Below are 144,179 nucleotides of genomic sequence, written 5' to 3'. Positions count from 1 at the left end.
CCTTATTTAAAGAGTCCTGTGGGATCCATATGGGGTTGGACAGTCCCACCAAATGGGGAAAAAATATCGTTGTGAACACCTTTATCTTAAGAGAATGCCTTGAGACCTGACAGTGCCTTTAAACTCAGCATTTGGGAGGCAGAGACAGGTGAGTCTCTGAGTTTAAGATCACCCTGGTCTACAGAGTGAGCTCAGGACAGGCAGTCAGTCTAGTTGCAACTGTAGGCTCTATATTTGGTGAGAGACCTTGTCTCAAAAAATAAAATAAGTAAAGTAGGAAGGCTGGGGAGTGCTAGAAGACACTTGACATTAACCTCTGCCCTGTCCACATGACAACGATGGTGAGTGTACCCCTTACACACATACATCAAGGACACACAATTTCATAACTCTTTTAAAGATTTAAAAAAAAAAAGCAAACCACTATTTTCTGATGGGTCTAAGGGAGCCTAACATGGTTTGAGCTCAGGTACATACCATTGTTTCTTTTCCTAAAACTTTCTGTAAGCCGAGGTCAGACTATTACCAGGACCCTATCAACCGTTGATTAGTCTGCTGTTTGTTTCTTGGCAGAGATTTGAATCTGGTTTTTCTCAATTCTGAGTAAGTACTAATAATTCTACTTCTGAGAAACGCAGTTGTTCCCGCCAACTTCAGGCCTCAAGCTAACACGCCTGTCGTGTGCCCATTCTATGACCTGGTAAAGCCTCCAACTTAGGGCTACAAAACTGAAGAAAATGCTCTATTCTTTTCAAGAGTCATTTGGACCAAAGTTTCTCAAAACTAGCTGAAGGTCAACTTCAGGATGGTCTCCTCCTCCCTCCCCCCCCCTCCCTCCCCCCTTCCCTTCCCTTCCATTCTCTCCCTTTCCTTCCCTTTCCTCCCTCTCCTCCTCTAGCTCTCCAAGGTGTCTCTGTGTAGCCTTGGCCGTCCTGGAGCTTGCTCTGTAGACTAAGGCAGGCTGGCCTTGAACTCAGAGATTCACTTGCCTCTACCCCCTCCTGAGGGCTGGGATGAAAACCGCGTCTCCAACATGGCCAGGTCTCAAGAGTATCCTCTTAAGATAAAGCTCTCAGAGGTGGTGTTCTTCTCCCTTATAATTCACAATATTTAGTAAATTGGTGACAGTTGTCTTAAGATAACTGTTGCATTTTTAGATAGGATTTTGTGCAAGTGTAAGCACAAATGTATGTATTAGAATACAGGACTAGGGGTGAGCACTTTAGAGTTTACCACTCTGGGACCCGATTTGTACTGCTTACTAATATTCTCTAATAAATGTTTTAATCCTGAAAAAAAAAAAGATAAAAGCTGTATCTAGAATCCATTCCTTCTCCTCTGCCAGGTATGTCCAACCCCACAGCCCATAGGTCTCTCACGAGCATGAACAGTGAAGTGCACCTTTACAAATGATAAGCCTACTTAAAAAGTTGGAGATGTTAGTGTGATTTATTGATCTGTAACTCGATTGTGCAGTTCTTTTATGGCTGAGCTTTATAGAAGATGATGTCGGCTTGTAAAGTCATAGGCTGGTCGCCTGTTGAGCGGAAACTTCCTTTGGAGTGGCTCCACCTGAGGCCTCAGATCTGAATGAAAGCGGTTTTGTGGCTCAGGCTCTGGAACTGAGCGTGACCTGGATCCCTTGGCTCTGCCACACAGGAAGGACAGAACACACTAGAAATCTTTCTGTGTCCCCTTTAGGTCACAGTGGCTATCTGGTGGGGGAAGTCCAGTTGGCTAATGAGTGGGTGTTTCAGGCCCCTCTTTTGTCTCCGTTTTTGTTTGTTTGTTTTGTTTTTTTTTGATCTATGAGTCTAGTGGATGGAGCAGAGCTCTCACTGATAGGTGCAGTGTGGCTGGTCCCTGCGCCCACTCTTGTCCTCACTTTTATTCTTATCATTGCTATGTGATGAGGACCAGCAGTCACCAATGAGTCAGGGCACTCCCAGGCTGTCATACACCATGCTGGTGCCAACAGCACTGTGTGGATATATGAGCCTCTGACAGCTCACTGTTCAGGACAATCTAAGCTGGGTGTGGTAGCGTATACTTACAACCCACTTGGAAGGCTGAGCAGCTCTAACCACAGAGTTGGGGCCATCCTGACCTCACAGAGAGGCTCTGTCTCAAAGAAAGAAAGAAAAGACAGAAAGGAAGAAAGAAAAAGAAAAAAGAAAGAAAGAAAGAAAGAAAGAAAGAAAAGAAAGAAAAGAAAGACAGACAGACAGAAAGAAAAGACAGAAAGAAAGAAATACAGAAAGAAAAGAAAGAAAGGCAGAAAAGAAAGAAAGAAAGGCAGAAAAGGAAAAGACAGAAAGAAAGAAAGAAAGAAAAGAAAAGAAAAGAAAAGAAAGAAAAAGAAATACAGAAAAGGAAGAAAAAATACAGAAAGAAAAGAAAGAAATACAGAAAGAAAGAAGCAAAGCGAAAAGTAAACTTTCAAAACTTTCTTTAAAGATTTCAAAGGTTTTAAGTGGTCAACACTTTTAACTGTTGTGAAAGAGAACTCTAAAAAAAGTAGGCAATTTACAAAAGCCATTTCCTTTAGGAACTTTTAGGAAGGCAAGTTAAAACCTACAGACCTGCTGGGCGTAAAGCACCCTCACGCCTTTCGGCTCCCAGGACTGGGAACAGAGGCAGGATATCTGAGTTCAAGGCCAGCCAGGTTTTTCAGAGGAGACCCTGTCTGGAAAAAAAGTAGTATTTAGAGTGTACCCTATCAGCTGTATTCCTTACATTGTGTTATTTAGCAGTGTGTATAAAATGTCAGATGTGCAGGTAGCCTTCTGTTATGACTTCCATTTGATTCCACTGATTGATTGTATTTTGCATAATTTATTTGGGTGTGATGCTAAATTGAACCCAGGCTCTCCTACATGCTGAACAAGCAGTCTACCACGAGCTGTACCAAGAGCCATACATGTGCTTGACATGGGGTCTAAAAAGTAAGTTTCCCAGGCTGACCTTGAGACAGAGCCTCTTACCTCCGCCTCTGAACAGGCTACGTTATAGTCCTCCTCCCCCATGCCCAGAACGTTGTATAACTTGAGTTGAAATGATCTCGTGAACTTGTCCCAGAGAACGTTCATTAGTCTAGGAATGAATGCCTTTTGGGCTGGGGCAGTGTTTCCTCCATCTCTAAGCTCAACTCTGCCTCCTTGTTGATTCTGTCTAGCTGTTCTATTGAATACAGAGTCATTTTACAACTTCCTTCCATTCTGTCCATTTGAGACTCAATTGTGAAGTACAAGAATGTTTGATTGTTATGAATTACTGATTGAGCCCTCTCTACACACCCTCTATCCAGAGACAGAATCTCGCTACAGTTACCAGTGCCTTTAGACCCCTGGCCCTCCTGCTTTGCCCTCTGGTGTGCTGCCCCTCATGCCAGTGTCCTTCTCTCCTGTTTAGAATGCTTCCTTTTTGTGAGTAGCAGTTGTTCGTCTCCTCTCCAGTTCTCACATACTCCAGCTGTTCTCAGTTATTTGCGTGAGTTTATTTGTTTGTTTGTTTACTTCTTTTCACCCTTTCAGTTTCCACCTCCAGCGTCCTTCAATCTGAAACACGTCTCTTTTACGACATATATGGATTTGGAGTCGTGTTTTTGTATCTCTTCGTCAATGTTTGCAGTCTCTTTATCTTTTTTCGTGGTGCTGAGGCACATAGGAATATAACAACAACTTGGGACTCCAGTTAACTTGTCTCACATCCCTCTTCTAACAATATTTACCAACGCCCTAGCACCCCATCTGCACACTGTGGACACACCCCACCTCTCTGCTGTGCTCCTGCCATCCAAACCCAGACATAAACCCAGCTCTAGCACAATGAATAAGTTCTCTCACCCAACAACCATCAATAACTTCCCTTGGTTCAGCTTCTTTTAATGTGCAGAGGCAGATAAAAGTAGCGACATTTTTAAAAAAAAAAAAAAAAAAAGGCATGTATGTTAGTCAGTCAGTATAACATGTAAATGCCTGGTGCCTGCTGAAGACCAGAAGGAAGTCAATTTCCTGGAACTGGATTTACAGACTGTTTGTGAGCCAATACACAGGTGCAGGGAATCAGAACCATTCTATGGGAGAGCAGCCAGTGCTCTTAACTGTTGGAGGCCATCCTCCAGCTTTGTTAGGTTTTATTCAAATATATTCCTGAATATACTCAGGATCTGGAGATAGGAGATTGATCCAGCCTGAAATGATTGAACTTATGTTTGTCATTTTGAGGGAGGATTTTTGAGTTTCTTATAGGGTAGATCATCTGATAATTCTCTGTTTCTTTTCCCACATGAAAATCCATTACTGTATTTCCCCACCCTTCAGTGATGGGGAATATAATCAGGCCTTTAATGAGCGCATAAGTGCTAAATTACTCCACCATGAGATACATCCCAGACTTTGTTTCATTGCTGAATGACAAGTTGTGCTGGGTATATAGAATTTTTGTTGATTTTTTTTTCAAAAAGCTTTTCTTTTTAGAATTCATTGACATGCCACATTTTCTGATCTCAGAGCTTGATGACAAATCAGCTATTGATCTGACTGAAGATCATTTGTATGTGAAGAGCTAATTCTTACTTTCTTCAAGATCTTTAAAAAATGTATTCTGGGGTTGGGATTTAGCTCAGTGGTAGAGGCCGCCTATGGCACAAGGCCCTGGTTGGTCCCCAGCTCAAAAAAAAAAAAAAGAAAAAATAAAAAAAAAATGTATTCTATGGCAAATATACATCCTTTTAAATCCTGAGAAATTACTCAATTTTTTAGATATACAAACATATATGCTAGTCTTTAACACATTTTTTTTCCAAAAATTAAAAAAAGGGATTTATTTGTTTCTCATTTTATATGTCATGGTACTAATATCTGTGTACCACATGCACAGATGCAGTGCCAGAGGAGAGGCCTAAGAAGAGGGCATTGGATCCCATGCCATCCAAGTTACAGACAGCTATAAATGTCATATGGGTTCTGGGAACCAAATCTGTTCTCTAGAAGAGTAGCCAGTGTACTCCTAAACTGCTGAGCCACCTCTCCACCTCTCCAGCCACCTTTCCATGAACTCACTACCATTTATACTTATTTTTAAAAACTGTCTGCCCCTAGTTCATTTTGCCCATTTATCTACTTGATTGATTGTTCTTTTTGATATTTAAGTTTTGAGTTCTTGTTTTCTCTCCTGGGTACCATTCTCTGTCAGGCGAAAGAGCTGGCAAAGCCTTTCTCCCTCTACAGGTTGAAGACTTACTCTGGTAATTATTCTCTTGGCTGTACAGAAGCATTTAGATCCCTTTTATCAAGATTCGCTGTTTCCTGGAGTCCTAGTTGGAAAATCATTGCTATGCCTAGACATTGAAGTGTTTCTCTCTGGCAATTCTAGATATTTAGGTTTTTATTAGGGTCTTTGAACCGTTTTGACTTGCCTTTGCTAGTTCAAGAGATAGATTACCTAATTTCCATCTTCTTCATCGTGACGTCCAGTGCTCTCAGGACTGCTCATAAAAAGAAGCTGTTTTGGCACCTTTTTTATGAACTGGATGGCTGTAGCTTCATGGGTCTGTTCCCAGGTCCTTTACTCCCGTTCCATAGATCTATATGTCTACTTCTGTGTCTTTGAGACAGAAGAACAAACTCATCTGGAAGTGTTAATCCCACTGAAGAGAGTAAAGGCCAGTACTATAATTCTGTAGTCAAATTAATTCTGTCAGACAGGGTTAGCTCCTAAAGCAAGGTTTGAGAAATAGCATTGAACATCATGGGGGAAGTGGGACTATATACCTCAAACCCACAAGGTTAAGGGGTTTCCATGGTTTTTTGTGTCATAGAGCTTGGTAGAACATTTCAAAATTATTAGTCAGGACATTTTATTTTATGAAGATGGAATTAGGGTATGGGATGGGACATGTCAGATTAGAGAAAATGGGTCAAGACACGGTCAAATCCAAGTCTTATAGAAAACAGGAATGAATTTATTTTGATCTTTATGAGACGGTTTTTTACTTTTAAGATGGAGACAGGCCAGGCTGGTCTGTCAGAATTCTGATGTAGATTAGGCCATTCTTTTTTTTTTTTTTTTTTTTCGGAGCTGGGGACCAGACAGGGCCTTGTGCATGCCCCTAGGCAAGTGCTCTACAGCTGAGCTAAATCCCCAACCCCATGATTAGGCCATTCTTGAATTTACAACAATCCATTTGTCTCTGCCTCCCAAATACTAGATTTCAGCCATGAGACACCACTCCTCAACTTCTGTAATATAATTTGAAGTTAGATGTCGTTGAAATAAATAATTAAGTAAAATAAATCCCAGTGGAGGTTCACACACACACACACACACACACACACACACACACACACAGCCTTTATATTTTTTGATATGCCTTAAACAGCCCAATAGCTGGGTCACTTCCTAACCTCATCCAGTTAGTCCACCTTCTGATGACAATCCTGAGTTTACTTACTAATTTTTATGTTCTGCCATGGCTGTCTTGGACCCAGTTAGGCAGCCCACTGGGCCACAGTCTCTCAATTCTTCCCCATAGCAGCTATGCCTCCCCTGCCCTCCACTATTCTCAGGTGTGGCCAGGTGTGGCCACAGTCTCCCAGCAAGGTGGATATCCCTCTCCCCCTCCCCCTCCTGGTCTCAAGCCCAAGAATTCTCAAGTCCCACCTCAGTCTGCCCTGTCCAGCCATTGGCTGCCGGCATTTTGTTTATCAATCAGAACCAACTTAGGGCAGGTTCCCAGAAGCTACCTGCAGACAGTCAGACAGTTGTGTAAGCAGTTTGAGGACCCAAAGTAACATTAGAATACAAGCGCATTAAGCCCAAGCCCACCACAAAGATACTGTAATACCGAAGCTTTCAAGCATCCTCCAGTGACCTTAAGGCCACAAGCACAGAGATATTCACTGCTCAGTGTGTTTTCTAAAAGAAGGATCTCAGATTTTGGAAGCTTCACCCATGAAGTCTCACTAATATGACAGCCCAGATGTGAGCTGAACAGGATGACACCAGGAGACAGGACAAAGTGGAAGGAAACTCATGGGCCTCAACTCTGCACAAAGCGTTATAGGCAGCTGACGAAAGCTGACAGCAGGAGGTGGTCATCCTCGGGGAAGAGCACACCAGTCAGTTTTCAGGTGCAAATGTTCAGCCCTGAAAACATGCATACAAGGAACATTATAGGAGCTGAAAGAGGTTATGTTGTGAATATACATGTATACATATATGTGGGGGAGGGTTGAGTAAGACCCGGCCCCATAGGCTAATATATTTGAGTGTTTAGGGGTTTGGGAATGGCGGGGGGTTGTTGCAGTGGGGTGTGGTTGGAGGCCTTGTGGGAGAACTGTGCCATTGGGGGTGAGCTTTGGCCACCCAGTTCAAAAGGCAAGCCAGGCCCTGCCATTCTTTCTTCATGCTCCTTGTGGATTAGGATGTAGAACCCTCAGCTACTTCTCCAGCACCATATCTGCTTTATGCGTCTTCATACTTCCCACCATGAGGATAATGGACTAATCCTCTGAAACTGTAAGCCAGCCACAGTTAATGCTGCGCATGAGTTAATGCGTATTATCTGGGTATTACACAGTTTTATAAAATAAGAGTTGCCATGGTCATGATGCCTCTACTGACTAAGGTTAAATGTAAATATATACAAATATAAGTGAATGCAATAACAATTAGTGAGACTGAGTTTGCAGAAAGCCTTCCTCTGCCTCCGAGGACTAGGATTAAAGGGTGGGCACGCCACACCTGGCTCTATTTTGATAACTAGGACTGAAATCATTAATTTTGGAACCTGCAATCATTCTGACAGGTCCACAGATAAATTTAGGAGTAAATGCAATGAGCAGATTCTACCTCCCTCCCAAACTCCTATTTTTATTTTATTTTATTTTGTTTGTGATATGGAGGAGGATCAACCTGGGGCCTTAGACATAGACAAATGCTATACCACGAGAGCCTCTCCTAGCTCCAAACCATCATGGAAGAAGCTACAAGAGACACAGCTGTAGCAAGGCAGGTGACAAATAACGCTCACAGGAGATAAGGGTATAGAGGGGACAGTTCTTCATATGAGCTAATGTGGACAGAAGGGTGGTACTCACATGAGCTAAGGTTAATGGAAGGAGGGGGTGCTTATGTAAAAGCTAACTTGTAGAAAAGGGAGGCGTCTGTATCTTCCCAAACAATACAGTGACACAGATGATGCTAACCTCAGTAGGGAAACCTTGCCCCGAACACCATTTCCTATTGTTCATTTTTGCATGTAATGAATATATTCACTAACCGGAAATTAAGCACTCACAATTACTTGTAAAAGATTATTTAACAGTTCGTGAAACAAAGAAGGAAACACGATTGGGAGTTAAAAATATATTTAGAACTGATAATTAAAATTCTCACATTTCAAGAATATGAAAGGGACTAAAGCATCTTAAGAATGGTAATATTCTTAGATGCTCATAAAAACTAGAGGATAAACCGCATGGTGGTGGCACACACCTTTAATCCCAGCACTCGGGAGGTGGAGGTAGGTAGATCAAGGCCAACCTGGTCTGCAGAATGAGCTCCAGGACAGCCAGGGCTGATTCTTCAAAATGAGCAAACAACTCATAAACTGGAGGAGAGATTAAAGACAAAGTGGTACAGACTTCTTTCAAAGTTAGAGTCTAATAAGAGGGAAATCGGCTTTTGAGAGAGAGCTCAGCAGTTAAAGGCATATCCTCCTCTTGGAAAGGATCTTAGTTCAGTTCCTGGAACCACTTCTGGTGTTTGGATCAAATAAATGAGACGGATCCTAAGCACTGCCATTTTGTTTCCAGACTCCATTTTGATCATAAGGTGAAATTAAGTTCAAATTCCCAGACCGCTAAGCCAATTTCCTCCTTGAACAAATGACTCTGGTTAATGAAAAATTGTAATTGTAACTTGGTACAGATATTTGTGGTTTTCAAGCTTAAAAACTCTGTAACATTTGGCCTCTGTGTGTGTGTGTGTGTGTGTGGTGTACTTCAGGTCCCGAGTCTCTTCTGTGGCCCTGATCAATCAGTAGTAGCCTAAGCACAATAACATTTTGTCATCCCTTAAATATATAATAAGATAAATATGATAAATATTATACCCAAAGATGCAGTTCGCTCCAGAGTCTGTTGTCTTTGACTGGTCATCAGTTTTTACTGCCTAATTCAAATAAAGATCTTGATTTGTGAGGACTCTTGTGCCTGCTTGGGTTGCTTTGTATTTTTGAACCCTAACATTGGCATCTCACAAATGCCTATAACTCTAACTCCAGAGGTTTTGACAGGCACGCAACATGTATCCACACATATTCATTTGCATAATTGAACATAATACTAACAGGAAAATGATGGCTGTCAGGCTGAAACCTCCCTATGCCAACTTCAAATCGGAACTCTGCATGTTAACCACTCTGGTTTCCCTTCTGAGGGTGTCGGTCTAACCCTGAGGGCTCGGTTTGCACTTTGATAGATTACAGGGCTCAGGAGATAAGCCTAGGGTTTAACAGGAGATGATACTGGATGAGGAGAAAATATCCTTGAATAAATATTGTTCAACAACTCAGGAGGCAGAGGCAGGCAGATGTTTGTGAGTTCAAGATCAGTCTTGTCTATTTAGTGAGTTCCAGGCCAAGTAGGAACACACACACACACACACACACACACACACACACACACACACACCCTGACATTCACACTCTGACACAGCACCTTTCCTCAATGAATGAATGAGTCACAGAGGAAGCAGTGTGCCACAGCTCTGACTGTGTGACTCCAAGGTTGCCATTTAACACACTCTAACTTCTAGTTTTGCTCTAGAACAGGTGTTCTGAGGAAAAGGGCAGCTGCCATGCTGTGAGGACACCCAAGCCCTGCTGTGGAAAGGAAAGCTAGCAATTGATGCTTTAAAAAAAAAAAAAAAAAAAAAAAACCTCACTGACTAGTCAGGCCTGTGAATGAGCCACCTTAGAAGAACCAACTACATATCGAGTGTGAGTCCAGCATGGGAGACATGAGATCACATCTCAAAAACAAGAGGGCAGGCAGAGAGAGAGAGAGAGAGAAGCAAGAACAAGAAGCTGAGTAGGAAGTGTGAAACAACTGTGAATAACAAGGCAGATTTTAAAGAATGAAGTAGGGGCGGGAGAGAGAGAAGGCTCAGAGGGCTGGAGAGAGGCACACCGCTCTTCTAGAAGACCCACGCGTGATCCCCAGAACCCACGTCAGACAGCTCACAGCTGCTTGTACTGCAAACCCAAAGACTCCCACTCTCTGGCTCCTTTCATGAGTATATACTCACATACAAACACACACATCATTAAAAATAATTTAAAAAAACAAAGTAGGACTTTTATAAGTGAAAAATAAATGGCTTTAGTGGAGACTCAGTAGAAAATAATAGTTAGAATGGAAATGAAACAATATTTGAAGATAAAATGGACAAAAATGTTCCAGTGAGAACATTGGTGAGAAGGACCAATCCTTATGGAAGAAGAATCAGGGCTTAGCATGTATATTAGTCAAGGTTCTCTATGGGGACATAACTGATAGAATGAAAATTTTCATATATATATATATATATATATATATATATATATATATGGATTCATTAGAGTGGCTGATACAATGCAGTCTGTGTATTCTAGTAGTTGCTCTCTGATGGTAGAGAAGAATCCAACAGTTGCTCTGTCCACGAGGCTGGATGTCTCTGCAGTCCCAATCTGGCCCTTAAGTTCTGGAAAATTCCTAGGGAGCTGCTGATGTTGTCTACATGGAAAGCCCGATGAAGACGTAGTGCAGAAACGGGGCAGTAGAGGGAACAAGATAGATGACCTTGTCAGCAAGAGGGAAGGTGAGCAGGAAAAAAAGGAAGTATCCTTCTTGTGTCTTTTTCTTGGACTGCCACAACTAGGGTGACTTTGCCCTCTTCAAATAATCTGATCAAGAAAGCCCCTCACAGGAGGACCCTGTCACTGCCTTTTACTTATTCCAGATCCAGTCAAGTGGCTGTTGAGATCGACTGTCACAGCAGGTTAAAAGTACCAGCCATACTACCAGAACTTGATTTCTAGAACACATGGTGGAGGAGAGAACCGAGTCCTGAGGTTGCCCTCTGACCTCCACACGCATATGTGACCCATCATAGACATCCTACATATATATGGCTAATTAATAAAAAGAAAAGGAACCCAGCAATCTTAAAAATAGTGTAAATCCAAAGAAAATATAACACAAAATACGTAAAACATAAATTAGTGAGATAGGAATGAGGCTGTTGAGGGGCCAGTGAAAACAAAGTAGACATCAAAATCAGAGGGACATGAGGTCAGGTAAAGGCATGAGCTGCCGGGGCTGACGGCTGGACCCACATGATGGAAGGAGACAAACAACTCCTGCCAGTTGTCCTCTGACCACTATGAGTGTGCATGGATGTGTGCACACACTTGCATTTGTGCATGCGCACACATACATGTACATGCACGCATGCATGCACATGCATACACATACATGTGCATGCACATACGGACACACATATGCACACATGCACACACACACAATACATATACACACAATACATATACACAGAGAATACATGGGCAAATGTAAAATAGAGATTTTTATAGCAATATTGGTAAGTAAATAAATAGTTAATAAGCTGATATGTTAGTACTGTCAGGCATGAAAGTGGGATATGATTCCCTTTACACGACAGTTTTAGAATATTAACAGGATGGGCTGATGAGAGGGCTCATGGGTAAGAGCGCTTGCTGCCAAACCCAAAACCCTGGATTTGGTTGTGCTCCGGCCTTCATATTCATGCTGTGGCACACAAAAACCTCAGGCATACACATCCACACAAAGTAAATAATTAAAATAGGAAAAATGTTAATATAGGACTATTCTAAGGCACTTTATTCATGCTGGTAAGTCTGCTTGGTTTTTCGTTTAGTTTGGTTTGTGTTTTCAAGACAGGGTTTCTCTGTGTAGTCCTGGCTGTCCTGGAACTCACTCTGTAGACCAGGCTGGCCTCGAACTTATGTTGGTAAGTTTGTAACATGAACGAACTAGATGATGCATTAGATATACCCAGCTTCCCATGAAAGGATGTCTACTTAGACTTTCTGGGCGGTGCAACGGTTACTTTTCTTGGGACAAAAACTTCATAGAGGGCTCTAAGGGAGAAGAGGTTTATTTTGGTCCCCAGTTCCAGAGTGTACCGTGTGTCACAACATGGAAGGTGTGGGCACTGCAGCAGCTCATCCGTGGCTGCAGGAGCTAATGCTGGCTGGTTCATGTGTTTGTTTTTGAAGAGTTATTCATTTACATAATTTATTTATATGGTGCTTTGTCTAATGTATGTCTGCATACCGGGAGACAGCATCAGACACTTGCGAGCTGCCACGTGGGTGTTGGTAATTGAAACAGGACCTTCGGGACAGCAGTGGGTGCTCTTAAGCACTGAGCCATCTCTCCAGACCCCTTGACTTTTTATGTTTTGACAGACCAGGGAGAAAAGATTGTGGGCCAGCCCCAGATGCAAGGCTTGCTCCCAGTTCCATAACCCCTCCCCCCAAGATCACTGGGACCAAGCATGTAAACACAGGGGCCTGAGCAGGGGACAGTTCAGATTCAAACCATAACAAGCATTAAGATATTTGCCTAAAATACGAACGAGCTGGTGACTCGTGAGTGACTTTCTATTCAGGAGGTCAAAAGAGAAGCTTGCTTAAGCCTCGAGATCAAATCAGCTTCTGTGACATTGCAAGGCATTGTTTTGAAAGAAAGAAAAAAAAGGAAGGGATGGAGGGAGGGAGGGAGGGAGGGAGGGAAGAAAAATGGTAAAAGAAAAAGTGCATATGGAATAATTTGTGATCAGATAGTGCTGCCTACTAACCATTTTTCAAATAAACTTTCTTCTAAAGTAAACATTCATATACAAAGTGTGTAAACCAGACATTTCAATGCATTTTCACAAGCACACACAACCAAATGGACATCTCAATGCATTTTCACAAGCACACACAAAACCCACATTCAGTAACCAGCACCCAGATCAAGGCGATATTACCACGGAGACTGGATGTGTAACACGGGGACCAAGAGGTTTCCTCGTAGGCATAAGGCTACAAAAGTTAAATTTTGCATCAAAAAACTATTAGTAGGTAATTGTTTAAAAAGGTCATTGCCATGAAACGGAAACCTCCTAGTGGCAATAATACTTTAAAGCCGTTTTCCACATGGGCCCGATGTTCACATGGATTTGGCCAGTTTGTATTTTAAAAGCAGCCCCGCTTCTGCCGCAGGTTCCTAAAAGAAATACACATGAAATCATGGCTTTTCTCCTTGACTTCACATTCTTGCTTTGGCTGTGCCTGCTTTTGAGGTCCTCTGGATTCTCTAAATAACCTGTGACGTGTCCACACAGCCCACACAGGTGGCATAAGACGAGGGCCAGAGTTAAAAGTTTCGAATGGGGCAGAGCTCTGTGCTGAGGCCCGCCTGCCAGTTGCATTGTTCGGGTTTGTACCTTTGCTCGAGGGCCAGCACGTGTGGGTTTAGCCTTGGTGGCTACAGGAGCTGCAAGCTTCTGACTGACACAAGCTGTTGTAACCTGCCAAGATCAAAATAAGAGGCGGCTTCAGACTTAAAAGGCTCTCGCGAAAGTTCAAAGCCGCGGGTATAAAAACCCAGCTGGCTTAATAGGACTTCTTTAAAACATGACAGCACACTCTCAAGTCAGAAGCTTAAAGCCACATACTTTACCTCGCCAAAAGCATCTTAGTGCGTATATTTTGCCATCCAAAAACTTATCCTCTATTTATGAACCAATGTCCACACGTCCGCCATGTACGGTGGTTTGGAGGGTTATGTTCCCCAAATGCAGGGCTCCCGTGAACACTGAGCTTCCCCGTCCGTCTGTCCGTCCGTCCGTCGTCATTGAGATGTAGAACCTTTAGGGGGTGGGGTATGGCTCCGTGAGGGAGAGAATCCTAACCACTGGACCAGCAGGGAAGAAATCAGCGAATGGTTAAGAACGCTTTCTGCTCTTCCCGAGGATCCAAGTTTAGCTCCCAGCATCCATGTCACGTGGTTTACAACTACCTGCACCCTTTATCCTCAGAGGAGCCATCTCTGCAGACACCTACGTACACACACACACACACACACACACACACACACACACACACACACACAGTAATACAAATAAATCTGAAAAAAAGAGAGAGTCCTAGAGACACCCCTTTGAATATGTCTCTGAGGGTGTTTCCAGAAAGGTTCGATAGAGCAAGGAAGACTCGCCCTGAGTGTGGGCGGCGGCCCACGGGCTGGGGTTCCAGGGTGAGGAGGAGAAAGAGAGCTGAGTTCCACTTCCCGACTGCACATGCGACAGGACCAGCTGGCCTCACACTCCTGCTGCCCTGGCTTCCCGGCCAAGACCGACTGCGTCCTCAAACTGCAGCTAAAATCAATCCTCCCTTAAACTGCTTTCCTTCCAGCCATAAGAACAGTAACTAAATTCAGAAAATTAGTACCAAGATGTGAGGCCATTGCTGTGACCATGTGGTTCCCAAGCTTTGGGAACGGGTTTGCAGGAAGAATGTGGAATAGTTGAAGCTATGGGCTGCAGGAGCCCTGGAATGCTCTCAACAGAACTCAGTAATTCTGCAGGGAGTCTGGGCTACCAGGTTATGGAGAGAAATGCTAAGGGAGAGGCCTATCTCGTGACGTTCAGAAGGGAGCAGAGACTGTTCTGGGCTGGACCAGAGGCCATTGTGTCATATTCACAAAAAGAATCTAGCTGCATCCTGCCTGCGCCCTGACAAGCTGAATGAAGCTAAATTGAAGAGTAATAAACTGTGAGTCAACTCGGGGGGTGGCGCACGCCTTTAATCCCAGCACCAGGGAGGCAGATGCAAGTGAATCTCTGTGAGTTCAAATCCAGCCTGGTTTACAGAGAGAGATCCAGACAGTCAGGGCTTCTCTTAAAACAAACAACCAAACCACCAACAAAACCAAACAAGTAATTGACTAATTTCTGGGCTCTACTTTGTGAAGACACAAATGGATCTGAAAAGGGAGAACACAGACTAAGTCCGACACTATAAGGGTTCCCTGCTTGAAATAAAACCTCCTGAGAAAGGTTCCCACCATCTGCCTGGAAGGCTCTGAGGTGGGTGCCGCTGAGGCTCACAGGGCCTGGGCCAGCTTCAGATGGCAGCAGAACATGAGGGTTGTAAGTGGGGCAATGGAGGCTTCTGCTAAGGTTCCAGAAGTTTGTTGAGAACAAGCACTGTTGGTGGAGTTGGAGTTTGTTCAAGGAGGCTCTGAGAGACTGCTGAGTGTAGCTGTGAAGCCACAGAAGCTGTTGGAGATGCCAAGACCAGGGGACGGAGCTGGGGAAGTTGCACGAGTGGAGTGGAGCTGGTGATGTGCAGCAGAGCCGAGGGGGCGGGGCTGCCCAGACCCTCAGGACCCTGAACGATTCCCACACAAGTCTGGCCTGCCTGACGTGGAGCTGCAGGATTCGGTATTTCCCCTACCGCGTTATGGTCTTCCTCTAGACCAAACCTTCCTCACCGTGCCTGCATTCATCCCTTCTGGAGTGCGAATGTTTCTTTTGTGCCAGTTTCTTTTGCCACACAGTTAAGAGAGTGCCTTGGGTCTCAGAAGAGACTTTTGGACTTTTGAACAGTCTAAGGGTCTGCTAAGACGATGGGGGGGTTTTTAGAGTTGAACAAAATTATGAAACAAAAACGAGATATTTATGGGCCAGGGATGGAATGCTGATCTATATAGTGAGTTCCAGGCTAGCCTGGTCTACATAGTAAGTCTCGGTGGTGCTGATGATGACGACGACGACGACGACGACGACGATGGTGATGACTATTTCAGAAAGAATGATAATAGTAGTAGTTGTAGTAGTAATAATAATAATTAATAATAGTAATAAAAATAATAATGTCTTTCAGAAAGACTTAAGAGATCAAAGAAGCCACCGACTAAATGTAGGCAACACCATTACGAGGTCTGGACTGAATACAAAAAGAGCACCCAGTGCTGAGTGGTGGCCTCCGCCTCTGTTTCCTGATGAGGGATCCCTTGTGAGCAGCCGCCTCAGGCTCTGCCACCATGGCAGTCCATCCTCTCAAGCTATGAGCAACACAAACCCTCCTTTTTAAAGATGCTGTTCACCTTTAATCCCAGCACTCGGGAGGCAGAGTCAAGTGAATCTCTGTGAGTTCAAGGCCAGCCTGGTCTACAGAGTGAGTTTCAGGATAGCCAGGGCTACACAGAGAAACCCTGTCTCACACAATAAACAACCAAAGGATGCTGTTGGCCAATGAGTAACTAACTCGGTCCTTCCTGTCTAGGTGGTGCTTGTCCAGGGCATCTTACGGCAGAGGGTGAGAAGGTTCTGCGTTTGTCAGACAGACAGAAGGAAGAGCCTACCCAGTCTGTTTTCCTAATTCTCTTCTGTTCCCAGAAAAGCTTAGGAGGAGGCATAACAACAGAGAGGCCACAGGAGAATTTCTCCTCACGCTGAGGAAAATGCCAAGGGATTCAGGCTGCATTCTCCCACATCTCGGCAACAGAAATTAGATGTCATCTTGCTGTGTCAAAACTGCTCTGTGTGACAGATCGAGGGAAAGGATCAGTCGTGTGTACAGCAGCTGTTAAACTGTCAGAACTCTGACAGGGCGCCAAAGACTACTGACACTGGAGCCATAAAAACCCACAGTTTCTATTCTGCTTGGTAGTAACTAGGTCTTCTTCAGCATCTAAGGGGCCACAGCTTCAAAGGGGGAGCGAAAATCTCAAAGGAGGAAGTAGGGACCAGAAAAGAGAGAAGATAAAAGTCATTGAGCAGGAAGTGTGAGGATGCTGTCAGAACATTAAAGCAGCAATAAACAGGAAAAAGACGCAGAAGTAGTTAAGCATGAACTGACATAGACCATGCCACAGATGTTTCAGAGAGTTAATGGGAGAAACAACTAACACACTCAGAAAAATGGAAAATATCAAAAAGGGCTGGCGAGATGGCTCAGTGGATGAAGGAGCTTGCTGCCAAGCCTGACCACCTGAGTTCAATCCCAGGACCCACACCGTAGAAAGAGAGAACCGACTTCTGCAGGTTGTCCTTTGACCTCCACACATGGCCTTGGCATCCTATCTCACTAAAAAAGTGCAAGAAGAATTCCAATAAATGAAATAATGAGAAAACGATTATAGCAAGAGAGGGCAGAAAACATTAAATTCAAGAATTATTGGGGCTGGGGATTTAGCTCAGTGGTAGAGCGCTTACCTAGGAAGCGCAAGGCCCTGGGTTCGGTCCCCAGCTCCGAAAAAAAGAACCAAAAAAAAAAAAAAAAAGAATTATTATTGGGGCTGGAGAGATGGCTCAGTGGTTAAGAGCACAGACTGCTCTTCCAGAGGTCCTGAGTTCAAATCCCAGCAACCACATGGTGGCTCACAACCATCTGTAATGGGATCCGATGCCCTCTTCTGGGGTGTCTGAAGACAGCTACAGTGTACTTATATACAATAAATAAATCTTTTTTTAAAAAAGAATTATCACTGTTCCTGGGGTGTGGGAGAGACCACTCAGTAGCACTGGCTGCTCTTCCAGAGGATCAATATTTGATTCCATTACCCACATGGTGGTTCCCAACCATCCATAATTCCAGTCCTAGGGGATCTGATGTCCTCTTCTGGCTTCTGTGGACATGGAGCACACATATGGGGCCCAGACATACATGTAAGCAAAACATTCACACATAAAAGTTAAAAAAAAAAAACCCAACTAGTTAAAGGGTTAATTACTGCTGTTTTTAAGTAGAGGGGAAAATGGAAAGCTAGTCAAAGTAGAGAAGTTTTTACGATCAGTATACTGAAGAAAAGAGTTAACTAGACCCAGGTACGAAATAAGATAATAACGCTATCAGTTCCAAAAGCAGTTAGCTACAAAGAAAAAAAATTATCATTCTTGATTTCAGTTTTTCCTATAATACCACATATAAGATGCCCATGGAACAATAGAGTCAATTTAGAGAAGTAAAAGTACGATTTTCTTGGTCCTAAGTAAGCCAAGGGAATGTAGTAAAACAGGTATTTTCATTCATGGCCTCCTTGGGGTTTCTAAAATCTTCTCAGGGGTTCTGTGGAATCAAAACCATTTTCCCTGTAAAACTAGCTCATCACTGGCCCCATTCTTGGTGGTGTTATTTGTGCAAGGGGTCCATGCCACAGTACTAACTGTACAGGTTGTCACTCTATTCTTCATTTAGACAGACAGAGAGAGAGAGAGAGAGAGAGAGAGAGAGAGAGAGAGAGAGAGAGAGAGAGGGGAAGAGTGTCCTTGATGAAACAAGAACAATAGTTACTAAGTTTTGGACGTAAATATACATTTTTGTCATAGTCCATGGAACAGCTAGGGATTATCCACCAAACCCTGTTACCTCTTAGAGCACCAAGGGAACGCATGCGTGAGCTGCAAGCTTAACCTACCTGATCCTTTCAAGTGGCTCCACTGTCACCTGAAAATGAATAAAACAATTCTATTATTTCAAAGAGGACAATTGACAATATTTGCTGCCAGTGAGAAACTTTGAAATTTCCAGTCAGCTATGGAGCTCGGTGATATGTGTGTGATGCTTGCCTGGCGCACAAGGCATTGGGTTCACCCCTCAGTTCCAACGCTAAGATGAGATTTGTAGTGTTGGGAGAGCTGAGCCAGACTCTCTGGGCTCGGGTCCCTAGGACTCGGAAGTGTTCTCTGAGGAGCATTACGGTCCACATAAGTGATTCTGACTGCTTTGATACCATTTAATGAAATGTACAAGATACATAACCCAGTGAACTGATATTTTTCAGTTGGCCGAGGGCATGATAGCCACAACATTGTGCACAGGGAAAGATTCCTCTTCCGTCTTGTGAAAACACAGCCCAAAGGGTCCTTTATGTAGCAGGAAACTCGGTAATAGAGCTTTAGTGTCGAATGGCTACAGTGCTTTAAGGGACAAGTCCTTGTTCCGCTTTATACAGTGTGGAGAAAAACACCCAGGATTACCTGAAAAGACAAGGTAGTGTTTCCTTTGCCAATTCTCTAGCCTCAGGCAGCCAGCCTCTCCTCCTATTTTCTGAGACAATGTAACAAACTGAATATAATAATCAGAGAAGGTAACTGTCTTCTACTAAGCCAAGCATTGTTTTTATTTGCACAAAAACATGTTTTATAGCTAACCAAATGAGGTTTCCTGAAGTAGGACACCAGGAAAGTGTCCTCAGATACGCAAGGCCTTCTTAAGGCAACTTATCTGGGCTGGGGAGCTGGCTCAAATGTTCAAGTGGTTACCATGCCAGCAGGAGGGCCTGAGTGTGGTCGCCTTTCGCCCTGTGGGTCCCAAGAACCAAACTCAGAAAGTCAGACTTCTGAGGTAGGACTGAGCCATCCAGCCAGTCCAGAGCTATTTAATTTAAGACAAAGCCTGAAGTCCAGATAGAGTGGTAGACTCTCAGCACTGGAAAAAGGCAGAAGAAAGGGAAATTCATGATATATGGTGAGCCGAGTTATTAGCTGTGCTCTTTGTACTTTTATGGGTGTTTTAAATGATGTGCATTTCATTTTTAATTGAAAATACACAAATAAGGTTAAGGTTTAAACACTTGCTCACAATCATCCTCCTAGCAAGACTTAGACTGGGGGCTCAACTCAGGTGTTCTCACCTTTTCCATTTCACTGCACACCTTAGAGCAGTGCCTCTCAGCCTCCCTAACGCAGTTCCTCAGGTGGTGACTCTCAGCTGGACAATTACTCTGTTGCTACTTCATAACTGTAATTTTGCTACTGTTGTGAATCATAATGTAGCTATCCGATATGGGATCTTGAAGCCTCGAGACCCATAGGTTAAGAACTGTTGCCTAAATGTTTATCTAATCCAAAAGAGCTGTCCGATCTGTGGCTCGGCATTAAGATAGCACCCCTGTGGGGTGGGAGAGATGCTCAGTGGTTAAGAACACGTGCTGCGCTTACACAGGACCTGAGTTCGGATCCCAGCACCAATATCTGATGGCTCAAAACCACTTGTAACTCCAGACGCAGGTCATCTGATGCCTCTGATCTCCTTGGGCACCTGTACTCATGTGCACATACCCATACACAGGCATAAATGAATGAATTTTTTTTTCTTTTTTTCGGAGCTGGGGACCGAACCCAGGGCCTTGCGCTTGCTAGGCAAGCGCTCTACCACTGAGCTAAATTCCCAACCCCGAATATTTTTTAAAAAGTGAGCTTTATCAATAGTCATCAGCCCAGGGTCATCTCATTTAATACATCTAGATGCAGTCCCATTTGTCTGCTTTTAAAAGTTTGTATATTTTTTATGCGATGTGTCTGTATGAATATCAGACTGTACCTGTGTGTGGGTGGATGTGCCTATGTGCTGATGAGGCTACATGAGGTGTCATGTGTCTTTTATCACTGTCTGTCCTAGTTAGAGTTACTATTGTTGAAATAGAATGCCATGACCAAAAGCAAATTGGGGAGGAAAAGGTTTATTTTGGCTAATGCTTCCACACCATAGTCCATCTCTGAAGGAAGTCAGGACAGGGACTCAATGGCAGGAACCTGGAGGCAGGAGCTCATGCAGACGCATGGAGGGGTGCTGCTTACTGGCTTGCTCAGCCTGCTGTTGTACAGAACCCAGGACCACCAGCCCAGGAATGGCCCCACCCACACACAATATGCTGGGCTCTCCCCCTCAATCACTAATTAAGAAAATGCCCTACAGTACTGTCTACAGTCTAATATTATGGGAACTTTTTCTTAATTGAGGTTCTCTCCTCTCAGATGAGTTTAGCTTACATCAAGTTGATGAAAACATATCCGGCACACTGTTGGCTCATTCCTTCTGAGGCAGGATCTCTCCCTGAACCTCAGGTTCATGCTTTCTGGGCTACGCTGCAAACCAGCAAGCCAACAAGCACCAACAACCATCTAAGAGCTGGGGTAATAGGCATTTGTGGGGACAGCTGGCTTGTTGCAGGGGTGCTGGGATCCAAATTCTAGTCCTCACCATAACTGAACAAGTGCTCTTAACTGCTGAGCCATCTCAAGCCCCATTTTTAAAGCTTGGAGACAATGTCTCATGCAACTCAGAATGGCCTTGACTTCTCCAAGGGGCTAAGGATGACCTTGGGTTTCTTCCAGCTGGAATTACAGATGGGGGGAAGGCGGAGGAGGGCAGGTTGGACAATGCCTGATTTTATGAGATACTGGGGATTGGACCCAAGGATCCCTGTATGCTAGGCAAGCATTACAACTCCCATTTTTTTCTATCGACTGCCTTAAGTCTTCTGAACAGTAAGCTAACATGTTCTGAAAGCCTTCACTTACAAAGATAGTGATATCCTTTGAGGCTGTGCATAACGAGACAGTGAGAGACGATGAGCTGTACGTCCATTTTCCTCTACAGTAGGAGGATTTCCCTTTGGCACTAGGGCAGATCCACCATGGAGCTGATGGAGCAGGGGCCGCAGAGCGCCACACCTGCCTGGGTGCCTGGGAATGTTGCAATAGCTGCAGCTGTGGCGAGTTCTACCTGCAGGCAACAGACTGTCGGTCAGACACGAGTCTGGGGCTGGCAGATGGCTCAGCAGCAAAGGTGCTTGCCACTCAAGCCTGATTTCTACCCCTGGAACCTACATAACAAAGAGAGAACCAACATCACAAGAGCGCCATGGCAGAACCCCATCTCGAACGCAATACTAATAATTTTCAAAAATACAAATTCAAAAGGCCCATGTATGGTAAATTGACTGGAGAGGGATTGGAAACTCCACAGTTGTGCCTACAGCAGCTCCCCTAAAATGTATCCCGCCTCATCCCAGGAATTTGTTATTTATTTTCTCACATTTGGTGGAGAGTTACTTTTGTACCTAATTTTAAACTAGAAACATATTATTACTGCTAAAGAAGTTTCCAAAAATTGTTCTTAGCCTCCTAAAGCAGACCCGTGCTGGTTTTCTCCTACAACAGTCTGTGTTTTCTGTACAGGGTTTCTGTCTGGAAACTCACACAACAGGCCATTCTCCTGACTTGTTTTGCTCTCTGCTGTTTGGGATGGCGGCCATGGCAGCCAGATCAGGACAGTGACACAGAATAGTTCATTTTTCTTCTGCTGTGCGCATACATGACTAACACCTGAGTTGATTTGTTCAAGGAGATGCCTGGCCCAGGCATGGTCAATGATTCATTGTCTACCATTTTCAAACTGGGATTATAAAGAGAGGGGGGTCCCTTTCTGATTGCATGCACTTTAAACAGTGTAGCACAGGCTGGCAACAGCATTGCTCTGCCTTCCATCAGTAGAGTGAGATCCTGACTGCAGGTACTTAAGATTACTTTAACTGACGGTTCTGGAGATTTCAGTTCAAGACTGAACAGCTTCGTTGCTTTGGGCAAGGGATGGAAATCATGTATTTGGGACAAACTGCTTATGGAATGAACCAGGACACAGAGAGAAAGACAGTCCTGCTATCTCCTTCAAGAGCATACTCTCCATAACTGAAAGGTCTCCCGTAAGGCTCCACCTTCTAAAGGTCCACCGCACCTTCAAGTAGCATTGCACTGGGCAAACCTTTGCTACATGTGAGCATCTGGAAGATATTAGAAAAACTGTTACATGCCGACATTTAGATTGTCCCAGTAATCCTCTAATTGTTTCTTTTTACATCTACACAGAGGGAGCAAGCAAACATTAGTTGAACATGAGGAAAGGGGGAAAGAGCTCTACAAAGCCCTTCTTGTTGTTCTTTGAACCAAGGCACATTTCTATGCTTATATTTTGGCTTGTTAGTTCTTCTTTGATATATAGAGCTTCCCCAATATCCTTCAGTGATCTGGTTCTGCCCAAGCTTGCTAAACCTTCTGAATGAAGCAGACCGTTAGGAAGGCACGGCTGGGACTGGCCACCTTTTAATGTCTTCACCCAGCACAGCTGAGGCCATGCTTTTAGCTCTGGTGTGTCTTGTGGTTCAAGTAACTGGTATCAATCTTAGGCTCCCTGCTCTTCAGGAAAGAGATACAAAATCTGCTGCTGTAAAAGCAGAGCGGCCCCATCCTGCACCCCATCCTGCGCAGCTGGGCACCCTTCCTGTAGCTGCCTCCTGTGCTTGCTTCCTGCGGTCCTGACTGCTCACCTAAATGCTCGCCAGAAACCAACGGTGATGGTATCTGCTTTCCCAGATCGACAAGGGGCCCTCCCAGCTGCAGATGGGTCACAGTGACAATTAACCTTCAAGGCCTGAGCCCAGGTATGGAGCACACAGCAGCAGCCACCTCCGGTAGTCAACATACCTGCACCCCACAGATCTAAGATGCTAAGTTTGCCAGGGTAGAAGAACCACATTTAATTGTATTATTTCCCATCTCCAAAGCCCTATCAGTCTTTGACTTTTCCTCATCAAAGTTCTTTTCCAAAAGCTACAGATTGTATAAGGTGTAATGTATCAACATTACATAATGTATCAATAGGCTTTACAATCCTGTTTGGGAATCTCCTAGCTGAACACCTCCCCTCAACATTAAACTGTTTTTTTCTCCCATTATCAACTTTCAACTTTCTTTCTTCCTTTCTTTCTCCCTTTCTTTCTCCCTTTCTTTCTTCCTTCCTTCCTTTCTTTCTTTCTCTCTCTCTCTCTCTCTCTCTCTCTCTCTCTCTCTTTCTCTCTCTCTCTCTCTCTCTCTTTCTTTCTTTCTTTCTTTCTTTCTTTCTTTCTTTCTTTCTTTCTTTCTTTCTTTCTTTCTTTCTTTCTTTCTTTTGAGACAGAGTCTTAGGTAGTTCAGTCTGGCCTCCCACTGTATAGTTGGGCATGACCTTGAAGTCTTGATCCTCCTGCCTCCACGCCCTGGATTACAAGTGTGAACCACCAATACCTAGCTTATACAGTGCTGGGATTGAAGCAGGGCCCTGTGTATGTGAGACAAGCAGTCCACCCCTAAATTACATTTTAGCCCTAAAATTTATTTGCTTTCAACAAAACCATCTTAATCTTATTTTGCTACTGTTCCTATTGTTTGGGGCTGGCACGGGAACCCAGGGCCCGGCACATGCTAACACATGTTGTCATCAGCTATACCACTGGCCCACGGTCGTGGTTCTGGGTTTGACTTTCTGTTGTTAGCTGGATCTTCATACGTGTGCCTCCAAATCTTAAATTGTAATGCCAGCTATGATCTTGTATGGTGAGCCAAGTAACACATAATTTTCAAAATCATAAACAAATTACATAAATGAGAAAATAAAGGTATAGTCAAAAATGTTCACAGCTCACAGCCCCCTCCACAAGCCCTGCGTGTAAGGAAAGGAGGGAATTCTGTGAGTCACTAGTGAATGTTCCCTGTGCTCATCTTCACTGTCCAGAATACCACGGACTTGGAAAACTATTATTATTTTAAAGAGGTTTCTTTGGAACATGGCTCTGAAGAAGTCCAAAACTGTGGGGCCACATTAGCATCAGGGGGAGGAGGTAGGCATCCTTGTCAGGGCCTCTATTGTTATGATGAAACACCATGACCACAACAACCTGAGGAGGAAAGGGTTTATTACACTTTCTTACTGTAGTCGATAACTGAAGGATATCAGGACAGGAAATCAAGCAGGACAGGAACCTAGAAGCAGGAGCTGATGCAGAGGCCATGGAGGGGTGTTGCTTAGTGGCTTGCTCTCCAGGGTTTGCTCAGCCTGCCTTCTAATAGAACCCAGGAGCACCAGCCCAGAGATGGCCTCATGGGCTGTGCCCTCTGCCATTGATCTCTAATTAAGAAAATGCTCTACAGCTGAAGCTCATGGAAACATCCTCTCAGTTGAGTTTCCCTCCAGATGACATCAAGCGGCATAAAACTATAGTCTGGACAGTTGAGTCCTTGTCAACCTGACACACAAACATGCCACTGTTAAGCCACAACCTTTCCTTTCTTGTTCATCCCCAAGATCACACATCAACAACATCACAAGATAAAACATCTAATTTAAAAGTCACAAGGTCTTTAAAATTTTGAGCATTTTAAAAATTCAGTCTCTTAAAAAAAATCCAGGGTTGGGGATTTAGCTCAGTGGTAGAGCGCTTGCCTAGCTAGTGCAAGGCCCTGGGTTCGGTCCCCAGCTCCAAAAAAAAAGAAAAAAAAAATCCAAAGTCTCTTTTAAAACATGAAATCTCTTTTAAAAAAATTAGTCTCTAAACTATGGGCTCCTATAAAATCAAAAGTAAATTAAATAATTTCATACTTCCAGAGGGAAGAACCAGAATGCAGTCACAATCAGATCAAACCAATGTCCAATGTTTCATATACACTCACCGTCTTCTGGGCTCCTCCAAGGGCCTGGATCACTTCTCTGACAGCACCCTCTGCAGCACACTCAGCCTGACTTCCAAGCCCAGGCAGGGTCCACTCTACCACTGCTGCTGGTTTTGGTGGTCATCCCATGGTACTGGCATCTTCAAAATGCTGGGGTCTTCTGCTAAAAACTGGGCTGCACTTTCACCAATAGCCTCTCGTAGGTTCTCTTCATGTTGCTGAGTCTCAACTTCTCTGCATGACCCCTTCAACTGGACCTTCAACTTCCATGGATGCTACAATGGACTCTCTTACCCTCTCACAGTGCCAAGTCTCAATTGCTCTTCATGACCTCTTCATGCTTTCAAAAGTACCATCTGGGTGACTCCTACACTACCAAGTGCAGTTGCCATCATGAGGTACAATGTTGGCCACCTCTGGAACACTGACTCTCAGGAAACGCTACCGAGAAGATTTCCCTGCAATGACACTGCTTCTTCTTAATTAATCATCACAATATCTCAGCTTCAGCTGACCAACATCGGTTATCTCAGTAAGTAAAGTTTTACTTTAGTGTTTTTGGTCTCTTGTTAATCACAGCTGATTCTTCAGCTCTTGATAACCAGACACCATAGATTCTTCACACACATGGCCAGGTAGAATCTTCACTTCCCTCTGAAACATCACAAGCCAGGCCTTCATCTGCACTGCTCTCAGTACTCTTATATTCATAGTTCCAACAGAACAGCCCACAGAGCTCTCAACACTCAATGGCTTTCCCGGCCCAAAGTTCTAAAGTCCTTCCATGATCCTTCCCAAAATAACATGGTCAGATCTGTCACAGCATTACCCCACTCCTGGTACCAATTTCTGTCCTAATTAGGGTCACTATTGTTGTGATGAAGTGATGAAATACCATGATCAAAACAATTTGGGGATAAAGGAATTTATTTCGTTCATTTCATATAATAGTTTATCATCAAAAGCATGAGGGCAGGAAGTTGACCAAATAAGGCAAGAACCTAGAGGCAGAAGGTGATGCAGAGGCCATGGAGGGCTGTTGCCTACTGGCTTGTTCCCCATGGCTTGCTCAGACTTCTTTCTTACAAAACCCAGGACTACCAGTCCAGGGATGGCACCACCCACAATGTACTGAGCCCTCCCTCATCATTCTAATTAAGAAAATGTCTACAGCTGGCTCTCATGGAGGCATTTTCTCAGTTGAGGTTCACTCCTTTCAGATGACTCTATCTTGTGTTTAGTTGACACAAAGGAGTCACAGGGAGTGGGCACATCTGGTGAGGACCTTCTGCATCACTCCATCAGGGAAGGGCAAGTGAACGTGCTCAAAATGAGAAGGGTAAGACCCAACTTCCACTTTCATAACTAGCTTTTATTACTCTCACCTTAACTAGCCCGTTTCCTCTCAGAACTCTTACAATGACAACTAAACTTCAATTTTGGTGAGGACAAACTATAAACATGTAGAAAATACTATAAGGCAGAGCTGGAGAGCGAGGACCTGCGTTCATTCCCAGCATTCTCATGAGGGCTCACAACTACTTGTATTTCCAATTCCAGGAGGTCTGATACCATTTCTGATGACCTTCACAGTCACAGGGCATGCAGGTGGTACATAGACTTATACTCATAAAAATAAGTAGACAAATCTGAAAACAAACTATAATAAAGTTTTTTTTTAAAAAGACCCTTGCCTTTATCTTCCTTATTTTATATCCTCAGAACTACAGGGTCATTAAATATTTTAATTAGTATCTTTAATTATGTGTGTGCATGTGTGTATGTATATATCTGTGTTGGGGTTTGTGCATGTGAGCACAGAAGAGGGTACTGGATCCCCTGAATCCCCTAGAGCTGGAGTTGCAGGAAGTTTTGTGAGTTGCAGGAATTGCATGTTGGGAATCAAACTCAGGTCCTCTGGAAGAACAGGAAGTACTCTCAACTGTGAGCTATCTCCACAGCCCCACAACTACTGGCTTTGACAGAACAACTCAAAGGTAAAGAAATCATTTCCCAGGCCTGGTGGTACAGGTCTGTAATCCTAGCAGCTCAGGAGGCAGAAGCAGGAATTCATAATTCAAGGCCAAACTGGGCTATGCAGAGTTCCTATCTTGCCTGAGCATCTTAGTGTAATCATGTCTCAGAAAGAAGAGAAGGAGGAGGAGAAGAAGGAGGAGGAGGAGGAAAAGAAGGAGTAGGAAAAGGAGGAGGGGGAGGAGGGGGAGGAGAAGGAGGGGGGGGAGAGGAAGGAGTGGTGGAAGTGGCGGTTGGGTAAGGAACCACTTGGTGATAAAGTATTTACCTAGACAATTCCCTAGGTTTACTCCTCTATACCACAAAATGGGGGACAGTGATTTCATACATAATTATAATATGCTTTAAAACTCATATTTCTGGCCTATCCAGATGGCTCCATTCATAAAGGTGCTTGCTGCCAATCCAGATGGGCTAAGTTTGATCCCAGCAGCCACATGATAGACAGAGAAAAGGGACTCCTGCACGTTGTCCTATGACTGTCACATGCACACCATGATACACACACACACACACACATGTACACACAGGCACACACACACACACACACACACACACACACACACACACACACTAAAAAGGCTTTTTAAAGTATTTCTCACATTCAATAACACACAGACACTGCCCCCTGTAGCTCAATGTAATTCCCTTACACTCCAAACACAGCCTCCTCCTCTCCTAGTTCCTCCTGGTAAACAGGCAAAAGCCAGACTCTGCTTACCCATCACTCTCCTCCCCTAAGCACTACTGTGGGAGCTTGGGGCCATGTCACCACCCAACCCACCAGGAGGAAGTTAGGTAAAGCTCTCAAGCATTTCAGAGGCTTTATGTCCAAGTGTCTCAAGCACCTACAGACTGCCTCCCAGTAGAATCAGTCACCATCTCGGAAGCTCCCGAGAGAGCTAAGCTCATGAGGGGAAGAAGTTTCCAGTCAGTCTGCTTTCCTTGCAGATTGGAGAGCAGATCGTGGGGGAGAGGCTTTGGGACCATGAAGGGGAAATAGAAAGCAGGATGAAGTTTAGCCAGATGGGTTGAAAACAAATTTACACTCCTGCTTCAGTCTCCCCAAGGGTGGAATTACTTCTGTGAGCCACCACAGCCTGTGGTAAACTTTTTCCAAATTTTTAACAGTTTGTGTCTAGAGGCATTCATGGGGTGTTATGGGGTGTTCAAAACAAAACAAACAAACAAACACTCCCACAAACCAAACCAAGCCAACAACAACAATAAATGTTCAAAATGTAGCTTGCTAATGTCTGAGTGAGGTCAGCTCTTTAATTTCAAGTTCTCAGAGGACAGTAGTCCTTAGAGGTTTGGGGACCCACTTTCTCTTGAAGCTGCAATGATTAAGAAGGAGAAATAATGTGGAAAGATGGCTCTGGTGCCACAGAAGCCCCATTTTTGTAAGAATCCCAGCCTTGTAAGGCTATGTAAGGAAAGTGGGCAGAGCAGACGCTAGTCTGTTACTAATAATCCGGCTCCGAGTGAATGCGCAACAATGTATCTTCCTGTCAGAGTGGGCTTGGATGGCTAGGAATAAAATCTCTAGGACTGGTTCCTTACAATTATTTGAAAACTTGCAGCTATTAAGAGTTATAGTGTGGGATTAAAGAGATGTTTAGAGTACTGCCTGCTCTCAAAGGATTTGGGTTTGATTCCCAGTCACTTAGCAGCTTGCAATCATCTGTAACTCCAGTTCCAGGGGAGCTGACACCCTCTTCCGGTCTTTGCAGGCACCAGGCACCAAGAAGGTGTACAGACACATGCAGGGAAAACACCCCCACACGTGAAATAAAATAAAAATACGTTATATTTTTATTTGGTTTTGTTTGTTTGTTTGTGGTTTTGAGACAGGCTATTTCCATATAGTCCTGGATGTCCTGGAACTCACAATATAAACTAGAGTAACCTTTGAACTCACGGAGATCCTTCAGCCTCTGCCTCCTAAGTGCTGTTGTGCCTTTCTCAGACTGATCTTTAGGTTATGATGTCCTGCTTAGTCAGAGTTCTCTTGCTATGGTAAACACTGTGACCAAAAGCAACTATGGGCAGAATGGGTTTGTGTCACCATCCAGGGAAGTCATGGCAGGAACTCTGGGTAGGAACCTCGCAGCAGGAACTAAAGGGTCACTGTGGAGGGATGCTGCTTACTGGCTTTCTCCCTATGACATACTCAGCCTGTGCTCTTACAGCATCCAGGATCAACAGCCAAGCGGTAGCACCGCCCACAGTGCCTTCAGCCCTCCCACACCAATCATTAATCAAGAAAATGCCCTGTAGGCATGCACACCGGCCAATCTGGTGGCAGGACTGTCTCAGCCAAGGTTCCCTCTTCTCAAAATACTTTGTGTCAAGTTGGCAAAATAAACAACACACACACAAAACAAAAACAAAATAAAAGCAAAAACTAGCCAACACATGTTTGCTTTGACTATGCTTCGAGTCTCAAAATAGTCCGTAAATTAGTGTGTACTTATAACCAAGAAACATACAAAAAAGGAAATTACGTTTACATCGACATAATACAAAGAGACCATAAGAATCTATAAAACAGGCAGGCACCTGTAATTCCAGCCCTTGCAACCCTGAAAGGAGGGGTAAGTTTGAGGCTAACCTGGGCTACATAGTGAGTTTGTCTCAAAACCGAAACCAAATATCCAAACAACCAAACAACAAAAACAACAACAACAAAAACCAGGAAAATAACAAGAAGAAAAGATATAAATAAAAGAAGGAAACAGACACATATAGCATATCTGTGGATGGGAAAACCCAATATTAAAAATAAAACTTCAAACCATATCCCAGTGACTATCCTGGAGAGCCTTTAACGCTCCTGAAAGATTAAAGAGCCAAGAGACTTTAAAGAGTAAATCTCAATGCCTCTTACAAAGCCAAGCAAATTTAATATTACAGACCATGGCAGTGGCCTAGGAATAGCTGAGCCTACCGGGGGACCAGATGGGGGAGTGGGGTGTGTACGCATTTTAGGGAGCATGACAAACTTTCTATCAAAAGTTCTTCATACGACTGAAATCATACTACACTAGCCTACAATCCATAACTGAAAATAATTAGCATTGATCCCCTCAAGAGTACTTTCTGCTTTTGCAGAGGGCTTGAAAGTCAAGAATGGCCTTGAACTTCTGATCTTCCTGCCTCATTTCCCAAGTGTTGGCATTCCAGAAATGTGCCACCATCCTCAGTTTCTTCCTGGAGAATAGTTTTATGAGTTTTAGACATAAATATTAAGGGGAAAGAACAGTAAGTTTAACATTATTTCGACTTAACTTATGCAAAACAAGAATTCTGTAAGCGTAAAACGAGCACGGACTGAGAGACTGAATCAATACACACAGCTCCCAAGGACTCAGCACTTAGAATCCATGAAATATATCAATCTGTAAATTGGTAAGAAAGTGAAAAAAGACATCAACAGAAAAGAGGCAACGGACAAGAAGCTCACGAAAAAGAAAACAGAGAGGCCAATAACCACAAGGAAAGACGCCCACACTGCACTTGCAGAGAGAAGTCTAAGCAACGATTAAATTCCATTCATATTAACCTGACGGAGAGTCATTTTAAGATCTAGGAAACCAGAGGTTCGTGAGGCTGCGAGGAAGGAGGACCACTCTGGGGTGAGTTGGTGATGGCTGAAGGACAAGACGCGGACGACACAAACCCTCTGGAGAACACAGCTGCATGCACACGGGCAGCAAGTGTGAGGGCATTCGCTGCAGCACAACATAGCTGAGGACCCTGGAAACGGTTCTCCAGGTTCATCAGTGTGGGACTCCGAAGAACCCTGGAGGGAGTATGGATCGTTTGGTGTGAGCACGGGCACGACGAGGACACCAGTGCCTCCGATCTATGTGAATTGGCAAAGCCTTCCTTTTCCGAGGCTGAGGCTCAGAGGGTTAGAAAGACCCCCCTCTGTTCAGAGTGCCACTGGGGACGGTTCGTGCAGGTCTTAGTACGGCTAACTCGTGTGTGCACAAGCCAGCAACTGCAGCTTTCTCCTCCAGAATGACTGGAACAGACGGGTACCGTCGTCCCATGCTGTGGGTATGAAGTAGGGTCACGCCATCAGAGCCAGCACAGCCCAACCGGTCTCAGCTTTTCTGTCTGTGCGTCCGTCCTTTCTTTACCAGGACCAAAAACCAAACAGGACGCAACAGTCGGCAGTTAAATAGATACGTTCAAACTCAGGCATATTCACCCAGAATATTCAATAGCTAAGCAAGGACAAAATATATGAATAATATTGAATGGAAAAAACCAACTTTCAGAATACTATATACTGTCCAACCCCACTTAAAAAGGTTTTGAAATTGGCAGAAAATGAGCATTTACCAAATGCAAAAAAAAATTTATACAAGAAAAAGATAGATACCAAGCAGCAGCAGTGTTGGAGAGGGAAAAAAAAGGCCTTTATGAGGTTAATTCTATCACATGTGTACTGTTCAATTCCTTTCTAAAAATATGTTATTTTAATGTATTTATGTGTATGTCTGTGTCTATGCGTTTACACACATGCGCATGTAGGTGTGTCAGAGGCCAGAAGAGGGTGTCAGACCCTGCAGGAGTTGGTGTTACAGCTGGACATACATCTCCCTAAGTGGGTGCTGGGAATCCCACTTGGATCCTCTGGAAGAACAGCAAGTGCTCTTCAGCGCCGAGCCATCTCTCCAGTCCCCTTTTCAGTTTCACACCCAAAACGTCTGAAACCACAAGACCAGTGGCTAAGATCTGACAAGACGCTTGATGGACACTGTTTGGAAACTAACGACAATATTCCCGTTTGCCTGAAGCCGTTTGTAACCTAGGAGGAAGGAAGAGAGAGGAGAAGGAACCGGACCACAGTCCCGGTTCTCTGCAGCTCAGTCCCACCACTCGCTGCCCCCTCTCCACAGTTAGTCAGGAGAGTGGGGTGGGAAATGTCCTGTTTTAACATGAGCTCGGTGGTGCATTGGGAGACGGAGGCAGGAAGATCATTTAAACCCATGAGTTTGAGACCAATCTGAGTAGCACAGTGAGATCCCCTCTCAGAACAACCAGAGAGACAGCGAGGGTACTCAGGCCGCCGGGCTGTGGACCCTTCTACTCACAAGCCGTTTGGCATTGTTGTCAAACAGTTTTGTATGTGTGATTAAGGATCATCACTGATGGGCTTTAAGTAAAGGAGATTATTCTAGACAATCTCGAGGGGCCTGTTTCAGTCATGTTTCAAGGTCTCGTAAGAACAGAACCAAGAAGAAATTCTGCCTCTGGTCTGAAGCCTGAGCCTACCCAGGAATCCACCACTCCGTGGAGTTTAGAGAGCTCCAGTGTGCCTGAAGAGCCCACTACGCTGTGAGATTTGGGTGTTTTAGCCTGCTGTTTTTAGCACGTAAACTGTTTCCTTGAAGAAATAATTTTTAAAAGTTACTTATTAAAAATATACTTATAGGTAGACATGATGGTGCCCACCTTCAATCCCAGCGCTCAGGAGGCAGAGGCAGGTGAATCTCTGTGAGTACAATAACTGGTTTACAGAGCAGGTTCCAGGATAACCAGGGCGACATAGAGAAACCTTGCCTCAAAATACATACATAATTTATTTTTAAATTTTTTTTTTGTTTTGTTTTGTTTTTCCTGGAGCTGGGGACCGAACCCAGGGCCTTGCGCTCGCTAGGCAAGTGCTCTACCGCTGAGCTAAATCCCCAACCTATTTTTAAATTTTAATTTTATTATGTGTGTGTGTTCACATGACGGGTATATTTATGCCTGTGGGTGTGTAGCTGCCATAGTGCACGGAGGAGGTCAGAGGGCAAATTTCAAGACTGACCTCATTTCTTCTACCACAGGGTAAGTTATCTTTTTTTTTTTTTCTTTTTTTTTTTTTTTTATTAACTTGAATATTTCTTATATACATTTTGAGTGTTATTCCTTTCCGGGTTCGCAACATCCCCCTCCCCCTCCCTTCCTTATGGGTGTTCCCCTCCCCACCCTCCCCCATTGCCGCCCTCCCGCAACAGTCTAGTTCACTGGGGTTCAGTATTAGCAGGACCCAGGGCTTCCCTTCCACTGGTGCTCTTACTAGGATATTCATTGCTACCTATGAGGTCAGAGTCCAGGGTCAGTCCATGTATAGTCTTTAGGTAGTGGCTTAGTCCCTGGAAGCTCTGGTGGCTTGGCATTGTTGTACATATGGGGTCTCGAGCCCCTTCAAGCTCTTCCAGTTCTTTCTCTGATTCCTTCAACGGGCGTCCTATTCTCATTCAGAGGTTTGCTGCTGACATTCGCCTCTGTATTTGCTGTATTCTGGCTGTGTCTCTCAGGAGCGATCTACACTTCTGCACTTCTTTGCTTCATCCATCTCTCAGGAGCGATCTACACTTCTGCACTTCTTTGCTTCATCCATCTTGTCTAATTGGGTGGCTGTATATATATGGGCCACATGTGGGGCAGGCTCTGAATGGATGTTCCTTCAGTCTCTGTTTTAATCTTTGCCTCTCTCTTCCCTGCCAAGGGTATTCTTGTTCCCCTTTTAAAGAAGGAGTGAAGCATTCACATTTTGATCATCCGTCTTGAGTTTCATTTGTTCTAGGCATCTAGGGTAATTCAGGCATTTGGGCTAATAGCCACTTATCAATGAGTGCATACCATGTATGTCTTTCTGTGATTGGGTTAGCTCACTCAGGATGATATTTTCCAGTTCCAACCATTTGCCTACAAATTTCATAAACTCGTTGTTTTTGATAGCTGAGTAATATTCCATTGTGTAGATATACCACATTTTCTGTATCCATTCCTCTGTTGAAGGGCATCTGGGTTCTTTCCAGCTTCTGGCTATTATAAATAAGGCTACGATGAACATAGTGGAGCACGTGTCTTTTTTATATGTTGGGGCATCTTTTGGGTATATGCCCAAGAGAGGTATAGCTGGATCCTCAGGCAGTTTAATGTCCAATTTTCTGAGGAACCTCCAGACTGATTTCCAGAATGGTTGTACCAGTCTGCAATCCCACCAACAATGGAGGAGTGTTCCTCTTTCTCCGCATCCTCACCAGCATTTGCTGTCACCTGAGTTTTTGATCTTAGCCATTCTCACTGGTGTGAGGTGAAATCTCAGGGTTGTTTTGATTTGCATTTCCCTGATGACTAAAGATGTTGAACATTTCTTTAGGTGTTTCTCAGCCATTCGGCATTCCTCAGCTGTGAATTCTTTGTTTAGCTCTGAACCCCATTTTTTAATAGGGTTATTTGTCTCCCTTGGTCTAACTTTTTGAGTTCTTTGTATATTTTGGATATAAGGCCTCTATCTGTTGTAGGATTGGTAAAGGTCTTTTCCCAATCTGTTGGTTCTTTTGTCCTAACCACAGTGTCCTTTGCCTTACAGAAGCTTTGCAGTTTTTGAGATCCCATTTGTCGATTCTTGATCTTAGAGCATAAGCCATTGGTGTTTTGTTCAGGAAATTTTTTCCAGTGCCCATGTGTTCCAGATGCTTCCTAGTTTTTCTTCTATTAGTTTGAGTGTGTCTGGTTTGATGTGGAGGTCCTTGATCCACTTGGACTTAAGCTTTGTACAGGGTGATAAGCATGGATCGATCTGCATTCTTTACATGTTGACCTCCAGTTGAACCAGCACCATTTGCTGAAAATGCTATCTTTTTCCATTGGATGGATTTGGCTCCTTTGTCAAAAAATCAAGTGACCATAGGGTGTGGATTCATTTCTGGGTCTTCAATTCTGTTCCATTGGTCTATCTGTCTGTCTCTGTACCCGATACCATGCAGTTTTATCACTATTGCTCTGTAATACTGCTTGAGTTCAGGGATAGTGATTCCCCTGAAGTCCTTTTTTATTGTTGAGGATAGTTTTTAGCTATCCTGGGTTTTTTGTTATTCCAGATGAATTTGCAAATTGTTCTGTCTAACTCTTTGAAGAATTGGATTGGTATTTTGATGGGGATTGCATTGAATCTGTAGATCGCTTTTTGGTAAAATGGCCATTTTTACTATATTAATCCTGCCAATCCATGAGCATGGGAGATCTTTCCACCTTCTGAGGTCTTCTTCAATTTCTTTCTTCAGTGTCTTGAAGTTCTTATTGTACAGATCTTTTACTTGCTTGGTTAAAGTCACACCGAGGTATTTTATATTATTTGGGTCTATTATGAAGGGTGTCGTTTCCCTAATTTCTTTCTCGGCTTGTTTCTCTTCTGTGTAGAGGAAGGCTACTGATTTATTTGAGTTAATTTTATACCCAGCCACTTTGCTGAAGTTGTTTATCAGCTTTAGTAGTTCTCTGGTGGAACTTTTGGCATCACTTAAATATACTATCATATCATCTGCAAATAGTGATATTTTGACTTCTTCTTTTCCGATCTGTATCCCCTTGATCTCCTTTTGTTGTCTGATTGCTCTGGCTAGAACTTCAAGAACTATATTGAATAAGTAGGGAGAGAGTGGGCAGCCTTGTCTAGTCCCTGATTTTAGTGGGATTGCTTCAAGTTTCTCTCCATTTAGTTTAATGTTAGCAACTGGTTTGCTGTATATGGCTTTTACTATGTTTAGGTATGGGCCTTGTATTCCTATTCTTTCCAGGACTTTTATCATGAAGGGGTTTTGAATTTTGTCAAATGCTTTCTCAGCATCTAATGAAATGATCATGTGGTTTTGTTCTTTCAGTTTGTTTATATAATGGATCACGTTGATGGTTTTCCATATATTAAACCATCCCTGCATGCCTGGGATGAAGCCTACTTGATCATGGTGGATGATTGTTTTGATGTGCTCTTGGATTCGGTTTGCCAGAATTTTGTTGAGTATTTTTGCGTCAATGTTCATAAGGGAAATTGGTCTGAAGTTCTCTTTCTTTGTTCGGTCTTTGTGTGGTTTAGGTATAAGAGTAATTGTGGCTTCATAGAAGGAATTCGGTAGTGCTCCATCTGTTTCAATTTTGTGGAATAGTTTGGATAATATTGGTATGAGGTCTTCTATGAACATCTGATAGAATTCTGCACTAAACCCGCGTCTGGACCTGGGCTCTTTTTGGTTGGGAGACCTTTAATGACTGCTTCTATTTCCTTAGGAGTTATGGGGTTGTTTAACTGGTTTATCTGTTCCTGATTTAACTTCGGTACCTGGTATCTGTCTAGGAAATTGTCCATTTCCTGTAGATTTTCAAGTTTTGTTGAATATAGGCTTTTATAGTAAGATCTGATGATTTTTTGAATTTCCTCTGAATCTGTAGTTATGTCTCCCTTTTCATTTCTGATTTTGTTAATTTGGACACACTCTCTGTGTCCTCTCGTTAGTCTGGCTAGGGGTTTATCTATCTTGTTGATTTTCTCAAAGAACCAACTTTTGGTTCTGTTGATTCTTTCTATGGTCCTTTTTGTTTCTACTTGGTTGATTTCAGCTCTGAGTTTGATTATTTCCTGCCTTCTACTCCTCCTGGGTGTATTTGCTTCTTTTTGTTCTAGAGCTTTTTAGGTGTGCTGTCAAGCTGCTGACATATGCTCTTTCCTGTTTCTTTCTGCAGGCACTCAAGCGCTATGAGTTTTCCTCTTAGCACAGCTTTCATTGTGTCCCATAAGTTTGGGTATGTTGTAACTTCATTTTCATTAAATTCTAAAAAGTTTTTAATTTCTTTCTTTATTTCTTCCTTGACCAGGCTATCATTGAGTAGAGCATTGTTCAGTTTCCACGTATATGTGGGCATTCTTCCCTTATTGTTATTGAAGACCAGCTTTAGGCCGTGGTGGTCCGATAGCACGCATGGGATTATTTCTATCTTTCTGTATCTGTTGAGGCCTGTTTTTTGACCAATTATATGGTCAATTTTGGAGAAAGTACCATGAGGAGCTGAGAAGAAGGTATATCCTTTTGCTTTAGGGTAGAACGTTCTATAAATATCCGTTAAGTCCATTTGGCTCATGACTTCTCTTAGTCTGTCTACGTCTCTGTTTAATTTCTGTTTCCATGATCTGTCCATTGATGAGAGTGGGGTGTTGAAATCTCCTACTATTATTGTGTGAGGTGCAATGTGTGTTTTGAGCTTTAGTAAGATTTCTTTTACGTATGTAGGTGCCCTTGTATTTGGGGCATAGATATTTAGGATTGAGAGTTCATCTTGGTGGATTTTTCCTTTGATGAATATGAAGTGTCCTTCCTTATCTTTTTTGATGACTTTTAGTTGGAAATTGATTTTATTTGATATTAGAATGGCTACTCCAGCTTGCTTCTTCAGACCATTTGCTTGGAAAGTTGTTTCCCAGCCTTTCACTCTGAGGTAGTGTCTGTCTTTGTCTCTGAGGTGTGTTTCCTGTAGGCAGCAGAATGCAGGGTCCTCGTTGCGTATCAAGTTTGTTAATCTATGTCTTTTTATTGGGGAGTTGAGGCCATTGATGTTGAGAGATATTAAGGAATAGTGATTATTGCTTCCTGTTATATTCATATTTGGATGTGAGGTTGTGTTTGTGTGCTTTTCTTCTCTTTGTTTTGTTGCCAAGGCGATTAGTTTCTTGCCTCTTCTTGGGTATAGCTTGCCTCCTTATGTTGGGCTTTACCATTTATTATCCTTTGTAGTGCTGGATTTGTAGAAAGATATTGTGTAAATTTGGTTTTGTCATGGAATATCTTGGTTTCTCCATCTATGTTAATTGAGAGTTTTGCAGGATACAGTAGCCTGGGCTGGCATTTGTGTTCTCTTAGGGTCTGTATGACATCAGTCCAGGATCTTCTGGCCTTCATAGTTTCTGGCGAGAAGTCTGGTGTGATTCTGATAGGTCTGCCTCTATATGTTACTTGACCTTTTTCCCTTACTGCTTTTAATATTCTTTCTTTATTTTGTGCGTTTGGTGTTTTGACTATTATGTGACGGGAGGTGTTTCTTTTCTGGTCCAATCTATTTGGAGTTCTGTAGGCTTCTTGTATGCCTATGGGTATCTCTTTTTTTAGGTTAGGGAAGTTTTCTTCTATGATTTTGTTGAAGATATTTACTGGTCCTTTGAGCTGGGAGTCTTCACTCTCTTCTATACCTATTATCCTTAGGTTTGATCTTCTCATTGAGTCCTGGATTTCCTGTATGTTTTGGACCAGTAGCTTTTTTTTCCGCTTTTACATTATCTTTGACAGTTGAGTCAATGATTTCTATGGAATCTTCTGCTCCTGAGATTCTCTCTTCCATCTCTTGTATTCTGTTGGTGAAGCTTGTATCTACAGCTCCTTGTCTCTTCTTTTGGTTTTCTATATCCAGGGTTATTTCCATGTGTTCTTTCTTGATTGCTTCTATTTTCCATTTTTAATTCCTTCAACTGTTTGATTGTGTTTTCCTGGAATTCTTTCAGGGATTTTTGAGATTCCTCTCTGTAGGCTTCTACTTGTTTATTAATGTTTTCCTGTGTTTCTCTAAGGGAGTTCTTCACGTCTTTCTTGAAGTCCTCCAGCATCATGATCAAATATGATTTTGAAACTAGATCTTGCTTTTCTGGTGTGTTTGGATATTCCATGCTTGTTTTGGTGGGAGAATTGGGCTCCGATGATGCCATGTAGTCTTGGTTTCTGTTGCTTGTGTTCCTGCGCTTGCCTCTCGCCATCAGATTATCTCTAGTGTTACTTTGTTCTGCTAATTCTGACAGTGGCTAGACTGTCCTATAAGCCTGTGTGTCAGGAGTGCTGTAGACCTGTTTTACTGTTTTCTTTCAGCCAGTTATGGGGACAGAGTGTTCTGCTTTCGTGTGTGTAGTTTTGTCCCTCTACAGGTCTTCAGCTGTTCCTGTGGGCCTGTGTCTTGAGTTCACCAGGCAGGTCACTTGCAGCAGCAAAGTTGGTCTTACCTGTGGTCCCGAGGCTCAAGTTCGCTCGCGGGGTGCTGCGCACGGGCTCTCTGAGGTGGCAGCAGCCGGGTAGATCTGCGCTGCCTCTTCCGGGAGCTTCCGTGCACCAGGGTTCCAGATGGCCTCCGGTGTTTTCCTCTGGAATCAGCAATGTGTGTAGAGAGCAGTCTCTTCTGGTTTCGCAGGCGTGTCTGCCTCTCTGAAGGTTTAGCTCTCCCTCCCACGGGATTTGGGTGCAGAGAACTGTTTATCCGGTCTGTTTCCTTCAGGTTCCGGCAGTGTCTCAGGCAGGGCTCCTGCCTCACCTGGGCCCTCTCCCACGGGAGCCCAGAGGCCTTATACAGTTTCCTCTTGGGCCAGGGATGTGGGCAGGGGTGGGCAGTGTTGGTGGTCTCTTCTACTCTGCAGCCTCAGGAGTGCCCACCTGACCAGGCGGTAAGGTATCTCTCCCACGGGTTCTGGGAGCAGAGAGCTGCTGCGGGCCGGGATCCGCCAGGGTAAGTTATCTTGTACCGATCCTTTTATTCTGATCAACTGGATAATATTTAGCTACAGTCTCTGCTAAGTCTAAATTAAGATTATAAAAAAATATAGATCCTTTAATCCCAGGACTCAGAGGCAGAGGCAGCAGATATGTGAATTTGAGGCCAGCCTGTTTTATAGTGAGTTCCAGAACAGCCAGGGCTACACAGAGAAACTCTGTCTCAAAAGACAAGCAAGCAAACAAACAAGCAAAAACCAAAACCAAAACAAAACAAACTATTTATGTATGTATGTATGTATATATATATATATATACACACATATATATATTATAAATATGTTATAGGAAAGATTGATTTTAGAAATTATAAAAGTTCTAAATAAATGTTTAAAAAAAAATGAGAAGCACCTGTAGAATACGAAGCCAAAAGGAGCTGGCGTGACAGTGGGTGTCTACTATGTCAATCTCAGGAAGGCTGAGGCAAGACAGGAAGATCACTGTGTCTACAAGTTCAAGATTACCCTGGGCAGCACAGTGATTCCCCATCTCAGAATGGAAGGGAAAAATGAGAGCATACAAAACTACCTTAGAATGTAGAGACTAAATACTTTTTTAAATTTTATTTTTCTTGGATATTTTATGTATTTACACTTCAATAAACATTTTTATTAGCTGTATGTAAGTGTGTAAATACAGAGTTAGGAATATTGCTGGGCGTGGTGACATAACACGTTAGTCCAGCACTTGGGTGGCAGAAGGGCAGAGGGACACAGGAGCAGAGGGACTCTGTGAGTTCCAAGCTAGCCTGGATTACATGAGATTTTTGTCAAACCCAACAGAAGATATTTGAGACTCCCAATTTGTTTTCTCCTTCGCTCTCCTGGATCATTTACTCTGGGGTAAGTCAGCTGACTCAGGGGCTGTTAAGGAGAACTGGCCAAGCCATCAAAGAACAAGACCTTGAAACAACATCCCCATGAGTGAGGCAGGAACTCAACCATCTAGCCCTGGTGACATTTTCAGAAGACCAAAGCACCAGCCAGCATCCTGTGAAACCTCATGAAAGAATACTGAAACCATGCTGTCAAGTCTCTCAACTTGCAAAAACTGGATGAGATAATCGTTTCCTTTCCAGATTGACTCAGGAGATAACAGAAGCAAAGCAAAAGCTATGGAGTTAAAGGAAGAAAGATAAAAGGGAGGAAGCCTGAAGTGGAAACTAAGATTAAAGTCAACAATGGGACGATTGCTACTAAAAGGCCAAGGAACATAAATCACAGGAAAATGAGTCTATAATGTGTTACTAATGTAGACATTTAGACACCAAAGGTCAGGGGAGGCTAAACAGAAGGAGACTGGTGCACAACTTTACTTCCAGCACTTGGGAGGCAGAGGCGGGCAGGTCTCCGTGAGTTCGAGGCCAGCCTAGGCTATGCAGTTTTGAAAGAAAGAAAACTAAGCTTACAGGAAAAGCATGCAAGTGTAGCAAGCAAAACTAAGGTTAGACAGAGCAGCGCTTAAGAGGAAAAGATCCACGAAGGCCGGCAGAATGCTTACAGAAGAAAAGAAGACGGACAATGATAAAAAGGTGACAAACTACTACATACATAGTATCTAGTATCGTTGACTGGCCTCTGAAGAGAAAGTGGTCAAAGTACAATTAGAGAGAAAGATTTTAACCCTTTCATACCCTTGGCCATCAAGCAGACAGTGTATAATAATGCCGGGAGCACTGACCCAGTATAATTAGTAACATAGACCATTATCCCAGAGTTCAGATTATACAAATTGTAAAAACAAGCAAACAAAAACCAAAAACAGATTACAGAGGAAACAATCTCATTAAAGGCAATTTAAAAAATATCTTATGGCTCGTGTTCCAGTCCACAATTAAACACTGGTGGCATAAATAGACTCCTAAGAACGGTTGTCACAAACCTATACAGTGAATGAGTTCCCCACGAATAAGAGCTTGCACAGCAAAAAAAGGAGAAAATGTGTGTGTGGGGTGGGGGAGGGGTTAAGAGCAGGGGAGGGGTGTTCGCAGAAGAGGATGCTGGGGCTCCAAAGATAGTTTGGCATTCTGAGCCTCTGCTGCATTTGCAGAGGACGTGGGCTCCATCCCCAGAATGTAGGACTGTCTGCAACCCAGCCACCCAGGGCACCAGACACACAGATCGTGCCCAGACAAACACACTTGTAAAATAAAAAGAGAGCGCTCTGTAGGCTATGAGCCGGTCGGTGTTCCTGGTCACTATTAGTTGCCTATTTAGAGATGATACAAAAGGGCCAGCAAGATGGCTCAGTGGGACAAGGCACTCGTGCCCTATGGACACAAAGTAAATAATGTAAAATGCTTTCAAAGCATTTAAAATGTAATAGTGAAAACAGCAGCACTGGCTGGTTTTGTGTGTCAACTTGACACAAGCTGGGGTTATCACAGGGAAAGGAGATTCCCCTGAGGAAAGGCCTCCATGAGACCCAGCTGGAAGGCATTTTCTCAATTAGTGGTCAAGGTGGGAAGTCCCAGCCCATTGTGGGTGGTGTCATCCCTGGGCTGGTGGTCTAGGTTCTATAAGAGAGCAAGCTGAGCAAGCCAGGGGAAGCAAGTCAGTAAGCAGCACCCTCCATGGCCTCTGTGTCTGCTCCTGCCTCCTGCCCTGCTTGAGTTCCTCCTGACTTCCTTTGGTGATGAACAGCAGTGTGGCAGTGTAAGCTGAGTAAACCCTTTCCTCCCCAACTTGCTTCTTGGTCATGATGTTTGTGCAGAAGTAGGAACCCTGACTAAGACACTAAACCTTTGTGACAAGTCAAAGCACTCTTTGGAAGAAAAGGTACATTTTAAATTTTACTTAATATTCTAAAATCTTTACTTGTTTGTCTACATGGGCAAGCCTGAGCGTGCAAAGGCGTACGAGACAGGCCAGGAGAGAACTGGAAAGAGTCCACCTTTTCCTTCACTGTGTGGGTCTGGGGGTCAAACTCAGGCTGTCAGGCTTGGCCCACTGAGCCATCTTGCTGGCCTAGTATTACTTTTTAAGTTTTTTTTTTTTAAAGACATTATATTAAAAGCATCGATAGCCTCACATAGTAACACATGCCTGTAGTTCTGGTACTTGAGAGGAGGATCAAGAGTTCAAAGTCACCCTCAGCTATGTAGTGAATTCAAAGCCAGCCTAGACTACAAGAGTCTGCTTCAAGCTATCCCCTGAAAACAAAAATCCCTAAAAGAAATAGAAGAACAGGAATTCTTTAGACCAAATAAAACTAATTTGAAAGTAAAAAGGATCTGACTGTATAAACATTAGGAAGTAGACAAGCCTCCAGAACATCTAATTAAAAGGAGAGCATAGGCAAGGGGGTAAGTAATCTACAAACACAACGGACAAGTTTCCTCTCCAAGGGCTTTTTGTTCCCTTTCACTATCTTTCCTTTTGAAAGATTCCCTTCAAGAGCAACCAGCTTCTAGAAGTCAAATATATTTCCAGATCATAAATGTAATACAAGCCTACATTTTTTTTCTGAGTGTTGTGGACTGCATACTAGAGCCGTGTACCATAATCAGCTAAAAATGACTGGATTTTGAACACTCTTTGACGTGTTCAGAAGCCAACAAGAGAAGCAAGGGAAGTTGGCTATGTTATGCCTACTGCAAGGGGCTACTGGCTGAGTGATGTGTCTCATCTTGCTACTTTTAATTCCTTTGTTTAAGCATCTGAGGGAGGGTGTCACTGAGGTAGCCCAGGCTAGACCTCAGACTCTATTGCCTCCTGCCTCTGCCTCTCTCCAGGTGGAGACTCTCTGCAGGTGTGCATGACTGTGTGTGGTCTTACTTAGGAAGAAGAAAGAAAACACCGAAACCCTGATAATGCTTTCCGATAATGCTTTCCTGTGCCTGAGTCTGCTCCAACCCAGGGTCTGGAACAAACTAGGTGAACACTCTACAACCCACTGTACCGCTAGGCCATGACTTGTCTTTTATGATTACTGAAGACATTTTAGGCTGGGCATCTGTTTTACCATTTACAGTCGGGCACATACATACAAAGTAAAAATTAGTGGGGGTGGGGTTGGGGATTTAGCTCAGTGGTAGAGCGCTTGCCTAGCCAAGCGCAAGGCCCTGGGTTCAGTGTCCAGCTCCGAAAAAAAGAAAAAAGAAAAAAAAATTAGTGGGGGACAAGAGGAGTGCTAAAGGCATGCTGTGACCTCTGTTTTGTCTCTCTAACTCCTCTGCTCATGACTCTGTGCACTAAGGACATTAAAAATATATATATGGGCTGGTGAGATGGCTCAGTGGTTAAGAGCACTGACTGCTCTCCCAGAGGTACTGAGTTCAATTCCCAGCAACCACATGGTGGCTCACAACCATCTGTAATGGGATCTGATACCCTCTTAGGATGTGTCTGAAGACAGCTACAGTGTACTCGAAATAAATAAATAAATAAATAAATAAATAAATATCTTTAAAAAATATATTTTTTATTATAAAAAGTTTTCTTTTCAGCAAGGCATAATGGCACAGACTTTCAATCCCAGCACTCGGGATTTCGGGCCAGCTTGGTCTGTGTTATATGTGTGTGGTGTGCACGTATGTGTTCACAGATATAGAAACACAAGAATGTGCGTGTGCACAGGCATCCACATATATGGGGAGGCCCAAGGTTGAGGCTGGTGTCTTCCTCAACAGCTCTGCACATTATGGCCTCTTACTGCACTGGAGTTCACCGCTTCCAGGCAGTGTGACTGCTTAGCTTGCCCTGGGGATCCGTGGGCTCTGCTTCCTGAGAACTGGGATCACGGGGTGATTATTGTGCCTGTCCAGCTTTACAGGTGAGCTCTTGGCCTCGCTTTTGCACGACCAGCACTTTATCCTCTGAGCCTCTTCGGCCACAGCGATGCGTTATTAAAACAGCCCTGAAGGGGCCGTAACGGAGCAAGTGATGGAAGCAAGGTCTCAGAATCCAGAAAATTCCATCCCGCCGGCCTGGGCTGCACAGAGAACTCCAGCCAGCCAGGGGCGAACGATGAGACCCTGATCAAAGAGGAAAGAGAGAAAGAGAAAGAGGAAGAGGAAGAGAAGGAGGCAGAAAAGAATAGGGGAGGGAAAGAGAAATAAGAATTCAATTCATTGGTGTAAGAAATCCAATTTTGAGCATAATAAAGTAAAATCATACCAATTTTACTAGGCCTGCTATGGAAAAACTACAGAACGGAAGTGAAACTAAGCAAGACAAAACCAAATTAATAGATAATTGGGGCAACAATTTTGTAAAGACCTCAGAGCTGGGAGAGATGGATCAATGGCCGAGAGTACACACTGCTCTTTCAGAGAACTTGAATTTGGTTCCCAGTACCCAGGTAGGGCAACTCACAACCACATGTAACTCTAGCTCCAGGGAATCCAACACATTCCTCTCAGGGGTGCGCACACTCACACACACACACACTCATACACACACTCACACACACACATATGCACATACTCACACACACACACACACACACACACACTCACACACACACACACACACACACACACACACACTCACACACACTCACACACACACACACACACACACTCACACACATACACACACTCACACACACTCACACCCACACTCACACACACACTCACACACTCATACACAATTTAAAATACTATTACATAATTTTTCAAAGACCTCCTATGCATCACGATTAGAATGATCGATGACTGATCACTAACAGTAACAGAAGTCAGGAGGCATATATCTCTCTGTATGTCTCTGTTTCTCTGTCTCTGTATCTGTCTCCTCTCTTTCTCTATGTCTCTCCTCTCTTTCACCTCTCTCCTTTCTCTTCTCGGTCTCTCTCCGTCTTTGTCTCTCTGTTTCCATCTCTGCCCCTGCTTGTGGATCAGATGTAAACGCTCAGCTATTGCTCCAGCACCATCCCTGCCTGCCTTTCTCCCCACCGTGGTGGTCATGGACTCACCATCTGCAACTGTGAGCCTCTCTGTAAGCTCTCTCTTTTAGAAGTCGCCTCTTCCCAGCAATAGAAAAGTAACTAGGACACGTAGGAAGCTGAAAGGAATAAAACAAACCCAGGGGAATAGGAGGAAGAGTAAAACCAGTATGGTGGCTCTTGGTTGTAATCGCAGCCATTGAGCTCAAGGCAGCCCTAGACTCTAGAGTGAATCCTGGGTCAGAGCATGGGCGTGGGGGAGGGTGGGGATGAGGATGCTGAATATGGTGGTACACGCCTTAATCTCAGCACTCAGAGGCAGGGGAAGGAGGAATACTGTGAGTTCAAGGCTATGTACTGAGTTCCAGGACAGTCAGGGCTACAAGTGATACCTTGTCTAAGAAACAGAGAGGGGACCTGGTGAAATGGCTCAGTGGTTAAGAATGCATATTGTTCTTGCATGAGATAGGGATTCAATTCCTAGCATCCACACAGGGCAGCGCACAACTGCCTGTAACTCCAGCTTCTAAGATCAGCAGAAATGAAATGACTAACACAATTGATAAATACATTTTTTTTAAGTTCATGATAAAGAAGCAATGGCACAAATGAATACAGTGTAACCAACTTCATGCCAATATATTATAAATAAAAAAATGTGGGAAAGCCTTAAAAATATACAGTTTAATTAGCAGAATGGATTAAAGAAGAAACAGTGCTTTAATTTTCAGGGTTGTTTGTTTGTTTGTTTGTTTTTGGAGGTGGGGATGCATGCACACATGTGAATTCTCTCACTCTGGAGGTAGACTGGCCAGCAAGCCTCAAAGATCTCCCCATCTTTGCCTCCCTAACATCAGGATTTAAAAAAAAAGTCACCATGCCTATTTTTTTTAAAGATTTATTTATTTATTTCATGTATGTGAGTACATTGTTCCTGTCTTCAGACACACCAGAAGAGGGCATCAGACCCCATTATAGATGGTCGTGAGCCACCATGTGGTTGCTGGAAATTGAACTCAGGACCTCTGGAAGAGCAGTCCGTGCTCTTAACCACTGAGCCATCTCTCCAGCTCACATGCCTAGCTTTTTAGATGCAGGCTCTCAATTGAACTTGGAGAATACTCATGCTTTTGAGGCAAGCTCTTCAACTTGAGCTCTTCCTGCCTCAGCCAGCCAGGTGCTAGGATTACAGGCATGGAATACTTTACCCAGTTCATCAGTTACTTTCCTATTGCTGTGGCAAAACCATGGCGAGGTTACTTGCAGAAGGAAAAGTTCATCTGAGATTTTGGTTCCAAAGGGTTAGTTAGAGTCCATCACAATAGAGCAGAGGCAGCAGCTGACAGCCCACAGCTTGAACCAGAGATATAAAGCAGAAGAATGAACTAGGAGTGGCTTGAATCTTTAAATTGCCTCCAGGAACATCCTTCTTCCACACTTCCTAAACCTCCTAAATAGCGTCACCAACTGGGGACCAGGTACTCAAATGAGACTATGGGAGACATCTTATTCAAACTACTACATCCAGGTAACACCACCATCACCACCACCACCACATACATACATACATACATACATACATACATACATACATATACATATACACACAAACATACATACATACACACACATATATACAAATATATACAAACACAAAACATATGCATACGTTCATATACACACATACATACATATACACACAAAACACACATACATACACATATATACACAAACATATACATACACACAAATATACACACATATATACATACACAAAACACACACATACATACATGTACACACACATACACACACAAACACACAAACATGCACACATACATGCACACAAACACACACACTTTCATACACACACAAACACACACATTCATACACACAAACATACAGACACACACACACACACACACACACACACACACACCCCTCTTTTATTTTTTTATTTTAGTTCTGGGGATGGAACTCCAGGTTTTGGGCATACGAGGTAAGGCACACATTGCCAGCCCTAAAATCTGTTGGTGGAAGGAAACACAGAAGTATATTTCAGTCCTCAACACGATTGCCAAACTAAGAAAAGAGCATGAGACTTAGCTATGTGAGAAAAAGTTAGCCAGATGTGTAACCCCACACTTAAGGAGCAGAGGCAGGAGGATGGAGAATTGGAGGCCAGTCTAGGGCTGCATAGCAAGATCCAAAAAAAGAAAAAACAAGAAAAAACTATAGATAGTTCAAGATTCCATTAGTAAAATTAAGATGATTGTCCAATCAGGAGACAACTTGCACAATGTATTCCACATAGTTAATTCGGTGAGTAATACAAACTTCCATGTCCAACCTGTGCTCTGTCTACAGCAAAGGGCAGTCATGAATGTTGCCTGAGGTGAGATCAGAAACTCACTTAAAGCATTTTTGTCCCTTTTTTCATACAGGATTAAAGGGTTCTCAGGCACTATCTTTTTAGATGACAGCATTGTGTTACAACGTGAATGGTTGGGCACCCCAGAAAGCTGCTGAGTCACACAGCGAATTAAAACCACAGACACCCGAGGACACCACAGGGCTACCACTATTCCCAGGCTGGTGTCTTTCCTACGAATGAGACCCTACCCACTCCTGAGTCTCGCTCCCACTGTCTGTGCCTGCCTCTCGGAGGGTTCCTTCCTCAGATGATCCTTCTTTCATTCCATGCTTCTCCATAGTTTGCACGCCCCTTTTCCTGATGATGCCTGATGAGCTTGCTCTTCAATGACCACAGCGCCAAGTGTGTAAGCCTGCTGTGTCAGATGCTCTGCCAACATTTTGCTTTCTTTGTCCCCATTAATTTGTTTATTCACTTTACATCCCGATCACTCCCCTCCCTCTATTCCTCTCAGTCCCACCCTTTCAATCCCTCCCCTGATTATCTTCTCCCCTTCTCCTCAGAGAACAAGAAACCTCTTTTGGGTACCACCCCCACCCTGGGACATCCAGTCACAGCAGGACTAAGTGTGCACTCTTACACTGAAGCCAAACCAGGCTGTCCAGTCAGGGGAAGGGGATCCAATGACAGGTAACAGAGTCAGAGACAGCCTCCACGACAATTGTTAGAGGACCCACATGAAGGCACGAGCTGCACATCTGCTACAAGTGTGTAGGGGGCCGAGATCCAGTTCCTGTGTGACTTTTGATTCAGTCTCTGTGAGCCCCCATGAGCCCAGGTTAGTTGACTCTGTAGGTCTTCTTGCGGTGTCCTTGACCCCTCTGGCTCACTTAATCCCATCCCCCACTTTTCCACAAGACTTCTAAGCTCTGCCTGATGTTTGGCTGTGTGTCCATCAGCTGCTGCGTGAAGCCTCTGAGGAGACAGTTATGCTAGGCTTCTGTCTGCAAGCATAGCAGAGAATCATTAATAGCGTCAGGGTTTGTCTCTCTTATATAGGATGGGTCTCAAGTTGGGCCAGTCATTGGTTGGCCATTCCTTCAACCTCTGCTCCATTTTTCCCCTTTGCATCTTGTAGGCAGGACACATTTTGGGTTGAAGGTTTTATGGGATTTTCTCTCCACTGGAAATCCCACCTGGCTGTAGAGATGACCACTTTAGTCTCCATAGTCCCTGCAGGTAGGAGTCTCAGCTAGGGTTACCCCTGTAGACTCCCTGCAGCCTCCTCCATCCCAGGTCTCCCGCTAGTCCCAGAGATGTCCCCATCGATTTCTGTTCTCGCTCCCAGCCCTCTCATGCCCCCTCCCCATACCTGATCCCCATCCCTCTTCCCCAAAAGCTTTACTTTCATTAACTGGTCCTGATGAGAAAACCCGCTCCACCTTCTTAACAGCTCCAACATCCTTCCAAGTGTCTTCTGAGACTCAAAGTAGACATGTCTGACAGTCTCTGAAAAAGAATGAAACTAGCCAGCTGGGCGTGGTGGCACACACTTCTAATCCTAGCACTCGGGAGGCACAGGTAGGCTGATCTGTGTGAGCTTGCAGGGTTTCTTACAACATTCGTTCTCTCAGAGAAGGCCACACCCGTACTCTGTCTTCTTCCTGAGCTCCTCTTCTCTCTTTGAACCCTCATGCTTAAGCTTGAATTTAAATGCTGTCTTAGTCAGATTTCTATTGCTATGGCAAAACGTCACGACCAAAAGCAGCTTGAAGAGGGAAGGGTTTGTTTCCCTTCACTTCCAGGTAACGGTCAGAGAGTCCAGGAGCTGATGCAGAGGCCGTGAATGGATGCTGCTTGCTGGCTTGTTTCTTGTTGCTTTCTCAATTTGCTTTTTTTTTTTTTTTATAGAAGCCAAGACCACCAGCTCAGGGGTATTCAAGCCACAGTGGGCTGGGCCTTCCCCCATCAATTACTGAGGAAATATCTTTTTTTTTTCTTCTTTTTTTTGGAGCTGGGGACCGAACCCAGGGCCTTGCGCTTGCTAGGCAAGCGCTCTACCACTGAGCTAAATCCCCAACCTGAGGAAATATCTTGCAGGCTTGCTTGTCAGCAGCCCAATATTCTGGAGACATTTTCTCGATCGGTGTTCCCTCCTCTCAGACAACTCTAGCTTATGTCAAGTTGACATAAACTTTCCAGTACAAATGTCTTTAATGAACTACCAACTCTGCTTTATACTGGCCAGTCTGGAAATTCTTTTTCACATTGAAGTTGTGAATCTCAGTTGGAACTGAGTCAAGGTTCCCTAAAGATTAGAGGAACTCTTTAGGTTGTTATAGGTGACATCATGGATACATCACTCTTGCATCTGCCCCCTTACTGTTGACATTTGGGGGCTTGTCCGGGATACATAGGAAGCATTGCTGACAAGTTTCCACCATCACTGTTAAACAGTTCCGCTCTACTCTCAGTTTGTGCATACTTCGGTCTCTTTGCTTATATTTCCCGGTTACACTCAGGACAGCAGCACAATAACGGAAGAACCTGGGGAAACATTCTCTCTTGGCTTTGCATTCGCAACACTAACAACCAACAGAGCAGAAGCAAAATGCATTTCAAAAAACTTGCTGCTGCTGCTGCTGCTGCTGCTGCTGCTTCTGCTGCTGCTTCTGCTTCTGCTGCTGCTGCTTCTGCTGCTGCTTCTGCTTCTGCTGCTGCTGCTTCTGCTGCTTCTGCTGCTTCTGCTGCTTCTGCTGCTGCTGCTGCTGCTGCTGCTTCTGCTGCTTCTGCTGCTTCTGCTGCTGCTGCTGCTGCTGCTGCTGCTTCTGCTGCTGCTGCTGCTGCTGCTGCTGCTGCTTCTGCTGCTTCTGCTTCTTCTTGCTGCTGCTGCTGCTGCTGCTGCTGCTGCTGCTGCTGCTGCTGCTGCTGCTGCTGCTGCTTCTGCTGCTTCTGCTGTTTCTTCTGCTGCTGCTTCTGCTGTTTCTTCTGCTGCTGCTTCTGCTGATTCTGCTTCTGCTGCTGCTGCTGCTTTTGCTGCTGCTGCTTCTGCTGCTGCTGCTGCTGCTTCTGTTGCTGCTTCTGCTGCTGCTTCTGTTGCTGCTTCTGCTGCTTCTGTTGCTGCTTCTGCTGCTGCTTCTGCTGCTGCTGCTGCTGCTTCTGCTGCTTCTGCTGCTTCTGCTGCTGCTGCTGCTGCTGCTGCTGCAGTGTAACAGTCCATGCATGACCCTTGTCTAACTACCACTTCCAGAAGTTTTGTTCAGGTAGCAGTGAACTCTATGTTGAAGCTTGACAGAAGGATACTGTGAGAAATTCTTGAATCAAATACGATTATTACTGTACTTGCTACTTTTCTGTTGCTGTGATAAAGCATGAACTTGTGGGGAAAAGAGTGTTCTGGTCTATGGTTCTAGAAAGGAAAGCGTCCATCCTGTAGGAGCAGGGTGGCTGGCATAGTCGTCATCACATCCCAAGCACAGGAACAAAGCAGAGAGCAACCTAGGAAAGGAGCAAAGATTTAAACTCCCCAATCCTCCCCGAGTGATGAACTTCTTCTAACAAGACGACATCCACCATGACTTCCCCAAATAGTTCCACCAACTGGGGACCAAGTGTTTAAACACACCTGAGTCCGTGGAAGACATTTTTCATTCAACCATCACAGTCACTTGGTAAGCTGACAACATGGTGGAAACCAAAATTTCACTAAAACTTTCACAGATTCTAAACAGCATTCAAGACTTTGGGAAAGATGACCAGGTCAGGCCAACAGGAATTCAAAGAGGCAGAACCAGATTAGAGACTTCATTTGTGAAGCACTGCGAGGGTAATCTTCAGAAAGAAGAGTGAAGGCGCCCACTGTAGGACCTTCCAGCAGCAGGGTAGTAGGAGAGAGTGCAGAGGAAAGCACTCTCTTGAAATATAAATATGAGTGCACTGTAGTCATCTTCAGACACACCAAATGAGAGCATCAGATCCCATTACAGATGGTTGTGAGCCACCATGTGGTTGCTGGGAATTGAACTCAGGACCTCTGGAAGAGCAGTCAGTGCTCTTAACCACTGACCCATCTCTCCAGCCCCCAATATGGATCTTTTAGGTGAGAAGATCCACCTTTAATCTGGGCCACATCTTCTGCTGACAGTCTATAAAAAAGACACGAAAGAAGGAAGATTGCTCTCTCTTTGCCTGCTTGCTTCTGCTCTTGCTAGCACGTCTATTCCTTCACAGGCATTAAGCGCCTACTTCTCCAGGATTCAGGTACATATACTGAAGACCAGTTATACACTAGCCTCATAGATTGAACAACTACTGGATTCTTTGGCCTTGCATTGGTAGACAGCCCACTGTTGGACTGGCTGGACCATAGCCTACAAGTCATTCAAAGAAATCACCTTTATTATATATTATTATATATATATATATATATATATATATATATATATATTTCTCTAGAGAATCCCTGACTCATATAGGGAGTGACTATGTTCTGAATGAATTCCAAGAGAAAATAGACAAGCAGATGAATGAAGAAAAGATATCATTGCAAACTATGAAAAACAGATTTCTATAGAACTAGAAATGCCGGAGAAAACGCAAGCTGAAATCATACTGGAAATAAAAATCCAGTAATTCAAATAAGCGTCTCAGTGGAGAGCCTCATCAGTGCGAAGGCTCAAGAAGAGGACAGAAGGTCAGGGCTTAAAGACAGAGTAGAGGAATTGTGCATTCAGACTAGGACAGTCAATTTCTAATAACATGAACAGAAAACGCAAGCCCTTTGAGATACCATGGGAAGACCATATCTATGGGTTATGGGCCTAGAAGAAGAGGTCCATGCAAATGGCACAGAAAGGATTTTCAGCATAATCACTGTGGGAAATTTCCTGACTCTAGGCCCATTCCTCTGGTACAAGAGGCACATAGAACGTCAAATAGGCAGAAAGGAAGTTCTCATGCCGTGTGATGTTTTAAATACTAAACAAACGTGTATTACAGTTAGTAAACACATTCTTTACATACAAAGGAATTGTCCTGGGAGCTATTAGTGAGAAATACCAAGTCGCATGTGAAGGTAGCCCCTCAGAGCAACAACTGATCTTCCAACAGAAACTTTGATACCACAAGGGGCATAGAAATACATCGTTCGAGTTCTGAAACATTACAGTTGCCAGTCTCCTGCTCTGTACCTAGAGAACATGATCTATTTGGTGAGTTCCAGGCCACTCTGAACTTCATGGTGAGACCCGTCAAAAACAGAAACAAAAGTCAAAACAAACAAACCAACAGTGGATGGGAAGGTCAGATGGCTTATCCAATAAAGTCACGAAAGCATGAGAACTTGACTTTCATCTCCAAAAAACACATTAAAGATATCTGGGTATGATGGAGGCATCCCTCTAATCCCAGCTTTAGGGAGGAAAAGATACAAGGATCTCTGTGGCTTGCTGATGGACCAATGTCGCCCAATCGATAAGCTTCAAATTCAGTAAGGGAGTCTGTCTCAAAAAGAGTGGACAAGTGACGAAGAAAACATCCATCAACTCATGTGAGCATGCATACACTTACATGTCTTCCCACACACATGCACACATATGTATGCTTGCACATGAAAATAAAATATGCCTGGGGATGTAGCTCAGTATTAGAGTGCTTACCAAGCAAATACAAGGCCTGGGTTCAAGTCTCAGTCTACACACTACCCCTAAAAACTTATCCACTCATTAAGTCCCCATTTCCAGAAAAGCAGATCCACAACCAAATATCTATTTTTTTATGGCAATAACCTGCTTTAAAGGAATCTATAGGGTTGGAGAGATGGCTCAGCAGTTAAGAGCACCAGCTGTTCTTCCAAAGATCCTGAGTTCAATTCTTTGCAATCACATGGTGGCTCACAACGACCTGTAATGGGACCTAATGCCCTCTTCTGGCATTCAGGTGTACAAGCAGATAGAGTATTCATACATAAAATAAATAAATAAATTTCGAAAAAGAAAGAGTAGAGAAGAAATCTATAATCAGTTTCCTGCTTTTTTGAAAGTGTATGCTGACCAGAGATTGAAGACTCCCTATCTCCTCCTCCCCCTCTTCCTCTTCTTCCTCCCCCTCTTCCTCTTCCCCTTGTTCTTCCTCTTCCCCTTGTTCTTCCTCTTCCCCTTGTTCTTCCTCTTCCTCTTCCTCTTGTTCTTCCTCTTGTTCTTCTTCTTGTTCCTCTTCTTCTTCTTCTTCTTCTTCTTCCTCCTCCTCCTCCTCCTCCTCCTCCTCCTTCTTCTTTCTCCTGGGTCTCTTACTGAACCTGGAGCCCACTGATAGGCTAAGACTAGCAGACCAAGCTCCCAGCCTCCTGTCTCCGCCCAGCAAGAGGATTATAGACTCATATCACCATGAATCCTGGGCATCGGAACTCAAGTCTTCATGCTCATGTAGCAAGAACTTGACTTACCAAGCTGTGTTGACTTACCAGGTCCCACTAATTCCCACCCTGATAACATAGTTTTGTCACATGTAAGAACTAGAAGCTGTTGATATCTTTGTTTATGATACAATTTTCAAATTATTTATTTCTTTATTTTGATGTATCTGGGTGTTTTGTCTGCGTGTATGTCTGTGTGCTGCCTGCATACTTGGTGCCTGAGAAGGCCAGAAGGAAGTGCTAGATCTGCTGGGATTGGAGTTACAGGCGGTCGTGAGTTGGCACGTGGTGGGGGAATCGAACCCAGATCTACTGGCAGGACAGCCAGTGCTCTCGACTGCTCAGCCGTCTCTCCAGCCCCGTTTGTTTATTTTTGAGATAGTGTTTCAATTATGCCAGGCTAATGAACTTGCTCAAGAATGACTTTGAACTTCTGATTCTCCTGCCTTCTAAGTGCTGAGTTTACAGACATGCACCAGCATTCTGGGTCTATCAGCTGATGGTTTTAAAACCAGAAATCTTACCTGGCAATGGTCACGCACACCTTTAATCTCAGCACTCAGGAGGCAGAGGCAACCTGGTCTACAGAGTGAGTTCCAGGACAGCCAGGACCACACAGAGAAACTCTGTCTCAAACAAACAAACAAACAAACAAACAAACAAAAAAACAGGAAGAAGGAGGAGAGTGGGGGGCAGAAGAAGAGAAGGAGGAAGAGGAAGAAAAGGAGTGTAGAGATGTAGGTTTGTGGTCCCAGCACCCCAGAGGCTGAAGCAGGAGGATTGTGAGCTCAAAGCCTGCCTGAACTACACAGAAGACTCTATCTAAACAAGTGAAAGAAAAAAAATCTAAAAGAAGGCATAGGAACAGGGGCTAGATGGCTCAGTGGTGAGGAGCAAAGACTGCTCTTCCAAGAGCCCAAGTTCAATTCCCAGCACCCATATGGCAGCTCACAACTGTGACTCCTGTCCTAGGGGACCTGGCACTCTCACACAGAAATATATACAGGTGAAACACCAAGATACAGAGCGCTTGCCAAGGAAGCGCAAGGCCCTGGGTTCGGTCCCCAGCTCCGAAAAAAAGAACCAAAAAAAAAAAAAAAAAAGTATATTTGTAAAAAGAAAAGAATGCATAGGAACAAAGGAGGCAATGGTACAAACAAAAACAAGGTATCAAGTGACACACACCTGTGCTCCCAGCCCTGGGGCAGGAGAGGCTGCGGCAAGAGGAGCACTAGATCAAAACCCCTTACGGCTACATAGGAGTTCAAAATGAGCCTGGACTACATAGTGAGATCTTGTCTACACACACACACACACACACACACACACACACACACACACACACACACACACACACACACACACACACACACACACACAGAGAGACAGAGAGAGAGACAGAGACACAGACAGACAGACAGACAGAGACAGACAGACAGAGACAGACAGAATCAAAAATACAACTATAAAACACACAAAGTGAGAATACTCCTCTCCCCAAATGAGATCAAGAACAGCGAGGGAGGGTGAGGAGACTGGTGGATTTATGACACAGCTCAGAGCAGGAGAGACTATGGCTCACCCCAAGGGCAGTATCCAGAGTGCTGCCCTCTTTGTACCCATTTGCCAAAGCCCAGCTTCCACAGAGCAATGCAATGAACCCACACAGAGTTGTAGTATAGGAGAAAAGTCGGGAGTTTGAAGGACCAATTTTTCTTGTTTGTTTGTCTGCCGCTGTGTGGGTAGCGAGCATGTCTGCCACTTGCTTTGGTGGGAGACACTATCTTTATCCTCCAAGGCTGTTTTCCACATAAAAAGCCTTGAAAAGATCGTCCGGAAGAAAGGGCAGTCAGTCCTTTGCATGCAATACATATGCGAGGGAGCCATAAAGAATGGGCTGTACCTGGTGATGGTAGATTTAAGCTAACCACAGTGATCGCTATGCAGTAACTAAATGCAGTGTCAGGCTGGACACGCGCCATCTATGGTGAAACCACTTTGTTAATTAAGACCTAGAAGATGGGCTGGGATGTAGCTCAGGTGGTATATGCCTGGTTGGTATACGTGAGGCCCTGGGTTTGAGCCTCAGCCTTGCATAAACTAGTGTGATATCGCACACCTCTAAGCCCAGGTAGAGGCAGAAGGATCAGAAATTTAAGGTCATCCTTGGCTCTATACCAAGTTTGAGAAGTGTGAAGCCAGCCTGGGTTACACGTGATCTTGTCGAGAGAGAGAGAGAGAGAGACAGAGAGAGAGACAGAGAGAGAGACAGAGAGAGAGACAGAGAGAGAGACAGAGAGACAGAGAGAGACACAGAGACACAGAGACACAGAGAGAGACACAGAGACACAGAGACACACAGAGAGACAGAGACAGAGACAGAGAATAAGGAGACAGAAAATATATGGGAACTGAATACTACTAGCCAATTTAATCTACTGATACCTGTACAACTGTTCCCTCCAAGAATACACATTCTTTTTTTTTTCTTTTTTCTTTTTCTTGGAGCTGGGGACCGAACCCAGGGCCTTGCGCTTGCTAGGCAAGCGCTCTACCACTGAGCTAAATCCCCAACCCCCCAGAGTTTTTTTTTTTTAAAGATTTATTTATTTTTTGTGTGTGAGTACATTGTAGCTGTCTTCAGACACACCAGAAGAGGGCATCAGATCTCATTACAGATGGTTGTGAGCCACCATGTGGTCGCTGGGAATTGAACTCAGGACCTCTGGAAGAGCGATCTGTGCTCTTAACCGCTGAGCCATCTCTCCAGCCCTACACATTCTTTTAAGTCCAGGCGGTACAGTCACCAACATAAATCATTCTGTAGGTATATGACTAAGCAAATTCAAAGTGATTAAAACAATGCTATTCTTCTGCAGCCAGTAAGATGGCAGCTCTACCTACTTCAGTTTTTTTTTTTTTTTTTTTTTTTTTTGGTTCTTTTTTCAGAGCTGGGGACCGAACCCAGGGCCTTGCGCTTCCTAGGCAAGTGCTCTACCACTGAGCCAAATCCCCAACCCTCAGTTTCTCTTTTCAAACCTGATCCCATACCTCTCTCTGCTAGCCTCACCCAAAGGCCTTCCCTTCCACTCCTAATGCTATTAACTAAGTTTTGAATCCAAACCGTGTTATTTTTGATTGTTCATCCTCCAACAATTACTGAAGTCAAAGAGCCGCTGTTGTTACTTGGCCGTGTGACATTTGCACAGTGGTCATATTCTCCCTACCATGTCCGTGCCCCACTTGAATACCGGAAATACTTCAACTGAAACTACGAAGCAGATAAGCCCCAAAGCAGAAACACAAAGAAACAAAAAAACCCAAGCAGCATAACTACTCCAAAATGTACGAACCCTACAGTAATGGCAACCAGCGAGAATAAATTAGAAATCCCAAAGGACCCAAAAGAATAACTGTGTTCAAAGGAATAAAATATTAAAGAAAGAACTCCCAGTCAAGAACACAGACACCTAAATGGAATGAGACAACACAAAATATAAAGGAGGAATTTAACAAAGAAATACTGAAGAAAAGCCAGTCACAAATGTCGGCAGTGAAAACACAAGTCAGCAAGTCAACCAGAAAGCTGTGGAAAGTCTCAGCAACAGAATGGTCTTGGAGGCACAGAGCTGCCAGCACGTGCTTTTAATCCAGGCACTTGAGAGGCAGAGGTAGATGGGTGTCTGAGTTCAAGGCCAGCTTGGTCTACAGATCCAGGTCCAGGAAAGTCAGACAATTTCAATGAACAATCCAGCAATATGGCACCAGTGGGGATTCCAAGGTCTCCATGCATCCTGGTTAGTGTTCTATGGCTGTGAAGAGGCAACCATAACCACAGCAACTCTTATAAAAATAGCATTTGGTTGGGACTTGCTTACTGTTTCAGAGGTCTAGTCCATTTTTGTCATGGCAGGGAGCACGATGACACAGAGGCAGGCATGGTGCTGGGGAAGTAGTTGAGAGTTCGAGGTCTAGATCCATGGGACAAGTGAGACATTGGGACAGGTGGGACAGGATTGGACTTTTTGAAACCCCAAAACTCCACTCCCACCCCACTCCCATACCAAGTAACACACTTCCTTCAACAAGGCCACACCCCCTAATCCTTCTCCAGTAGTTCCACTTCCTGACGAGCAAGCATTCACATATATGAGCCTATGGGGGCCGTTCTTATTCAAACCACTGCACCAACATATCCTGAAGTGGCCAAATCTACAGGCAATATGCATGGAAGAAGGAGAAGCCTCGGGGCTGGAGAGATGGCTCAGAGGTTAAGAGCACTAACTGCTCTTCCAGGGGTCCTGAGTTCAAATCCCAGCAACCACATGGTGGCTCACAACCATCTGTAGTGAGATCTGATGCCCTCTTCTGGTGTGTCTGAAGACAGCTACAGTGTACTCATATATAATAAATAAATAAATAAATATTTTTTTTTAAAAAAAAGGAGAAGCCTCTTGTTCTAAAGGCACAGGAAACCTTTTCCAAAGGATCATGACAGAACATTTCCTAGAGGTAGGGAAAAAAATGGCAATGCAGATAGAGGAGGCATTTAGGATACTAAACAGAGATCAGAAAAGAGTCTTCAACCATCACATTACAATCAAAACACCAAATACACAGAACAGAAAGAGACATCGAGAGTGGCAAACAGAAAGAAGCATCCAGACACATATAAAGGCAAACCCACTGGGATAACTTCAGATTTGTCAGCTGGAGAGGTGTATGTCCTTCTGTGGCATGTAGGTGTTCATGCAGACAGAGCACCCTACATTTAAAAAAAAAATAAACAAAATGGATGTAAAAGGTTATTTAGTGTTGGGGGCGGGGTATGTGCATACGGTGGTCTGTGTGCGGCAGAGGACAACTTTCAGAAGTCTGTTCTCTCTTTCTACCATGGGTTCCGGGGATCAAACTCAGGTCGTCGGGCTTGTGCAGAATGCACTCTACTCTTACCCGCTAAGCCATCTCTGCAGCCTGATTTGTGTGTCTAGTTTGGAGTGTCTGTGAAAGTCAGGAAGCTAGGAAGGGTCCAGGAGAGGAAGGAGGGGATGTTAGAACACATGGGATTTGTAAATAGACGTAAGGAAGACTAGGGGTATGACTTTTAATGAATTTGATCAGTGGTACCCTGAATGTGTGGGTAATGCCACTCCCATAACTCAAGGGCCACTATTAAATGAAAATTCCAGTGCTAGATATGGACTATCTTGCTATGAGTCATCTGCTCAGGAAGGTTCAGAGTTCCCCGAACAGTGTAGGGTTGTTCTTGACTTCCAATCAGAACTAGATGATAAGACCCTATTGTAAAAGACACCACATATTTTTGTTGTAAAATATAGAAGAATCAAGCTAGGACTGACCTGGAAACTTCTTCCTACTGGTTGGTTTTCATAGTGCTAGAACATGCTATGCAGGCCACAGGAGAATAGATAACCACATCGCTAGATACCTAGCGACAGACCCTGTAGGCTACAATACCAGCTTCCTAGGCAAGGTGGACCCATATGTATGGGTGGCATGACCGTTCTGGGGGTAACCAACTACTTTCTGCATTCTGGATTCAAGGCCTGCTTCACAGGAGGAATTCATGCCTTGTACTCTAAATCCAGTCAAAAGCCCCTGGCACGGAATATCATAGCTCCTGGGGGAACCTACTTGTACTGTTTTGTTAAATGGATATGTGGTCAAACTGCCTTCTGAATGTTTGTGTTCAAATCCATAGGTGAGTGCTGCTCTCATTCCTGCTCAAAAAAACAATCTTATGTAGAGAAGTTAATACAGAGATTCAAATCATCAAACGTGCCGAGAATGAGGAACTGACGAGAGCTCAGCTTCAAATCCATCTGTACAGTCCTCCCCTTCCTCGAGTGTCAGAGAATATTGCGTTTCTGCTCAGATGGAAGGCTACTCTGGGACTCGGAAGCCCAGGAACCATACAGCTTTGAGGGGAGAAGTTTTCCCAGTGGAAGGGGATCTTGAGACACAGGGGCCCAGGAACTACACAGCTCTGAGAGGAGGCTTCCTCAGCAGAGGTGTGGCAGCCCCTGGCGAAGGTATCTGCAGCTGAGCTGAGGAGCTCAGGAGCCTGGACCGCACTCCTTTTTTGCTTCTTTTCTTCATTATTTTTTTTCTTTTGACAAGCGAGTCACACCAGGCAGAAAGTTTCATGTAAGACATTTATTGGAGGGTCCAGGGTGTGGCGGGACAAATCCAAGATTCTGCTCCCAGGAGTGGACAACAGGGATTGGACAAAGGGCAATGCTTATATTTTAGACGGGGCGGTGCTTCTCAGGGCAGAAATTCCCAGAGTGAGGATTGGTGAGATTTCAAGTCCTGAGCTTGGGGGACTCGGGGATTGGTGGGTTTCCTGCTTGAGGATTGGTGACTTTTTTTCCACTCCCTTTCCCTGCATTGGGCCCATGGGTTAGGGTGGGAAGTCCTTCCTGCCCACAGGTGGCTTTGGCTGAGGTGCTGTCTCTGTGGATCTGCTTCAAGGGAGGGGAGAATGTCTGGAGAGGAGATGCTGCCACTGTGGACAGCTCCTGTGAATGCTGCAGGCTGAGGAGATGTCGTGGTGCCACCATTTTGCCAGGAGCTGTCAGTTTGGACAACTCTTGTGGGACATTTTCCTGTAGGGTCCTTAGGTTGGGACAGGAAGGAGGGGCCTGTTGCCGCGTTGACAGCTTTCGTGGCACAGTGGCTTTTGTGGTGCGCCACACAGGAACTACAAATATTGCAGAAAAGGAGGCAGAGATAGTGTAAAAGCCAGAGGGTGGGGTACAGCGCTGTGAAATAGGGTCTTCTGGAGATAACATGGTGTCCACCCATATACTCACAGCAGCAGTGGTCACCGGCATAAGAGCTGCACAGGGTCAAGCCTGTGAATATCCCAGGATGGGTGCAAGAGAGGCTCATGAACCCCACTATTGAACCGTTACAGGGAAGTAATTTCTTCCAGGGGTATGCCAGTTAGTAAGTTGTCCATGACCCAGTAAACATACCCCTGCAATGAACTATAATTAAACAAGCGGGTTACAAAGACAACAGAAAGCTCATCAAATAGGAGGGGATGTGTTCAGAAGAAGCGACTCTAAGGGAGGGGGAGGAGGTGAAAAAAACCTTACGGTCCAATACAGCAATCTAAGAATCTACGTCATAGAAATGTGTCAATTGCAAACTGCCCTCCCCTGTGTGTGTGTGCGAGTGTGTATGTGCGAGTGTGTGTGCGTGCCTGCGAGTGTGTATGTCTGTGTGAGTGTGTGAGTGTGAATGCATGTGTGTGTGCATGTATGTATATGTGTGAGTGTTGTGTGTGAGAGTGTGTGTGTGAGTGTGTGTGTGTGAGTGTGTGTGGGTGTGTGTGTGTGTGTGAGTGTGTGTGAGTGTGTGTGAGTGTGTGTGAGTGTGTATGAGTGTGTGTGTGAGTGTGTGTGAGTGTGGGTGTGTGTGCATGTGTGTGAGGTTGTGCGTGTGTGTTTGTGTGATTGTGTGTGTGAGTGTGTGTGTGAGTGTGTTCGTGAGTGTGTGTGTTGGTTCCTTTTTTGAGACAAGATGTCACTATGTAGCTCTGGATGTCCTAGCACTCACTTTGTATGTAGACCAGGCTGGCTTTGAACTCCTAGAGATCTGCTTGCCTCTACCTCCAGAGTTGTGGGATGAAAGGTGTGTGCTACCACACACAACAGCAGGAACGTGGCTGCATTTGGGGAGTCAGTTCTTTGTTTTCACTATGGATCTAGGAATTAGTAGGTTGTCGGTGTCATGTGGCAAATGCTTCTCCCCACTGAGCCATGTTACCGGCCAGCCATCAGTTAATGTTTAATGTTAGTATATGTTTCCTTTGGAGGTTCATTTCTTAAAATGTCTTTATTGAAACAGGATCTCACTATGAAGCTCTAGGTCAGCTAGCCATTCTCCCCCACCTGTGGGTCGCTACCTCTTTAGGAGTTGAAGGATCCTTTCACAGGAGTCACCAAAGACCGTCAGAAAACACAGATATTTACATCATGATTCCTAATGGTAGCAAAATTACAGTTATGAAACAGCAACAAAACACTTTTACAGTTGGGAATCACCACAGCATGAGGAACTGTACTGAAGGGTAGAAGCAGTAGGAAGGTTGAGAACCACTGCTCTAGATGCTATGTAGACCAGGCTGGCCTGGAACTCAGAGAGCTCTCTGCCTCTGCTTCCTGAGAGCTGGGACTGAAGGCATGAGCCGTTGTACCAAGGCTCATTTTGCTGTTTTTAAGATGGGGTCTTCTTACGTCCCAGACCAATCTTCACTCTAGCAAATCTTCTATCCCACAAGTCGCTGAGACTACAGGTGTGTAGCTCTGAATCCAGGTATGAAAGATTTAACCCTAAAATGTTTACTAATGGGGCAGAGACATCACTTACACGGAGCTATAACAGGCTATGTCACAACTGCATAGCATGGAAGCTTATCTGTCTATGTTACGTATCTGGAGCCATGCTGCTTTGTAAGGTTTCTCTCTGTTGGGGTGGAACAGTAGCCTTAGCTACTGTTGTGTTTATAAAAAGATAAAGACAGGAGGACTATGTTGTGGTGGAGAGGTAGTCAGGTATGGGGGAAGGGGGTGCCCTGGCGGAGGCCATGCTAAGTCATCCCTTCCCTGAGTTTATTCAGGGTAGGGGGAACGGAGTTAAGAGGGTAGAAGAAACAGAGAAAGGCGGGGGGGTGGTGGTGGAGAGGGAGATAGGGAGAGTAGAGGAATAGAGGAGTCCAGGCCAGGGGGAGGGAAGGGAATAAGGAGAGATGGGGAAAGGGGCAAGAAGGCAGAGCTAGAGCAAGAAGGCAAACAAGAGAGAGTGGAGGGGGCAGGGAGCCCCTTTTGTAGTGAGTCAGGTGAGTGTTGCCAGGTAACCGTGGGGCGGAGCTTAGACAAAATGCTAACAGCTACAGTAATGTGGTTTCCAGAACTAGAGTAAGTAGTTCCTCTAGATTCCAGCCTGCCCTGCCCTCAGGACCCTGGTAATGGTGACCAAATGAGATGCTTCTCCATCACCTGACATTGTTTAACTGAGGACTCACTGGTCACCCCTAGTAATGACAGCTGAAAACCAAAAAGGGACTTAATTTCAGGTGAGAATTTTTTCCTGCAGGTGTGTATGTGCACCACATGCATGCCTGGTGCCCTCAGAGTGCAGAGGACATCGGGTCTCCCAGAACTAGAGTTTCTGATATTTGTAAGCTGTCACGTTGGTGTTTTCTGCCTCCCTCTCAATCGTCCCCTTTTGCCCTATAACTTCTCCAGCCTGTAAGCAAATGTTAGGCTCTGATCCTCAGAGACTGCTCTACGGGTTTTTGCCCTCAGTACAGGCCTGCACTGTCTTAAGTTGCTTTCCTCGTGTGTGTCCTTCCTTCCCGCCAACCTTTTCAAAATGTACACCCAGAGGTAAAAACAGAGAGTGATATGGGTAAGAAAGTTCAAATAGCCTCTATCCGGACCAGAAGATACTGGTGACAACTTTTCCTTGGAAACAAATATGAGTTAGATTTCCAGAGCTGAATAAAAATGGAATTAGAAACGCAAGAACAAGAAGCTGGCAGGATGGCTCAGTGGTTAGGAGCACCAGCTGCTCTTGCAGAGGACAAAGCTTCGGTCTCTGGCACCCACATGTGGCTCACAGCCATCTGTAACCTCAGTTCCAGGAGATCGGATGCCCTCTATTGAACTCGAAGGGCACCAGGCATGCATGGGGCACACAGGCACACATGCAGGCAAGTCTCACACATATAAAATTAAATATGTCTAAGAAAAAGAAGAGGAGGAGGTGGTGGTGCTGGGCCACCCTGACTTGGGTCATCTTGCTCTTCTTTGCTCCTCAAGTCTGGATAGCACCGGGAAGAGGTTTTCTTGAGTGTTTTTAAATGGAAAGAGAACTGGTGGCAGCTACGGGCCTCTCTAGTATTCAGAGCTAAAGCCACTCCAGTTTCCTTCCAAGCAAGCTACTAGAGATAATAAAGAGCTAGACTGAGCTGCCTCGGGTCCAAAGAAAAGGTCATGGGGACCACACACATCTCGGTGGTACCTTTGTCCTAACAGCTGTGGCTCTCAATCCAAGATCCAAGCCAATTTCATTCCCTCACCTACAGGTCACTGTTGGTTGCCTTCAGAAGTACTGTGAGGACCCGCCTTGTGTCCTTAAGTGCCTAGCTACTCCTGTGAACCCTCAGAGAGAAGGAAGGGAATAGAGATAGACTGGCTTGGTCTAGGAAGTCAAGCAGCGGCTCTCTCAAAAAGCCCACTCGGGCGCAGGGCCCTGGGTTTGGTCCCCAGCTCCGAAAAATAGAAAAGAAAAAAAAAAAAAAAAGGCCCACTCGGTGATCACAGTCGTGAGAGTGAGGAAGACTCCCACCCATGAATATGTATGAGATAGGCATACCCAGAGCAGCCAACACACCACCCCGCTGCCCGCCTCTGACACGAGTAATTTTCAATTATGCATTTCTATGAAGAAATCCTCGGAGCCACCAGTTCTAAGCCACCCAGCCAGTGAATCTCTCTAACCTGGAGCCCAGCCTATATCACTATTCAACAGAAGAATGGGTATCACCCAGCCAGTGAATACACGCTGGGACTACCCTAACTGGAGTCCTAATAGCTCTGCAGAACAACAGAGTCTACAGTGGGCACACAAGGCAGATCACCCAGGTAGCAATGCCACCCAGCACCACTACAAAGGCAGCAGCCTAGCCAACGAGGAACACACTGCAAACTTTCCCCACCTAGGTTCTCTGGTCCTTCCGTAATCACGTGCAATTCTAAATACTGAAGGCCTACCCTTGCCAAAGACTATCTATACAGACCAGCAGAGGGACCACCTCCTCAAAGCGCAGACAGCAGGTCAGGAGACATGGAGACTGTATGATGTAGTCAGGGTGCTAAAAGACCAGTGTGGTGGCACGTGCCTGCACCCTCGGGACCTGCTGGGTACAGGTAGAAGGGTCGGTTCAAGGTCATCCTCAACTATTTGGGCAACATAAGACCCTGCCTCAAAAACAAGTGATCTAACAGAAACAAAAATACAAAACAAGTAAAAGAAAACCAAAAATGTTAAAAGAAAAAGTCAACCAATATCGTTTTGCCTCTCAGACATGAAAAGTCAAAAACTTTATTACAAAGCCATATTGGGAGTGGACTAAAACAATAGTGACAGAGATAAAGCAATTTTATTCCTAGCAAAAAGACTAAAAGACAATGCTATCGATAGCCAAAGCTAAGATAAGCTGGGATACACACTACAAAGGACATAAACTCTAACATCAAAAATTCCAAAGGGTCAGGCATGGGGGGATAAACTTGTATGCCCGTGTGCAGGAGACTGAGGCAAGAAAATCTTGAGTTTGAGAGCAGCTTGTGCCTCTACCTAAGGCCCTGTCTCTAAAGAAAGGGCAATGGGAATGAATACAACCAAAGCACGTGACGCACACGTGTGAAAATGTGGCGTCTGGCTTGGTCTGCATGAGCCCTTGCTGTGCAAGCCTGACAACTGAGGTTAATTCCTGGAACCCAGAGAAGCAGGAGAGAGTGAGCTCCCGAAAGCTGTTCTCTGAACTCTACAGGCACACTGGCATGCTCACGCATGTGTGCACACATACACACACACACACACACACACACACACACACACACACACACACACGGTTTCAAGTCTTATGTGTATGGCACTTCACTGACATGGATGTACATGCATGCTCGGTGCTCAGAAAAGCCAGAAGAGGACGTCAGATTCCCTGAAACCGGGGTTACAGATGCTTGAGCGGTCATGTGGGTGCTGGGAATTGAGCCTGAGTTCTCTGGAGGAGTGGCCGGTGCTCTTAACTGCTAAGCTATCTTTCTAGCCGCAGTAATAACTTTTTAAAAAGAGAAATGTCATGATGAAACCCATTATTTTGCACAGTTAGCCTACGCTAACATGGTATGTGTGAGAGTTGGAAGCAAAGATAAATTGTTTGGAGCCCAAAATAGGGTATTATAAGATTTATACTCAGTAATTACAAAGCAAAAATCTTTAGAACTACCAAAAAAAAAAAAAGAATGGAGGGTTGTGGTGGTGGCAGGGCCCTGGCTTATCATGACAAAGTCCTGGGTTCAATCTCCAGCGTATGTGGATGAGAAAAGCCGGGAAGGATTCAAAGTGCATCCAGACAGAAAACCATCAAGCCCTAAAGAAAGGGAACAAGAAAGGAAGAAATCAAGTGTCTAAAAACCAACCAGACAAAGTGACAGTGATAAAGTTTACTTTATTAACATTTGTTTGGTTGTGTTCACGCGGTGAGGGTGTGCACAGGCCATGGTGTGCGTGTAGAACTCAGAAGATGACTTCCGGTTTTGGTCCTCATCTTCCAAGAAACATACTTGGGGCAGTCTCTCTCGTGGTTTCCTGCTGAGGCCCTTGAGTTTCCAGAGGATTCTCCTGTTCCCACTTCCCATCTTTTTCTAGAGATGCTGAGATTACAGACATATGCATGACATTTCACCTTTTCATGGGCTCTATGGGTCCAGTACTCAGGTTGTCAGACTTGGGTTTAACCTGCTGCCCCATCTTGCAAGCCTGGTACTAAGTTCCTACCTGTTGATAACGAATATAAATGGATTCAAGGCTCCAGGATTACAGGGTGTTTTTAAACAGGCTATATTAAAACAACAAACAAAACTCCATCTATGTGCTCTCTAGAGGCAGGTTACAGACACACAGACTAAGAGTGAAAGAGTTCTACTCGAATAGAAACGCAGAGAGCTGAAGTAGCCATAGTTACAGTTCAGTGAGAGAACCTGTCTCAAGGAGATAAGGCAGGACACTGGGCATCCTTTTCTGGCTTTTTTTTTTTTTTTTTTTTTTTTTTTTTAGTATAGAATAAAAGTTTATTCAGGGGATGGGGAGGGAAGTTAAGAGGGTAACAGAGGAGAAAGACAGAGAGAGAGAGCCCTTCTCTGGCTTTTATGCACACACACACACACACACACACACACACACACACACCAATCTAAAACACAAACAACATAGAATTTATGAGATACAGCAAAAGTAGTTCTAAGAGCAATAAAGACATTGACAGATGCCAACTAAAGAAACATCACTCCTCGAAGAACTAAAAAAAGAACTAAGCCCAAAGACAGGAGAAATGATAAAGACAAGAGCAAAGTGGAAGTTGAAATTAAGAGCTGGTTACTGGTGTGTGTGTGTGTGTGTGTGTGTGTGTGTGTGTGTGTGTGTGTGTGCATATACACATGTGGAGATGCATGACCATGGCACATGTGTAGAGGTCAGGTCTCCAGGATGGTATGGTAAGCATCTTTCCCCCCTGCACGATCCCCTGGACTCAGGTGGTCCTTTTTGAAGGCTGAACATGGTGACACACACCTGGAATCCCAATACTACAGTGGAGTGATCGTGAGTTCAGAGCCTGCTTGTGCTACACATAGATACCCCATCACCAACCAGTTAGATAGCTTGTAAGAAATGCGTATGTCCCTGCTGAGACTGAATCATGAGGAAATAGAAAAATCCAAAGCTGAGGGTGAAGTTCAGGAGCAGAGGTAACAGCGGGGAGGGAGAGGGAGAGTGAGGAAAAATTAAAACAGACCAGTAGTGAATAAGAAAATTGAATCAATAATAAAGCCCTTTTTATAAGTTTGGAATACAGCTCAGTGCGGTAGAGTGCTTGCTGAGAATGTATGTACAAGGTACTGGATTGAATCTAGAGTCACACAGACACACACACACACACAGACACACACAGACACATATACACAGACACATATACACAGACACACACACAGACACACACACACAGACACACACATACAGACACACACATATAGACACACACACACACACACACACACATACACACACACACACACACAGACACATACACACAGACACACACACACACACATACACACAGATAGACACACACACAGACACACACACACAGACACACACATACAGACACACACACACAGACAAACACAACCAAAACAAACAACACACAAACACACCCAAACACCCACAAAAATACCAAAAACCCACCCCAACAAACCACACCAAAACCCACACCCACACACACAGACACATATGTGCACACACGAATGTGTACCTGCACATAACATACACACACACACACACACACACACACACACACACACACACACACCAGCACCCATGTACACAGGCTCCTATCAAGGAAAAGTTCAAGATTTAATACCTTCACAACTGAAATAGCTAAGACAACTCTTCTTACTCTTCAAAAAACAAAAAATTCAAATGAAAGTGGTGCCAACTCTTTTTGTATGGCTGGTATTAATGACACAAATCCGAACAGGAGAGCAGGAGCCTAAGGTTTTTGTCTTTTTATAAGGACAGTATCTCACTGTGTATCCCTGCTGACTGGTCTGGAACTTTCTGAGACATTACTCTGGCCTCAAACTCGCAGAGAGCAACTGTGAGTCAATTGTTTGTTAACGTCTAAGCATGAATAAACCCAAGTCCTCTTGCAGCTTTAGAAGTGTGCTAAAGTCCCAAGCATTTCTTCAGAAGAACACATGAATCATGTGTGTTTATCATGCGACAACAGCTAAGGAAAAGTCTCCACGCCATCCAGTTACCAGGAGAGGCTATTAGATTTGTCCTTTGCACTTCTTGGCCAGCGACAGCCCAATCCAAACAAGATGAATCCTTTTCCCTAACCGGACAGGTGTGACGTGACGGGAGTTGGCAGCCATGAATATGAAGTCTAAGATTTTTCAAGGTTTCCTTCCCTCTATCTGCCATGGGTAGGTCAGGCTCGTATCCATACTTAATTTTCTTTCAGACCATGCCTCTCCAGCTCCTCCCACCACCCTCTTCAAGAATGTTACAAGAGTTAGTGGGTGGCTAGCAAGACCCTCTCTGAAACAAACAGCCATTCCAGAAAAATAATTGCCCACATGCCAAGGTCTGCCAACAGGAGCCGCTTCCCAGTAGTTCAGTAACCTTAGTGAAGGGAGAGCCACGCCCCCTTGCAATACAAATTCTGGCTGGAAGAAAGGAGCTACAGATTGTGGAAAAGCCCAAGTTAAAAGGCAAACGCCACAGGCTCCGCAGAGCAGGGAACAGGCAGAGGTTTCTAAATACAGAGCTCAATTGTAAGAGTACCTATTTCTCACTAGATCATCGTTTGCTCTGTCAAAAATAGAACCTTCGCCATCTCGATCCGTTCAGAATGAGCCACAGCAGGCGTCTTTGCTTACACAGGGCAACCGGGTCAGAAAGGCCACAGGGAAGTGGAAGGAGCAGCCAGCAGGCTTTCTCAGGGATTATACTGCTTCAGTTTGTATCCTCCTTCCCAGCTATTCTGGTGCCAAGAAAACTGCAGGGAGGTCTTCAGCTCTGGTCTGAAAGGGCTTCAGGCTGTCTTTTATCAGCAGTCCCATGGCTCTAACTCCCTCTACTGCCCGCTATTTTCTTTACTAGAGCTGGCTTAATGAATTTCAAGCTCAGGCATGTTAAAAGTGCTCAATGTACTGAAAATATAACCAAAGGGCACGAATTTAGAAAGGAGAGCACTGTAGCTAAAGGCGGTCCCAGAGGCCAACTTTTATGGTCATTACAACTCTCCTGTCTCAGACAGGGTCATTTTATTCACTTTAAAAAAATCTCCATCTCAAAAAAATAATTACTTTAAAAAACGTTATTATAACTTATTTGGTGTGTATTGTGTCTGTACGTGGGAGCCCAGGCTAGTCACACAGAGGTGAGAGGACAATTGGACTCTGGCTCATTCTTCCCCTCCACCAAGTGTCAGGCTTGGTGGTGGTGCCTAGGTGCCCTTACCTACTGAGCCACTTTGCCAGTACAGGAACTGAACTTCCTGGTTGTCTTTCACCCGTCTCTACTGTCCCCTTTATCAGGATTTCGGATGGGCTCTGGGGGTGGGGCTGGGAGTACTGCTCAGTGGTGGAATGCTTGTGTAGCATACACAAGGCCATGCGTTTGATCCTCAGCACCACAAAATACAAACATAGGATTGGCCTTGTAGTACCCACCAAGAACAATACTAAAACTGTAGGCTGAGTGAGGTGGCACCTGTTCATAATCACAGCACTTAGAAGGCTTAAGGCCACCTGGGCCACACAAGGGGAACCAACCAGAAGTAAATGAAGACTCTCTGCATGCTCATCAATCTGTTTCAGTCTTTGCTCAACTTTGCCCAGAAAATCTCCATCCATTACAATTATACAAAGCTGGAGACTTCCAATTGTGAGGGCTAGAGTCTGCCTATGTGAGCTTGTGAAGGGGACAATCGGATCAGGAAAGCAGGGCTCTATCCAAAGAGGAAGCACTTAGGAGTCCACAAAGGAAGTAAAATAGTTGCAGAAAGGACAGGGCAGATGAATGATAAGCAATGCACAACCAAACCCAGGGCAGGGGATGGCTCAGTGGTTATTTACCACCATTCCTGCTCACATCATGAAGAGAACCAATTCCCTTCAGGTTGTCCCCTGATGTAACGAGCATAACCCCACACACACTGCATCAATTTAATGACAAAATAAACAAGGGCAAAAATGTCTGCTGGGGGGAGTGGGGGGCGGCAACTTAGTGTATTCCTGCATAAACATCATGGCCAAGACTCAAGTTGGGGAGGAAAGGGTTTATTCAGCTTACACCTCCACATTGCTGTTCATCACCAAAGGAAGTCAGGACTGGAACTCAAGCAGGTCAGGAAGCAGGAGCTGATGCAGAGGCCATGGAGGGATGTTATTTGCTCAGCTTGCTTTCTTAAGTGTCCAAGACCACCAGCCCAGGGACAGCACCACCCATAATGGGCTGGGTCCTCCCTCCTAGATCACTATTGAGAAAATGCCTTACAGGTGGGTCTCACAGAGGCATTTCCTCAACGGAGGCTCCTTTCTCTGATAACTTGTGTGTCAAGTTGACATATAAAACCAGCCTGCACAGAGGGAGAAGCAAACACAGCATCCAAGCACAGCTCCAGGACTGGTGAGGGGAGTAGTTGCTCTCCTGAGGCAAGCCAGGAGAAATGTGCAGTCCTTGTTTCAGGACAATCCAGATTGTGGTGGAGCAGTGATTCCTCTGGAGCTCGTGATTTCATGAGCAGCTGTGGACTGAGGCAGCAGTCAGGCACCATCTTGTCCTGAGCTGAGACAACTGGGACAAGCCTGTAAGCCCACACAGGGAGGTCAGACTCAGGAGGAAGCTATCCCAAATACTTCTTTGCCCTTGTGACCCCTCGAAGTTATATTTTTGTGTACATGTGCCATAGCATTTGTGTAGAAGTCAGAAGACAACTTCCAGGAGTTGGTTCTCTTCCATGGGCCCTGGGGTTACTCAGAGAATCGTGTTTGTCAGCAACCACCCTCATACGCTGAGCCACCTCACCAGCCCCCCTCTCTCAACAGCACTTCTACTTTACTGCTCTATGACTATTTTTAAAGCAGAGTTTTATTTTTAAGATTTATTTATTATATACAAGTACACTGTAGTGTTTTCAGACACATCAGAAGAGGGCATCAGATCCCATTACAGATGGTTGTGAGCCACCATGTGGTTGCTGGGATTTGAACTCTGAACCCCTGGAAGAGCAGCCGGTGCTCTTAAACAGAGCCCTCTCTCCAGCCCAGCTTTCCATTTTCTTGTTCTTCAGGTTTTTCTCTAGTATTCTTTGTATGTTTTGTCTTTTTCTTCAGGACAGGGTCTGTGTATCCCTGGCTGTCCTCAGACTCAGAGAATGCCTGCCTCTGCCTTGAGTGCTGGGGTAGATGAGGGGCGTACCACCACCACCATTCAGCTCCCTATGCTTGCTTTCTGGGAGTTTTTTTCTTAGCGTCCTTCTCTTGCTTTCTCCTTCTCTTGCTTTCTCCTTCCCCTCATCCTCTATATGTTGGTTACCTTAGTAACTTCCTTATTTCCCTTCTCATGTTTATCAATTTTTGCATTATTGGGGAATCTGCTTGCTTATTCTGTCTCTTGCTCTTTTCTCTCCCCTCCCTATTACACATGCACTTGTTTCACCAGATTTCAAAGCATTTCCTTGCTTTGCTTGTATTTCCCTCTTCCCAGCCTGCTTCCTTCATTTCAGTCATCCCTATTTCCACACTTCCCCAAGTGTTTTTAACTGCACAGCACATCCTACAGCCATCTTAGAGAGAGAGAGAGAGAGAGAGAGAGAGAGAGAGAGAGAGAGAGAGAGAGAATATGCTAACTTTAAAAAAAAGAGAAAGAAGAAAATCCTGAGGAAGGAAGGAGGTATTTAGTCACACAAAACCCTGGGCATGTAGCTCCATTAGCAGAGTTTTATGTGATGTAATAAGGAGTATAACTGACCTGAGTGGAATTTAAATCTTGTATGGGTTGATGCTGTGTAGTTTCGAGTGTTTCCTTCCCACTGAGTCGTAGTAAGGGTTAAGCCTCCCAGAATAAACTGCTCAAGACTTGGGGTGGTGGCCCAAGCCTTTTAAACCCAGCATTCAAGAGGAAAAGGCAGGTAGATTTTTATGAGTTTGAGGCTAACATGGTCTACAGATTAAGTTACAGGACAGCCAGTGATACAAGAAACCCCATCTTTAAAAAAGAAAAACAGATAAATAAAAAATAAATTAAAAAACCCCAACAACCCTTCACTGAACCACATAAAACACAGCAGAATGCCAGGGTGAAGAATGGGATGGCCAACACCCAACCTAGCGGGATCTGGAGTCACTTGGCAAACAGGCCTCCACAGGTCTGAGGTGCTTTAGATGAGGTTACCAATGCCTGCTGTGGACATGCCTGTGAGGGGTTATGGTAGAAGACCCTCCTTAAGGAAGGTGGCACCATCACCCCTAACACCCCCTTCCCACGCCCACCTTGGGTCCTGGAGAAGGAAGTCAGCTGAGCAACAGCAGTCGCCATTCTCTCCTGACTGCAGTGTGAGCAGTGCTCCCAGCTCCTGCTGCCTTGACTTCCCTCCACAAAGGACTGCATTTCAAACTGAGAGTTGCCAAAGTAGCCCCTTCCTTCCTCAGGCTGCTTTATCAGGTCATTTTTATCACAGTATCAGGACCCATAACTAAGACAGAACAAGGCTCACGAAGTACACAAATAAATGGGCAGAAGCATAACATCCAATTATTGGGACTGTGATCAATAGAGCAATCCATGACATACACAAGGAGTGGAAATGCTAACGATATTGATTCTATTCATGGAATTCTCAGAAAACCTCCCAGATCTAAAGAAAAACAGACATCGCAACCTAAGAGGTATTTGAAACCCCAAACAGGCTTGACTGATTAGAAAATGTATGTACAACATAGTGGTCAATCAGGCAGTGGTGGCACACGTATTTAATCCCAGGATTTAGGAGGCAAAAGCCGGTGGACTTTTGTGAGTTCCTGGCCAGCCTGGTTTACAGAGTGAGTTCCAGGACAGCTGGGCTATACAGAAAAACTCTTGTCTTGAAAAAAAACAAAACAAAACCTCCAAACACACACACACACACACACACACACACACACACACACACACACACACACACACACACACACACCCATAGTGGAGTCAAGATACTAAAAGCTAAAAGGCAAAGCTATGACTTTGAAAGCTGAATGTGGACTTAGTCACAAAGACAAATAGCACCAGATCTCTTGGGGCCAGGGAGACAGTTTGGTGGGTCAGGATGCTCACCACCGATACTGATGACCTGAATTGCATACTTGGAACCCAAATTACGGAAGGAGTGAACAGATTCCCACAAGTTGTCTCCTGATCTCCACATACGTATACAGAATCTATGGAGAACTTAAGGAAGTGTAAATACCCAAACCAAACCATCTAATGAAGAACTGGACAAGTAAACTGCAGTTTTCAAAAATCACCAATTCCTGACAAAGTATTGAACATCCTTAGCCAACAGAAATGCAAATTAAAAGTGATTTGAGAAAAAAAAAAGAGAAAAAAAATGATTTGAGGAGCCTGGGCAGTGGTGGTACACACCTTTCAAGGCTGGCCTGGTCTACATAGTGAGTTCCAGGACAGACAGAATTGCTAACACAGAGAAACCCTGTGTGAGAAAGACAGAGACAGACAGAAAGACAGACACACAGAAAAAGAGAGAGAGATAGAAAGGGGCTGATTTGAGGATCTAGGGCTAGGCTCTGGGAATAAAATGCTTAGCACAGCATGAGAACACGAGTTTGATCCCAGACTGACATAATGGCAAGCAGGGGAGTATGTTTGTAAGCTCAGTACTTCTGAGATTAGACATGGAGACACGTGATCCCCTGGAAGCTCATGGGCCAGCCAGCTTGTCACATTTAGAGGTGGACAACAATCTCTGAAACTAAGTGGAGGATGAGGACCTAGAACTTCCATGTGGAACACTCTCTCACACACGTCAATCTAAATTCCACCTCACCCCAATCAAACAACTACCATCAAAAAAGAAAAAAGTTACCAAATACCGGTGAAGGTGCTAGAGAGAGACTTGCCTCGTACGGCTGTGCTCAGGCTATAAACCTGGCTATATAGCCATCACTAAAGTCAGCATGGAGCTTTCTCAAAACAGTAAAGACAGAAACGTCATACGGCTCGGATTCAATATCGGAGACGGTGACACTTTTCACAAGTTTGCCTAAATGTCCCTTACCATGAATGAAGTAAGAGAGCATGGAATATACAGCAAATCCCATTCATCTGTAGAAATAAGAAAATCATCACCCTGACAAGGAAATAGATAAAATGGGCAATCGCTATACTAAGAGAAATCCAGTAGGCTCAGAAGACAAGTTCTATCGAGGAAACCTAAAGGGAGGTGGACCATTTAGGGGAAGGAAGGATCCAGACAGATGGGGATAGAAGACAGAAGAAAGGGAGGGACTAATCAGAATACAATGACGTATGGATGGAAATGCCACCATGAATGTTTTACTTTGAATGCTAACTTTAAAAAAAAGAGAAAGAAGAAAATCCTGAGGAAGGAAGGAGGTATTTAGTCACACAAAAACCCTGGCATGTAGCTCAGTTAGTAGAGTGCTGGCCCAACATTCGTGGGGACCTTAGTTTAATCCACGGCACTGCATACAACCAGAAATAGCCCATGCTGGCGATCCTAACACTTGGGAGGTAGAGACAAGAAATATGGTGTTCAAGGTAGGTACACTGACCTAAATATTGAATTTGAGTCCAGATTGAACTATATGAGACCCTGTTCCAAAACCAAAATAAAACAAACTAGGAGCCGGCCAGTCACACTGGTATATGGCTATAGTCCCAGCACTTGGCAGACTGAGGCAGGATCATGAACCTGAGGTCAGCCTGGATTACCCAGAAAGTCAGCACCTAAAAGAGAAAAAAATGTAAGAGCCAGTGGCTGGGTGGAAAATGGCTAAAAGAGCTACCCTCAACCATGAAGATCTTAAAGATCATAACTGGGTCCGCCCACCCACCAAAGGCACTAGTAGATAGTCTCAAGAGACAAATACACACAGACATGTGCACACATGAAAACTGAAAAAGAAAAGAGGCCAGCAAGATCGAAGATCGCTTCCTGGGCAAAGGCACTTGGATGTTAGCAACAACCTCAGCTAGACATCTGGATTCCATACCTCAAGGAAGAGAAATCTACTCATTAAAGTTGTCTTCTGACCTACACACATGGCCATGGCACTGGTATACATGCATATGTACATACGCAGACTAACAGACGCCAACACCACACACACACACACACACACAATTTAAGTCTGATTAGTGGTCTTCAATCCCTGAATCTCACATGAAGAACTGACTCTTAGCTGTCCTGACCCCAGTATTTCTGCTGTTAGGAGCATGTACATCCTCATTGAAAAAATCTTTAAAAAGACACTAGATACCAGTGGCTCCCACCTTTAATTACAGCACTTGGGAGGCAGGGGCAGGTGAATCTGTGAGTTCAAGGCCAGCCTGGTCTAGTGAGTTCTAGGATAGCCAGAACTATAATGGAAAACAAACCAACAAAACAAACCAACAATCTCTCCCCCTCCCTTCTAACTCAACAAAACAAAAACCCAGACAACAAACCCACAAAGAAACCAAGTTTTGTTTTGTTTTGTTTGGGGAGGGGGGCACATTTGTGTATGACTGACACAATATGTCTTCCTCACACACTCCGCCCTTACACCTTGGGGAAGTCTATCACTAACCCTCAGCTTGCAGACGCTGTTCCTCGGTTCCATTTCTATCACAGCCAGACCACAACAAAGCAGCCAACTTTCACTATGTTCTGGGTCCTAACTCCAGTCCTAAGCTTGAAAATGTCTACCCACTGAGACATTCTGCAGACCAAACAAGCAGCATCATCACTTGGGAAGGAACGGAAATCTTTAAAGGTAAGAACAGACAAGCCTTTTCAGTATGCTGTTATTTTACCCAACAACTAATGTACCAGGTGTTTGTGGTCTTTCCCAAACTACCAATTCCCAATAGTTTCCTAGTAATTTTTTAAACTTAAGTGTCCTTTAAAGGTGTCCTGCTCAAATACACCTCCTAGTCTGCTCCTGAGCCAGTCTTGTCGTCTCGCTTGGACGCAAGGCCTTCACACCATTCCCTCCCCTCTCCTGCTAGGACACAGGCACAGGACACCATGCTGTTTTCCACATTCAGATCTTAATGATAAAATTCTTGAAGTCTTCAGTGACTCAGAAATTGCTAAGCAAATGGAACCACAAGCATGTCTTCAACCTCCTGCACTTAGAAATGCTAGTGTTGTAGTACCCAGAAGTCAGCAGTGGGTTTCTGTTTCTGCAATGCGGGGGATCACACCAGGGCCTCGTGTGTGACAGACAGCACTTAGTGCTGAATTACACTCCCTGCCCCAAGCACTTAGAACTGATTGAGTACATCTTTGGTAAAAAACAAAACTCGTCTATCTTTAATACCCCAGCCCCTTTACTTAACCGTATCAGCTTACCTACGCAGGCAGAATTCTTACTCTTTGCCTCAAGAATATGCAGATCCATGCTGAGAAAAGCAAATGTCAAGGGGGACTGGAAACCCTCAGAAACCTTAAAATACCAACACTAGGTAAAAGCGTTTTGCCACCAGAATCAAACAATGTAAAATTGTAACAAAAACAAGCTCACATTTATTTTTACCCCAATGAGAATGTACAAGTGAAACAGGATGAGTAAATGTAGTCACCAGCAGGCCCCTGAACCCCTTCTCAACCTCTCCCCTGCTTGACCACTGCTAGTTGGAAACACTTTGGAGCAGAGTAATATTATCTCCTTTTAGCATGATCCGACCTGTAACAACAGAAAAGTGTTACAAAAGCTGTTAATAATCACAGAGAGACATATACTTATCTTTTAGCCTCAGAATTTGGTTTTGAATAATATTTTGAAACACTTCTCTTATAAAGACATGTGAACATTTTCAAATGTCCATATTTTGAAGGTTTCCACCAGGTCTACTGGGCTTTCAGTGACAACAGAACAAAAAGCACTGTTTTAGTGAAAAGGATCTCCTGACAATAAGTTTATATGAAGGTTTAGAAATGAATGTCTGTCAGTGTACATCTCAGTTCCATCTGCAGACTTTGAGTTCTCGCTGGGTAGGATAGTGGGCACCTGCAATCCCAGTACTGGAAGGCTAAGGTAAGACTGGACAGCCTGGGCTAGAGTTAGAGCACCTCAGAAGCAAATAAACACAGTGTCATTTCTTAGAAGCTACTTTCAGCTATCCAACTTTGGTCATTAGGGTTTGGGAAAGCGATACCTGCACTCCATCATTAATAAATGTGTCAGTGAGCATTGACTATTCTAACAAAAGATAAAATGACCTCAGTAAAATATCTCTTAATGAGACCATGGGTTTTCTTGTTACCTGGGCTTTTCTGAGTTTATGTGTCAAGCACTAATAAGTTACTGCACTTACAGGAACCAGAGAGGACATGACTCATACACTTATGGAGCATGCAGTCTAACAAAGAGACAACGATAAAATAAATATTCACTACAAACTCGACATAGCACATCGTGTGCTCTCCCATCCCAAGTGAAAACAAATTAAATTTGGGTTTCTTAGAGAAAGCTGCCTGATCAGTGAACAACATAAACAGAAGTATTTGGTGGAATCAAGTGCGACGTCGGTGTGGTAGCCCTGTAACACTGTCATTCAGAAAATGAAGCAAGGACCTCAGCATTAAGACCAGCCAGGGCTGAACAGGGAGATCCTACCTCAAACAGGAAGTGGGCCAACGTGCAGGTTTAAGGAACTAGAAGAAGAGCTGGGCAATGGTGGCACACACCTTTAATCCCAGCACCCTGGGGAGGCAGGGATCTGTGAGTTCGAGGCCAGACTGGTCTACAGAGAGTTCCAGAACAGCCAAGACTATTACAGGGAAACCCTGTCTTGAAAAACTAAAAAACAACCAGAAAGGAAAAAACAAAAAACAAACTGAAAGACAAGCATGGTATCTGCTCAGAAAGTGGGACAGTGCGACCCAAGATGAGCGGAGATAAGGCCAGATGCAACAATGTCAGACTCATAGGAAAAACAGACAATGGAAAATTTCAAACATTTCAAAAGGATGGCTACGTCTGGAGAGCAACTTAAAACGGATAAGGGAGCTACATAATTTAGCAAACGTAGTGGAAACTGCTGTTCAGTTAGGACGTGAACACCAAACCCACTCTAACCAGTATGTAAGCAGGAAATGACACTGGCTTCTGACAAGCTGCCTTGGAAACATTTCACATGGAACCTTAAACAGGTTCAGAGAGGAGGTCTGGGCTACACATAAAGAAAGAAGTCAATGTGCAGATCGATTGTAGTAAGCGGCTAGAACAGTGGTTCTCAACCTTCCTATTGCTGCAACTCCTTAATAATAGCTCCTCATGTTGTGGTGACCCCCAACAATAAATTATTCTTATTGCTACTTTGTAACTATAATTTTGCTGCTGCTATGAATCGTAAAGTAAATATCTGAGTTTTCTGATGTTCTTGGGAAACTCCTGTGAAACAACTGTTCAACCCTCAAAGGTGGAGAACTGCTGGCCTAGGGGGAAGACTGTCAAAGGTGAGCTGGAACCCAGACCCAAATATTTAATGGCTGGGTAAAAAAGATGAATATAAAGAAACCTGAAAAGAAAAAACCAAAGATGAGTAATAATAACTCATGTACCATGTCACAGACCCAGGAGATCAAAGTATTGTAAGGAAGTATTCAACTGTGTCAAGTTCTATTTAATGTTAAATATAAGTAAACATGAGTAACAACCATTAAATTTAACATTCTTGGCCAGGCATGGTTGCAATGCCTATGATCCTAGAATTTGGAAGGGGGAGGCAGGAAGACCAGGGGTTCAATTTGTTATCCTTAGCAAGACTGAGACTAGCCTGGGCTACATGAGACCCTATCAATCAACAAAACAAAACAAAACAAAACAAAACAAAACAAAACAAAAAAAGGAGTGGGTTACAGAATAAGTGGCAGGAAGATGGATTAGGAAGTGTGCTTTTCCCTTCAAACACAACTTTATAAATTTAAATATGAATTCAGCTACAGGCCTTTCAAGTCTGCCAGTGAAATAAGCAGAAATCTGTAAAGCCAACTATATCCTTACCCAGTTGTTTTCTTGACTTTGTTTTAGAATGAATTTCTTCTGCATCATCTAATACGAGGTTCATGTACTCATCAAAGCCCTGGAAAGTCAATTGACAATCATTTTCAAATAAATCGCATCAGACATTCTAAAAGAATAATTAGATTCAGAAATACCAATTAATTTTAGAATTTTATGCTATCACTGATTTGTCAACCCAAACACCTAAAGCATCTTCTTATTAACTTATTTGTATTTCTAAAGTTTTTCATTTTGTTTCTGTTACATGTGTGTTTATTTCTGGATGCATCTGTGCACCTTAGTATAGGTGCTTAAGGAGGGCAGAGGCACTAATCCACCTGCCAGAAGTACAGGCAGTTGTGACCATCGAAGGTGTACACTGGGAACTGAACTTGGTCCTCTGCGAGAATAGTAAATGCTTTTATCTGCTGAGCCCCTTATTTCCGAGACAGCGTCTTATGTGGCCTAAGTTGGCCCCAAACTTCCCATACAGTCAAGGAAAGCCTCAAACTCCTAATCCTCCTATCCCTCTCTATTCCAAGTGTTGAGACTACAGGTGTGTGCCACCATGCCTGGTCAAATGTGACATGCCCAATTCTTGGGGCATTTTCAATCTTTTTTTGGGCAGAGATGGTGTTGAGGATTAACCCAGGGTCTTCTAAACATTAGGCAAGTGGCTTACTACTAAGCTGCATCCCCAGTCTACCTCTTTTTAAATAACAAAGAAAGCTAGAATGAGATCCAAAGTACTTCAACCTCTTAGAGGAAAACATTCGCCAGGTAAGCCTGCTGGACACTACCCAATCCAGTATGTGCACACAGATTACTTTCTGCCACTGCTCTCCCATGTTCCTCACAAACACGATTCCCACTAACTACTGTGCTTGCTCACCAACTGCTAGGAGATTATTGATAGATAGACACTCTTGGTATCTACAAGATATCAAGTACTTGTACTTGAGAGACACTTCAATTGTACATGCAATCATGAGTTTGAATCTCTACCACTCAAACAAAGCAGGGCACAGTGGTATACAGCTGCAACTAGTGCTGGCCAACTAGTCTTCTCAAGTCCATGAGTTCTAGGCTCCATGAGATCATGTCTCAAAAAAGCAGAGAGCAATAAAAGATACCGCTTGCATATATACCCACACATGAATATGTATAAAACTCCCCTACCATCACTGTCAAAAAAAAAAAAAAAAAGTGAGGCTGAACATGGGTAACAAATGTCTATAAACCTCAGGAGGCTGAGGTAGGATCAAAAGTTCAAGGCCTTACTGGGCTACACAGCAATCTCTTGCCTCCAAATTAACAATGGATAGTTCAGTGGTTAAGAACATTGGCTGCTCTTCCAGAGGACCCAGATTCAATTCCTGGCATCCACATGGCGGCTCACAATCTGTTGATAACGCCAGTTCCAGGGGATCTGGCACCCTCACACAAATAATGGCAGGCAGAACACCAACACACATACAAATAAATAAATCTTTAAAAAAAATCTGTTTTAAAGTTTCCACAATCTTAACATTGTAGAGGCTCAGACAAGAGGATTTGCACGTGTTAAGTCTCTCTTATAAGACTGCCTCACACAAAGAAACAACAGAGATTGGAGAGATGGTGCGGTGGTTAAGAGTCCTTGCTGCTCTTGCAAACGACTGAGGTTTGGTTCCCAGCACCCACATGGAGGCTCAGAACCACCCATCTTCAGGTGAGCCGACAACTTCTGACTTGTTTGGGCACTAAACACACACAGGCAAAACACTCAGACAAATAAATCTAAAATAACAAAAACCTATTGAGACTGTAGCTGTGTGGTAGAGCAGGTGCTTGGTATCCACAAAACCCGGGTTTGATCCCTAGCACCAAACAAAAAGCTGAAGTCTCATCTAACCCTACCGGTTCTCTTCAGGGATTATCTAATCCAGAATCACAGTCCTCTAGCACTCCCCATCCCCCTCTCATTTTGATTTTTTTTTTGTTCCTTCTCCTCACAAACTAAGCTCTTCTTAAAAGTTTAATTCTTTCTTCCCTTTAAGAAAAGTACTATCTACCCCTATCAACCGAAGCAAGGAGAGGAGGCTAAATAAACAAATAAAACTCAAGCTCTGAAGAGCTTTCTTGGGTTGGGTCCTTGACTCCTTGTATATATTGCTCTTTCTGGCCATCTTCTGAGATGTCTTTTTCTGATAACAACCTGAGGAAAAATAGTCTGGATACTCACAATAATACAACCCTCTATCCGCATATTCACTTGTTCATACAGCCACACCTGAATTCGAGATCTCTGGAATAAAAATATTGATTTTAGAAACAGTAAACATATCCCACCCCATTACTTTGACTCCACAATAAATGACTTACCTTAAAAATGCCAATAAATATAAGCCAAAAATTAGAATAGTTAGTCTACATCTAAGAGCTAGCAACTCTGGTGAATCTGCTGAGAAACATTTAACAAATGCTCCAACAGGGCTGTTCAAACAAATTTTCCTACTCTGAAAATTTATTTTTGCTTCTGGCATGAATACACTTACAGTTTAAACTGGTCACAGGACAGCACAAAGCAAATCTGACGATTAAAAATTACAATCGCTTAAAACTGTTTTTCATTTGTGCTGTAACACTCTAAAAATACCGTGAAAATCTCCCCAAAGACCATTTGCCACTAGTTTCTCTGTATCTAACTCCCCCCCACGCCACACCCCCCACCTGTTTTGTGTCTTCTCTCCATTTTAAGTGCTACTAAGGAAAAAGCAATATACACCTGTCACTGCTAACTCCAATGACAAATTCTATGAAATCAATGATTTTGTTCTTGGAGAATAATGGTAACTGTGTGCATGCTTAAATTAGGCATGGACATACACCATTTTATTAATTAGCGCTTCCCCTGGGACCTTATCCTCAACTGTGGTGCCCCCAACCCTCAATTTTTAAGTCTAAGCACTAGGATCAGAGAAGTTGATACAAATAATCAAATAGGCCCAACTTTCATTTCAATAATAATAAGGAAACAAGTAACTTACGTACATTTTGCAAGTATCTGAAGATAAGGTTCTGTACCACAGCGATCAAGGAAAACATACAAACAGTAGTTACTCTGCTCCCAATCTTGTCTGACTCTCCAGCGCCCTAAGGCCAGGCCGGGCTACTCACGCAAGCACTAGTGTCCATCAGCAGCAAGCACTCGGGATGCACTAGAAACTCGAAAGGCACTCCCTCCCCACCGGCCTCGTTTCTCAAAACTTCCTGATGACCCACATCCTCCTCTCCTATTCTGTCGACCCCGCTTCCATTCCGTACCGCATGCCCGCCACAGTACACCCGAGCCCGCCTCCCGCGGCCCTTCAACTCCGCGCGCTTTCCGGCCTCCTCAGTCCGCCCCGGGGCCTCACGGGAAGCGGCCCGTACCAGGCTGCCCTGTTCCCGCCCACGCTCACAGCGCCTACGGACCCAAAGCCCAGAGTTCACGCCGCGGAGGATACGATGGGCTGCACCATCACCTTCTGCACCTTCTGGCCCTGGCCGCGGTACGCCATGGTGGAAGTCACAAAGACCACACGAATAGGAAGACCGCCTCAGCAAGCGACTTCCGGAAGCAAGACCTGGAAACGGAAGTGCCTGTGGTCGTCGGCGGGCCAGTGGCTAGGAAACGCCTCTCTAGCCACGGAGCCTCTTTTTCTCTATGCTTATAGCCTCCGCCGGCCGCCTTCCGAGTCCACCGCTCTTTGAAACCGAGGTCTGTCCTACAGCGCCACCTGGAGGTAGGCTGAAGGCGCTCAGGGCTTTGGCCAGGCGCCTGCACTGAGAGGTTTACCTCTGCTTAGGTGCTATTCTGAGAATTGCTCTGGATTTTAGGTCTGGTGGCCTCCAGGCAGGCGGCATATTGTCCAAAACCATCTGCAGACTTCCCTTATTCGTTTTGGGCCCCAGAGCGTCTGGATTGTCATGCCCGAAGCAGTGATGTAGCTGTGGTTTGCTCAATAACAGATTCAACCCTCATCACCTTTATGGAGAGTTACTGTTGAGGTGGTAACCGAAGATGGCAATCCAACTGATCGGCTTGTTGGGCTCAAAATCCCTCTTAGTTGTGTGACCAATGATAATAAGTGATTAGGCCTCACCATCTCAGTCCGGCAAGGGGTGTGTGTGTGAAGATTCAAGGAGGCAGTAGTGCACAAATATTCCTTAAACTGTACAGGATTTGCACTCTCTGTAATCTCAGCTTGTGGAAGGCTCAAGCAAGAGTATTAGCTTAAGGTCGTCCGCTAAATAATGCATTCCAGATCTGTCCAAGCTACATGAGGCCTTGTTTCAAAAGTTGGAAATGTAAGTCAATAAATAAATAAATAAATAAATAAATAAATAAATAAATAAATGCATTTAATACAGATACCTACGATCCAGGGGAGATGATTCAGTAGGTGGGACGTGAGGTCAGTCACCAGCACCTACACAAAATGATGTGCCTATAATTCCGGCACTGGGATTGCAGAGACAGGAGGACACCTGAGAGTGATGGCCAACTCCTCTAGCTTCAAGTCCTAGGTTCAATGAGAGACCCTGACTCAAAGGATATAATGAGGAGTGGCTCGGAAGGACACTTGATGACATCCTTCGGACTCCACATGCAGATGTGCATATACACAGACATGCACACATAAAATGGTGGAAAATGTCTATGCCTAGCCTACTCGACACCAACACCACAAATCAGCCTTTCTCGAAGCTGCAGCTGCCCCCACCTCACCAGAAAGTATCTGGAGCAGCTTACCAGGGAAAGGATCAAAATTTGAAATGCAAAGTCTTGAGTTTTATGGAATTCATATTGCTTTCGCACCATCTTTAGGATGAAGAATTGTAAGTCAGGATCCATCTGGATGTGCGTGTGTGTTAAAGCCTGGTCTCAGTTAGAGACCCCCATCCCATAACACAACTAGCAAGAAAAGGGGCTGATTAAACGTCCCTACATTAGTAGGCAAGCCTACTCAGTTTTCTGTTATGACAGGGCTTCTGACCTGGTTCAAATTTTATCTAATACTTTAGAATGTTTGATATTTAGCATTTATTTAAATATTCTCTTTCTAATAAGGAAGCTCAGACTTGAAAGGCTTTTGGATGGTATGTAAGGGGGCTGGCACTTTAAGAGATAACACTTAAGTCAAAAAACAGAACCTAAGGGTCTTCTTCAGATGAGAATAACAGGAACTCCAATCTTAGAAAAGTATTATGATGAAAGCTTTCATTTTTTTTTTTTTTTTTTTCGGAGCTGGGGACCGAACCCAGGGCCTTGCGCTTCCTAGGCAAGCGCTCTACCACTGAGCTAAATCCCCAACCCCATTTTTTTATTTTTTAAAGACAGGGTCTCATTTTGTAGCCATGGCTGTCCTGGAACTTGCTGCAGCGTAGACCAGGCTGGCCTGAACTCACAAAGATCCACCTTCCTCTCCCGCCAGAGTGCTGAGTCAAAAGGCATGTGCCACCACACCTGGATGAAAGCTATTTTTAAGCTACAAAAAGAAACTTAATTGACCCGTCCAGCGGGTCCAGTTATTCAGGGTTCCGAAGGGGCACTACCCTTGGGCCAATGGGGGGCGAGAGAAGAAGGAGACCAAGCAAGATTCTATTGTCAAGGTCTCGTTTATTGGGATGAACGTTACAGCTTTTAAGGCTTTCAGGTAGGGGGAGTGACCTTTGTGAAACACAAAGGAGGGGGAGATGAGGGTATAGGCAGTGATAGCAGGAGGCAAAGAGGTCAGGCGGTAGACGATGAGATCAGGCAGTGGAGACACCGGGTGTTGACTCAGGAGATATTTGCTTGGGCTGAAGCATCCCATGAATATTATCTTCCTGTGCCGTAAATTCATGGGAGAGGCTTTTGTCCCACAATCTCGAGGTTTTATGGCAGTCATCTTAGAGGAGTATGTGTGGCCATGCAGCCAAGAGTCACGTAGCCACTTTGAGCTATACAGTCACAAAACGGCCAGGCCCAAATCCAATACGGCTCCCTACACTTAATTTTTTTTTACATGGGGGAATTGAAATTATGTCTTTAAAAAGAACATATCACACTCCAAACATAAGCAATCTACTGCCCTCAGAGGCATCGTGGAAAGAGCCCACACAGACCCACGCCATCTCAAATGCAAAGACCCCTAACTACTTCAGTACTTATGCATTTTCTGAATTTTAAACTTTGGTGAGTTGAATCCTATAAACGATTCATGTAAGCGGTTCTACAACTCGTCAGAAATGTCGTATATGATTTCTTTTTTTTTCTTAAGATTTATTTATTTATTTTACGTATATGAGTACACTGTCTCTGTCTTCAGACACACCGGAAGAGGGCATCAGATCCCATCATGGATGGTTGTGAGCCACCATGTGGTTGCTGGGAATTGAACTCAGGACCTCTGGAAGAGCAGTCGGTGCTCTTAACCACTGAGCCATCTCTCCAGCCCTGATTTCTTTTTCCTTAAAACAAAATGATTTTGCAGGGCCAGCAAGATGGCTTAGCAGGAAAAGGCATGAGCTATGAAACCTGGTGTCGGGAATTCAGTCCCTGGATTCTACATAAAGGTGGAAGGAAAGAACCAACTCCTGAAAGCCGTCCTCTGACCTCCACACATGCGTCAGACATTAAAAGCCTTATACTTGTCAGGCATGGTAGCACATCTTTGATCCCAGTACTTGAGAGACAGAGACAGGCGAATCTCTGAGTCTGAGGCCACCCTGGTCTACAAAGCAGGTTTCAGGACAGCTGCAGATACACAAAAGCTAAAAAAAACAAAAAACAAAAACAAAACTTATCCGTACATGCATGGGAACACACACTGTAATACAAATGGGGTGTTTTAGCCTGGGTAGAGGACAGTTGACAACGTTTGGGGCTGGTCAATTTTGTATGGTTTGTATTTGTCCAGTCATTTCATGTTTACTTATGACCTAGTGTCACTACAGTGTCACTACTGTATGTATCCCAGCTTTGTATTTTATTTGGTGGGAAGTAAGTAGATTTTCCTTTTTTAAATATCAACTTTAGAATCAGATTATCAGATTTTAAAACATTACTGGTTTTCATTCTTGATTGTTTGGTTTTGTTCTTTAGCAGGGTTTCTCTGTGTAGCCATGGCTATTCTGGACTCTGTAGACAGACCAGGCTGACCTCAGACTCAGAGATCCGCCTGCCTTTGCCTCCCAAGCTGGGATTAAAGGTGTACCCCACAATCGATTGGCAAAACATTATTGTTTGCATTTTATGTGTAGGGGTATTTTTGCATGTAGGTGTGTGTACTGCATGTGTGCCTAGTGCCTGTTGAAGCCAGAAAAGGGCACTGGATTTCCTAGAACTGAAGCTACAGATGATTGTGAACCACTATTTAAATGCCTGGAATCAAAGCCAGGTCCTCTGGAAAAGGAGTCAGTGTTCTTGATTTTTCGTTTAAGATTTATCTAGTTATTATATATAGATACACTGTAGCTGTCTTCAGACACACCAGAAGAGGGCACCAGATCTCATTACAGAGGGTTGTGAGTCACTGTGTGGTTGCTGGGAATTGAACTCAGGACCTCTGAAAGAGCAGTCAGTGCTCTTAACCACTGAGCCATCTCTCCAGCCAGTGCTCTTGACTTCTGAGCCATCTCTCTAGCACCTAGGTTATTGATTTGTTTTTTAAATCACATTTGGAATTTGTGTTAATATAAACTCTAGTAATTTAAATTTTAAATTCCAGTACATCCTATTTATTTATTTATTTCTTCGGAGGTTTCTTTGTTCGACTTTTAAGCCTGGGTTTAGCTCTCTGGTAATGTTTGACTAACAATCCTATATGTGGCCTTGGCTTTGATCTCATCTCTTCTCCCCAGCCTCAAATAAACTTAAGCCCGCTATAATATGATTATTGAACCATCATTGGAAATATAGACAGGAAATCAATCTGTCAGTCTATAAGGAATAAATTATTCCACAGATTGTAATACAGTGCATCTGTAATCAAGGTTGAAGGATGTCGACCCTCTTGGGTCCCCTGCACTGTTTGACCTCTGCTGAGCCCTGCTGATGCATGTAGAAACCTTTTGTTCCTAACAAAGGGACGCCCTGGCCCGGTAGCCACACACCTGGGCATATACCTGGGCAATGGTCCATTCATTCCTTTCTTTTGTTCTCAGTCTTTGTTCCTGGGACTTAAACTGGTCCTTCTGGATTTCTCACCAGTAAATTTGGGGCATGTGTTTGGTCTTTTGTTCCTGAAGCCTTAAGCCGGGTTTTCCCACTGTGCTTCCTGGAATTTTCCACCCGGTGAACTTGGGGTATATATTCGGTGAATAAAGCTACAGATTTGGCATTCTCTCTTAACACGAATGACCCGCATATGTGTGGTTTTTAATCCCGCAGACTTAGACCCGGTTCTTGGTGCTGTGTCAGTGCTGGCATCGACAAATGGAGGTCCCACTGAGACCGGGAAAGAGAAGGTTTTCTGACAGGTCGTCCCGGGAAGCTGGCCAGCGAAGGAGGAGGGACGTATTGGGGTAAGATGGACTAGAAAAGGCCTCGGTGATTTGGGCTAGCATGAGTAAAACTTGTTAAAAAAAAAAAAAAAAGGTGGGGGGGAGGGACAAGGTAATGGTAAAGTATTTTTGCGTATGTGTTCTTTTAGAGTTATATTTTAGTCTTTGGACCTTGACTAGAGATAGTTTACACCCTAGACATGAAAGAGAATGGGTTTGAGAAAAACAGTTTTCCCAGACTCTCCACAGATACTTTGGAGAAAGAGAAGGAAAATGAGCTTAAACTTTTTCAGAGCTCTCCTAGGGACAGAAGGAAGGCAGGAGACGTCCTGCCTCTTTGCTGGCTCCTATTGGAGAAATGCTTATTTCTGGTTCTGGGTTCCATAGGTAGGATATCTGGGTCCCTTAGGTGGGACCCCATCTAGTTCTTTCCCTCTATGTCTATTGTCTGTCCTTGGTGCACCAAGTTATCCATGTTTGTCAGTTTATGTCTGTGGTTTTTGTTTATGGTTGCTTAAATGTTTTATGTTTCATGTTCAAAATAAAAAATGGTAAAAACTTTATCTGCTGGTCAATCACGACTTGATTTGGTTTTAACTCATTTCAAAAAAGGAACAAATAAATAAAAAAAAACCATTTCAATCGGCGTTCGGAGCCCTGCACCTGTAGCTAGGAGTCTAGGTCAGCTGGAGAAGCTCCCAGGGGCTGAGCGTCTGCACGAGCTGATCTTAAAGGCGCCAGCAGCTTCTCAGTTTCTATGGTAAGGGAGCTGATGGCTGTTTCTCTTAGAAAAATCCCTGACTTATTACTGGACTTAGCAGGTGACAAGATGCTTCTCTTAAAATTACAGCTAGAAAAAGTAAAAATGGTGTTTGGTCTAAATATTAAAGATATGTGTAGCCACTTCATTTTTGTTCCTGATTGGTTTTAAATGTATAAATGTGCTCTATATGCCCTGGTTATAGACTATTGGCTTTTAAGTTATTGGGTATGTTTAAAAAAAATTGTAACATTGGTAACAGAAAGTTGACTTAAAACTGGTAATTTGGATGGAGTCATTCTAGACAACGTGTGGCATGAGCCAACCCAGGGAAATAGGTCTAAATTAGGATAATATTTTTATGGAATTTTATCCTAGAAACCAGGCAATGTCTCTTTGTTGAGGTATTGAAGACCACACCATCATGCATTTATATGCAGGAATTGGCAGTCAAACTTCACAACATGAGGGAAAGACTTGGTGTTTTGAAGAAACTGGATTTTGGAGACTAGATTGTTTGGAGGTTGAGTTTTGCTTTCCAAAGTTGTGGTTGTGCTCTAGTGTTGCAAGGAGAACTTATAGATTGTGGTTAAAGATTGCCAGTGTTACATTGGGTAACTCACACAAATTTGTAATTAAGAAAAAAGTCAAACAGATAGAGATTTTTATGGAACTTGTGAGAGCATTACAGCCTGTTTGCTTACTCCAACTGCCATTTCAAGATAGATTTAGAGGATTGTTTTTATGCCATTCTTTACATCCTGGCGATTGTGAAAGGCTTTCATTTAGTGAGCTTGCTTATAATTTTAGAGAGGTCATGAAATGTTATCATTAAAAGGTTTTACAAAAGAATGGCTAATAGCCCTATATTATGTAATTTTGTCACTGCTTCAATGTTAGAAGTTAGGACTTTGAATCTTTCAGTGTATATGGACATTTTTACTATAAACCTTTACTCTCACAGTGAGCTTTAATATTTGGGGAGTAGCTGTTGCTCCAGAAAAGATTCAGTATTCCTTTTCAATATTTGGAATTATTTTTAAAGCTTCTAAAGATATATTAATTGGCTAAGCCTCACCTTAAGCTTACCATGGAGGACTTAAGACTTTGATATCCTCAAGGCAGATGCAAATCCTAATTCCTCTAGACAATTAACTGATGAGGGAAGAATAGCTTTGCAGAAAACAGAGAAAGCTATGTGTCAACAACAGATACATTAATTATATAGACTCTGATCAATTGTTGGTTGTTTGTACCTACAGTAGTCCATGGCAAAAGGGACCATTAATGTGGACTCACTTTTCTTCTTCAAGTAAAAGTTTTAATGCCCTATTATGAAGCTGTTGTTGTGTTAATATAGAATTGTAGGATAGAGTCATGGAAGTATTTTAAAAAGGAACCTAGTGAAACATACCTTATTCCAAACAGCAATTAAATTGGTTATTACAAAATACTGATATTTGACCTATTACATATACAATTTTTTCAGGCAAAATTGATAATTTTACTCTATGCATGCTTTTGTATTTCCTGTAAATTTGTGCATGCAACCCATAGAAAATACACTTACTGTATTTATAGATGGTTCATCTAATGAGAAGGCAACATATATAATTGGATTACATGTTTATTCTCTTGAGTTTCCCCCTGCTTCAGCACAGATTATTGAATTACATGCTGTAGCTGCTGTTTTTTAAATGTTGAAAAATCAAGCTTTCAATTCTTATGCTGATAGCCAATGTGTGACTTATGGTTTGCATTATTTTTTCCCTTTTTAGATATTGCTAGCCCTCAAATTTTTACAGTTATTTATGCTATACAACTGATTGGAGGCAAGTTTTCTGCATGAAATCAGTGAGTGATGATTTCAGTGTAAATGTCTGACCACTCCCTGTCCTTTTAGAGCTCTGGCTCAGGAAACTGATTAAACAAAACCATATACTCATACCTAACTCTTTGGAAATGGTAATGGAGTTGATAGAACACCTTCATGAAAAGAGGAAGACTCCATTTGCTCACTCTCAACTCCGGCCTCGCCCTGCCAGCTCAGGTATTTCTAAGTAAGGCTGAACCTAGACAATATTTACAGGGCTTGGCATTTCTAATTAATGTTTAATGTTTAGGTAAATAAAGCTTGTATAGGATTGTAGATATGGTTCAGAGGTTAAGAGAACTAATCACTCTTCCAGAGAATGTACTGTTCCTTTATAGGCCATTTAAGAACTCAGACTAGATTGCCTAGACCCCTTAGTGAGGGAAGGCAATGTTACCAGGCAGATTATAGGCCTTACATAGGAACAATTAGTCAAACAATCTCATTCTTTATATCACCAGAACAATAATGCTGGAGACAATAATTTGGTATGGAAGTCAAATTATAAATACAAGTCCTCAGTGTCCTCAGTTTCTTCCTGTATCACATAATAGTGTTAATCTTCGAGGATTTATAAACAATATCTTAATAAATAAAAAAGGGGAGTTATACCCCTGTATGCCATACAATTATTTAAATAATGCTTTTTATTTTAAATTTTAAAATTTAGATGCCAAGGAACTCTCTGAGTGTTTATGGCACCCTATAAGTAGACATGCTTATGCCTAGGTGACATGGAAGGATCCACCTATTGGCACATGGCATGATCCAGTTCAGGTATTTTATATGGGGGAGAGGGCATGTTTGTGTTTTTTCTACAGGTTGCTGAGGAGTGTGCCAGCTGCCAGAGCGGCTGGTAAGACATGCTGATGCTGGAAACATGAAGATTCAGCTCTTGTGGTTCGGGCCCCTGGAGTCATTCCTGTGCCCTTGGAGAAAGACGGAGGAGTCCCCCTCATTTTGTGTTGTCACAGAAATTTTGGCATTGCTGCAGTCATTGTTTACTGCCACTGCATGTCCCGTCCCACCATGGCCTGCACTCCCACCCTCTATGCACCGCTGCATGCTTGTGGAGAAGACCGGACTCCAGACATTACCCCTGCCCCTCCTCAGTCCACCGGCGGCTGTTGCTGCCGTGACTGGTGTTGTCATTTCACAGTCTGTGGCTTTGCAGGACTGCCATCTGCGTGAAGCTGCTGGAGACTGGGGAACTCTGCTCTGGTTGTGCAGATCTTAGGCATGGTTCCATTGCCTGCGGGTTGTTCCAGAGAAGGATGGCCAATCCTGAACTGTCATGGGAAAGACTTTGGCATCTTCGCTGCTATTGTAGCAGCCATTGCTGCTGCAGTCACTATGTCTGCAGTGTCTGGGATTGCCCTCCCCCAATCTGATGTTAAGGCAAGCACAGTGGATAAACTTTCTGGAGTAGTTGCTGACAATTGGGAATTCTAAATTTAAATCAACAGGAACAGCTTGACAATGGCCCTCCGTGTCTTGGCCCTAGGGCACCGAAGTAGTCTGCTTTGTGCTTCTCTTCACATGTGCAAACAGCACTCCCAGTCCTGGGCATCAACTAAGCAGGTGTTGCTCTCCTTGGTAGGAGGCAAACCCTCTGCCCAAATCCGGCTCAGCCTTTACGAGAAGCAGTTAACCAAAGATGGTCAACTCTTTGGGACCAAGTCTCACCTAAGACAGGAAATTCTGAGACTGGCAGAGTTTTTCCAGAGACGGGAAAGAGGTTGCCACCCCAAAATGTCCTAAGACAGGCGCTGCTTAATAAAATATACAAAAGGGGGATTTGTCGGACGCTCCTGGGTCCCCTGCAGTGTTTGACCTCTGCTGAGCCCTGCTGATGCATGTCCTTTTGTTCCTAACAAAAGAACGCCCTGGGGGTTGGGGATTTAGCTCAGTGGTAGAGCCCTTCCCTAGGAAGCCCAAGGCCCTGGGTTCGGGCCCCAACCCCGAAAAAAAAAACCAAAAAAAAAAAAAAAAAAAAAAAAAGAAAAGAAAAGAATGCCCTGGCCCGGTAGCCACACGCCTGGGCATACCTGGGCGATGGTCCATTCATCCTGTCTTTTGTTCTCAGTCTTTGTTCCTGGGACTCAGGCTGGTCTTCCTGGATCTCTCCCAGTAAATTTGAGGCATGTGTTTGGTCTTTTGTTCCTGAAGCCTTAAGCCGGGTTTTCCCACTGTGCTTCCTGGAATTTTCCACCTGGTGAACTTGGGGTATATATTCGGTGAATAAAGCTACAGATTTGGAATTCTCTCTTAACACGAATGACCCGCATATGTGTGGGTTTTTTTTTTTTTTAATCCCGCAGGTTTACGCCCAGTTCTCGGTGCCATGTCGGTGCCGGCATCGACAGAAGCTCTTTTTTTATATCTTGTGACCTGACAGGATTGGTAGCCAATGACATACTAATGGAAAAAAGCAAGCACTGGTCTGCTTGACTTGAGATTTACTTCAATCTCAACCTAGGCTGTAGTAGAATTTACACGTATAACTACAACCCTAAGAAGTGTTTCCTTCAGTTGTGCCCAGCTACCTGTTTATCTTCCCCTGGTCCCAACCATGAGAGACCATATAGGGGACAATGGTGTGGGAAGAGAGCAACAAGATTAGCTGAGGGGCTGGAAAGACAGTTGAGCCTTTGAGAACCCTCACCACTCTTGCAGAGGACCTAACTTAGGTTCCCTGGACTCACATGATGGCTCGCAACAGTGACTCCAGTTCTATTAACAGGGTACTGTTGCCACCAAGGACACATGTATTACATATACATACATGACGGCAAACACTCATACATATAAAATAAATGAATATGAAACAGATTGGCTATGAATCTGTAATTGTTAAAGCCAGGTAACTTCCTGGATTTTATTTTAAAACTTTGTTGTTTTGTTTCCAATTTCTCAAATAGCTGGGCGTGGTGTTGCACGATGTTAATCCCAGCTCTCAGAAGGCAGAAGCAGGTAGATCTTTGAGTTTCAGGACAGCCTGGTCTACAGAGTTCTAAAGCAACCAGGGATATACAGAGAAACCCATCTCAAAAAAGCAAAAGAAAATATGAAAAAAAAAAACTTTTAAAAGTACAGAATGGCATTGTAAAAAGATTTATATGTGTATGAATGTTTTGCTTGCATGTATGTCTGTGTACTTTGTGCAAGAGAGATACCCACAGAAGTCAGAAAAGGATATTGGCTCCCTAGGAACTGGAATTATAATTGTGAGCAGACATGTGGGTGCCAAGAATTGAACCTGGGTCTTCTGCAAGAAATGCTTTTAACCACTGACCCATCTCTCCAGCCTCTAGAATGTCATTTTATATATACTGTATTTACTGATATGAATATTTCACAATTCAATGAATATAATAAATAACAGAAACCTGGATGAAACCTTTTTTTTTTTTTAGCTTATAACTAATCATAATAGTCTTGTAACTCTTGCAATTTTCATGACATACCTAGTGTCTGTAAAGTATGCTGGAGAGAGACTGTGATTTAATTTTATTGACCTGGTATCTCATGTAGCTTTCATACTCCAGATTGACTCAAATTACTCTGTAGCCAAGGCTAGCACTGATCCTCCTGCCTCGACCTAATTGCTAGGATTATTGGCATACATTGTGAAGTCCAAATTGAACCTCTTCCAGGACCTCTAGAATGAGACTCATGGAAGTGGTGATCGATGCAAAAGCATGAGGAGTTTAATCATTCTGACATGTCATGGTCATCCCACTTCAAGGGGAGACGACCCTGAGCAGACTCTAACAGAAAGTTATATACCTAGGGTACAATTGGGGCAGAATTCAAACAATTGGGGCAGAATTTGCACAATAGTAACTAGGCAGGATACTATGTGCATTTGGTGGAGCGTAACAATGTTCAGATAGGACTCAGTGTACCTTTTTCAGGACTTTCAGTTGGGAGTCAGTTAGCTTTGTGTGACAGTTTGGCTTAGTTCCAAGAACTAAGCCAGCTTTTTCCTTCCTGGAAGGGAGGGGTCCTTGTGCTTGGAGGTTTGTGGTGGGAATTTTCCCACTGGCCCCAACTCTGGCTCTTTCAACCTCACCATAACCAGCCACTTCCCAAAGACTTAAGATCTTTCTCCATTCAGATGAAGTTCCGTTTCATCCAGAATCTGTCATTGAAAGGATGGCCAGGACTACTGCAATCATGACAAAGACAGTAAGTGACAGGGCAGTCCAGCAGTGATCAGCAAGCCTTGAAATGAGCCAAGAATCCTTTATGGGATTCTTTCTGCTGTATTACACCTTCTATTGAAGCTCTAGCTACTAGTACTTCAGAATGGGGCCATATTTGTAGATAAAGCAGCCTCTGTTTTTAACGATTTCTTGAGATAGAGTTGTGGTTGAAGAGATAATTAAGGTTGTCGAGATCTGTGTGGGACCTAACTTCATATTTCTGGTGTCCTCAGAAGAGTAAGGGGAGCTGGAGATGTAGGTCAGGGTAAGGTACTTACTTGTCTCCCATACATGAGGTCTTGGGTTCCATGCCCAGTACCCAATGAAATAAACAAACAAACAACAACAACAAAAACTAAGAGACAGCACATAGGCCTCTATCTCTCCATGGGAACATAAGACAGGCCAAGCCATGTAAGAAGACTGTAGTAGCTATTCACAGTCAGAAGGAGCACTAGAAGTGCCATCTATCTGGCCAGGACTTCTATTCTCAAGGACTGATAAATATGTTGACCTATTTGGCATATGGCAGCCTGGGAGGACTAATGGCACAGACACTGTTAAAGACAAGCAAAAGATCTATCTTAAAAACTTCTCTCTCCCCCCACCACCCCACCCCTTGTGCTGGGGAGTCAATCCAAGGTCTTCTGCATAGTAGAAAAGCATTCTACCTCTGGTCTACACCCCTAGTACTTTCTGGTATGGGAATTACTGGTAAACAATTTCTTTTAGGGGTGGGCAGGGCATTGAGACAGGGTCTCTACACAGCCCTGACTGTCTTGCACCTACTATGTAGACCAGACTGGCCTTGAACTCACCTATCTCTGTCTCTTAGACTGCTGGGTGTGTACCACCATGCCAAGCTGGTAAATAACTTTAAAATACAGGGTAAATGAAGCATATGCCTGGTGGAGACCTTGTTTGAAGAGAAAGGAGAGTCTTTGGAAGAAGTCCAATGGTCACGCCTTTTTTCTTTTTTTAGGTGGGTAGCCACATAAAGAATGAAGGCAGGGACTGAAGACATAGATAGATAGCTCCCAGTTAAGAGGGATTCATTTTACTTGCCAAGGATCCAGGTTTGGTTCCCAGCACCTACGTGGCAGCTTATAACAATCTGTATTTCCAGTTTTGGGGCATCTAACACTCTCTTCTGGTGTTTACAGGCATCTGTTATACAAATGGTGCAGACATACATGCAAGCAAAAAAATTGACAAAAGGGGCTGAGCGTGGTAGGAATCCTACCTAGCATTGTGGCAGAAGCAGCACAAGTCTGAGTTTTAGGACAGTCTGGTCTACAGTGAATTCCAGGATAGGCGGGGCTTTGTAGAAACCCTGTGCCAACAAACAAACATAAATATTCAGAGGGCAAAAGACAGGATCATATGTTTGAGAGCTGAGGCATTAGCAAGTTTTAGATCATCACTTTGTGGCTTAGATCATCCGTTTAAGATGAGGTGTTGGAGAGTGTTTGCCGAACATGTACAAAGTCCTGGGTTTATTCTCTAATACTACTACATAAACCAGACATGGTAATGTATACCTGTAATCCCAGAATTTGGAAGTTACAGGCAAGAGGATTAAGAAGTATGAGGTCATATGAGCTCCCTTCTCAAAAAGTAAAGAAATAAATAAACAGAAAATAGCTACTAAAACTCCAGCTCATTGTCTACTTAAAATTTGTTAAACTGGGCATGGCGGCATACCTTTAATTCTAGGATTAAAGAGGCAAGCACATCTCTAAGAGGCCAGGCCAGTCTGATTTACACAGCAAATCTCAAGCTACCCAAGGCTATGTAGTGAAACCTTGTCTCAGAAAAGACCAAAAACAATGTACTACTCCACTCCTCGTTAGTCTTGTTTTTCTGAAATTCTCTTATATAGCACAGGCTGGCCTTGAACTATCCTCCTGCCTCCCTACTGTTGGACTTATAGGCGTGAGGGCAACTACTCTGGCTGATTCCTGTTTTACAGTATTTCCTAAGGCCACCTGCTCTTCCAGAGGATCTTGAGTTCAGTCCTTAGCAATTGGGCCAGGCAGCTCGCAGCTGCCTGTCACTCCAGCTCCAAGGGATCTTGTGACCTGATTCCTCTACAGGCATCCCCACACAAGTGGCATTCACTCCCCTCTCACAATTGTTTAAGGACTTCGGGAGCAGGAATCTGACGTAAACTCATCTATCCCTAGTGACAAAAATTATCTAATTACAGTGTAAATTCAAAATTGTTGTATTTGTCAAGAGTGGGGCTCCAAAATCCTTATGGCAGTCGAGGCCAAAACAAGTAACTTTTCCTTCAGGTAACTTTTTGGAGACAAGACATTGAGAGCTTGTCATGGCTGCTCCATGTAGGGTTCCTGCTTCCCTTGTCCTTCCAGGGGCACTCTCTTGTTCAATGTTTCCCTAATCTGTTTAGTCCCTTATCTTATACACACTGCACCTTAAAAAACAACTCAAGCTCCCTCACAAGCAAACCAGTTTAAGCCCAATAGACTATTGTTTCCCTGCAATGAGAACAAACAAACAAAAAAACAGGACAGAGGCAATATTGTTTTAATTCACTGCTTTCTACTTAGGCGACACTTACTTAGGAATTTAGTCCAACCAAGTACTGACCAACAATAGGCCTACTCAGTTAAGCCTCATTAAACCTCACTACAACCAACCAACCACAATCATGAAACCTGACTGCTGCTCTGGAGTCACTGCCTGTTTTGGTCATTTTACTGCAGTGTTAAGAAAATGGTAAAGATCAAATGATTCCTGTGTGCTTAGGTTTAAAACTAACTTGTGTGTGCATTTATGGGTGTGTACAGGCCCCACATCACGTGTGGAAATGAGGTCTATGCAGCGGTCAGTTCTCTTCACTGTGTGCATCTGGAGGGTTCAACTCAAGGCCACCGGGCACGGTCGTCTTCAAGCTGAGTCACTGACATGGCCTAAGCATGGGAAGTCAGAGGGCAATGTTGGAGTCTGTCTTTATTAGACTCTGGTTGCCAGGATGGTGAGGCCAACGCCTTTATCAGCTTAGCCGTCTCTCCAGCCCCCATAGCCCTTATCGCTTTGCAGATTAAATGGTCCACTGCAGGTTTGGACTGCACCACACTCTGGCTTTAGTTCCTAGCTGGACCCGGCCTGGCACGGCTTCCATCTAAACACTTGGGTGGTAGAGGCAGGAGAGTAAGGAAAGCTCACGGCCAGCCTGAGCTACACAAGCTGGTCTGAAAATTGTTGGGTTTGAGCAGATGACCTTGAAAGCTAGCAGTACCCTTTCTCTGTAGCTTTAGTTTAAGAATGGGTCCCACAATAGTTTTATCTACTAAGCATTCACATTGGAGCCCATGCATTTTCTGTTGAGGGCATCGCACATTAAAAAGCTACAGAAGGGGTTGGGGATTTAGCTCAGTGGTAGAGCGCTTGCCTAGCAAGCGCAAGGCCCTGGGTTCAGTCCCCAGCTCCAAAAAAAAAAAAAAAAAAAAAAGCTACAGAAATATTCAGACAGAATGAAGCATTAGTTTCAGAGCAGAATCACAGGAATCTGATGGAGTAACTCAAGCTTTCCTGTATGAACTGTACTTAACTTTAGCTTCTCCCTGAGACTGGCAGAGATGAGAACACGTGTAGCTATGAGATTCAACCGTTAAGGTCAGAACCTCACAGATATTTTCTTTTTCGGCCTATAATTCTTCCTGCCTCTGCCCTGTGTCACCACATCTGGCCTCATCTCAAAAACATGTAAACTAAAACTATCTCAAGAGGCAACATCTGGTCCATTACCAGTAAGAAATGTGCATGAAAATTGCCCAACCTGACAGGACTTTGGGGTAAGACAGCATTAGGCAGGCCCAAGGCCTCATGCACACTAACTGGGCAAGCGGTCCACTGCTGAGCTACGGCCTCAGCCTGGAGACTATTAGCCCACGAGTAGGGTAGTCCTGGTCTTTGGTTGCTAACAGTTTACACCTGTTATTTAACAGTGACGTCAGCATACATATTGAAAAACCCTGTACGCTTCTAATTAAATCTTTTCATTCATCTTCATGCTTGAGAGTTCTCAATCATTGAACATTAAGATCACTTTTAGACCTGCCCTCCTTTAAATCAATAGGATCCCTTGAGTTGTAATGATAGGAACTAAGTATTTCCTATATCAGTTTTATTTAAAACACAAATAAGTATTTCTCTTTCGTTAATGGCAAATGGTTCAAATAATGTTGAACACAAATCATTGACTAATACAGGGCATTAAATATGAACAGACTTTTTTTTAAAGCAAAAGAATAGAGGTTATATACAAAAGAGACCTACAATCTATATGCCAATTCAAAAAAGGAAATGTGTTTATAAATGTGTGGTGAAACCAGAACCTTCCACCTCTGCTTTGGAGAAGGGCTGTCATACAACATTCAGTCAGCTGAAGATGGATCGGTATAAGTGTCTATACAGAAACTTCAAGTCATTTTTGCATGTGCAGAATCATCCAGATCTTCCCGACTGAACTGGCAGTCCTGTGGCTTTCTTCCTTTTCCATATTCCCAACAAGGCTACATGAACTTCAACTCTTGATGAGCCGCTTACAACAGCAGTTCCTTAGGAGCCAACATGACAGGTGATCCAGGACTTCCCTATGAGAAACAAACTGGCCACCCACACAAAGTATCACAATGAACGAGTCTCTCCTTTCCTTCTTCCAGTTCTGTACAGTGTCTCATTTCAAGACTATTATCCTCAACAGACTTGTTCCTTCACAAGTCTAAACCTCGAGGTGATTATGAAGACCGACATTAAGAAAAGAAAACTCAATCCGGAAATGAAGAAACTGGAGGTATCCAATACACCCCAGAGCATCTTGCCGTCCCTATGCCAGTACAGCCCCGTGTACTGGTACAGTCTGTTGATCAACACTGGCAGCTTGAGGTTTTCCCCTCCTCCCATGGTTAAAGCACATCAAATAAATACTAGGCAAGAGGAGTTTCCTGGGAGAGTTAGAAATTAAAAAAATTACCAATTTTCTGTCTCTGATAATTCAATGCCAGTAAGATAAAGGTATTGAAGGAACAATTTTCATACTAAAAAAAGAATTTCTAGTCATGTCACCATCTCTTATAAAGAATCCAGGGAACCCCAGAAATAGAAACGTAGTTTCAGGGGGCCCCTGAGGCACTTTAAAGCCTTTAAAAAATTACAGTAGTAATAAATTAGCTATTGCTCTTCAGAGGCCATGGAGCAGCTGACACAACAGAACCGGTCCAGAGTTATGTCCGCATCTCAGGTGCTCAAGCTGCCCGGCCCTCTTTAAAGCTTAGACGAATCTCCAAATACCTTTAAAAAGACATACGATTTTACACAGACTGAGTGGGTCTTTTGTTTAGTGGTAGCATGACATTTGGTCCACAATGGTTAGCAGCCGTCTTCATTTTAAACTCTGATAAAATTAAGACAATACATAAATAAATACAGCAGGGGAAGCTAGCCCACACTGACAAACACCTCAAGGACCACTGAGTTCTCGTGCACCGTTTCATTTGGAGCTCAGTCCCATGTGGAGAGAAGGGCATTACAGAACTTTCTTCTCAAGGATGCTGAACAATGGCATTGAATGGACAAAACGGTTATCAAGGGATGTAAAAGATCCGACCCCAGGGAGGACACACACAGGTACTTCAGAGGTATACTTTTGATTTGGGTAAAATTTGAGACTTAAGGAAATTATCACCTCAGGTAAATAGATAAAAGTAAGTCCAGTTTTGGGTGAAGGTTTTTTTTTTTTAAGTGTCCTCACTGTCCCCCTTCAGCTGTCAATCATCTCTGAGAGCTCAAGCAGAAGGTCGTCTTCATCTTTCCCAGGATCCAAGTCAATCTCAGCTTCTAATTTGCCCCCTGAAATTTCCCATATTAGTTTCTCAAAGTCATCTTCCACGGAGAGTGGAGGCTTTCCTGTGGAGGCCGAGCTCAGCCGGCGCGGTTTCGTTGCCATCTGGGATGAGGAAGGGCCAGAGCCTTCGGGGAGCAAGGGTTCTGAAGAAGCTTGGGCTGAAGACAGCGCAGAACTGTAAGTGAAAGACAGACTGTTAGACCAAGCTGTGCGCGTCTTTCATGGTTAAACGACCAGAGCCTCAGCAGTTGAGGAAAAAGTGTTTCTGAAGGCACACACGAGAACTGTGTCACTAGTCTGGAATCACATTTTACACACATTTACACACATTACACACATTACACACATTAGCCAGGTGTGTACAGCATCTTTGCAACGTGGGGGCAAACAGCAGCAGCGAAGAGCAGCGAGCTTTTTTGCCCTCAGTTTGGAGTCAGATGGGAACCTGTAACGTTCAGTGACTCCCCAGCACTGCTTTGCTAGAGAGCAAAACCAAAAATGGCATGGATTTGGTTAAGACGGCATTACCTGTCTTTCGGTTTTTCTGTCTCAGACATGGTGACGGATTTATCCTCAGAGAGGAGTGGGCCAACAGCCTACAAAGGAAGAGAAAGGTCAATTGGTGAGTCAGGCTTCATTCTTTTGGTGTCCATATGTTATGTGTGTATGTGCAATGCCAGCGTGCACGTGTGTGGAGTTCAGAGGAGGGTATCAGGGAGTCTTCTACTGTACTGTCTTACTTCCTCAAAAAGCCAGTCCCTTACTAACCCCAAGCTGGTGGTTTCCAGCTATGTTAGCTGGGTCCCTCTGTTTTCATCCCTCAGTGTTGGGGTTACAGGCACATATATGGCTGTACTGGGATTTTTATGTGGGTGCTAGGGGATTCAAACTCAGGTCCTCATACTTGTGTAACAAGCACTTACCCACTGACCCTGGTTCCCAGTTTTTGTTTGTTTTGTTGTTATGAGACAGGACCTGACTATGTAGTTTTAGATATCCCACACCTCTACCTTCCCCTGCCTCCCCACTGCCCGGCCTGGAGTCAGGTTTTCCTTTTGTTTTTTAAAAGCCAGAGCATACTTTCTTTTGTTGCCTTCTTAGAATCATGGCTGTAGTTTTTGTTTTGGCATGGTTGGAGACCTTGGATAACCTAGGATCTTTCTTACTTTTTTTTTTTTTTAATTATTTATTTTATGTATGATTACACTGTCACTGTCTTCAGACACACCAGAAGAGGACATCAGATCCCATTACAGATGGTTGTGAGCCACCATGTGGTTGCTGGGAATTGAACTCAGGACCTCTGGAAGAGCAGTCAGTGCTCTTAACCGCTGAGCCATCTCCCATGTTAGGTGGTCTCTCTACCTCTGAGCTGCATCTTCGGCCCAAAGGCTACCACTGTTTAAACCTGATCCAGAAGCTGAGTATATAATTAGCTTCCAACCTTCAGCTAGAGGAACAGCCTAAGACTCCCCAATGTTTAGGAAATGACAGATGTGGGAGTCAAAGGGAGGCAAAACCAAAGAGCAGTTGTCCTGCCAGAGTCAAGTACCACTGAGTGGTCATCTCTTACCACGGCTGCTTTCTTGGCGGGGCTTTCCTGCAGGACACTGCTGGAGCTGAGCGGCTTCACAGCTGCGATGACAGCAGAGTGCACCTCCACAGCCTTGCGCTTGGGAGCCAATTTGGGGGCTGAGACAACCTTGACCACAGATGGCTTCACATTTACTTTGGGCTTGGCTACAAGGAACAGAGTATATCTGATTAGCAACCAGATAATCTTTTTCATATATAGAATAGATCAGAATAAGATACAATGCCTTTAGTAAGAAAAATATAAAAAAAAAAAAAAGTGTCCAAGCATGGTGGTGTGTGACTTAAATCCCACTGAGTCTGAAGCCAGCGTGATCTATATAATGGGTTCCAAGACAAACAGGGCTATGTAGAGACCTGGTCTTTCTTTTACTTTTCTTTTTTTTCTGGAGCTGGGGACCGAACCCAGGGCCTAGCAAGCGCTCTACCACTGAGCTAAATCCCCAACCCCGAGACCTGGTCTTAAAAACAAAACAAAAAGCAATACTCAAAGAGCAAACAGCATGAATAAAAATGAGGTCACATGGGTCACCATGACACACCCTTCAATGTTGCTATCATATTCTGAGGTATTTTCTTCTGCAAAACAAGAAAAACTAAGTGCAATTGCACATATTTGTGATCCAAGCACCCAGAAGGCTGAATTCTAGCACAGCTGGGGCTGTATAGTGAGACCCTATTTCAAAACACCATAGGAAGGATGCACCACAGAAATTGTGGGTAGGACTTTCATGTTTTCTTCTTCTATGACAAAGTCTCATGTATCCCAGGCTGTCCTTCCATCAAGTAGCCGAGGATGACCTTGAACTTCTGATCCTCCTGTCTTATTTTGTCTCTTGAGAAGAGCAAGGATTTGGTGACTCGGATGATAAAACTTGGAATGTTTGTGAGAAAGTAGAGAAAACAATGATGCTGTTTGCTCCTAGCGCCTTTGAATAAAGATAAGAGTGGGCTTCATGGCAAAGCTAACTACCTACATGTGCACGAGCAATCCAGAGTTCAAAGTATGTCCTGAAAGAGAAGCTTCCACCAGCCATAGCACTCACGTGGCCCAACTCAAATTCACACCCGCATCATCTATTGGCTGACTTACAACACAGCACATGGTTGGGATTGAGGCATTCAGCCGGGGTTGGTGTCTCCGGCGTGAGACGGCCACTGTATCATATAGGCTAATCCAACAGATCCTCTCTCTACATTCACTCTATGGTTCTGCTCCTCTAGACAACTGTAACACAACGGGGCAGGGATTATATGCTCTATAAGGGAACCCAGGGCTTTGTGCTGGCCAGACAAGTACTCTACCAACTGAGCTCCATCTCCAGAGCCACACGAGGCAGAAGACAGCAATTTTAAGTTGTGAGGAAGAACTCTGCCTACATTTCCCATTTGCAGATCATGATCAGAAACATCACTACTGGTTCTGTGACCTCGGTACACAGGAGATCCACTCTACCACTGCCACAGCTGGTGAGTTCTGTCACTGTGCGACAACGGAGGCACCAAACCAGTCACTCACCTTTACCCCTTTTCTCCAGAGTCTGTGCTGCACACTTCACGTGCAGTATTGAGTCTCCAATCCCGGAGGTCTCCACCTCCCCTTTCTGGGACGACTCCGTGGGGAGCCGTTTTGCCAGGTGCCGAGTGACGCCCGATACAGCAGTGAGCACCGGCTTCCCCACCACTCGGGTATAGTAAGGAGCCTCGTCTGTCCGCACAGATGCCAAGGCTGGCTTCTCCTTTTGTGAGGCTCCTCTCTCCTGCTGTCTCTGTGTGCGATTCTCTTTGACAATGTCACATCTGTTGACTGGAAGTTTTGTGGGATCACTTATGGTCTCATCTGAAGTCTGTGGACAAGTTCAATCAAGAATTAAGGCATGCACTCTCATTTATAGTGGTAAGTTAGATAGATTATCTCATGATTCAGAATAAAGAGGCTCACTATTTGATATTAGACAGAAGATATGCTGTTAAGTATGAAAGATTAGAACTAAAATGTATGAAATTAAGTGAAAAAAAAAAAAACAACCCAGAATTATAGGCTATAAGTACCATTCTAAGTAAACACTAATGACTATTAAATAATTAAGATGCCTGAATATTGTTTATGTCAAGATATTTTTTTTTTTTTTTTTTTTTTTTGGAGCTGGGGACCGAACCCAGGGCCTTGTGCTTGCTAGGCAAGCGCTCTACCACTGAGCTAAATCCCCAACCCCAAGATATTTTTAACTGTGAAAAAAACCTAGTGTCTAGAAAGAGCTCATACTTGCAAATTATAATATTATACAGTCAGTAAAAAGAAACACCCTAAGGAATTACTAAAGTTTCAGCAGGGTGCAAAATGACTGAACATGAGATTCATTTCTATTAACAGATGTCTCAGTGGTTACGACACCTGCTGCTCTTGCAAAGAACCCGGGCTCAGTTCTGAATGCTGGCATGCCAACTCACACACACATAAAGTAACTGGAAGAACAATAACAACAAAAACTAACAGAGAACTCCAAGAATCTCCCACAGGTACGGTGGTACACAATTTTAATCCCAGAAATCAGGAGGCAGAGAGGGGCAGATCTAGGTTGAGTCAGAAACCAGTCAGGTCTACACAGAGAATTTCAGGACAGAAATTTCCAGAGCCTATCTCAAAAACAAACAAACAAACAAACAAACAAACAAACCAAAAACAAAAATAACTGCACACCAAACAAAAAAATACAAATTCCACAGGAGATGATAAGCACAGTCCTGGGCCCTGTGTACAGGCTGTAGTCTAGCACTGAGGAAGGGAACTGGTTGAGACAGGCAGACTGGGCTATATAGTGAGAAACTGTCTTCAAAAATCTCAAAAAAACCAACCACCAACCATCTAAAACACCTAAAACCAAACAAAAGCATGAAACAAAACAATTAAAATCACAATCACTGTACCACTGAAATTAGTGACAGAAATTTACTGTAAACTAAAGCTGAAAGCACACACCCTTCACCTGACTAGGTGTGCCTGGAAGTGTGAGATAACACTTACCTCACTAACTCCCATCTTAGTCACACTGCTCTGAGAGGGAGCGCCACCACTGTCCTCAAGTTCAAGTTTCTTCTCTTCTCTTACACCTATATTCAAATTAAAAACACCATTGCTTTAATAGGGCTGCAAGCTCATAAGCTGAAATAAAACCTTTCTTTCTTTTTTTTTTTCTTTTTTTCAGAGTTGGGGACCGAACCCAGGGCCTTCCACTGAGCTAAATCCCCAACTCCAATAAAACCTTTCTTAATGAATACAATTCTACTGGCTAGCTTTGGTGTCAACTTAACTTTGGCTATGGTCATCTAAGAAGAGGGAGCTGCAGCTAAGAAACTGCAGCTAGTCATCAGACTAGCCTGGCGGGCATTTTCTTTTTCTTTTTCTTTTTTTTTTTTTGGTTCTTTTTTTCGGAGCTGGGGACCGAACCCAGGGCCTTGCGCTTCCTAGGCAAGCGCTCTACCACTGAGCTAAATCCCCAACCCTGGGCATTTTCTTGATTGGTAATTGTTGTAGGTGGGTCCAGTCAACTTTGGGCAAATGGTCTTTGATTATAAACAAAGGCAGAGTGGGCAAGCCATGAGCATGCCAGTAAGCAGTGCTCCTCCTTGGACCATGCTTCAGGTCCTGCCTTTAGCTTTCTACCTTGACTTCCCTCAAGGATGTCCTTGTGATCTGGAAGTGTAAACCACGTAATATTCCCAACTCAGGCTATTTTTGATCAGTGTTTTATGAAACCACAGAAAACTAAGACAGTAATGATAAGAAGCAAGGAAAACCTTATGAGGATAGCTAAGAGACTGGTCCTATAAAACCTCAAGACCACAGGAATATACTGTTGAGCTACAGGCCACCCATAGTCAACAGCTTACTCTACTAATTGTGGTGACCCCAGGTCGTGTCCCACCCCTTAGGAAAAGCCAACTTTTCAAACAATGGCCCAGGCTCCCGAGGGCCCGCCCTGTGCTGGAGCAGAGCTGCAGTTAGGGGAGCTACACGAACCTGATCTCTTGGTGATGCGCAGCAGCCTCTTGGCCACTGGGGCAGCCTCCGCTTGAGGCCGGGAGCTGCCACTCCTCTCAGCGCTTTGCTGCACCCTCAGGGCCTTTTCCAGCTTAATTTCCTCTAGCGTCTTAATATGCACCTCCTGCATAGGCCTGGCTCTGCCTGCAGGCTCCTCCTCAAGCTGTCCTTTGCTAACAGCAACAGTCGGCAGGCTCACAGTCTTTTTCACTTCAGAATCTTCTGTTAGCATGAGGCAACTTGTATCCTTTTTGGATTTCTGTCTTTCCATTTCCTGCTGCCGATGTTTCTTTTCAGCCAGGACCTCAGAGAAGGTTTTGATCCGCACCGAAGAACTTTTTGTTCCTGATGGAGAATCCTCAGCTCCTGAAGGTTCTTCTGTCTTTAGTTTAGTTTGCAATTCTCCACGTTTCTGATTGGCTCTTTCAAGAAGAATTTCTTCCAGTGTCTTAACATGGATCTCACCAGTTTTATTAACTCTCTCTGTTTTGAGGAAGGGCATATATTTAAGCTCTCATTATCTTACTGATTTATGACCTCTCCACTGTACAGGTACAATACCCAAGGAAGCACATCAGATGCCCATGTACAGTAATAATTTCACCCTCAAGTGTAGAAAATTGCAAGAAAAGTTCTTATAGAAACAACCCTACTAATTTGTTTCTACCACTCCACTCGCTGAAAATCATGTATCAGTGAGGAAGCCTGCACCATTATAAATCCTAAGTAAAAAGTATGAATGAGCTCCCCACTCACTCATAATGCATGTGTATGACACCTGCACGGGGTGCTAAGCCAAGCACACTGCTGCCCAAGTGTGGTGTATAGTCGAACAGACACCAGACTATACACCTCCCATAAAACCCAACGGTAACAAATCTGATCTATATCCTCGGTACTCAAAAGATCATTCTACAGCTGTTTAAAATATGGAACATATTACCGGAGAGCTAAGACTATGAACACACCCAACAGTAAAAGAATTTAATTAAAATTCAAAAGCATACGAAATATAGCCCAAGCTCTAAATATGTTGTGGGACTCTGTGAACTTGGCATCCCGACCAGTCTCATTTCTGTCTGTCTCTGTAGCTCATGCTGGTCAGGAAGTCCTGATATAACACAGCCTAAGTTAACCTCAAACGTAGAGCAATCCTCCCGCTTGCTTGGATTACAGGCATGAATCACCATGACCCACTAGTTAGGTTGTTCTTGTTTAAATAAAGAGTTCATGGGGCTGGGGATTTAGCTCAGCGGTAGAGCGCTTACCTAGGAAGCGCAAGGCCCTGGGTTCGGTCCCCAGCTCCAAAAAAAAAGAACCAAAAAAAAAAAAAAGAGTTCATTTAAATGGTTAATTTTAAGTCCAACTTGGATTCTCATCCTCTATTCTAGTGCTTTCCTCTGGTGCAAACACTCATCAGAGTCCTGTGATTGCCTAGTCCTTCGAACATATCTGCTTTTTGAAAATAGCTGATGCTATTTGGGTTCTTGAAGTATTTTAGTAAAGTACTCATGACAAAGCAAGGACTTGGGTTTCAAGTGGATAAGTCTTTGGTGATAGGGTCTTTGCAGAAGTATGGTAGTCTCAAACTAACCATTCTCTTGTCTCAGCCTTTGTGAGTACTAAGACTGTGACGAGGGCTACCACAACTGCATTCTCATTAGACCTTTAAAATGATTGTAGAGGTGGAGAGATGGCTCAGTGGCTAAGAACTCTTGTTATTCTTGCAAATGATCAGGTTCAATTTCTAGCACCCACATGGAGGTTCAAAACCATGGGTAACTCCAGTTCTATAGAGTCTGACACTCTATTCTCACCTCTGCAGACACCAGGCAGAACTGTGTTGCACCGGCCCACATAAAAGCCATTCATACAAAATAAAATAAGTAAATCTAGGAAAAAAGTTAATTGTAGTCTTTTCTTCCAGTTCACAATGACAACGTAATCTCAAAATTATCACTCAAAGAAAGTACATGGTTAATAGTGAATTGGGAGACTTCTCATTCCTACCAAAAATCATTGAAATGATAGACATTGATTAAAAATAGAATTAATCTAAACTAACAATGAAAAAAGAATAATGCTGTGTGCTGATCAACCTGGCCACCGATGGGGTGGCAGTGGGGCGGCATGTATGTTACAGATGTCATGGACTGCTTCTACACACTGCCAATTTAGTTGATATGTGGGTATTGGGTAAAGGCTCTGCAGATGTCCCCAGGACCTCACGCATACTAGGCAAGTGCTCAGCTTTTTAACATAACTGTAGCCATTTTGTATTCAATCTCCATTTGCACATATCGTGAAATTAAGTTCAGGCTCTCAGATTCCACTTCCCAGAAGTAATTATCTATAGCTGACACTGAAGAGTGCTACTAATAAGCCAAAAAGTTATAGTTGAATTACTTATGCTCTCCTTTCTCAACGTTCTTAAAGCCTCCTGTTCACCACCTGTCCACTACCTCTTACCTCACTTAGACCCAATCAACTTACAAGTCGGCTGATAACACATTGTCTAGAGAGCCGAAAACATTGTATTACTTCACTGCTTGCCTTTCAACCTTTGAACCTAGTTTTATTATATAAAAAGTCTACCTTGAGGACAGATTAGTGCCACAATTCTTTTTTGTGTCCTGATCCATCAGTATTAAGATATACATTTAATAGATTTTTCTTGCTTAACTGAGATCAGTGAGCATATGGTTTGTGTGGCGATCCCTGAACCCCAACATCTACACACAAGAAAACATAACCAAAAATCTCCATCTACTCCTCAGGCAGTAACCCAACCTTTCACCTACGTCATAAAAGTGGGGGGAAAACCTGCCTAGGACTTCTCTCCTTCCCAGCCAGCACTGTAATACCTTAAATACCCCGATCTATACCACTATGTTCGTTTTCTTGAACTACCTTAGATCTTTTCAAGGTTTACTTTTATTTATTTCTATGTCTATGTCATATATGTACATGTGCTTGCAGAGGCCAGAAGAGGACCAGAGCTAAAGTCACAGGCAGTTTATGCACCGCCTAGTGTGGGCGCTCATAACTACCGAGGGATCTTTGCAGCCCTATCTGGGTTATCATAATATAAGGTCTCATAACCCAAGCTAGCATTTAGCCTTCTACTGTCTCAGTAATACAAGCCAGGTCTAAAATGCAAATACACTTTGATTCCTTTTTAATATTTCTTCCCTTAGGATTTGTTTATTTTTTGTTTACTTGACAGAGGATCTCTCTACATAGCCCCAATAGTCCGGGAACTCACTATGTAGACTACACTGGCTTCCAACTCTCAGAAATCCACCTGCTTCTGTGTGATTGTGTGAGCGCTAGGATTTAAAGGCATGTTGCACATGATAATTGATTTACTATTACTAGTGTGTGTGTGTGTGTGTGAGAGAGAGAGAGTGAGTGTACAGGCACATGTGCCTTACTAAGGCCTGTGTGAGTCAGAGGATACCTTCAGTGTCAGTTCTCTGTCCTACTGTTGCTGCATGGATTAAACATGGATCATCCACCATACTGTGGCAAGTGCTTTTACCACCTAAGCCAACTTACCAGCTCAATAACCGTAAAATAACCTTTGTCACTGAACTAGAATAAGCTCAAGCTGTTATAACACGGTTTAACCAAGTTCCTTTCTTCTCTTGTTATTGGACCCTTTATCCCAATTCCACGTCTTAACTAGTCCCTGATGGATTGTGCTTCCTCGGCTCTTTGACTCTGCAAGAGTGATTCTTCTTTAATACAAGCCCTGGCTCTTATAGTTAGTTTCTACTGCTGTGATGAAACACCATGACTATCAACAACTTGGGGAGGGAAAGTTTATTCCAGTTTACAACTCTCGGGCCACTCCACTGCTGAGGGAAGTGGGAGCAGGAGCCTGGAGGCAGGAGATGATAAAGAGGCCATGGATGAGGCTATTTACTGACCCCCATGGCATGCTCGACATGATCTCTTATACCATCAGGTACTATCACCTCTGGGGTGGCACCACTCACAATGGTCTGGGCCTTCCCTCCTAAATCAGCAACTATAATCCCAGCAACCACATGGTGGCTGACAACCATCTGTAATGGGATCTGATGCCTTCTTCTGATGTGTCTGAGGACAGTGACAGTTGACTCATATAAATAAAAATAAACAGATTTTTAAAAAAGGGGGAAAAAAAAAAAGGACCACTTGCTTGCCCATGGGCCAATTTATTGTTTGTCCCAATTGAACTTTTTCAAAACAACTCTAGATTGTGTCAAGTTGACTGAAAACCAGCAAACACTGGTCTTCTAACTTTACCTAGCCAGCTCCTGATTTTGAGTTTGAACCTCTGCTGAGTGCTACCCCCTCCCCATGCTCTCACAGGATCTCTCGCATTTTCTCTTACGATGATAGTGCTTATCCCAGTATCTTGGATATTCCTATCTTTCAGGAGCCTATGAACTGCAGTGGTTGTTAAAAACTGTTAGTTTTGTTAAATGTTAACTATTTAGAATCAGGCAAACACTCAAATGTGAGCAAAGAATGAGGTTCCATACCTGTGTGATTACAAACAGGCACGAAATGTCTGTAAAAATCAAAGTACTTACCTTTCTTTGGTGCTTTATCAATGTTAGTTTCTGGTGCTTCCACTTTTTTTCCCAGTCTCTGTGCAAGACTTCGCTTTAATGGGGGATCATTGTCACCACCTACAAATAGGGAGAGACTCACTTAAGACTTAATCTTCAACAAAGTAAAAAACAAAACCAAAAATAGACAATTTAAAATATTCTAGGATAGGCGGTGGTGGCACACACCTTCAATCCCAGCACTCGAGAGGCAGAGGCAGGGGATCTCAAGATATGGTCTCTAGACAGCCAAGGCTATGGAGAAAAGCCCTGTCTCCAGAAACAAAAACAAGCAAAAATCACCAAAGTTTTCTGCATTTAAATGGTGTTTGTCCACCAGCCTCCTAGAATTTAATGTTAAAACCACAACGTCTCAGAAAGAAAAAAACAAAACAAAACAACTAGTAGACCAAAACAAACCAACAAACCACGAATGAATTTTCAAAACTACTAAAATCACACAGGGAACCATAGCTCTGGCTGAAGCTAAAGCTTAGAGACAGCGATGTCAGCTTTGCTGCCTGTGCTGGATGGTTTGTCCCCTTGGCATGAGCTAGTTACCTGAAAGAAGGAACCTCATAGAGAAAATGCCTCCATAAGTCATTTAGGGAGTTTTCTTAATTACTGATTGATGAGGAAGGAAGGACCCAGCCCACTGTGGGTAATGTCACCCCTGCACTGATGGCCCTGGGTTCGTTCTATAAGCAGGCTGAACAAGTCACGAGGAACAAGAGTAAGGAGTGCCCTCCACGGCCTGTGTGTCAGCTCCTGCCTCGCCTCCAGGTTCCCCCCCCCCCCATCAGTTAGGAAGACAGTAGAAGAATTAGTGTTAGTTGTCACGGGTATGAAGACTGGCTAGAGCTGTGGCTCTCAGGGTCTTCTGCTCAATACCCAGTGCTACATACGCTGGGTGGAGTAGCGCAGGCCTATAATCCAACTTTGGGAAAAATGGGGGTTAGATGGTCAAATCTTGCCTTAAAAAGAGAAAGGAGAAGGAAAGGAGAGGAAAGATAGAAGGAAGAAGAAAGAGGAGGACACCACTAACCAAATGAAAATATCTAGGGTTCTGATTCTTTTGTTTCTGCGATCAGTGAATTTTAATGCAGACTGCTGTCTGGCTGTAATACAATCAGTCTTTCTGCATCTGCTAGCCAAAGGGAAAGGGTAATGGAGAGGGAACCACTAGGAAAACCATAAAAACAAAGAGAAAACAGTCTCTGGTTTTGTTTTCCTTGTTTTTTTTTTTTGTTTTTGTTTTTTTGTTTTTTGTTTTGGAAGACTAGGATCTCTCTATGTAGTTGTGGCTGGCCTGGACTAGTTATACCAGGCTGGCCTTGAACACACAAAGATCCTCTTGCCTCTGACTGTTTGAGTGCCGAGACTAAAGGTACATACCTGGACCAAGCCTGTAATTATTAAACCTAGGACCTTCTAAAAGGTTAGCCATGGCCTGGACATGGCTTAGGCATGAGAAAAAGAAAAGGTCAGCTATAATCTAATTAAGTTATAATACTTTAAACCTGCAATAGCTTCAATGAAAGGTGTAAACACATAAGAAATCTTTACAAATGTCAGTCAGGAATACAGGCGGACCCATCAGCATGTCAATACTGATGTGCTTGGGTAAAGTTTCAACAAGGTAACACGTTAATACACAATTAATACACGTTAATACGCAGATGGAATAACTCACCTCCTGGAAGTTTTCGTTTCCCCAGTCTCTCAGTAAGACTCAGTCTAACCAAGGGCTCTTCTGAAATGACAGAAATGAAATGTTTCCACTGTTACCCAATTGAGGATATTACATTCATATGAGCCCATGAAGGAGTTAATTCTGAAAATCAGTCTTATTAAACAAGTCTAATAAATCAATAGTCTAGTAAACATGCAACAGCATGGCATTATTGAGAACATAAGTGGCCAATCTATCCTCGTGTACCCTGAAAAGTTATCTAACATTATCACCAGAGGGTAAGCCTTCTTCCAAATGTCTGCTGTTCAAATGGAACATTTAAACGTATATATAGTTAAATATAACACAAAAGTGTCTTTTGTGTTATATTATTATTGTGCTAGGTATTTTTATGTCAATTTGACACAAGCTAAAGTCACTGGAGAGGTAGGAGCCTCAATTAACAAAATATCTCCATAAGACTAGGTAAAAAGCTGTAGGGCAACAGTTCTCAACCTGTGGGGTGCAACCCCTCCATTGGTGGCAGTGGTGGGGTCTAGTGACCATTTCACAGGGGTCATATCAGACCTTATATTATGATTTGTAACAGTAGCAAAATTAGAGTTATGAAGTAGCAATGAAAATAATTGTATGGCTGGGGGTCAGTACAACACGAGGAACTGTATTAAACGGTTTCAGCATTAGGAAAGTTGAGAACCACTACTCTAGGGCTTTTCCTTAATTAGTGATTGATGTGGGAAGGCCTGGCCTACTATGGATGGTAACATCCCCTGGCTGGTGGTCCTGAGTTCTGTAAGAAAGCAGGTTGAGCAAGCCACGAGGAGCAATGCAGTAAGCAGCACCCCCCTCCCCCGCCCTCTGCATCAGCTCTGGCCCATCTCCAGGTTCCTGCCCTGCTGAGGTCCTGTCCTGACTTCCTTTGGTGACGAACAGTGCTGTGGAAGCACTAAACTCTCCCACACCACAGTGGTTTTGCTCATGGTGTTTGGTCATAGCAATAGTAACCAAAAACTAAGACAATTTCTTATCACATTTTAAACAATTCAGTAAAAAGATCTATGTTTTTCTTTCACTCTAAAGATGTGAGAACATATTTTACTCAAAATGAGCAGCCAATAAACTTACTGAAGCAAAGAGAAAATGTTAAATTAGATGCACATAAATGTGAACTACCTGACTGAACATTCCGACTTTTTAAACAACAGGTCATATGTTCCAATTTTTCAACCTCATATCTAATCAAAACGTTTCAAGTCCTCCTAAATCTCCAAAGTGAACAAATGTGTCACCCAAGGCTCTTCTTTGTGTTGCCAAACAACCAAGTCCAACAACTCGACACCTGCTTCTAGCTTACCTTGTTTGCTTGACAGAGTTACGGTTCTCACCACAGTCCGAACATTCTCCTTCTCAGGGCCTGGATTGGGCTGAGGCTGATGTAAAACACTGGAAATTCCCGAGGAGCCTTCTGAATGAAAAAGGCAAATAAATAACCTACAGAAAGTAAGGCTGATCCAAGTCAAGAGTCTGTCTCTATGAGATTGCTGCTCAGGCAGACACTCAGCCTTCTGCTCACCCACGAGGCTAACACTACTCTAAAGGTCAGGAAGAAGCATGGTCAGCCGTGGCCATCCTCAAAACAAGAATCCTACAGAGTAAGCTTTTATTTCTTTATTACCTTAGCTACAATTTTTGAGAGTAGGAAATGTACATTAACTAGGTTGAGACAAGCAAGCTCCAGAAAAAACAAACAAACAAAAAAAAACTTTGTAGATCTTAAGAACCCTCTTGTACCTAATGATATGCACGTTCTTTTAGTAGGTTCTGTTTGCATGTGGAGGTTAAGAGGCCAATTCTGCCTCCCCTCATTCCTCATGAGACTGTGTCTTACAAGGACCTAGAGTCTGCTTAGACTAGACTGGCCAGCAAACCCAGCAATCCTCCTGCCCTCAGAAGCAGGATTACCAGCACACACCACCACATCTGGCTTTTTATGTGAATTAGAGAGAGAGAGCACAGATTCTAGGGTTTGTGTAGCAAGTATTTCACTCTGCTGGCCCCTCAATCCGGCCTTAACTGTTGTTCTTTACAGCTAAATATTTTAAGATATTAGCCCAACATGGTAGCACATGTCTTTAATCCCAGCACTCAGGAAGCAGAGGCAGGTGGATCTCTATGAGTGCAAGGCCAGCCTGGTCTACATAGTTAAGTTCAGGAAAACCAAAACCAAAAAAAAAAAAAAAAAAAAAAAAAAAAAACCCAACAAATAACCAAACCAACAACAATAAAAAAAAAAAAAAAAACAACCCATGTGCTGGAGAGATGGCTCAGTGGTTAAGAGCACCAACTGCTCTTCCAGAGGTCCTGAGTTCAATTCCCAGAAACCACATGGTGGCTTACAACCATCTATAATGGGATCCGATGCCCTCTTTGGTGTGTCTAAAGACAGCAACGGTGTGTACTCACATACATAAAATAAATAAAATCTTAAAGAAAAAAAAAAGAAAAAGAAAAAGAAAAAACCCCATAAATCAATTTGAAGATACACACAGGTTTTTTTTTTTTTTTTTTTTTTGTTCTTTTTTTTTCAGAGCTGGGGACCAACCCAGGGCCTTGCGCTTCCCTAGGCAAGCGCTCTACCACTGAGCTAAATCCCAACCCCGATACACAGGTTTTTTAAATTACTGTACAGACTTAACTCTTAACAGTGAGGACAGCTCCAATAGCCTTATTTCACTTCAAACAAGCCACAGAAATAAGAGTCTGTATTTGCTGAATTTGGTTGTTGTTGCCAGAAGTATCCTTATTACTCGTCTGGTAACACTCAAGTATTCATGCCAAGCTTGTGATGACTTACCACCTTGCTTCTTGGATTTTTCCTTCATTTTCTTTGATTTAATTTCCTCAAGCGTTTTTATTCCAAAATTCAAAGAGTCACCTGAGAAACCCAAGGGGGGAACCACATGAGAACAACAGCCTTTCTCTTTGTATTCATGTATGCTTTGAGTAAATGAATTACAAGACAGTACACATTCTGTGAGCAGAGCACATCATTAGGAAAAGAAAGCTTAGAGGCTGTGCACTAAATATCAACAGTGTCCGTTGGAAACCCGACAGCCTCTTCCTACCTGGCTTTAAACTGGCTCCAGGTTTGCGGGTAGAGGCCACTCGTAGTCCATTATGGGCGTCAGTTGTTGGCTGCAGGGCAGGTGTTTTGCTCTCATCACCCTCCTCAGAAAACTGATCTGTATGTGCACACGAAAGACAAGCCTCCACTAAGAACAATGTAGAGCTTCAATCTTTTCCTGTCTAGTTCATCCCAGACAAAAACGTACCATCGTCATCTTCATCATCATCGGCAGCATTGATCACGACAGGCGGGTGTGTGGGGCTGGGAACATTTTCCGAACTCTCCACTTTCATCACGCTCCGCAGCTGAGGGCAGGGGTTGGACTGAACAGACAATTTGTTCTGTTGAACCGTGAGCTGGCTTGTCTTTACTTCCTCTTCTTGTGACTCAGGCACAGTGGGTAACACAGCTAAACACGCAAAACCAGACATAAATTTACAACAGAGAATTATAATCCCCAGTCAACAAAAACCTATCCTTTATGATAAATTGGCATATATGTTTTTATAAACCTAATTTCCTTAGTTTCACCCCAAAGTCTCCATGAAGACAAAAGTATTTTTGAACCAGTGACTCCTTAATTGTAGATAAGCAGATGGCAGGCAATGACAGCAGTAACACCAAGAGTTAGTTCTAAATACCAAACATTCCTTTCACAACTGAGACTACAATTTATCTGCTCAGCAGAAAGATGCATACACAGGCCACCTGCCGCCTCCATCTCCCGGTTTTTTTGAGTCTTGCTATGTAACCCAGGCTGGCCCTCACACTTATGCTTCTCCTGCCTTAGCCTTCTGAGTGCTGAAATCACAACCACCTTCCACTATTATAAATAAAAATTATTTTAAAAGGAACTCTGAAAAAAAAAAAACCCAAAGATTTCTGTGGAGCTGAGGTTACAGTATGGGGCTGTAACAGAGTGGTAGAGGGAGGGCATGCTTGAAATCCTGGGCCTGATCCTCAGCCCAGGAACAACAGGAGAAAGAGACATCTTTAGCTATCCTCTATTAACAACCTTTATTTTAAGTATAAAACGCTGGACTAGTTAGTCCATGGGGTGCTGTGGTGAACGACTATTAGCATCCCAGCACTCAGGAGACTACAGCAGGAGGATCAGTAGTAGTAGTCAGTTGAGGCTACAGAGAATAATCCTCTGTTTCCCCAAGAGTGAGCCGGCGAGTACTTTTGGCTTTGTGGATCAAATGGTCTCCATCTCAACTAGTTCACTCTGCCGTATCAACAGAAAACCAGCCACAGAAGGTGTGTATTCAGTAAATCTTCATTGACACAACAGGCAGAGGAACCAACCTACCAACTCTGGTCTGGAGAATTACGTTTCTTTTGAAAACATCTAAAGGTTTGGTAAGAAAATAAAAATGAAACTAACTATAGTAATATAATGACAAACAAGAAACATCTGGTCCTCTCTGTGCACACTTATCAGCTAACCTCTGTAAGGTTTTGTATTATACACCAGGAATAATACTGCTCCCATGGGACTAACAGAAGTGTGAATAGAAGGTGCTCACTGAATAGCAACTGCTCTCTTTTAGAATCAAAACCAATCTCACTTTTGCTTGGAGGTAGGAACAGTCCATCGACATAACGACTTCTGTTGTGATGGAAAGCGCAATTTAATTTTTGACATCCCATTGGCTGGTTTTCCCAATAACAAGGAATTTCACTTCGTTTTTTCTGTAAAAGAGAACACATTGTTTTTAAATAAAAGGGGAAGTAAGTCTTAAATTAATGTTGTGATTGGTTTTCTACACAAAGTTCTGAACTGACACAGGAAGTCATGTTTAGTGGCTGAATGTGCTGCTTAGGCATCAGGAGAGGTAGGAGGAGCTGCTCTTCTTTCTAGGTCTTCATCCTGAAAGCCCTAAAGGCCCACACTTGATGAAGAAAAGCAGGAGAACATAGCAGTTTAGAATATGGAGTAAGAGATAGTATAATAACCTTCCTTCCAGTTAGGTCACTCAAGGGCCTTATCCACACACAACCAATGCCTGGCCAGCCTCATTTTCCTTTGCTACAAAACGTGAACTACACAGAAGCCAGAACAGGCCATGAGGTATCTCCTGTAGTCTCTACCTTGAGATACGCTCTCTCACTGAAGCTGAAGCTCATTTCAGCAGGGCTAGCCAGCCAGCCAGCTCCCCAGGCCCTCATGTCTCTACACTACGCTTGTGTCTAGAAGTGCGGCCATGTGTGGCTTTTCATGTGGGTGCTGGGCCTTCAAAGGCTTGCACAGCCCATCCTAGTGTACCCCGCGAGTCAGCTTCCTAGCCTGAATCCGTGATCCTATACCAATGCTTCTAAGGAAACAGCCAGCCAGTTTCCATTATCCTCTACACCCACAAAGCCATCACCTTTCACCAGCCAGTCCCACACCAATACATACATTTGTTCCACGTGTTTTTTCTACTTTGCAGGATGTGTTGGCACACACTTTTGATCTCAGCACTTGGGAGACAAGGGCAAGTGGATAGATCTCTGTAAGTTTGAGGTCAGCCTGGTGTACAAACTAAGTTCCAGAGCAGCCAGGGATACACCGGGAGACATCTCAAAACACAGCATGAAAGCAAATAAGGAGACAGACAGACAAAGAGAAGAGAGAGAGAGAGAGAGAGAGAGAGAGAGAGAGAGAGAGAGAGAGAGAGAGAGAGAGAAAGAGAGAGACTATTTACTATGTACTTACTGAGTACTAATATGAAACCCAGAACCAACAGCAAGCACTACACTCATCTGAACAAGTCATATTGTCTAGTAAAGTACATCATAGCTTTCCTCTAATTGGAAAAACTATCTAGAATTTTAGCACTATTTGTTGGTATGTTTCTCAGGATGTCTCTTCTTTTTCTGCTACTAATTTTGAAAAGCAAAATAATCAACCAAGAGCACAAGAGTCAGCAATCAAGAACACTTGACTATAGTATGGGAGCTCAATTCAGAAAGGTAGTTTGTCACCCATTCCACCTCAGCTGGAGACACACATCAAGAGACTGGTGTTTATCTCTGAGCACGTCTTGCACATACATTTTCTCGAGCAGACAGACTACTGACTCCATCAGTGACTACTGAATTCATCAGTGATGAAACAGACTGTAAGGGTGAGTATGTTGTGAACGGAGTCCATGTAGCTCACACCATGTCCACGACCATGGTTAAAGGTCTTTTATACTTCCAGAGATAGTGTTTAAATGCCCATACAAACACAAGTACAAATCTTTCTCCTATTTTATTTAAAAGGTTTTTTCAGACTTATTTATTTTTGTGTATGCGTTTTTTGCCTGAATTGTACATGCACCATGTGGCCAGCCTTATGCCTGCAAAGTTCAGAGAATCCAGAAGAAGGCATGGGACCTCCTGAAACCAGAGTTGGGACAGTTGTGAGCTGCTGTATGGATGCGAGAGCCTCTGCCAGAGTACCAAGTGCTCTTAACTGCTGACCGATCTCGCCTCTATTTTTAGCCTGCTGTTCTGTTCCCTCTAGATTTTCACTCAATATATTCTGATCCTTATTAAATGATTAGTGTCCACCTTAAATTCATTACTAGTGCTCACTGAGGCCCACACACTGCGTGGAGGCAGCACTGCTAGTTTCCAGTACTTTACTGCTGCTGCAAGGGCACTCCTGATATACTTAGCTCGGCAGTGAGAACAATGTGTAAATATTAATTCTCATCAGACACAGGGAAATAAACCTGTGCAAAAAAAATCAACTACCCACACGCTGACCCTGCTTGGCTAGCACCTGAGAGAGAGCGTGGCTCTTGGAGCACCTCTGAAGTTAAATGCCAGAGTAGGGAAGGAAAGACTCACTCTGCCTATCCTTTCTGTACCACCGATGTGGTTTATGCTTACATCTGAGTCTGCGATCTTGGTACCTAAGACAGATGGTGTGTGATGCGTTTCTAAGAGGACTTTCTTCAGGAGACCACTGCAGTGAGTTGCTCATAGATCCAAATACTTTTCTGTCTTGTGATATGAAATGTATCCTTACTCTTGTCATAGCTCCTAGATGTGCTATTTTGGAGACCTGTTCTTCGATTCTTCCTAGGAGTTATGCCAAGGTAGAATGTGAGCTTTCAAAAGTTGCATACGAGTATCTCAATTAATTCAATGAGCGCCTTATTATTTGCACAGTAAGGCAACTCAGAAAGCAAGAAAAAAAACTAGAAACTGGGAACCAGATTGGTGCAGCTTTATAAGTCCAAGTACACTAATGACATATGTATCCTCTTCCTTTCCTCATCTCTTCCTTAACAACTGAACTGAAAAATCAACTCTGAAGGAATCACATATTCATTTGAAAGAGAAATACAAATCGGTCCCAACCAAGATTCTAAGGTGCTGCCCATAAAAGGTTGGGAAGACACTGTTCAGGGACAGTCTCCTGAGGGTTGAGGGGATGAGTCAAGGAAGGCTTTTCTGCAGAAGGGGCTCCAGTGCAGTGATGAGAATATATTCATAGAAACAGTGAGGAATGAGTTTCAAAGAATGAGTCCTAGGAGAGAAGGTGGTACTCAGCAGAAGGTAAATGGAGTATGGAAGCATCTCACATAGGGGGGTGGCCTAGCACCATGCACCAGAGCCCAAGATCTCCAAAGATCGAAACGCCCTCACAAGATGGTATAGTCCAAGCACGAGGAGGAAAGGACCCAGGGCAACACTATCCAGTAGCAGCAACAGGACGAGGAGGTGGAGAAGGGGGGCGAGAGCGGTTCTCACTTTTGAGAAAACAGTAACAAAAGAAACCTACACTAAGCCCTGGTACTGATGAGCTGAAAGCTCCCATGTGAATTTGTGCCGTTCAGAATGTAGACCCAAAGCAATGCATGCTCATTTATACCTCACCCACTCCTCTCTCTTTAAGGACTTGAAAAGCAATAGGGACAGACCAAAGCTTAGTGTCTTTATCTACCTTTCTCCCCTGAAAGGAACCAATACATCTTTATATAGACAGATTTTAGAATAGGAAAATCACAAAGATTAAAAGGCCTGGAAAACCTCTATTTGCCACAATATAAAGGTGTTCAAAGAACAGAGTGGTAAGGAGTGCCCCCCAAAGTAAAGAAGTCAGCTTGAAGGCCTCTTTTGTGTTAAGTTGGACTATAATGGATATAACACATTAGCAAAACAGAAAACCAGTAATTCACACTAACACAAATAGGTCCTGGAGGAAATCCAGTTTGATGAGAAATGGGCCATCTAGAGTAGAGTTTAAAGAACTTCTAAAACCGGGACACTGAAATGGCTCAGTGGTGAAGGTGCACGCTGTCCAGCCTGGTGACCCACGTGGTAGAACAAGTGACATGTGAAGTCCTCTTCTGACCCCCACATGCACACACACACACACACACATGCACACACCTACAGACCGACAAATGTACACATATACAGTTTGTTTAATTACTAAAACTTTATCGAGAAGCAATGTAGACATACTGTGAAAAAAGTTAAACATCAGTAATGGAAAACTAAAATTGTATACCATGTTATGATCTTTGTACAATGAAAAGAATAGTGCTTTTGTGATGTCCTATGAAATATATACCATCTAGGGGGGCTGAAGAGATGGACTAGAGGTTAGGAGCATTCATTGTTCTTGCAGAGATCCAGGTTCAGTTCCCAGCACCCACACCATGGCTCCCCACCATCTGTAACTCGGCTCCAGGAAATCCGACTCCTTCTGACTAATGCTGGCACTGCACCCATGTGGTAGAGAAACATTCCAGCACAGACACATACAATTAAAAAAGAGACATACTCAATTGCAACCTAATAATGAAAATGTAAAAATAAACTAAATCATACGTTACAGAACAGTTGCCCTACAACTATCATGAAAGCTCAAGAAGGACTAAGCAGGGCCTTGGGATGAAGGAGAGAGACTAAGGCATCACACACACATGTGATCTGTGAGTGCGGACCGCTCCTTCATAGAGCAGCACAGACCAAACGCAGTCTGTAAGTATAGCTGCTCCTTCAACATAAGGTATGGCCAGACAGCGGCAAACCTGCATGAGGACAAAAGTGTTACTGGTTCTCACTTTCTACTTTTCACAGCTGTGTTACTGTTAGGGCATCAGAGCCCTAAAAGAAGAGTTAGAGGACTGTGAGCTACCAAATGGGTGCTAGGAAACAAACTCAGGTCTTCTGTAAGAAAAAAGCAAGTACTCTTACATGCTGAGCCCCCCTCTAGACCCTGCAACTGTTTTAAAACTTAGAAGCATGGGTCAGCAAGGTGCCTCAGCATCTTGGCCACAGAGCCCGAGCATCCTAGCACAAGTCCCTACATAGACTGTGGAACTAGAGCTGATCTTCAGTCGGGGTGTTCACTGACCTCCACATGTGTGCAACAGCATGCCTGCACCCGGACCCCCACCAGGCTTGGCAGTTAAGTGTTTTTACTCAGTTTCCCCACCTTCACTAGCCACTATCCTCATATTTTTTTATTGCTTCTGTATACCTATGGTAACAGAAACGGGAAACTTACGTCAATTTCCATGTGGCGAAATCTGCACACCTGTCGAAAACAACGACCTTCCTGCCATAGTGTGCAAACAGTTTCATTTCCTAGTGCAGCTTCACAGTGACGGAATGGGCAGCTGTCACCCTGTGAACAAAACAGGCAAGGATTGTGGCACGTGTCATAGCAATAGTGTCCAGGAACTTAAACAGACACACTAGTAAGCGAAGACCTGCAAGGCAGAGAACAAGATGTAGCAATAGCAGCAACCACCCAAAGCAACAGACCTGTGTGTGTGACCTACTGCCTTTCGTTGTTTGTCTGACACGGCCCTCACAGCCAGGGCTGGGAACTCCCCATGCACATTAGGCTGAATGACAGGGGCTTAAGGACCTACCTTCCTCTCTAACCCCACAACAACCGCATGCCATCAAGCCTGGCCTGTGACGTGGATTCTGGGTATGGAACTCAGGTTCTCATGCTTACCTGCGAATCCTTCACTGACTGAGCTACCTCCCCAGCCTTCACCCACTTCTTTGTTGTTTTTGAGACACGTTCTCACTATGCAGTCTCCGTAGGCCTAAAGCTCACTGTGTAGCCCCTGCCTCCCTAGTGCTAGGATAAAAGGAGTGTGCCATCACACCCAGCTTTCCTCAACCTACTGAGTACACAGCTGACTAAGGACCTGAAGAAGACAAGGACTCTAAGGAAAGAAAATATCCTCTAAAACACCATGTAATTCGCCTTCAAAATGGCTTCAAGTCCTGATGTCAATATTCCCTAGCTTTTGATAGAAAATAAGAAGGGAAGTGGAAAGGCTGCAAGTGATAAAAGCATAATTACTATATGATGAATAGTTACTTTTACTATCTGAAACAAACTGCTATTGTACAAACTGCTGATATTAAAGTCCCTTTTTTAAAATCTTGCTTTTCTTCTGCAGTGTCAGGACCTGAATCCAGTAGCCCTCAGGCTTGCATGTGCTCTATAGCTGAGCTCACACCCAGTAGGAAAACATCCTGCCCCTTACCCGAACTCTGTGAGATGGGCTGGCTACCGGCACAGGAGGCCCTTGCAACCCTCCTATCTCTATTACCATACTTAGCTAGACTTAGCTGCTTAAACACAGCATCACAGTGATTTTAGAACAAGCTACTATAGTACACAAATGTACAGGACTAGCCATAAAGAAATATGAGACAATGACATGCCAGCCTAAATAGTGCTACCAAAAACTCAAGCAGACAAACAGGACATTCTGACAGAAAAAGCAAAACCCTAAAAGTAGCATTCTCTTCTTACTAGCAGAAAACATGGAAGAGGTCAAATTTAACCCATAACAGCTCCCGAAATTACTATACAACCCACCCATTCATCTAAACAAGATAGAGAAAAAAAAAACCAAAAACCCCAGAGCTGCTGAGCCACAGAGGCCAAAGTCTCTGGAAGGCACTTGGACTAGATTAATTACGGCAGAATGACAACTACATAACATGGGCACTTTGGGGTTTTGTGGCACATGGGAAAATAGTAATTATATATAAATGAAAAAATGAGCGATGGGTTTTTTTTTCTTTTTTCTTTTTTTTTGGAGCTGGGGACCGAACCCAGGGCCTTGGACTTGCTAGGCAAGCGCTCTACCACTGAGCTAAACCCCCAACCCTGAGCGATAGGTTCTTAACACACAATTCTTCACTAACAACTGGTAACGGGTGATATAACAGCTGAGCAAGACACAACATAAACAGTTTAGAATGCAGGGAATCTTAGCTAATTTTATTTAAGAAACCACAGGAAGCACGGATTTAGAGATGCCAGTCTTACTTTGGTGCATGTAGAATAGAAATAAAAATAGCAGTCTTCTCCCTGATTAGGCATACTGGGTAAATTCTCAGGCCAAAAGTGGCTTCCTGGAACAAGCCACTGCTTCCTCGAGGTGAAGACCAGCTCCAAGTACTCTTGAAGTGGACTTATTCTTCCAATGACAACTCAACCACAGAAATCGTCTTTAAAACGTAAATCCTGAAAAGGAGAGACAGTGAAATTAAAGTACTTTGGATTAATTCTTCCAAACTCCTCCTCCAATGCTTAATGACACCACTATGTTAAACTAGATGTGAACTGTGTTAGCAGGCGCTTACCACACAGAGCATTCATTATAAACAAGCTGCTTATGAGTATTGTATGCTCCCATATGCGATATAAAACGTCTGCTAAGGGCAGCTATGCCCTGTTCTTCTGAATGTTCTATGGTGCTTGTTGCACTGTTTCAGTATAAATTTAAGTAAGTACTGCTAAACACATGAGCTGCATTTTACAACAGAACACAGACTACTTTTAAAAATACTTACCGCCAATGTTATTTTCACCTAAATGAAAAACTCAATTATCTTCATAAGCATGCTATCTATATTAGAAGTATAGAATTATCCCTGACCAGAAGAACCCTACTTAAACAGAGTATTACTGAAACCATCATCTTTGAGAAGATCTACGGGGTGGTTTAGCTACTAAGATTGCAAAGGAGCAAAGAAATCTTCCAGGGCAGACCCAGAGAATGGTGACAACTCAACTGGCATTCTAATCCTCGTCCTTACCATTTGCTGCACACACACAGAATATGCAAAAAGGCTGCTACAAAAGCAAAACATACTATCAGAGCACATGAGAATGTGGAAGGGGACCGCTATAAATTCTAAGAATGCCAGCTAAACCCTGGCTTACCACTTCAAAGAGTCCAAAGCCAATCCTATCTTCCATTAGTAAAGTAATTCCTAATCCAAGAATTGTTCATCAAGATGAAAGCTGGCCTTCAAGCCAGTGATCCAAAGTTAGCAACAACGAGTCTTCAACTAACCACTAACCACGTCACAAAATCTTTACAATGTATGTACCCATTATCAATGATTCCACTCTACAATTCAAGGTTAAAAAGACAACAAATACTCAAGTAACAGCACAAATCAAAGTAAACCTCCATCTTGATTCTCACAAGAAATTAACACCCAGAAACTGTCGGGTTCAAAACCTGAGACTCTGTAATGTGTCCACACATAGCTATAAAACATACTTTAGTGCTCACAGGGGAAAGATGCTGAAAGCCCACAGACACCTACATGTGGACATAGCTCTGGGATAGAAAAGTTTTGAAATGCTCAGTGGATAAAGCACCAACGAAACTGCTGCTAGAAATAATTACACTGAAGGTGTAAGAATCAAAGCAAGGGGCTGGGGAGGTGGCTCAGCGGTTAGGAGCACTGACTGCTCTTCCAGAGGTCCTGAGTTCAGTTCCCAGCAACCATCTGTAAGCAGATCTGATGCCCTTTTCTTGCCTGCCTACAGATGTATATGCAGCAGAGCACTCATACATTAAAGAGAAAAAAACAAAAAACAAAAACAAACAAACAAAAAAGCACATGTCCAGGACTTTCAACACAGAACAAGGTTCTTTCAGAGGATCTGGGTTCAATTCCCAGCACCCTGCAGCAGCTCATAGCCATCACCAAATAACTAAAAGATAAATCAACATGAGACAAAAGGATGCATTATGTGAAAAAAATTTTTAGAGAATTCAACTCCCAGAAGTGGAACCTGTGTAAGTATGAGGAATGGCATGGGCAGACAGAGCGGCCTTTAGAGACCCTGGGAAGTGCTTGACCCAGTGGCAGACTTCTAAACAAAGGCAAGCTCAGACTTCAGCTACAGGTCCAGCTACCGGGCAATGGATTTTAAAGGAGATAAAGACCAGAGATGCAACCTTTTAAAACATTCCACAGAAATCTCAGGATGTAAGTCTTTAAAATATGGGAAAAAACAAAAAACAAAAAAAGCCCAAGAAAGGGGTTGGGGATTTAGCTCAGTGGTAGAGCGCTTTGCCTGAAGCGCAAGGCCCTGGGTTCGGTCCCCAGCTCCAAAAAAAAAAAAAAAAAAAAAAAAAAAAAAAAGCCAAAAAAAACCTCAAAAGGTATGCCATCAATGTACTCAATGCATTCTTAAAAAATACATGATTGAAGCAGATATTCTAATAAAAAATTAGAAGTAGAAAAAGAATAAAACCAACTCACATACAAAACATTGATGTTTCAAGCATTTATGTTGTTTGAGATGAGGTCTTAATATAGTTTTGAAGGCTGATGAAACTTGCTATCTTCCTGCCTCTGACTCCCAATTGCTAGGATCACAGGGCACAGTAAACTCAAAAAAATTTTACAAAAAATTATGATAGAATGAAAATATTCTAAGTAAAGCATTAGCTAAGTGATTTATTATACAGTAAGAAGAGTACACTGCATGACCTGAAAGGTTCATTTCAGAACTAAGAGTGGCTTAATATTAGGAAATGCATTGCATTAATAAAAACCAAAAGCAGTCAGGTGGTACACACTTCAATCCTGAAACTCAGGAGGCAAGGCAGGTGGATCTCTGAGTTAGAGGTCAGCTAGGTCTTCAGTAAGTTCCAGGACAGCCAGGGTTACACAGACACAGAGAGATCCTGTCTTACTAAGGATTATATTGCTGAGAACAGACACCATAACCAAGGCAACTCTTAATTGGGGCTGGCTTACAGGCTCAGAGGTTCAGTCCATTATCATCAAGGCTGGAGCATGGCAGCATCTAGGCAGGCATAGTGCAGGCAGAGCTAAAAGTTCTAGTCATCTGAAGGCTGTTTGTGGAAGACTGATTTTCAGGCATCTAGGGGGAGGGCCTTAAGCCCACACTCACAGTGCCACACCTAGTCCAACGCCTTCTACTAGTACTACTACTCCCTGGGCTGAGCATATTTACAAACCATCACATTCCACCCCCTGGCTCCTAGGCTTGTTCAAACACATGAGTCTATGGGGCCCACACCTAGCCATAGCATAATTTAAAAAGTACATTTAGTCCAACTTCCAAAGACCCCATAGTCTATAGCAATCTCAACAATGTTAAAAGTCCAAAGTTCAAAGTCTCTTCTGAGATCCATCCAATCACTTAACTGTAATCCCCGAATCAAGACAGAAAACCAGCTGGGCAAACTCCAAACCCTGCATCCCCATGTCTGATGTCAAAGAGTTTTCAGATCTCCAATTCCTTTTTCATCTTTATTGACTGAAACAAACTTCTTTTCCATGGCTGGTTCCACTCCCTGTTAGCAGCTTTCCTCAGCAGATAACCCACAGCTCTGGCATCTCGAACATATTGGGGTCTCCAAGGCAACAACATTACAACTTCTTGTTTCAATGTCTGGGATCTTCTGGGTTCCTCTTAAGGGCTGGCATCACTTCTCCAGCTCTGCCCTCTGTAGCACGCTAAGCTCAGGTTGATCCACTCCACTGCCACTGCTGTTCTTGGTGATCATCCCATGGTACTGGCATCTTCAATACAATGGGGTCTTCTGCTGTAACTAGGCTTCACCAATAGCCTCTCATAGGCTCTCTTTATGGCGCCAAGCCTCAAATCCTTTGCATGGCCCCTTCAGTCCTGAGCTATTAACTACAACAGAGGCTGCACCTTCACCAATGGCCTTCCATGGTCTCTCACAGCGCCAAGCCTCAGCTGCTTTCCATGACCCCTTCATGCCTTCAAAACCTGTACCACCTGGGTGACTTTTACACATTACCAAGTACAGCTGCAGCATGAGGTACAACGCAGCTTTTTTGTGCTCTCAGAAAATACTTCCCAGAAGACTTCACCTCAGAGATGCTCTTCTTAATCACCACTAATTTCTTACCTCCAGCTAACCAGCATCAATTGGCCCAGTAATCCCTTCTATTCTGGACTCTAAAGCCAGAGCCGATGGCTGCTGAGTTCTGCTGCTTGCAAGAGCTGAACATGGGCCCCTTATTCTATTATATTGTCACTAGCTTTCTGTTTTCCAACTCCTTCACTGCCTAAGCTTGGCTGTCCTGCATCTTGCTCTGTAGACTGACCTTGAATTCAAGAGATCTGCAGGCATTTCTCCTGAGCACTGAGATTAAAGGTGTGGTCCACCAAGGTTGGACTTTCTTCACCTACAACTTGCTCTGCCTCAGACTGGCCTTGGACTCAGGCCTGCTTGGGATTTAATCTCGGGATTAAAGGTGTGTGCCACCAAGCCTGGGTCTAAAGTTATCGGATAGGATCTTGCCCCAAAGTCCCACTCTCTTAATCCGCTATCTCCCAGAATACAGGACTCAGCTCCATTTTACTTGCTGGTGCCCCTTTAATACTCAAACCATGTATTTTATATTTTTCCTTTCTAAGCTTGCTATGCTTGATCAAAATGCTCTCCATGAGACTTAACCAGAGAACAGAGTCTCTGCTGGGCTCTTCTGAGACTTCTTTGTCAATGCAATCAATATAAATCTCTTCACCTTAGCCTCAGGCAGACTCTTCAGACAGGGACAAAAAATAGCCACATTCTTCACGAAAGAACCACAAAACAGTCTCTATGCCATACACTGAAATTATTCTCTTCTAAAACCTCTTAGGCCAGGTCTGCACAGTTCAAATTACTCTCAGCAACAAAGTCTTCCATATTCCTACTAGGATAGCCTATTACACCCCACTTAAAACATTCCACTGCTTTCTAAATCCAAAGTCCCAAAATCCACAATCTTCCAATCAAAAGCATGGTCAGGCCCATCACAGCAATACCTAACTCCCTGGTACCAACTTCTGCCTTAGGGTTTTACTGCTGTGAACAGACACCATGACCAAGGCAAATCTTAGAAGGATAACATTTAATTGGGGATAGCTTAACAGGTTCAGAGTTTCAGTCCATTATCATCAAAGCAGGCATGGTGCAGGAAAAGCTGAGAGTTCTATATCTTTATCAGAAGACTGTGTCTCAGGATTTTACTGCTGTGAACAGACACTATGACCAAGGCAACTCTTATAAGACAAAACTTAATTGGGGTGCTTACACGTTCAGTGTTTCAGTCCGTTATCATCCAGGTAGACACGGTGCAGGAGGAGCTTAGAGTGCTATATCCTCACCTGAACGCTGCTAGCAGAAGACTGGCTTCTAGGCAGCTAGGATGAGGTTTTTATTTCCCACACCCACAATGACACACCCACTCCAACGAGGCCACACCTTCAAATAGTTCCACTCCCTCAAAGCCCTGTCCAATGATACTCCTATTCCAACAAGGCCACACCTCCAAATAGTGCCACTCCCTAGGCCAAGCGTATTCAAACCATGACAGGCCCTGTCTCAAAAAAACAAACAAACAAACAAACAAACAAAAAAACAACCACACAAATAATCCTTGATCATCTTTGTAAGACTTGAAAACAAAACATGTATGATGACATCAAAAAGAAAAGTATGGCTAAATAAACCAATCAAAGTGTGACACTCATTTCTCACTGGGGCTGGGGGAAGCTAGAAGACAGCTCAGTGGATAAAGCCCTTACTCACATAAGCATGAAGACCTAAATTCAGATTCCCAGCAGCCAGTAAAGCCAGCCAGTCACAGAAACCTCTAATTCCAGGACTCCTATTAAAGGTGGGGGGTGGGGACAAGAGAATCCCAGGAATCTCCTCTGGCACTCAGATTCAATTAAGACCCTATCTGAAACAAGGTGATAAGCCAAGACCAACATCCAAGGTTCTCCTGACCTCTGCAGAGTCAAGTGTACGCACAGATGCACATGGACTACATACACACACAGAACACAAAGAAGTCAAGTGTGGTAATATATGCCTGTGACCCCAGTACTGGGAGGTGGAGGCAGAAGACGGGTCGTCCTCAGCTACATACTGAACTGAAGCCAACTCAGTTGGGCTATAAGAGACTCCGTCTCAATAAAGACAAAACAAAACCACACCAAAGTCCAAACCAAACAATCCCCTAACTAGTACATTATCTCCACCCCCCTCTTTGTTTTTGAGATAGGGTACTAAGTTGATCAAGGATCACACACACACACACACACACACACACCCCACAGTAAACTACTAACTTTCTAAAAACAAAGGAATACTCACTCCTCACAGTGTTTGGCACCATTCCAGTGTTCTAGTACACGGAAGAGTTTGAGGAGCACAAATACAAGACAGGACAAACTCTAAGCCAATCTATGGTATGAGGGTGCAAACCTTTAATCTCAGCACTCGGGAAACAGAGAAAGTGGATCTGTAAGTTGAGCCAGTCTAGTCTATAAAACGAGTTCCAGGATGGCCAGGGCTACACAGGCTACACAGGAAAACAATTTCAGGAGTGTGGGGGGACCCAATCAAGAACACTCCAGTGGGCTGGAGAGATGGCTCAGTGGTTAGGAGCACTGATTGCTCTTCCAGAAGTCCTGAGTTCAATTCCCAGCAACCACATGGTGGCTCACAACCATCTGTAATGGAACCTGATGCCCTCTTCTGTTATCTGAAGACAGCTACAGTATACTCACATATATATAAAAAAAAATCTTTAAAAAAACACTCCAGTGTCTGCAAATTATTTGCTTGCAAACTAGCAAATCTAACAACTAACTAGAAAGTACTGGAAACAGCAAGACTATAAATAAGAAAGATAACCATGAAACTGTACAATTGTCCCATTCGGATAACAACTCTTGAGTGAGGCTGTAAAAGATGAAGAAAACATGTGAAAGTCATATTAAATACAAAACCAAAAGCTGAGCAGTGACCAGGAATAGAAGACCTGGGTAATTCATAACTAGGACAATAGAGGATTAAGGAAATTAATTCACCACCCAAATAATAAACACCCTGAATTCAATTCAGAATACCAAAGAAGTTTCTCTCTGCAATTTGAATCTGTAAAATCATTATCAATAGTTGAGAAAAATGAAGGAAATTTAAAAAGGAACAGAAGAAGGGCTGGGAAGATGGCTCAGAGGTTAAAGTGCTTACTGTGCAAGCATTAAGGCCAGAGTTTAGATTCCCAGAACCCACATAAAACACTATGTGGGCAAGGTAGTCCTCATCTGACAACTCTATCAGTGCAAAGTGTTACAAGGAGCACCAGACTAGCTGTCCAGACTGACTATCTCAAGACATGCTCACCAGTGAGATCCGGACCAGTGCGATCAACATAATCTTGGGGCCTCCACATGCACGCTCATACATGCAAACATGAATATACACACATACATAGCACACATGCACCCAGAAATAAAAAAGGAGTGGAAGAGTTGTGCTCTACCTGACTGTACAGTAAGTATAAAATGGTTAAACACAGACTATGAGCAACTACACAAAGCAGTAATGCAAAAAGGTAATGAATTTGGCTGCAAGAAAGTTTGAAATTAACAATAAAGTCAATCAATTGAGAAAAAGTCTCCTTAAACTGCCATGGTGACTTAAGTGTCAGATCCTTAGAGTAAAGCACATTCAGAACCCACAACTGCAGTCAGCAAAAAGCCCCATCTGATGAAGTCTTCCCTACTTGTAGAGTGGTCATGTCATGCAACTGTAGTCCTTAAATAGCATCTGAATATAGAGCATGCATATATATATATATATACACACACACACATATATGTATATGAATACACAGTATATAAAAATCTTTTTAATATGCTGAGTGAAAATACCTTTTCTATAATACTACAGTTAAAAACCATTAACAAAATAAGGAGAAACCATTTATATAGCAATGACCCAGCAACAAAGTGGAAAAAGATTTGCTATTTTTACTAAAAAGGATACAATCATGAGCTTCCACAGGTAAGGAAGGCCTCAGCTGTTCAGTAAATTGTCAGCAGTTCTTCTGAGTAAAGTAACTATTCTGTGAATGAACTGGTTCTAAGTTTACACAGATATATGCATCCAATTTACTGGATGCAGGGCTTTTGTTAATGTCAAACAACAAGTGATACATTACATTATGGCACATCCACACTGTGAAATACATGCTATATAGCTACTGCAAAGACAAAATAAAGACACTTATCTGGACAAGGAGGTATTCAGTAATGAATTAATGATGGTTATTCTCAAAGGAAACAGATTATAGAATATCACCTTAGCTCCAGAAAGAAAGGATAGTTTCCATCCAAAATAATTAAAAGTTTATTTAAAAAGAATTACAAGAGTTAAAGCGTGGACAATGGCTTTTGAATGTTACTAGTCCAGCATGCCTTAAACTACATGACAAAGCCCCATCCCCACTTACATTAGCTGGTTGCTCTCAACAGGAACATCTGTGTCTTCACTCAGTTCCAAGCTATTACGCCTGTAGGTCGAACCAACACTCAATCCATGAATTAATAATAATGAGGTAGAAAGAATTTTCTTCCTCACATTGCCAAGGAAACCTCTCAGCCACAATTGAAACACAGGATGTGTTTTTAAAACAACTCCTGGAAGATTAAGTCCATTTGCATAACCTCTGTCAGACTGGAGACAGCTAGCATTAGCTATCTCCTCAAAAAAAGCCAAAAAAAGTTCATTTAAAGATGAACTTAAAATTCAAAAGAATTAAAAAAAATCCATCTTCCATAGCTGAGCATTATAATTTAAAAAAAAAAAAAAAAAAAAAAAAAAAAAAAAAAAAAAAAAAAAAAAAAAAAAAAAAAAAAAAAAGGTAAAAACACCACCAAAATTCAATAAGATCCAATTTCTGGTCTTCAAGATTTCTTCACCTATTAAGAAAAAAAACAGAAACCTTCCCCCATCTTTATTATCTGTATAATAAAAGCATACTGTATGTAAAAATATAAAGTGTTTTATGTATATAATATCCATATAATATATACTAACAGGCTTATACACACACAAATGTATAGAAATAAAACATTTGGGTAATTATTCTTTTAAAATATAATATAAAAGCCTTTAGATTTGGGTTCAATATAAAAATAGTGAACTTACTCTTATACCAAAGTACCATGAAGTTAATGTTACTAAATTTTACCCAGCCACAAAATCAAGATGAAAAGAAATCCACATATATGGATGTACTGATAGATACATATATGTCAATGTATATGGTCTGTTAACAGTCATTGTCAGGGAGTGTTTAACCAAAAAAGGTAAAAGCGTATAGTTACAGAGGAACTACAGAGTGGGGCAGTGAGCTGAAGAAGGCAGAGCAGCATTAGAGCCATTCTGAAGCAGCTCGGGCGAAGCACAGAGATGCTAAAGGAAGCTATTCTTCTTCCTTTATATCAACACAAGCATCACTGGTATGGCATTCAATGCTGGCCCTGCAAAGGTTTCCTGATAATTGATGATTAGAGCTAAAGACTTCACTCCAGTTGGTAAAGGGTAAATTTGGGGGGAGATGAAATTTCACTTCACATTTACCATTTAAGAATTTAAAATAAAAAAATTTAAGTTATTTTAATACACAGAAATGAGTTTCAAAACCAGCCCAGTAACAAAGCCACTTGCTTCTTATGTAATAAACACTACATACTTTCTAGGCTAAATCTTGCCAAATACTATCCAAGACAAAACTAAAATCAAGACTTAAAAAAAAGTGGACACCTTTTACTCACACTTAATACTAGTCAATTTTCCAGGAATTTTTTGGGCAGGGAATATCCCCAAATCTAAAATGAAAGAAAGGAAAAATTGGGATCTCCCATTAGTTATTCAGTCTGAAACAGCTAATAGACTTACTAAACGTCATCATTTTCTGGCCTCCCACTCAGTCACAGAAACAGACTCTGGAGTGGAAAGGCACCTGACAGGCCACTGAGACGGCTCGCTCATTTCAGCAATGACGCCTAACACAGTTAAAAATACAGTGGCCCAGACTTCAGGGAGGAATACTGAGCTACGGACCAGAAGCACCCTTTAAAAAAATGAACAAACTATAGAAATATTCTCTGGGAAACTCATATGGGGCCTGCCACGTTCATGAGGCTTGAATCCTGAATTCCATCATGTTCTTTGATTTTTACAGACATCTAATGTTTTTTACTGATAGGTTATTTAAAGGCACCTATATAATCCCTGTGTTTTGTACTACATTATAAAAAGCAAATCAAAGACCAAAAGTCATTTTTTCTAATTGTTTTGTAATGTTCCCTTTTATATAGACTCAACCTTAAATATAAAAGACAATTCCATCATACCCAGTAATCTGACATTATTTACTGACCAGTGTGAGGCAATTATGAATTTCTAAATAGGAAACAATGTTGTGGGTTTTCATGTCAAGCTGTGTCAGGGGTTTTAAAGAAATTTAAAAACAGGGAAGGGAAAGAATATGTTAATGCAGTCACTAACACATTCTAAACACGTCTGTGCTCATAGAAGTCCTGAATCACTGTATTTATACAAATCATAATTCTTGGGTAACCAAATCTTCCATGTTGGAAGCTCAATCTACCAACCAGAAATACCTAAGTCCTTCAACGCTGCACCATATGTTCTCAACACATCGACCTCTCGCTAGTGATACAAATGACACTTTAATAGATGTTAGTTATGCTGAGTTACAACTGTGAAATCTTCAAAGTTAACCTTCATTTTATCATCGTTACACTGCCTCTGCGGAGTTTTCAGCCATTCTGTAATTTTCGATTTCCCCAGGTGTTTCATTTTTGTTGCCTGGGCTGGTCTCAAACTCATGTGCTAAAGTCATAATCCAGCCTCAGTGTCTCAAATGGCCAGGACTATTGGCACTGTGACCACACCCAGCTATTTTTTAAAGGATAAATAGTATGACTACATATGATAACAACAGCAATAAGATATAATAATATAGCAAAAGCTGCCCATTTTAAGTAGGAAATAGTAAAAGAAATTAAGGTAGTATTTCTTTTTCATTGTTCTGAACAGCCTTATTTTCAGGGTCCCAGCTCAGAATCAATGTAGAATAGTCGTAGTTAACATTCTCCAAGTTCATTTTCAGAAATATAAGCTGCTCTATATTATCAAAGTCCATATTCATGATCTGCTTTGGATGAAAGTGGCTATTTGTGGTAAACATGCATTCAGATTGCCAACTACACATGGGGCAACTCAGATACTGAATGGCAACTTGGGTCAAGGCTGGCCATATGCTCACCTTCCTCTGCCAGTAAACCAAAGGGTCATCACCTCCTGAGAGTTCTGAATACTTCTCTTTGAAGTATTCATCTACTACGGCTACTGCAGAGGGGAACAAGAAGCTTCTGCTCCCAATAGCAACACTGTCTGCGGCTGAACTATCCATAGAACCTGCACTGGAGGTGCCTTCTTTTATAGAAGTAAATGAATCAGTCCCTAATCTAACTAAAGGGCCAGATGCTTCTGAACTTGCAATCTGGCAGGCCCCAGGCGAAGATTCCATATAATTACAAACCTCTTCTGCGAGGATCTGTTTGTAAGTTTCTAAATCAGCACCTTGAGGAAAAAAGTCCTCCAAACTGTTCTTAAAACAAGGATCTAACAAAGTAGCCAAGATACAATGCTTGGATTTGAGCATGGCACTTAGTAAGGCATCACTTTCAAGTTTCAAAGATAAACTGTCCACCAGATTGAGGGCCTGAGTAATACCTCTGACTTGAAAATCTTCTCTGAGTCTCTGCAGGGAAAAGAGGAGATGATGGATTATGGGTAGCACCTGATTCAGTCCTGTTGTCTTCACACTCACTCTCTGGGTGGCCTCCTCAAATGGCTTAAGAATATCACAAACGTATGTCATTAGAGTCCACTGAAGGGAGGTAAGTACAACTCCGCTGGCTCTGCCCAGACTATGGTGAACAGAGTAGCAATGCTCTAAGAGCCATTTTAACATGTAAAAGGTGGAAATCCAGTGGCCAGTTTCATCCTGCTTCAGATTCTTCCATGGAAGCTGGTGATCATTTTGGAATTCTTGTAGTATCTGGCGGGCCTTGACAGAATGGCTAAAATGATGGCAGGTTTTCCTAGCAGCCACTAACATATTCTCAATGCTTTTGTGCTCACAGAAGAAGTCCTGAATCACTATATTTAGACAATGCAGGAAGCATGGCACATGGGTAAAGCCACCACCTTTGATTGCATGTACCACATTAGAAGAATTATCAGAAACAATGAAGCTAGGGATAAGGAAGTTAGGAGAAAGCCACAGACCAATCTGGTCATTTAATTCTTGTAAAATGTTAGTTATCAAACAGTCTTTGGCTAAACCTGTAACACAAAGTACTGCCCACTTTCTAAAATTGGGAGTCCCACCATTACTGGGAGAAGATGCAGTTTCCAAAGAGACCCAGTGTACAGTCACAATGAAATAGTCAGTGGAAGGGTCATGAGTCCATATGTCAACAGTAAGGTGGATCTTTTGGCTTTGAACATTCTCTAAAGTTAAGAAAATTTTTTCTCTAACAGAATCGTATAACTGAGGTACGGCTTTGGTGAAAAAGTAAGTCTCTGATGGCAATCTATAGTCGGGAGCAACAATCTGTAGAAATCTTTGAAAAGCTGGGGTAGAGAAATAGTTGTAAGGATGCAGATCCTCCACAATCATTTGAATAACTGCCTGACTTATTTGACTTGAGGCTGCATCTTCGCAATGTGTCTCTGTCGTCCTTTCTCTCTCTTGTGTGTGCGCCAGATTATCTTGCTCTACAACAGGAATCGGGCTCTCAGATCTATTTTCAACCTCTAAAACAGGAGGTTCGTCTGTATCATCAGAGTCACTGAGGTCCTCAGCTGTTAAATCCTGGCTGCCTGATGACTTCTCTCCATGCAAAGTATCGTTCAAGAGATCACCGCTCTCTGTCTCAGTCTCGTCTAATCCATTCCCAATAGCACCACTGTCTTTGTTGGCAACAGCCCAGTGGATGGGATGTGTGGCCTGAAGATGTCGTTGAAGTGTTGAAGTTCCTAAGTGAGAGCCTGGCCTACCACGGCTCACGCTTCTTTTACATATGTTACACACGGCTCTTGAGATGTGCTGCGGATCAGTATAAAAAAAATTCCAAACTGCAGATGTCTTGGCTCTCGTTCCGGGAATTAAGGCATGCTTGACAATGTTGCTTTTGATGAGAAAGCGCCCTCTTTTTGCCCTCAGGGCATCAGATGTGGATTTATCACGTTTCTTACCCATTCTGTTTTCATCTAATGAATCAGTAGGAATATACTCAAAGCTTCCATTGCTTCCAGGAGAAGAAGGAGACAACGACAAATCCAAGGAAAAGTCCTCCTCCCCATTAGTGACTCCAAACTTGTTGGCCCTAGTCCAGTGAGGAGAATGCCTTGCCTGAAGATGCCTTTGAAGAGTAGATGTGCCAAGATGGCTGCCAGGCTTTCCCCTGCTGACACTTTTCTCACACAGGTTACAAACAGCTCTCCAGGTGTACTGGGGGTCAACATGAAAGAAGTGCCACACGATGGAGGTTTTGGCCCGGGTACTAGGCAGATAGATTTGCTTTTCTATATTGCCATCAAAAAGACTTTCTTCATCTTGCTCAGCAGCACTGGAAGCTAACGAAGCAGGGGCATCTGCAACAGGTCTCCCAGACCCCAAATCCTTACTAAACTTTTTGGCAAGAATCAATTTTTTTCGGCGTCTTTTCCCCTTAATTCGCAAACCCTTCTTTCTTTTCTTTTTAGCAGGCAATTTTGTCTCTTTATTCGATCCTTCTGCCACCATCTTTCCCTCTAGCACACCGTCTTCATCTGTATTTGAATTAATGGAAACACACCCCAGAACCCCAGCATCACTAAAAGCACTGCATCTTCTGCCAGGAGAGATCGAGGAAACTGGTACACTCAAAGTACATACACTCATTCTCTTTATGTCTCCAAAATCCGTACCAGAACCTTCCGGTGGGTTTCTTACTCTGGCAGAAATACAGCTGTCCCTCTCCACTTGTGTTACCTTCCCTCCAGTTTCTATGGGGAGTCAAGTTCCCTTTCAACCAGTGACTTCCAAGCCAGGTTATTTTTGGAGGAAAAATGGCAGCAATGGAGAACATTCCCAAAGTATGTCTTGCAGGGCTTTAGGAGTTCTTTTAACTTTCCAAATTCAAATCGTCCAGTGTCCTTATGTTATAGAAAAGAGAACTGAGGCCCATTTTCCCACAGTCATGGGATCTGGAGCAGCTAAAGGTCAAGTCTTCCAAATGGCAGGTTCATGTTCTTGCTGCCGAATCAAGAACTTCATCTGGCGAAACGCCTTCAGTTTTTAAAATATGTACTTTTAATGAATCCACATGACAACAACACTGATTTCCCCTTGATTTTGGGAATATTTTCAGGAAACTTCACTTAAACATAGTGCATCACTCAACAGTCATCATTTAAGACCGATTTGCCAATACAACCAAAAAAGTCAATTCTGGAAATCTAAATCAGATTCCACATACTAGGCATTAGCAGTAAACGCTAGCTATGCCCTTTCTGTTCTGATATTTTGAAAGATGTAGGTGGCTGGAAAAAAAATTAACTGGAAAAAAAATTTCAAAACAAGATAAGCTATATCCTTCATTTACGGCTTCTACCAAGAGTTCATATTTTTAGCCTGAAGCAACATTACAACCTGTAAATAACTCATAAGCTGACATTCTATGAGCAGCCAAACTAAAATGAGCTTTAAACCACTTCCATTCCTTTTCCGTGGATTCCCTCCCCTCCCCTCAATACCAACACGTTTACCCTACAAAAGCATGGCTATTCCCTAGCTCCACAGCCGCCTTCTCTGGGTTCAGAACCAAAGCCTGGTAGATGTCAACAAAACGAGCCTTCCCCATGGGGATCCGCACCGATTATGGGCGTCTAAGGGGTGTTCTTCTTACGGTCTCACCAATCCTACAAGAACGAAGAGTCCCTGTAGCTCTTGACTTCGATGATGAGGGCTTGGGCGGGAGAGTAACTAGAATGGGGTATGGAATAGGACACCAGAATTCGACTATGTATGTGGAATATGCGAAAATCTCCAAAGTAGTGGGACCCTAAAGAAGAAGGAGAGTAGGTAAACTCGGGTCCGGGCACTTGTTCTGATCTAGGAAGGGAGGGTCAGCTAACTAAAGAAACTGATTCCGGGAAGAAAGCAACCTAGTCAGTTCCCCTTCCGAGGGTCCGAAACAGTCGCTTTTAGGGGGCTACCCGGGGATCCCAGTTCGGGAACACCGGATGTGGGGGGGAGGGGAAGAGGTTGGTAAGTAAGGGAGCAGGCGCCGTGGGGGTGGGGCGAAGCGGGTGGGGGCAGGGAGGGTGGGAAAGTGAGCTGGAGTCTGGTTAGGAGCCCAGCAGGCCAGGGCCGCCGGCGGGAGTCCGGGTAGCTGCCGGGCTGATGGGCCCGGCTCGGACTTCCCGGGCTAGGCCGAAACTCGGGCGAGGGGAGGCCGCTGCCACTCCCCTCGCCCTCTTCTCCCTCCCAGGCCCCAAGTCACCCGGGAATCAAAAAACGGGTCTAGTTACCAGAGAACAGAAACTTTACCGAACCGATGACAATGTCTCCGACTCCCGCGTGCTGCCACGTCTATCTCTTTTCTTAGCTGCGGTCGCCCGCCGTCCTCACAGCAGCCGAACAAGCAGAAACCCAAGACTGCCAGCGTCAAAGATGGCGCCCGGCTACAGGCTCGGCTTTAAGGCTGGGCCAGTAAAAGTGCCAGCACGACGCAAAGCGCAGGCATTCTGGGAGGTGTAGTTTCCTCTATGAGGCGAGCCTTAAGATGGCTTCTTGGGTCATAGGGTCACGTGTCACGGAGGCGCGGAGACCAGACTTTCTTTCTGTGAACCCGGATGCCTCTCAGGAAATTATTCTTCACGAAAGTCTTGTTTTGCTGTAAAATCAGGGCGATAAGCAAGAAACCTGTCTACCAGATATCAAACATTAGATTTATATTAACCAGGGTTTGTGTAATGAGTCTTCCAAACCTGATATACTTTGAATTAAAAATTAGCGCCGAACTGGCCGGTTGTGGCAGTGGAGCACGCCTTTAATCCCAGCACTTGAGAAGCAGAGACAACTAAGTGTGAGTTTGAGAACAGCCAGGTCTATATAGTGAGTTCCCAAACAGCCAGGACTATTTAGAGAGTCCTATAAAACAAAAAAAAACAAAAAAAAAAAAAAAACAAAAAACAAAAAAAAACCAAAACCAAAAACAAAAAAACAAACTACCATTAAAAGAAAAACAAAAAACTACTTTTCTCTTGCAAAGTTGAAGGATTTCCATAGCAGAAGTTCTGCTCTGGGTGCTTTCCTTTATTTAATCACATAGATTAAATATTAAATATTGTTTTGATCTTTTGAGACAGAGACACACTATGAACCCCTAGCCTGGAACTTGCTCTGTAGGCCAGGCTAGCCTCCAATCTGTAGCAATTCATTCTCTGCTTCTTGAGTGCTAGGGCCACGGGCATCTGGTATCATGCCTGGCTAGTTTTGCTTTGTTTGTTTTAGAAAAATAATCCTTGCTTAATAAAAAATTTACAAGATATCACAATGTGTAAAGCACTTCCCGTGTGCACCTCAATTAGATCCCTGGAATCCATAAAGTTGTCCTCTGACATTTAAAGGTATACCATGTCAGGCACACCCATCAGACAGTAGTAATTTAAACAGTGAAAATAAAATCGTAAGGGGAGCCAGGGCTCAAAGTTCAATCCCCAGGTTGGGGTGTCTGGAAGGTATAAAGTGGGGAAGGAGGAATTTATTAAGGTTGAGAGACAAGAAGGAAAAAATACAAGCAATTGCCTCTCATTATTCACAGCCTGTACTTTTCCTTTTAATATGAAGACAGACAGACACAAGACACACAGATGCACATATACGCAGATAGACAGACAGACACGCATAGGTAATTTTTAATGACCTCTGGGCCTGGTATAGTGGTGCATGCCTTTAATCCCAACATTCAGGAGGTAGAGGCAGGGGATCTCTGGGTGCAAAGTCAGCCTAGTCTACAGAGTTCCAGGGCAGCCAGGGCTACACACAACACAACACAACACAACACAACACAACACAACACAACACAACACAACACAACAAATGGCATCGGGCCTTGTAACTTTAAGTCATAATGACAGACAAGCCTACACAGGGCCAGCCAGGGTGCTCTCAAAACCTTTGTTTATTGTTTTTGCTAACTGGTTTGGTTTTGTTTGGTGGCAGGGACATTGTTACTGTATTTTGAAACAGTCTCACTCTGTAGCTCAGGCTGGCCGTGAAGTAATTGTTCTGCGGTAGATTCCCAGCTGCAGCCCTTACAGGCCTGTGCAGCTCGGCTTCAGCTATATTTAGATAACTGTACTAGTTTGGCATTGGAGAATTCCAAAATAGGGTATGCTCCCTGGCCATATGGCAGTGTGGAGTTCTCATGAAGATGTGGTGTTTCCCAGACAGTGCACACAGCCACACATCAAGCCATGGTTTAGACAGAAGTTGAAACTCAATTCTTACACGATCCAGATAGGGGTGTGTGTGTGTGTGTGTGTGTGTGTGTGTGTGTGTGTGTGTGTGTGTGTGTGTAGACTATAACTCAAGCATTTAGTAATTCTTCACTGCAGCCCTTTCTTACCTAGAAGGGATGGAATGCAGGCCGAGTATTGGCATGTCTTCTGAGGTTTTCAACGAGAGCAGGAGAGAAAGAAAGAGAGTGGGGTGGGAACACTCACCAGAGATTTAGATTGCCGGAGGTGCGGGGTGCATGGGTGTGGGCCTGTGGAAATTAGAGGATTGTTTCATGGGTCATCCCTTAGATGCCATTGTCCTCTCTCACCATCTCTCACAGTCCCGGAACTGCAGGCAGGCCAGCAAGCCCCAGGACCCCACCCACTGCAGTCTCACAAGTGCTGGGATTGTAATCCCGAGGCATGCCTGAGTTTTCCCATGGGTTTTAAGAATCAAGCTCAGGGCCTTGAGATCCTGGGGTCAGCATTTACTCAGGACACTATCTTCTCAGCCCAGAATTCAGATTTTTTTTTTTTTTTGTGAAAAAAAAAAAAATCCTCAAACTTTTGGACCCCAAACTACATTTGGAAGCTCCTTCTGAAATCTGACTTTACTGACTGATTTTCAATCTCTACCTTCCAATTTGTGTGGAAGAATGAAAGGAAAACCCAAGCAGTGAAGGGAAGTCAACAAAGGAAAGTTGATGTGATCATAATTGAACCAAGGAAGCCCCATTCCAGCAGCAGAAGTTGGCAGCTTTTGACAGGTGGGTCCGTCTGGCTTTAGAGTCAGGGGTTGTGGAATCTCCCTCTGGGGAGGTCCAGAGAAGCCATTGTGTGAAGCTGGGAAGGGGAGGCCTAGATTGTTTTGGAAACCCCTGGATAATGAAGATGCAAGAGCTATGGGATACCTATCAAGGAAAGCTGCAGGCTTAGTGTGAAACCAAGCCAAGAGAAAGAAGTGTGCTATGGAGATCACAGGGTAGAATGTGGTGGTTTGAATAAGAATGGCCCCCAGAAGCTCACATATTTGAATGGTTAGCCATTTGAATCAATAGCATTGAATCAAAGTCATTGAATCAGATAGTGACACTACTTGAAAGTATTAGACAGATTAGGAACTGTGTTCTTTAAAACAAAACAAAACAAAACAAACAAATCATGCCTTTGATCCCAGCACTGGAATGGTTGGAGGGCAGAGGCAGGTGGATGTCAGTAAGTTCAAGACCAGTCTGTTCTACAGAACAAGCTCTGGGACAGCCAAGGCTACACAGAGAAACCCCGTCTCAGAGAACCAAAACAAACCACAGCACAACAAAGGCGGTATGGCCTCCTTGTAAGAAGTGTGTCACTTCTCAGTTCTCACTAGGGATGAGCTTTGAGCTTTCTAAAGTCCACACCAGGCCAAGCTTGTCTCCCCCTCACTCTCGCTGCTCGTGGATGAGTATACAACTCTCGGCTCCTTCTCCAGCACCTTGTCTACCTGTGTTTACCATGCCATCCACCCTGAGGAGAATGGTCTAAACCTCTGAAACTGTAAGCCAGCCCCCAAATAAATGCTTTCTTTCCTAAGGGTCGACTTGCTCATTGTGTCTCTTCCCAGCAATGGAATACGACCACAACAGAGTGTTTCTCTGGGGTGTTGGTCTCAGTAAATGGCATCAGCCGCCATCTGCCCAGATGTTGAAGCCAGAAAACCAGGCAATATCAAGGGCGTTATTCAGGGACATCTTACTGACTTTCCCTCCTACATATCTATTTTTCTGTGCATCATCAAACCCAAGGACTCACATTCTAGACAAGCACTCTGTCACTGAGCGACATAGCATCTATTGTGGTGTGTAGTCTACATCCCTAGTTCACAGTTGGTCCATGCTAGGACTGCAGGTGTGTGCCCCCATCTTTCAGGTGCTGGGACTGCAGGTGTGTGCCCCCATCTTTCAGGTGCTGGGACTGCAGGTGTGTGCCCCCATCTTTCAGGTGCTGGGACTGCAGGTGTGTGCCCCCCATCTTTCAGGTGCTAGGACTGCAGGTGTGTGCCCCCACCTTTTAGGTGCTGGGACTGCAGGTGTGTGCCCCCATCTTTCAGGTGCTGGGACTGCAGGTGTGTGCCCCCCATCTTT

At 43.5% G+C, this 144,179-nt stretch overlaps 3 protein-coding genes and 1 pseudogene across 3 annotated transcripts; 1 reads left to right on the top strand and 3 right to left on the bottom strand.

Annotated features, from left to right (window-relative positions):
• Positions 1 to 75,196: 75,196 nt before the first annotated feature.
• On the top strand, positions 75,197 to 93,656 carry LOC116911403 (annotated as a pseudogene).
• On the bottom strand, positions 77,552 to 83,691 carry Snrpe (small nuclear ribonucleoprotein polypeptide E). The gene is made up of 5 exons (XM_032915365.1): positions 83,550 to 83,691; positions 83,095 to 83,121; positions 82,286 to 82,348; positions 80,062 to 80,140; positions 77,552 to 77,739 (listed from the first exon to the last, which is right to left on the bottom strand). The coding sequence occupies exons 1-5, from the start codon at positions 83,601 to 83,603 to the stop codon at positions 77,684 to 77,686; spliced, it is 279 nt and encodes a 92-aa protein (XP_032771256.1). The 5' UTR covers positions 83,604 to 83,691; the 3' UTR covers positions 77,552 to 77,683.
• A 5,873-nt stretch (positions 93,657 to 99,529) lies between the features above and the next one.
• On the bottom strand, positions 99,530 to 124,838 carry Zc3h11a (zinc finger CCCH-type containing 11A). Its single transcript, XM_032915667.1, has 15 exons — positions 124,641 to 124,838; positions 122,844 to 122,963; positions 117,913 to 118,036; positions 116,547 to 116,750; positions 116,340 to 116,456; positions 116,069 to 116,149; positions 114,569 to 114,679; positions 113,215 to 113,274; positions 111,504 to 111,602; positions 106,900 to 107,403; positions 105,904 to 105,989; positions 104,398 to 104,725; positions 102,859 to 103,025; positions 101,814 to 101,881; positions 99,530 to 101,460 (listed from the first exon to the last, which is right to left on the bottom strand). The coding sequence occupies exons 1-15, from the start codon at positions 124,692 to 124,694 to the stop codon at positions 101,202 to 101,204; spliced, it is 2,382 nt and encodes a 793-aa protein (XP_032771558.1). The 5' UTR covers positions 124,695 to 124,838; the 3' UTR covers positions 99,530 to 101,201.
• A 9,066-nt stretch (positions 124,839 to 133,904) lies between these two features.
• Positions 133,905 to 140,235, bottom strand: Zbed6 (zinc finger BED-type containing 6). Its single transcript, XM_032915666.1, has one exon. The coding sequence runs from the start codon at positions 138,449 to 138,451 to the stop codon at positions 135,500 to 135,502; it is 2,952 nt and encodes a 983-aa protein (XP_032771557.1). The 5' UTR covers positions 138,452 to 140,235; the 3' UTR covers positions 133,905 to 135,499.
• Positions 140,236 to 144,179: the final 3,944 nt, after the last annotated feature.

Source organism: Rattus rattus, chromosome 10 (genome assembly GCF_011064425.1).
Source record: "Rattus rattus isolate New Zealand chromosome 10, Rrattus_CSIRO_v1, whole genome shotgun sequence".
NCBI classification, from domain to species: domain Eukaryota; kingdom Metazoa; phylum Chordata; class Mammalia; order Rodentia; family Muridae; genus Rattus; species Rattus rattus.
Note: the sequence above shows the minus strand (reverse complement) of the source record. Positions and strands in the feature narration are given on the sequence as shown.

Excerpts from the sequence above, each read along its gene's own strand:
- Zc3h11a (XM_032915667.1), bottom strand. The coding sequence starts at position 124,694 with ATGCCTAATCAGGGAGAAGACTGCTATTTTTATTTCTATTCTACATGC. Across the intron at positions 118,037-122,843 it reads TTCGCCACATGGAAATTGAC|AAAAAACGAAGTGAAATTCC; the intron begins GTAAGTTTCCCG and ends TCTCTTTTACAG. Across the intron at positions 105,990-106,899 it reads GCGCATCACCAAGAGATCAG|GTGTAAGAGAAGAGAAGAAA; the intron begins GTTCGTGTAGCT and ends ATTTGAATATAG.
- Snrpe (XM_032915365.1), bottom strand. The coding sequence starts at position 83,603 with ATGGCGTACCGCGGCCAGGGCCAGAAGGTGCAGAAGGTGATGGTGCAG. Across the intron at positions 82,349-83,094 it reads TCTTCAGATACTTGCAAAAT|AGATCTCGAATTCAGGTGTG; the intron begins GTACGTAAGTTA and ends TTTTTATTCCAG. Across the intron at positions 80,141-82,285 it reads GGATAGAGGGTTGTATTATT|GGCTTTGATGAGTACATGAA; the intron begins GTGAGTATCCAG and ends TTGACTTTCCAG.
- Zbed6 (XM_032915666.1), bottom strand. The coding sequence starts at position 138,451 with ATGAGTGTATGTACTTTGAGTGTACCAGTTTCCTCGATCTCTCCTGGC.